The sequence below is a fragment of the Vidua macroura genome, chromosome 16 (genome assembly GCF_024509145.1).
Source record: "Vidua macroura isolate BioBank_ID:100142 chromosome 16, ASM2450914v1, whole genome shotgun sequence".
NCBI classification, from domain to species: Eukaryota; Metazoa; Chordata; class Aves; order Passeriformes; family Viduidae; genus Vidua; species Vidua macroura.
In genome coordinates this window covers 13,210,621-13,351,417 of record NC_071586.1, presented here as the reverse complement: position 1 = coordinate 13,351,417, position 140,797 = coordinate 13,210,621, and the positions used below count along the sequence as shown (strand labels likewise).

The 140,797-nt window shown below is 48.0% G+C and overlaps 5 protein-coding genes and 2 long non-coding RNA genes across 11 annotated transcripts in view; 2 read left to right on the top strand and 5 right to left on the bottom strand.

Moving 5' to 3' along the window:
• WIPI2 (WD repeat domain, phosphoinositide interacting 2) overlaps nt 1–22,436 on the bottom strand; it is a 26,880-nt gene extending 4,444 nt beyond the window's left edge. Inside the window, exons 1-12 of one of the 2 annotated variants that reach the window (XM_053991730.1) lie at nt 22,210–22,436; nt 13,514–13,596; nt 8,581–8,750; nt 7,332–7,428; nt 6,656–6,753; nt 6,151–6,243; nt 5,297–5,367; nt 4,526–4,633; nt 3,604–3,768; nt 2,466–2,573; nt 1,171–1,301; nt 1–366 (exon numbers count right to left, since the gene is read on the bottom strand). The exon at nt 1–366 is cut by the window's left edge and continues 4,444 nt beyond it. In XM_053991730.1, the coding sequence (XP_053847705.1) occupies nt 254–366; nt 1,171–1,301; nt 2,466–2,573; nt 3,604–3,768; nt 4,526–4,633; nt 5,297–5,367; nt 6,151–6,243; nt 6,656–6,753; nt 7,332–7,428; nt 8,581–8,750; nt 13,514–13,596; nt 22,210–22,283 (1,311 nt within the window). In that variant the 5' untranslated portion in view covers nt 22,284–22,436 and the 3' untranslated portion in view covers nt 1–253. The remainder of the gene's footprint in view (nt 367–1,170; nt 1,302–2,465; nt 2,574–3,603; nt 3,769–4,525; nt 4,634–5,296; nt 5,368–6,150; nt 6,244–6,655; nt 6,754–7,331; nt 7,429–8,580; nt 8,751–13,513; nt 13,597–22,209) is intronic. The other variant, XM_053991731.1, reaches the window with a different exon arrangement.
• On the bottom strand, nt 16,658–19,599 carry LOC128815213 (uncharacterized). 2 transcript variants are annotated; one of them, XR_008439583.1, is made up of 4 exons: nt 19,472–19,599; nt 18,500–18,650; nt 17,491–17,637; nt 16,658–16,742 (listed from the first exon to the last, which is right to left on the bottom strand). It is a non-coding gene; the product is annotated as an uncharacterized LOC128815213 (long non-coding RNA). The 2 variants fall into 2 exon arrangements; XR_008439584.1 differs by lacking the exon at nt 16,658–16,742 and adding an exon at nt 16,749–16,806.
• Nucleotides 22,437–23,418: 982 nt separating the features above from the next.
• On the bottom strand, nt 23,419–34,058 carry LOC128815214 (uncharacterized). The gene is made up of 3 exons (XR_008439585.1): nt 33,983–34,058; nt 25,634–25,869; nt 23,419–23,988 (listed from the first exon to the last, which is right to left on the bottom strand). It is a non-coding gene; the product is annotated as an uncharacterized LOC128815214 (long non-coding RNA).
• MMD2 (monocyte to macrophage differentiation associated 2) lies at nt 26,398–40,746 on the top strand. Its single transcript, XM_053991732.1, has 7 exons — nt 26,398–26,617; nt 38,303–38,384; nt 38,986–39,146; nt 39,232–39,306; nt 39,581–39,682; nt 39,967–40,036; nt 40,488–40,746. Exons 1-7 carry the CDS (start codon nt 26,571–26,573, stop codon nt 40,689–40,691), a joined length of 741 nt encoding a protein of 246 aa, XP_053847707.1. The 5' UTR covers nt 26,398–26,570; the 3' UTR covers nt 40,692–40,746.
• Nucleotides 40,747–45,520: 4,774 nt separating this feature from the next.
• RADIL (Rap associating with DIL domain) lies at nt 45,521–70,554 on the top strand. Of its 2 annotated transcripts, none has more exons than XM_053992076.1 (16): nt 45,521–45,603; nt 49,502–49,606; nt 52,595–53,147; nt 58,629–58,936; nt 59,956–60,612; nt 60,780–60,817; nt 61,846–62,006; nt 62,620–62,732; nt 63,571–63,808; nt 64,273–64,445; nt 64,717–64,867; nt 65,165–65,355; nt 66,176–66,566; nt 66,647–66,786; nt 67,546–67,685; nt 68,270–70,554. In XM_053992076.1, the coding sequence occupies exons 2-16, from the start codon at nt 49,571–49,573 to the stop codon at nt 68,373–68,375; spliced, it is 3,396 nt and encodes a 1,131-aa protein (XP_053848051.1). In that variant the 5' UTR covers nt 45,521–45,603; nt 49,502–49,570; the 3' UTR covers nt 68,376–70,554. The 2 variants fall into 2 exon arrangements, with proteins under 2 accessions (XP_053848051.1, XP_053848049.1); XM_053992074.1 differs by having other exon boundaries at nt 45,526–45,603; nt 49,415–49,606.
• A 382-nt stretch (nt 70,555–70,936) lies between these two features.
• Nucleotides 70,937–80,266, bottom strand: AP5Z1 (adaptor related protein complex 5 subunit zeta 1). 2 transcript variants are annotated; one of them, XM_053992077.1, is made up of 17 exons: nt 80,172–80,266; nt 79,833–79,970; nt 79,300–79,486; nt 78,193–78,334; nt 77,186–77,298; nt 76,531–76,699; nt 75,709–75,849; nt 75,327–75,364; nt 75,085–75,247; nt 74,710–74,888; nt 74,071–74,213; nt 73,167–73,316; nt 72,851–72,962; nt 72,348–72,445; nt 71,953–72,085; nt 71,603–71,817; nt 70,937–71,346 (listed from the first exon to the last, which is right to left on the bottom strand). In XM_053992077.1, the coding sequence occupies exons 1-17, from the start codon at nt 80,255–80,257 to the stop codon at nt 71,082–71,084; spliced, it is 2,472 nt and encodes an 823-aa protein (XP_053848052.1). In that variant the 5' UTR covers nt 80,258–80,266; the 3' UTR covers nt 70,937–71,081. The 2 variants fall into 2 exon arrangements, with proteins under 2 accessions (XP_053848052.1, XP_053848053.1); XM_053992078.1 differs by lacking the exon at nt 79,833–79,970 and having other exon boundaries at nt 80,172–80,253.
• Nucleotides 80,267–81,873: 1,607 nt separating this feature from the next.
• FOXK1 (forkhead box K1) lies at nt 81,874–138,548 on the bottom strand. The gene is made up of 9 exons (XM_053991927.1): nt 138,118–138,548; nt 111,987–112,184; nt 101,502–101,658; nt 100,095–100,241; nt 98,186–98,379; nt 96,910–97,076; nt 95,956–96,237; nt 93,154–93,378; nt 81,874–90,928 (listed from the first exon to the last, which is right to left on the bottom strand). Exons 1-9 carry the CDS (start codon nt 138,498–138,500, stop codon nt 90,708–90,710), a joined length of 1,974 nt encoding a protein of 657 aa, XP_053847902.1. The 5' UTR covers nt 138,501–138,548; the 3' UTR covers nt 81,874–90,707.
• Nucleotides 138,549–140,797: the final 2,249 nt, after the last annotated feature.

Below are 140,797 nucleotides of genomic sequence, written 5' to 3'. Positions count from 1 at the left end.
TGCACAAACAGCAGGTTTTGGCAACAAAAAAAAAAAATAAACACAGCTAAAATAGATAAGCAAGATTAAAAGCCACTGAATTGAAAACCATATATTTTTCCAATTGTATAGAATTAGAACTACAGCTACGACTTAAGAGTCTGTCATCCTCTCTCCCAACTCATGTCAAAGTTCATAGCAGCATAACACGAGATTCCTCAAGAAACGTCAAGCCAGTGTTCTCTGCTTCAGGAGTGAGTTCACAGGTCCAAGTTTAGTCTGTCCGAAGGATCATGGGGGGATGCTCACTGTCTTCGTCCAATCTAAGTGAGTTGGTTTCATCTTCCAGGCAAGCTCCACCCACAGCACCCAGGTCATCCGTATAGGCTGCAGAGAAAGGAACAAGGAGTTGGGGAATCAGCAGCAACAAACTAAGGCTTGGATCCAGAATGAATGAGTGGAGCTGAAGTACCAGGCATTACTTCAAGTAGTTTCACTGCCACCCTATGTTTGTTTTTATCATGACTCTGTTTCATGACTGTGTTTCTCCAAGCCAAGAGCAGCTCATGATCAAAATTAAACTCCCGTGTGCGTGCAATGCCCACTGGAGCTTTGGGCTGCTGTTTTCAGCCTCCACTGATGCAATACAGACGTTGGCATGTGCTGACTGCCCTCCCTTTGCAGCGAGGCACTAACCGGGGTGCCACACGTGGCAAAAGCTCCACTGACTTGAAGAGCTGCAGCATTAACCAAGTTCTCATCCTCTTGATTTATCAGAGCAGTGAATCAGGCTAAAAGGTCGCTGTTCCCATAAAGGAACAATAGCAGCATTTATCAACCTTTCATAAAAAATTTCTTTAAAAAAAGGAGCAGGGCTATAATTCAGATGCTTTCTACAAGGTCTGGGTGCAGAACTGCCTCAAGAACCATGTGGCAAATACTGAAACTATCACTACAGCCATCAACCACAACTCAAGACAAAATTCTATCCAGAAAGCAGCAAAGACAAGTGGCCCATCTACAGAAAGCTACTGCACACCACGAGTGCTCTTTTCCTACTGCTCACCAAGGCTCCACCTCGCACGCGCGGTTACGCAAAGCTCGGTGCGGACGTGGACCAGCTCACGCAGCCATCTAGAAGGAAGCAACAGGCAGAGGTGCTCCCTGCCCCATTCCCAGCCTTCTCCTTACCATGCCTGCTGGGTGAGGAAGGCACATATGTACCTTTAGTCACAGCGGCACTGTACGTCTGCGCTACCAACGGCCGGTCGTGGGATGCAGACTCCAGAATTTCGTTGGCGGGCTCCATGCTGCCATCGAGCCTGCCAGGAAGAGAGGGGTTAGCTGGAGAGGTGATCTGCCTGGGCACAAGACAGCTTGAGCTGGCAGCTTACAGCAAAATATTTCATCTGATGTGCAGGAATAACGAATATAGAAGTGCAATAGGAGGAACTTGGTCCCTCTATTCCAGAGGCCCGGGTAGAGAGCACCTGACAACATTTGGTATTTTTCTGAAGACTCATCAGCATCATGTTTGCCTCTGACACAGCATCAGGATCTAAATCCTAGTAGCTCATAGTAGGAAAAGAAGACTCAAAACAAGACTGCATTGTAAAACACCCCATTCCAAGCAGCAATATTGTAGGTTATCTTGAGCACTGTCACAACAGAAGCAGTTGCTTCTTATACAGATACTAGAAAGCCCTCTAGAGAAAGTATTAGAGCATTTCAAAGATTAACAACTTGGTAAAAGCTTCCCTCTATGAGGCTTCACTTCATCTGTAACCAGAGGTCATGTCTTCCAATGTTCAGATAAATGTATGATTTTTGACCATAATTGCAGGTTGACCGAAGCTGCAAACCTGAATTATCATCATGAGTTATTATCTTTAATTCCATGATTGATCAAGTAATTTAACTGTATTACCCTAGCTTTTCCTGCCAACCTTTATTGAAAAACTGCATTGTCCTATTTCTCAAGTGTTCTACAGTACTATTACAGAACACCAGCTGCCTGGCCTATATGCAAGGAAGTTTAATAAGGACACCAGCAGAGAGAGAAGAGGGATAATTTCATAGGCCAGTTTCCCCTCTGTGAAGTCAGAGTAAGATCTTTCTCATGTTTGTAACCACTTCATTTATTGATGAAGAGCACGGTGCCACACGTTTCAAATTCTTGTTTAAGTAACTCAACTCAAAGTGCCAAGAGGAAACAGGAGCACAGAGAGAACAGCGATTGATCCCTCCCTGCACTGGGACAGGGTTAAGTTTCTGCTGGTGAAGCAGTGCTTGGTGTAGGGGATACTTGGAGGGAAGGCTCAGGGGGATTCTGAAGTTACTCATTCATGTCAGAGGTCTGGAAAAAGATGAGTTTGAAGAAATGAGCTATTCTAAGTTAGACTTTTCCAGAACAGACCTAAGTTTGAGAAGAAATTGGATTTTGAGAGGAAATAAAATACAACAGTTCTCAGCTAACGTGGACTTACTTGTGCTGCTTCATTAGTGTGCACTCTCCTCCTTCCTGGGGGTCTAAGTTGTACATGTAGAGATACCCATCAGCAGCTCCCACCAGTAAACGAGGGATCTTCTGGATTCTAGAAAGGTTTAGAGCAGAAGTGATTTAATAACAGATTATTACAGAAAATATTATTTAATAACATACGAAAGCATGTTCTCCTCCCTTCCCATGATTTAATGGTTAGACTCAATCTCAGAGGGTTTTCCAACCTAAATTATTCTATGACTTTAAGGCATTATTTTCCACACTTTTGCTCCTGGACAGGGAATGCTGTTAACAGAGCACCCAGGAAAGAGCTGTGTGTAAAAGATTTATAGCATAACCACATTTTGGGGCTAACAGGATGCCACAGGAATCAAGCAATTACATATAACTCAGTAAAACAGATTCAGAAGTTACCATCCTGTTATCAAGCTTTGTGCAACTCCAGAGACAAACAGTCTAACGGGAAGGATTTACTTATTTGAGAAATGTTACAAAGCTTAATTATTGCTTAAAGGGTGCTTTGAGATTAGAGGAGTGAGAGCACAGACATGAAGTCAATTTAGCATAAAAACTATAAAACCCCCACAAAGTAAGTTTACTACTGCTCAGCTTATTACTTTGGTAGCTGTGCCAAATGGGACCTGCCTTTGAGGAAGACAGAATAAAAGATTAGATTTAGTCCTCAAAATTAACTTTAATGAATGCTACGCTGTTTTAGAGACAAGAATTATATGAACTTGCTTTCAAAGACTTCTTTAATGGTTAGGCTGGATTGCCTAATTTTGCAATTCACTAACAACATACACCATCACTCCCCCTAGCACTAATGGAAACAAATGCCATAAAAGCCCACGGGTCTGTTCTCAATATTCTTGTTTCAAAATTAAAAGACATCGTTAAACAACACTTAGAAATGGGCTATTCCTATCCAAATGTTATGCCCTTTCCTCCTTCTCTCACAGGACTGAGAGGTGTTAGCTCTGCCACGTTGCTCTTAAACTACAGTGATCACAAGTAGCCACTGCTCTGCTGCAGATGAAGCTGTGTTTTACAGTGGCAGCCTCTCCAGAGCCCAAACAAGCCAGCAGGGTGGGGAGTGCAGGCCCCATTTCTGTACTCACGTGGCAAGTGCACAGATGTTTTTGTGCCCACAGAAGGGCAGACGGACTGTAGCAAAGGCTCTACCCTGGTTGAACATCTCTGTTACTTGAGAGGGCAGATAGCTCGTTGAGGCCATCAGCACTTTTCCAAAGTAACCTGTCCAGGTTGTAGGCTCTTCCTGAGGTCTACAAGGCAGAAGAGAAAAGTGACCCACTTTGCCTTCACCTTAGAGAGAAAAGTGTGTAAACACTTGAAAACATTTTATTTTAAAAGATATTAAGCAGCTGCTTCTCTTCAGAAATAACTAACACCCTTGAGAATTATAACACACTTCATTTATACTACAGGACAAAATGTGCCCTCCAATACCCTCAGCCTGTTATTTAAGCATGTTTGATTGTAAACTGATACTTCTGCATATAAGACTGCATTTTATAATATTCATTATACAAGAGCAGAATCTACTGGAAAGCACTATGTTTTAGGATTTTATTATCTTTTTATCAGTAAGAAAATAGTTTCCAATAACTTCCACTGAAATGGAATTAAGACTGTCCTCTCAAATCATAAATAGGAGCATTTTACAACTTGGTGTCTTTTAAAGCCCCCTATATGCAGCTGGAAGGCATTGCTGAGATAGCTCTTCCCACATGGATGCCAGAGGAGGTGAAACAAATGTAACTGAAAATGTTAAAACTGCTCCACACTCCTCTGTGAAGGACGGACAAGTTCTCTTTGGCAGAAAAACACATTTTCTACTCAGTGGGAGAACAGTACACAGCTCAGCTGCAGTTGCTGATTCATAAGTGACTTCTTATGCCCTTTACTTTACAGTAAAAGTTCAAAAGAAGTCTGTCCACACTTTTGAGAACTCATTCTGTTGAGTGCAGTCAACTTTTAATCCTTTTCCTTGAAAAAATCTAAGGTCCCTTTGAAACCTACTTTTCTTTCACAGTCTCAAGTTTGAAGATATGCACTGTCTCCGTGTTACTGGATGCAGACAGAAACATGCCATCCATGCTGAAAGCCAATGAACAGATGCTCACACACCTGGGAAAAAAGAAAAAAGAGAAGAAAAACAGAGAAGTCAAACTATTTGGCTTAGTTAAGAAGATTTCTAAAGCCACCACTACTTTGCAAGTAACAAAAAACACCCTTCAAGAATTAGCATTCTGAATTCTCTGATAATTTCTTGAAGCTATTCAAACATAAGACTAATGCTGTTCAGCTCTGATGTTTACCAGATATGGGATCAATTAGTAACAAATCTGAACTCAGTCTTACCCTGTATAAAGTACAGCAGAACACAGAGTTACTGCTGCCACAAACCACACCACCATTGCACAATGGCTATCAATGGCCACAGCATTAGAAGGATTTAGAAGAGAGTAATAATATTAGATGTACTGCATCCAATTTCCATAAGAATACAATGTATCCTACAAAAGGTGACCCACTTTAAACAAGTTCCCTCACCAATAAATTTTAAAAGGCAAGAGGGAGTACAATTCTGACAGGATTGATTTGTAGAATAGTCAAGTCCAAAGGAAGGAAATTGGAAAACATTCAAGCTGAAAACTGTTCTAAGCATACATGCAGGGATGAATGAAGATGAAACAGGCAAAAAAATCAGGATGCCAGCTCAACTGCTGAACATACTGGAAATCAACCATAACGAATGAGCATCAGGTAATTAACCCAGCTGAACTTTACCTCTTCACTCCCCTTCGGAATTCAAAGAGTTTCTGTCCCTCTGGAATGGAAAACACTCTTATTACTGTCCCCTGCAAAGAAAAAAACATAAACAGATCATTTTTCATTTCAAGTTCATTCATTGTGTACTAGATCTAGTGAGCACAACTAGAAGCAGCAAACCACTTTGCTGTTAACTCATTGCTGTGATGCAGCCCAGATACTACATGAAGTATTTATGGAGCTGGTTTGTAGGATGTGTTTGAAGAGTACAGAAACAAGAGGTGGGAGCTACTAATGCAGAGAACAAGCTGTGCATCAAAACCAGCCCTTCTTATCATATTTGATCATGAAAACCAGCACACTAGACAAGTAGCACGAGTGCAATCATTTGGATGTCTTTGTGCCTTTATCAGGTGCAATCAGTTATACCTTTATAGTCTAAGCTTATTACTCAAAGAGCAGAGGCTTCAGACTCTCTAATTTACACACATTACATGAACAATTTGTCCTCACATGCCAAAGCCTACCAAGGCACTTCTCTCTACATGGATTTTAACTGTCTTGTTTTCATTAGGAAGACAGCATCAAAACAAGACAACTAATTTCTATTAAATATCCTGCACTAAAGGGAGAAACACTCAGAGGACTGCCCTAATTACAGCCAGATTAAAATGTTTTATTTAAATAACCTTATTATCCAACATTTCACAGCATGGAAATTGTGTCAAATATCATTAATAGATCTTAGATTTCCCATTTTAACTGTAAGCCTTCTTTTCTGGCACTTGCACATGGAACTGTGCACACTTAAAATACTTAATGACAAATTTGATTTTTATCACTGTTAGCAAGGCAATCAAAAGCTCCCTTACCTTTTCTGAGGCTGTGGCAAGTTTAGTACCACTTGCATCAAATGCCAAAGCAGCCAAGGGACTATCATGAGCTGGGATCATATTGGCAGCTCTCTGCAGTGAATCAATAAAATAGAACCTTAGAACAGTACAGGTTAAAAGCTGCAAGTAACTGCATATTTAAGCACATTCAAAGCAAATATGGGTCTTAATTTCTGGACAACAGTTTCAAGATTTTTTCCAGTAACTAAGTACATAAAATTATCACTGAAGCATATACATAGAGAGTACAAGCAGTAGGAAGACAATTCAAATAGAAATTACTTGGTTCCACCCATTTGCCCAATTCCACTCAATCAAATCTAGTATTAGCACTTTTGTTTTCTTTGCTGGCATTCTGTGAAGCAAGAGATGCTGCAAACTGTTGCACAGAAATCCAAGTGTCCAATAATTCCTCCCTGAGCAAATTAAGTCATCTTCAAAACCTGCATCTTTAGAGGTGGAAACAGCATTCAAAGATTCTTACCAGATTGATGGTGTCAAAGACTTGTACTTCTCCAATAGTTGCACTTCCTGGATAGGCCAGGTAGCAATTATCATTGTTTATTGATAAAGCACACAACCCTAGAAGGGATGCAGAAACAGGATTAGAAACAGGAAAATTCCAAGACTTATGCAGTAAAACTTCCAGATTCTGTGCTTGAATGTCACCAAAATAACTCAAATTATCAACAGAAAACTCAAAAATCAACAGAAACAAAGATGAGTAATCTTGGAGTCAACCTGCAATATATGCAAATATTTAGCATAAGTTTGTTTAATATTAAACAGAAAAGGAAGAATACCAATAGAGTTACAATAACTGATTAACAGCAGAACTTCCCATGTCTGCCATGATTCCTAAAGTATTAACCTGACAAAGTCTTTAACTATACCAAGTGCTGTCAAAATCCAGCTTTTATCTCTCCTGTTTTTTTCCTAACATTTCAACACATCCACCCCAGGAGACCAAAATACTGGGAAGATGCAGAGTCTGCTACTTGTTCTCAGCTGGATCTAACATGCAGGCTTTCAGACAACACTCATATTTGTTATTGTATTTGAAAGCAGAATTAACACCACCACAGTTCCCTGTAGAGAACCTCATACACTGACACAAAAAGCACTTTTCAGAGTTCTGCTGATTCTATCATCACATTTACCTGCAGGATTGGGAGGTGTCTCCCTGATTGTATGTAATACCTTCATGTCTCGTATGTTGTGTATATAAAGAGACTCTTCCAGACATACTATCAGCCTCTAGAAAAGGGAAAGAGGACAAAATAGTGACATGGAAATAGAGTTCATATGGATCTATCAATCCTAAAAAAAATCTATCCCAAAATGCAGTAGGTACCTTCCAGTAGAGAAGAGGTTGTACCCACCTGATGGGGAGAAGTAAGAGTCTGACAGAAGATACACAAGATCCAGCTCTTGACACAAACACTGCACCCCACTTCCCTCAACCTCACCAGTGCAAACTGAAAACATTCCCATTACTAGTTTAAGTCAGCAAACCAGAAACCTTCACTTAATTCTTATTCTGTACCAATTTAGATGTGGAAATAATGGAAATTACTTTCTGCTTTTGCTAAACAGAGAAAACAGACAAGACTTTTTAATCATTCATAAAGCCTATAACTTAGCCATAATCATTTGTGAATGGCCTTTTTTTTAACTCTTACTAAGTTCCTCATCATCTCATTTACTTTGTAGACTACATGTGGATGACTAACTAGACATTACTCATTTTACACTAACTCCCTGTGCCAGAAATCAAATTACCCACTCTTTCTCTCATGACTTTAAACAGGAAACCCCTCCTCCCACACCCATTTTTTGGGGGCAAAGTCAGACATTAAGGTTTTCTCCTCCAGATGCCATTATTTCTAGTTTGAATGAACTGGCTAAAGACAGAGAAGTCTGTACTTGCTGAAGAGCCTACTGATAATTTAGTCATACAGCAAACTATGCTTCCAGGTGCTTCAAAAATTCACCAGTTGCGTGACATTTTTTAGATTTTATTTTTAAGAGGAATTCAGCAAACAGCACTTAGAACCATAATAGCTTAATAGATAACTTTAAATTTTGGCCTGAAGAGAAAATACTTTCACATTTAGAATGAAAGGATGATACACACAGCAAGGAACCTCAGGAGGTCTCTAGTCCAACCTCCTACTCAAAGCATGCCCAGCTTAATCAGGGTATTTCCCCAAGTAAATACATAAACAAAGAACAAAAAATACTTAATCAAATACAGGTACTGAGATTCCATACAGAAGCCACACTTGGAAAAGTACTACTAAATTTCAAATAGCAATTCTGTCACTAAGGTAGAGACATCAATCAGCAGAGGAAGTAAGACCCACAACCCCTTTCCCATATTTCCACATAGGCAGAACCACTACTCACCTGTCTATTGAGTTTGACAGCCAAGATGGTGTTGGAGTAACTGTAGTTGCAAATCTCTGTCCCCTTCTTAAAGTGACAAACTTTCAGCTTCCGTGGGGCTTTAAGGCTAACTATGGCCACCAGACTACTGGAGAAGAGCCTCTCCACAATGCACACATCTTCTGTGTCAGCTGAGGAATCACAGGAACAAGGAAAAATACAGAGGGACATTTCAGGGAGAAGAATGATGCACATCAACAGAAAATACTGTCTAAGAAAATCATAGAATCATAGATTCAGTCAATGTAAAAATACAGCTTAACACCACAAACATTCTGCCATGACAGCTCAGAGTCAAGGTGGGACATGGGACAGGCTTTTAAAGCAGAAAATCTACACAGTGAGTGATGGTTTCCAAAGATTTCCCTCCCCCTCCCCAAGGTGTCACACAAGTTTGTTTCAGAACAGTGTCTACTTCCCATGCCCAGAATCCAACAGAAAAAAATTCCCAAAGCTACAAGACCCAGAAAATTGTCAAATTCCAGAATTTTATGATCTTCTTTTATCTCTGCAGAAAAATTAGGAAAGCAAACATTTTTTAGGCTTTTTCTGTGTGTGTGTGTTTGGGTTTTCTTTTTAAAGCTGTATTATGCTTGAAAGGGTTTCTGATGACCCAAACCCCTGGCATTTCCATTGAAGAAAGAAAGGTTACAGTACTCAGAGAAGCTGGTGAAACTCATTTGCCAGAAGACTGCTGCAGCCACCAATTAGCATTTCCACACATACCATCTTTTACCTGACAGGCCCTAAGAGCAATTTGTGCAGGAATCACTGATGCCCAGCATTCATGCAGAGCTATAAAACATCAGATTTGCCAAGGTGCTTCTACTATGGGAGCACTGAAAGCAAAGGAGGAACACAAATCCCTGCGTGAGGAGACGGCAGGAGGGAGGAGAGCCCAGGATCTCTGGCAAAGATAATTTCAGAGCAACTGATCACAGCACATCATTGGACCATGCTGGCAGGAGGCCAAGTCCCACCACCAGTTATCCTGGCATCTGTGCCTCCCTCTCCATCCCATAAAGCTCCTCTTCAAAACCCCAGGAACACTGTGCACACAGTTTTCAGGGCAGTGAGAAGCTGGAGAGAGTTCTACCATGCTCTGCAGCTTTTTCACAGCCACTGGCTACACCTGCCCTTTCATTACAGAACCCAATCAAGACAAGTGATTCGAGCCTTTGGCCTTGATCCATCAAAACAAATTTTTCAGGAGTCAGCTTCTGGATTAGCTCAATGCTTAACACATTCCAAACCATAAAACAGCCAGTAAAAAACCAAAAAAAACCCAACCCAAAATAGCTTGTTTCTGAAGGCTTCTGTTTTGGCCAAGAGACACATTAAGTAATTAATTTGCACTGTTCCCATCAGCAGTGACAGAAACTCCATGAAAAAAGTTCTGTTCAACATTCTCAGTATATGACACTGCCATCAGTGTGGACACGTCTGCTTTCAAAGTGATTTCTCTGGGCAGTTATTTCAAGAAAATGAACACAAAATATTTAATATCCTCCATTTTTTTGAGAGAAACAAGCTACTTATGAAAAAGGAGCAGGTTTACACTCTGCATTTTCAGTACTCCACGCTACATAATTGACTTTTATCTACAACTTGTATTTAATATGGTACTTTTCCAGAGAAGACATAACTGCTCACAGAGGCTTTGAAAATTCAATTTTCTCATGCAACAGGGATAATGCATTTTAGTAATTACTTTGTTTTCAAGGAATTGTTCTCCATTTTTTCTGATACTACACAAAACACACGAAAAAGAAATACAAAAATCTGCTTCAATAAATGTATGCAGAGACTTTGAAATGCAGAGATCTGTGTTCCTTGAATCAGAGTAGCTGCATAAAAGACTGAAATATTTTTACAGGCTGGGTTATCAGCTTTCCATCTAAGCCTGGAGTCCTTCAAAATTATGACATCCTTTCACAAGAGTCAGAAGACCAGCACTCAGAGACCCAAACCCCGCAGTCTGACTGCTCCCAGCTCCAGGGTGAGCACAGCTTCTTTCCCCATCTAGGGATAAGTGTGCAGACACAGCTTCTGGGAATTGTCATCCTCTCAGGCAGGTGGGAGAACTGGCATTTCAGAAGAGGAACAGCAGCAGGGATTCATATGGAAATAGTGCTGTCCTATGCTGCACTGATGGCAAGGGTGGGCAGCAGGGAAGGCACACAGGGAAGAGCACTATCAACAACTAAGCCACCAGACAGAAGAAAAAATTTTCAATAAGCAAAATGCCTCAAAGGTATTGATAATCCTTCAGTCTCACCATACAAAGATTATAATACAGACAGTTACCTTTAAAGAAAGGCTTTGTGATGGGCATTTAATTAAATTCACTTTAAAATATGGGATGCACCTCTGCTCCTTTGTCTTCCTTTAACAGGAAGAAGAGATAAAATCTCTTCACAGCTGCCAAGTAATTTATGCTTCCCAACAGCAACTATTCAAGAGGGTACCAGGCTATACTGCCCATCCTATGTTCAGCTGACCTAAATTAATCATATGTTTAGCAGCAATAAAGCCCTATAGCAATGCTGTTACTCAGGTTTGTTTTTTTTTTTTTTTCTATTAGTATTATCTCCTTTACACTACACAACTGAGCATTGCCAGAAACTCAGATTCAAAACAGAGTAAGAACAAAAAGAACTGCAAAACAAATTAAGTATCAGCAGTGAGGGGAGAACAAGCAAACACATAACAAGATTAGTTTCATAAACACAAGCATGTAGCATCACAGACAAGAGCTGGTTAGAGCCAGCTAGATTATGATCAGCTGTGGCTTTATTCCATTTTTAATCCAAGAACATGAAGCATATTAGAAGCATTCATTAAGCCTTAAAGCACCCTCCAATCTAATGCTTGTTTTTACAGTGGGATCAACTGCACAGGGAGTCAGGAGATTTGCAGTCACAGGAGAAGTCAGTGATGGGAGCAGCCAAATCTCCCATCTTTTTTGTTTCTCTCTCAAACACAAGGCAGCTGAGGCATATTCTGCAGTTTAGTTTAAACACCTACACAAGAGTTGGCAGATCAATCTTCCAGAAGAGAAGGAGGGGTCCTTAACAGTGCTCACTCAACACAAGAAATCTTTACATCCACTTAAACTAAACTGGGAAGTGGGAGGCACCGTTGTTTGGGAGGCCTCAAGATACCTTTCCTTGAGGAAAGGAGGTACCCAATGCACAGGAAGCCCTCCACCCTCATATCAAGTTTTAACAGGCATGGTTTGCAAGTCCAAGACTGAAAATTATTTGACTCATACAAAGAAAATGAAGGCCTCTCAATATTTCGATCTGATTTGAGCAGACTGACTGGCTTCCACAGGCCAAAGCACTGGATTTTTTGTAGTGAGAGGACAAAATGTAATGGGTTCAAACTCACAGAGGGGAAATTCAGGTTCAGTATATGGAAGAATTCTTCCCTGTGAGGGTGGTAAGGCACAGGATGCCCAGAGAAGCTGCGGCTGCTCCATCCCTGAAGTGTCCAAGGCCAGGTTGGACGGGGCTTGGAGCAACCTGGGATAGGGGAACTGGATGATCTTTAAGGTCCTTTCCACCCAAAACATTCTACTAAATGTTACCTCACGCTCTGTGCTCAGCTTTCACAGACTTAACACTCAGAAAACTTAAAATATCCAAGAGTTTAAGTCAATACAAGCATCCCAGAACAGTCTGAAGACAAGACTGGAATCAGCAGGTCAAAATTCCAATTCCAGCTGCTTTTATCAGCTTATTGCAAGATGTTGAACAAGGCACTTTATCCAATCTGTACTTTTTCTCTCAAGGACTACCCAAAAGATGCAGTCCTGGCCAGTGCAGCCGACCTCACAGGATATTTTCCAGTGTCTTGTGTAACAGGGAATCATCTTCACTGGGTCTCCTGGGGTGACACCAGGCCAGCCACTGTAAGTGCCTGACATACTGCAGAGGTCAGGTACATAAACTCCACGGCAGAAAATGGAATCCAAGCCACTTATTAACCAGTACAACCAGACCATGACTCAAATAGGAAGATGTAGCTACAACACAATTTAATCTGACCACAGGTGCCTAATTTGAACCTCACAATTACTTCTCTCCATTGACTGTGTACAAAAGCAGGCTGTCATCCCAGGTAATGGATGATCTGAATCACACCCCATTTCCAAACTTAACATGCCACAGGGTCAGGTCACTTTGGGAATGGAGTCTGAGGACAGCTCTGTCATGGGATCCCACTAGAGATGCTGACATCACAGCAATTGGTACCACCTGCTCACACGGAGTTTACAAGAAAGCAAGCATACTCATGCATAGCATTCATAGCTGACTATTAGCATCTCAAAAAAGGGAAGTCTGTAAACTGCTGGCACAACAGGGGATACCACTTCTCCCCCAGGCCTCTCTCCATTTCACCTCAGATCATATTCAACTGTGATCACCATTGAGAAGTTATGGGAATCTGAGTTATCCACCCTTTTGGATGAGCAAGCCTGGAACTATCATGTTAAAGAATAATATTCTAACAGGAAATATTAGGATAAAAATATAATTAAGGCTTTGTTTTCTTATTTGATAAAGGTATATTAGTGCTTCCATGCCCCAACAGCCAGTATAAAGATCCAAAAGACACTCTCCACACATGAGTAAATTATTATTTTTATGCCCAGCTGCTATGTAACCTGGCTAAAACCTGGCTGGACATTATTAGAAAAGCAGAGTTTTCATAGCTACTACCAGAACACCGATTCATAGTTTTACCCTGCTTGCAATTACTGTATTTGTGTGATATTTACACTTAAGGTTCCTTTTATGCCAAGTTCAAACAACCTGTGAAAAAGTGAAACATTTCTTATTCTTCCCACATTAAGCCATCTGAGGGAATTAAAAAAAAAGATACTCACTGCATTCATAGATCTGCTCTAATTTGTCCACAGAAGAAAGAGAGAAGAATTTGTAGCCTGATTTACTGCCAACTGCAAGGGATCTGCAAAAGAAACAAGCCAGTCAGGAACATCAACCCCATCAGCAGTGATTACCCTTGGAGAGATTCTTACCCAGTTCTAAACCTCCAGCTGGGTTAGCTCAGTAAGGATAAAAAGTTTGTCCAAAAAAGCCATAACAGACACAGACAGCTTCCTCAATTCTGATTAGACCAAAAAGCTTCAGAATTACAGAGATTGGGTGTGGAAATGTGTTTCACATTTATGAAATGACAGTTCACAGCCTAAAGTAAACCTACTGCCCAATTCTCACCGGTGATTTCTTCACACAGGCTAAAAGCTTTAGTGTAGAGGGATGATGATGACTTGAATAATGTAATGCAAACCAATTACATCATTGCCTCATCATTAGAGGTGACCTCCAAGACCTTTTAAACTGGGCTGTCTGGGGATTTTTGTTCTTTACAGTGTAAAGCATCCCAGAAGAGTTTTCATATTAAAAAAAAAAAAAAAAAAGTAATTAAAGACTGCCAACTCTAATTTTCTCTGGCTTTACGTGATGATGTTCTAGCACCCCCACTGTCAGGTCTCAGTCTTACAAATACTCATACTGAATCTTTGATCAGAGGCACCCTCTAAAAAGTGCCAGTCACTGATGTTAAACAGATTGAACAATAGCAGAACATTAAAAAACTGACTAAAACCCCTTCTTTCCTCCATTACTCAATTTTCACACTTAGCTCACAGACCATTTAATTGCTTTTCCAGACAGAGTCAAAGGCAGGTCTTAAATTCTAAGCTAGAGAAACCTTTAGCCTGTCTTGCAAGTCTTTACACATCAAGGCAGTGGACAATAGCTCATTCTTGTTTCCCCTCCCCATTTTGGAGGAAGCTTTTATGCCACAGATAAAGAAAATTAACAGTCAATACAGTTTTACAGGAGTGCATTAGTATGCTTATAGCTCATATATTTCTTAGTGCCAAGAGACATGGAGGAAAATTCCAATAAAATACATTTTGATACCCTAAACTGTGGCAAGTCATTCAACACAGGGCTGCAATCCAACCGTGCCAGTCAGCCTGCCAAAAATGCCTTTCTGAACTCAGCAAGATGATTCTCTACAGTTCAGATGTACTAACAATTAATACTGCATTTGGAAGATGATTGCTGAAGATTCCTAGATTTCATGTTCTTTCTGTATTTTCACTTGTGGCTCCAAACTGGGTCTTTTTTAAATTTCAGCATACCCGGAAGATTAAAAATGGCTCCTTATATAGTTCACCCTCTGAAATTAAGCTACAAAATCAACTTCTGTAGGATGATATGACCTTCTCTTCTAGAAGAAAATACAACTGGCACAATCTGGTTAGGAAATTATGTTTGAGAAGGTTTAAACCTTCAAATTAAAACATGAACCATGCAAGCAAGAGATTCAATTCCACAGATTCAATAACCAAGATATTAAAAAAGCATATAGGCTTAAAGATAGAGGAGCAGCAACAAAATTTTATGATTGCTTCTCTAAGTTACCCTAGAAATACTGAATTTAATTTTCCTTCAGACAAAATCAGCAATGTTCAGCAGTCTCCATCTGATTAATCACCAAAGACACTTCAGTGGTTTTGCTCAACTACTTTTGTACAACTCAACAAAAACTCACATTATGTGAAAAAAACCCCTTGAAACTCTAATTTGGTAAAACAAAGCAATAAGTCAGCTTTTCTTGTATCATCTACTGCTTTCCTCAAAAGAAAGTTTAACAAAGAATGACATTAAAACTGTCACTTTGCAAAGGTAAACAAGCACTCCACAGAGTTAAAAATAAATGGAGTCACAAGACTCCTTGCAATATAAACAATCCACAAAAGACACAGGATGATTTCCTCATGGAGAGCCCCACACAGCAGCTATTTGTATTTCTAGGCAGAACTGATTCCTGATTTGTACTTACAGCTTTAAATACAGAGTACTGCTGAATCACTGTTTTACTGACAGGACCACTGAAAGCAGCAAGGAAGCTCATTTTTCTTGTCCTACGACTATACCTCATTCAAATGAGCTGTAGACAATGGCAAACATGAATTGTGGACATGATAAAAATCATTAGACTGAGTAGAACCCAAAATGCAGAAGCACAGAATGGACCTTTCCATCCATGACAACTGCTTTTTGTTATTTATTTCAGGATCAAGGTGATGAAGTCAAAATTATTTGTTTACACAGAGCAGTTCAAGTCAAGATAATTAAACCCATTTCAGTGTACAAGTGTAACTGCAAAATAACCCCTTTTTCTTCTGGAAGAGCAGTCTTGCTTTTGGAGGGTTTGTTGGTTTGTTTGGTTTTTTTTTTTTTAATGTACTCTTAAATTACTTCATATGAAACTACTGGAAAAAGGCTTTTTATATGTAATAAGAACTCACTAGGCTGAATTATACCAGCATAATCACAGTGATTTAAATCTCCCATCTTCCCCTGCACTGATATTACACTTAAGCCCTTAAGACACCCCACAGCCAAATCTAAATGGCCAAATCCACAAAACAAGGACCTAGCCAAAATTACCTCACCTCTGCAAAAATGTGCAAGCATATGGGGAAGAAATATGATCAATAAGCCATTTAGCTCTTGCTCAGTGGCCAACAAGAAGCTGCTGTGGTTTATCAGAAGCTCCTTTTACAGCATAGGCGTTATGCTTTATAATCACTGATTTTCAGAAGCTGATGAGACTGAAATTGAAAATAAAATAAATATTCTCTAAAATGGCTTTTTTTCCCTAACATTATGCTATACACATGTGGGTTTTAGCTCTATTATGTGCAGCCTCTATTACACACTTTAGACTGTACACTCTGAGCTATTTCATCATGAAGGCTGTCTCCTCAGTCCAAAATTATCAATATAGCCATGATTTATGGAACTGTGTTTATCCACTTTTTGCAGAGATAATGCTGCAGACTGATCCAAGACTACATAAATCTTGATAGTATTTTCAAGAGTGACTACCATAAATAATTAAAACTATCCTCATCAGGCAAACAGTGCTGGGAGATTTCACGCATTCATTGGAAGATGCTGACACTCGCTCTAAGTGCACTCACCTAAAGTGGGAAATCAGCTGCTTCAGTCTCTCTGGCTCTTTAGGAACAAGTTTTTTCAGCTGGGTTAGAATCCTAAGGTTTTCTTTTGTTTCTTTAATATACATATAGAAGGAAGAAAACCAGTTTTTCCCTTTCCATATCACAGAGGACCTTAACTATTAATCAGAAATATTCCACATTAATCAGAAAGTTCCCAAGAAGGGCAGCTCTCTCAAAGATTAAATCAATTGCAGCTGCAGCATAAACATGACTCTAAAAGTCATTACTGCTTTAAATAACTGGTTAATTAAGCCTACTTTCATTATGATACAGTCTCATTATACTAATGTTCCATCTCATTTCAAAACCAATGTAAATTTCCACAGACAAAACATTCTGGCTTATGATGAGGAGGGGGAAAATAATAATAAAAATAATGATGAAAGAAAAGTCAATGAAGACATAATGCTAAGGAAATGTATCTTGCTTTATTTCCCCCTCCAAAATATCTGCTATAACATCTCATGGGCATGTTGTATATCAGAGGTCATTATTTTGGAAAAGAGATACAGAACTTCATACATTCAGTGTTTTTGTCAGCAACATTCTGACAACCCACAGGAGATTTTCCCATTATTCTTGTATTAAAAGAAAACTCAAATCTGCTACAGCAAAAGGAGACCACGCCTGCTCATCACTTCACACGCAGCTGGGACAACAGAAAGTCCATAATCCAAGTAAATAGCACTATTCTTGGGCCAAATCCCCATCCAAATGGTCACACACTGAGGAACAGCTCCTCTGACCAGCCCCCCTGAGCTGCTGTGCCCTCTGCAACAACAGCAAGAAACACAACATACGGTTGTCTCTCTCAGCTATCCTCCCTGAGTGTAGGAGCTACGTGACCGCTCTGTCCTTCCTTTTTTTGGTCTGTGTTTAGCTTTAAAGCCTCCTTGGAATAGAGAGCTCTCCTGTCCTCAAGGATCACGGGTGTAGGACACCTGAACCTAGGAGAAACAAAGGCAGAGGAGTGAATGCTCAGCACCTAACCCTTGTTCCTCCCACCACAAGCAGTTTACTACAGAGATCCAAACATCACAGAATAAGGGAATGAGAATACAGCTTCTGGGACACAAAGCATGCCAGGTGCATATAGAGACAGCAGCATTTGCTCAAAATGTAGAAAGAAATTTATTTATTTGGGAAATTAAAAGGCAGAATTAAATTGGAAAGAAGAAATATATGGAGTGATACGTGTCATGTGTAACTCCACACATAAATGAAAGCAGAGCCTGAAGAAATCCTTGCCAATAAGGCACACACCAGTGTTTTCCTTAGAAGTCAGAACACAAGGTTTCCTCTTCCCCTTTCATCAGGAGTCTGTTTTCAAAACTGCAGTGACTACTTTGTTTCCAAACGCTGCCACACAATTACTTATTTTAAAAAAAGATGACTAAAACTTCTCTAGTCTGCCCACTCGCATTATTTCACAAGCAGGTTTTTGGTGGGGTTATTTTTTGTGGGTGGAGGGAAGTGGGTACATATTTTTAAATTGAATCTGAACACCATTTTTAAGTACTTCCAAAGAATACCTGTGCAACTGTTTAAATATTGAAAGTTTTACCTATTATATAGATACATACAAGCTTTGGGGTCTTGAAGTTATGCTTTGCTTAAAAAGTCACAAACTTCTAATCCATTATCATTTCCCTTATGAGACTTAAAGCTTCTATGAGTTTGTGAGGTCTTTAATTTTTCATAAACGTATCTATGCTCAGTTCTAGCAGTTTTCCCAGAAGTAATACAAACTGTACTTGGGTTTTTCTTCCCAAGTATCCACTGTTAAAGATTTGCAGCTGTAAAACCTACCTGGCACAGAGGCCACCCACAAGCTTCCACTGCCTGGTTTTGCTGGGACACCCGAATTCCAATGGGTTGCTCCACTTTGATCTGCAAGCTGGAGCTTCTGCCTCTCAATCAGGGAATGCCAGTCATGCCAAGTTGTGCAATGATTGATTCACTGGGGAAAAGGGCTCAGTCCAAAACAAGCACACTAACATCTTCTGAAAATACCCTTCTCTGTGTTTTTACTTAATGAAAACATTATATCAAAGAGAAGCCACAAACCAACCGCTTCTGCTGCATTATAGGTGAAGTGTTTTCAGGCAGAGTTCCAGTCACAGCCAGTAATTCAAAACTCTCATGTAAATAAAGCTTAAGGCAATGTGGGATAAACAGGCAAGACAACACTTGCAATAATGCAGATACTATTCCAAGCGACAATGTCACTACACACAGCATCCCTGAATGAGTATTAGCCAAGTCTGGGAAAACCAAGCGACTAAAAGCAGGATAGAGGATATCTGCTCCAGTCACCAGGGATTGCAACAACTAGGAAAAGCAGCAGCAACTTTTATGATGACAACATTCTTCTAACTACCAGTAATCCAATTTCCCAAGACTGAGAGCCATCATGAAGCTCATCTTTCTACAGAAGAAAGTACCTCATTACCAAATCTTCATAAAACAAAGAAAAGTTAGCTTGAATCTTCTTTTCAGCAGTAACAAGCCCCATCTTTTCCTAACACAAGGAACTGGCTCTGCTGTGCAGGTAAGCAAGACAGTTAAGCCTGAGTGGAACTGGCACTTATTAGGGTGAAGGTAAAAGCTTTAAATGTAGTAACAACAATGAGCCCATGTCATTTATTTTCCAGTTCTGTCTGTCAGCAATTTTTCTAATTACTGAAGCACCTTAAAGCATGATGTGAGCTCTACTGACTGGGCAGACATAAACAAAGCTTGTCTTTCATATACTGCCTGAAAGAATATACATTTGTTTACCTTGCCTGTCTGGAGAAGGGCTCCAGTTACCTGTAAAAGTTGAAAACAGGTGAGCTTTCTGAGGCCCAGCATGGGAAAGTGTAAGTCATTCCTAATAAGTTCTTTTCAGCTCCTCTCACCTGGTGAACTGTGATCTCAGATGTATAGAATATATAGTATATACATTCCAAATAGTATATATATATATATAGCATATATATTATAGTATATAGCATACTATAAACTCAGAGAGCTGCCTTCTTGTTTCTCCACTCAAACAAGAAACTAACAGAGATCATGGGTGGGAAACTGGAAAAAAAAATGAAATAAACTTCTGTTTAAAGAATGCACACAACCAATAAATTCTACTCAGTTTAGGAACTTGAATGCAACTTGGTTGTTTGGGCCACTTACCACATCAGACAAATGTTTCACTGAGGAGCTGCTCACAAAGGCATCTGCAAAACTGGTTTTATACCTACTACTTTTCTTGGAGAGTTTTATTTAAGATACTGTTAGTAAGAAGAAATTATTTCACATCATCATCATCCACCTCATTTTATCTCAAATTAAGTGGCCTTTCAAATTAATCTAAGAATTTTGAGACAAAAATATGAACAGAAGCCTTCTGATATTTCTGTCATTTCTACATCAGATACCTGAATTCACAAATATTCAAAAATGACACAAAAGTGACCCAAAACTTGGAATTGCAAAGATCTATAGGCCAGGTCTGCCTCACATAAAAGATACATCACCAAAATTCTCATCAGCTAATCTCAAGGTGATTTATATATAAATCATATTTTTAAAAAACATCATTTATTGACACAATTGATACTAGAATACCAAATTTAAAAAACCAACCAACAACAACAAAACCCAAAAAAACCCACCAAAAAACAACCAAACCAGCTATCAAAGAACATTTTTTGGTTATTTACAAAAATGAAATGGGAAAAGTAGTGCAGTAGCACAACCAACCGAGGAATGAAATCATTAGCCAGGTGTCCCTTTTCTCTCCCTATAAACTCCTTTAAGCTCCTTGAAGAAAGATTTCAAGGTGTACAAGCCAAAACCTAGGTAAGCTTATGCTGTATTTGCTTTCTTGTTATTTCTGTCTTGGTTTTGTTCTCAAGCCAACCTGCAACTCTTGTTCAAATTCAGTGGGTTTTTTTGGTCACAACTCAGTGATCTTTAGGTACACAAAGGTCACCACAAAGCTAAGGTGCAACTGAAAATGCAGAGGTGCCACACTGGAGAACAGAGCTGAACTTCAAAAACTTATATAATGACCTTTATAAACTGCAGAAGAAAGAGGTGACAAATCCCCTAGTTATTATGACTTTTTTTTTTTTTTTTTTCCCAGTAATAGGTAAAAAAGGAATGGAAGCTGAGCAAAACTTGAGCATGTTTTATATGGACAGAGTGAGCTCCATATGGCACCCACTGAAAAAATGCAAAAAGCAGTTGCAAAGTCTCTGGCTTGAATCAACACAGGGATAATGATTTACTTACAAACACACAGAGCACTACTGCTCCCCCCATCATTCACCACAACTTATTTACTGCCAGAATCTCTTGTCTCAAACCTATCCAGCTCCAATTGCTCATCTCTTCACCCCCAACAAAGCCTATAAAAGCAGAGTCTCTCCTGCTGTGATGTAACTCTGCTTGGAAGCCACCAGAAAAAACCTCACCTTCACAACTCCCATATGCTCCAGGACCTGCTGAGGACAGGCACAGATCTCCCTCGTCAGGGCAAGATATTGTTGCTTGCAAAAAGAACAAGTCGTTAAAAAAACAAACCCTCCACCACACACGTGGGCTATGCTTTGTGATGCCAACCTGAGATCATTTCCTCTTACTCACTTCCTAAAACAAAACCCCTTTCTCGAGTACAAGCTCTTTCAGTTCTTACTCCCTCCCCAGTTTCATCTCTCAGGTATTTAAGACAATCAAATCCTTCTTTAAATGAACTTCAGTGCTCCAATCCCAACTAATAGGGGGTTCCTAAATTAAAAACACTGCTTTATAATACCCCATATAAAAACTAATGTGCACTAATTGATCTAAATAGGCTGCAATGATTAAGTAATTTGCGAGACTTGCAGCTTGAACCATCCGAAGCCCAAGGAAGTGCAGTTTCAAGGATCAGAGAAAGGCCTCTTTTCTAAATCAAAACCAAAAGTAGCATGGGCTCATAAAAATACCTCCAAGCTTAAGTCTCACTGCTTCAACATAGCAGGTGACAATAAAATAACTGTATGAAAAGACAGCTGTGAGGAACTTTCGGATGAAGTCTTTGCGCGTCCTGGAAGACTTGGGGCTTCACGTCGGGCCCTCCTAGGGCTGGACATCAGCAAGGAGCAGCTGAGCCCTCCTTCCGTCCCCTTCCCCAGGGAACAGGGAGCGATGCCTCCCAGGCAGCAGCAGAAATTCCCGGGGAGGGAGAGGGCACCACGCTGCCCCCGCCGCAGAGCCGCGTGTCCCCGCGGCAGGAGCGGCCCGGCTCCGCATGAAGCCGGAGGGCACAGGGGGCTGTTCCCGGCCCTCCTCCCCGCGGGGGACCCCGGCCCCGCTCCAGCCCCGAGGCCCCGGCACCGGGCGGCTCCAGCGGCGCTCCCGCCGTGGGAAGGGGCGGCACCGGGGAGACCCCGGCACGCCCCGCCCGCGGCCCGGCCTGCTCAGGGCCCCCCAAAGCCGCTGCCGCTCCCCGGCCCGGGCCCCCTCAGCCCGCCCCCCTCAGCCCCCCTTACGTGTTGTCCTGGTTGAAGTTGGCGAAGAGCAGATGGCCGCTGCCGGCGTCGCCGCTCTGCCCGGCCAAGTTCATGGCGGGACAGCCCTCGCCACCCCCGTCCGGCGGGGGGGAGGACGAGGAAGCACCTCCGGAAGGCTGCGCCCCTCAGCCGCGGCCACCGCGGCCGCCCGGACCCCGCCGCATCCCCGCCGGGCCCTTGTTTACGCGGCGGGCGGCGGAGCGGCCCCGCGCCTGCGCCCTCCCGGCCGCCGTACGGCCAGCGCGCCTGCGCGCGCGCGGCGGAGGCGGGCGGGCCGCGTTGCGAAGCTAAGCAGGGCCCGCTGCGGCCGGCGGTGGATGGGAGACCCGGGGCGCGGCGGGGATCCCCGGGCTGAGCGCGGCCACCGCGCTCCTGTCACGGTGGCCATGCGGTCACGCCCCGCGCTGTTCCCGCTCGCCCGTGCCGGTGCAGTTCCGCTTCGTGCCGCGGGATGTCCCCGAGGCTCAGCGGATGAGCGGGCGGGGGCTCCGGACTTGGGGAAAAAGGGAAAAAAAAAAAAAAAAAAAAAAGTTGGGGCTTTTCAAGCTGGAGAAAATTGCTTGGAGACCTTAGAACAGCTGTCAGTGTCTGAAGGGGATCTTGGTCAGGATTTGTAGGAATAGGGGAAGGAGTGATGGGTTCATAGTGAAAGGGGAAATAGATGCACAGGAGGAATTCTTTAGTGGGATGGTGGTGAGGTGCCTGGAGCAGGTTGCAGATGACCCCTCAGCCCTGGCAGTGTCCAAAGCCAGGCTGAACTGAGCATCCTGGTCTAGTGGATAACACAAATTGCAGGGAAAAAAAACCCAAAAAACAAACCAACAAAAAAAAAAACCCTCCAAACAAACAAAAAAACCTCAAACCAAACAAAAACCCCAACAAAAAACAGCAGCAACAACAACAAAACCCAAAAACCCCCAAACAACCCCCCAAAAAACCAACAACAATAAAAACAAACCCCAAAAACCCAACGAACCAAAAAACCAACAACCACAACAATAAAAAACCCCAAACAACCCCCCCCCCCAAAAAAACCAACAAAAAACAAACCCCAAGAACCCAGCCAAGAAAAAAACTAACGACAACAACAACAACAAAAATCCCCTCCAAAACAAAAAACAAAACACCCGGAACTGAAAAAGCGATTTTTGGAAATGGGATCAACATCAAGGGATTAGTACAGAAAAAGGGTAAATCTCGCAAATATGAGCCACCAGGTGTTGGGTTTGTGCCTCCGGGGCCATCTGGCTCCAGAGGGTTCCTGAGTGCTGCTCACGGAGCAGTGTGGAGTGATGGAGCCTCCCCCTGACCAGCCTGCGAGGCTAAAGGAGCTGCTGGCACAGAGACCCCTCCAAATGGCTGAGACCCAAGTGGCCGTGCCCCAGCTCGCTGCTGCCCTGCACCCACCCTGCCATGCCCACCAGAGCCAGTCCTGTCCCCCACAGGCACCTCTGCCTCTGCTGCACCTGCTGCCAACACATCCACGTGTCCTGTGGCTCTTCCTGCCCATCCAGAGCTTCTTTTCTCCCGGGGAGACTTCCCCTGCTGATGGCAGATTTTAATCTCAAGTTGTCTCTTTTTATACCTGTTGGCTCTGGCAGTTTCATGTGCAGGAAGGTGTCCCTCCCTGGGGAAATGGGCTCACAGCGTGCGCTGCCATCCCTGCCAGGTGTGGGTGCTCACACTGCTCACGGCTGGGATCCCCCAGAACCCTTCAGCAGGGCACGATGCACAGAGGTGTCTCCAGATGTGGGAATCCTGCAGGGAATCACAGAATATCCTGAGATGGAACCCACACAAGGATCAGAGTCCAACTCCTGGCCCAGGACACCCCAACAATCCCACCCTGTGCCTGGGAGCGTTGTCCAAATGCTCCTGGAGCTCTGGCAGCCTTGGGGTTGGGACCATTCCCTGGGGACTCTGCTCAGTGCCCCACCACCCTCTGGGGGAAGAATTTTTTCCTACTATCCAAACCAAACTCCCCCAGACAGCTCCAGCTGTTCCCTCAGGTCCTGTCACTGGTCACCAGAGAGAAGAGATCAGAAAACATCCCTGGGCTTCATGAGCTATTCCTCATCTAAAGGAAAATTCTGCAAACTCCACCCTGTCTTGGTGGCATAAAAAAAAAACAAAACCCAACTGTATTCAGGGTACCTCAGAATACTGGAATTTCTCCTTAACACCCTTACAATTTCTCAGATCTTTGCAAGGTGGGGAGTGCACCAGGGATAGGAGAGGAAGGAAAAACAAGCTGGGCTTGTGGCCAGAGGAGAGCTGCTGTGCAGGGAGGGGACACATCCCAGTGGGGTACAGGTGCTGTGAGCGTGGATATCTCCACACCTCAGCTTGGAGCAGCCCCTGTGATTCTCTGTCTGCCAGGTTTGGAGGCATTGCTGGGGCTGGAGCCATTCCCCAGCACGATGCTCGAGGCTCCGGTTGCCATAACAACTGGATCCAGGCTTCAAAAATAGTAACTTATTTTTCATTCAATTTGCCTTTTGCCCTCTGAGATGGATCTATTTTGGGATGGATGGTTTGCTTCAGGTGTCTCTTGCCAGCACCCTCAGCCGTGGGCTGGAGGATTTGGGGATGGGGGTTATTTTGGTAAATGTGATTTATTGTCCTTTCTTCTTCCTCTCCTCTTCAGGCCCAGAGAACAGGTACAGCAGGGCACAAGAACCATGACATAGGCTCTGCCAGAGCTCATCATCTGGGGAAGGAATTTGGGAAAAAAAATCTTCCTGGCTAAGTGGCAGAGCGTGGGAGAGGTTTTCAGAGATGATCTCACTCTGCATCTCAGATTGGACCTGCCAGTCTCAGCCAGGCCTTGGCTGTCCCAGATATCCTACCGAAAATGGGGTTTATTTTGTTGCTCCCACATCTCCTAGATCCTGCATGGTCCCCACTGGTGTCTTCCATCCACAATGGGAATTGTGCAGGAAGGCTGAACTTGCTGCTGGATCCTGGGGTGCTTCTGTAGAGCATGGGGGACACCCCACAGTGCAGCTGCACCTGCAGCATCCCCTGAGGGATTGAGCTGCTTTTGGAAGGGCTTGCAGAGGGTGTCAGGATTAATTCACGCCTTGAATGAAGGGATCCCTTCCTTTTGGTCTGCTTTGGCTTTTGGAAGAGCTGTGTGTGCTGGATTTCCCATGGAAACGGCCAGACAAGCACAACCCTGCTCGTCAAGATGCCCTCAGCTGTCCCACCTTCAGCAAGGAGAGGTGCTCTTGGGGTGACCAAGGCTCTGCTCCTCCAGGTGTTGCTGACCTCTCCTTTTTTGTCCCTCAACTGCTGGCCTGAGGGTGCCTGTGGTCCCTGGCACAGCCAGGGCAAGGATGACACCTCTCTGCCCCCATCACCTTTTGTATCCCCCCTCTGAGCTGCCCAACCTCGGATGTACCTCGGGATGTCACCTCCTGCAGGAGCCTACTTGAGTGATGTAGAGGAGGGAGGGGTGAAGGCTTTACGATGGAGATGGGCTGATTCTGGGGTCCTCAATCCTTGCCTTGCTGTCGTGCTGCTTTGTCCCCCTTCTCCCTGAGCAGGGAGGGATGGTGGGGTGCTGGAGTTGTGCCCCCTCCCAGGGGCACCACGCAGCGATGGGGCTGAGGCAGAGCCACCCACCCCAGCTGGGGCCTCTGGAAAATAATGGGGGGAAAAAAATCATTAAAACCAAATAAATAAAAGAAAAGCCAAACAATCCAGCTCCTTGGGGATGGCGCTGCCCCGGCACGGGCAGAGATGTCTCGGGGACCCTTGGGGGGACCCAGCCGTGGCCAGCGGGGCCGGGGGGAGCAGGTGGGTACCGGGGGAAGCGTCTGACTGCCGGCATTCGGCGCTCTCCCCCTTCCCGATGCTTTAATCACATTTTCAATTCAAATCTGCTGCTATTTGATCCCCCGGGGGTGGCAGCGGGGAGGGTGGGGGATATTTTTAGCTGTGCTTAAAGCTGCCGGGGGGCGGAGGGAGATCGCGCAGGTTGCTGTGGCCGGGAAGAGTTGGAAGGGATTCCCCCCCACCCCCCTTTCTTTTTTTCCTCCTCCTCCTCCTCCTTGTTGCACATCTGAGGGCGGCAGCGGGGCTGGCTCCCCCCTCCCGGAGGTCGCCTTTGTTTTGCCTGTGTCGCTTCTCCCGAGCAGCCGAGGGGGCGGGAGGGGGCCGGGGCCGGGCTGGGCTGTGCCGGGCTGGGCTGTGCCGGGCTGGGCTGGACCGGCCGCCCCTTCTCCTCGTCAGCCACCGGAGCTCGCCGAGTTGGTGCCGTTCCCCCGGGCGGCACTTTCCCCCCGCCCCGGGGCTGAGCAGCCGCCGCTGCCCGGGACCCCCATGGCACCGCCGCGATGTTCGTGTCCCGGCTCCTGGATTTCCAGAAGACGCGCTACGCCAGGTAAATCCGTCGGTGCGGCGGTCCCCGACCCCCGGTGCTCGCGGAGCCCCCGGACAGCCCCAACCCCTCCCCGAGCTCGGCTCGGCTGGGATGGAGCCCGAAAGGATCTTCGAAAGCTGCTGAGTGCCTCAAAGCACAGGGCAAGTGCGGGCTGGGCTTTCGGCTACCTGCTTTTCTGCATCCCTAAAGGATTCTCAGCATCCTTGGGAGCCTTCACTGCCTTTCGCTGGGTCTAACTTCACTACCCGCTGCCGGGGGAGCAGGATCCTGCCTTCCCCAGGGAACAGCCCCTAGCTCTGGCTCCGAACCCCCCACGGAGGGACCGATGTGATCCAGGGTCCCGCTGCAGCCCGCTGAAACCCCCTCGGGGTGGCTCTCCCAGCGTGGACCCGCAGGCTCAACAGTGGGATGCACGGCTGGTGGATCCTTCTCTCCCTCCATGAAATCCCCAGGGAGGCTTTCCAGCAGCAGCCGGGACTTGTTTGAAAAGCTCAGGTGTAGCAGGAAACCTCACGGTGTTACCTGTGCGGGGGGGAAACCTGAGGATTGCTGAGCACAGGTCAGAGGGCACTTGGCCACACGCGCTGCTGCGGGATCAGATGTGGCCTTTAGGAGGGATCTGGCAGGTGACACGGGGACAACGCCTGCCCTGGCCGCAGCCCTCTGCTGCCCGGGTGGCCGGGATGAGTCTGGTGGCACCGGGTGCTGCACAGATGGGGACCGCGGGCTGCTGGGGGTGCCCAGCTTTGCACGGAGGACAGGCTTTGCTCCCAGCTCCCTGGGACCGTGGTGGGGATGTTTTTCTGCCTGTGTAGGGTCCCACGGGCTGGCACAGCTGCTGAGGGCACTGAGCTCTGTGCTGCCACTTCCAGACTCCCCGGGGTCCTGTTGGGGGTAGATACCAGAGAAAAACTTGTGTGAAAAGAAGTAGTGATGGTGTTTCTTGCAGGATGATCCCTGAGAGATGTTTGTCTGGGCTGGGTAAGGACGGGAGACCATCCTGCGACCCCCTCCAGCCATCAGCTCCTTTCCTTCCAGGTGTCCCGTGGGGAAAGTCCATGCTTACATCTCCAAAACCTGCCTGAAACATGGCCACTTGCTCAAAGACCCTTTTGATGCTGTAGCTGCCTCCTGATAACCTTTGCCTGGGGGAGAGGCAGGAGGCACCCAGCAGATCTGCACAACGTGCCCGGTACAAAACCCTGTAAAAATGGAGAATTCAAGACTTTTACACCCCCACCCTCCCCTGCCCAGCTGGCATGCAAAGGACAGAGCCAGGGGAAATGGAGCTGAGCAAAGCTCTGTACCCCCCAGAGGGTAAACCATACCTTTACCCCATGGCAGAGGCTCCCAAAGAGCAGAGGCTCTTTGGGAACTGGGCAGCAGATCAGGGGCTGCTCCACTGACATCAGTCTCCCCTAGCAGAACCCATCTGCCAACCTGTTGCTTGATTTATCCTGAATCAGCATGCTCCAGCCTTGTTGTGGTCCTTTCTGGAGACAGCTTGTTAAATGGGATGAGGCATTACAGGGAGCCTTGCAGGGATGGTGCCCACAGGCAGGGCAGGGGCTGTGGGGCACGGGAAGGGTCAGATCCACAGGGAATTCTCCAGCCCTCACTGTGTGCCAGGGCTGGGTGGGGAGCAGCAGGAGATGGCAGCTCCCTTGGCTTTCACCCCAAGAAAGTCACCAGCACGTGATGCTAACCCAGGGCTTCCTGTATCATCGCAGAGATCCTCTTAGCCCAGTGCTCAAAAATAACAGTGGGATAATCCCCGTCCCCCCTCCCTCCGTGCACACCAGCTCTGCTCTCCATGGAAATGCTCTGCTGGGGCATATCCCAAAAGAAACCCTAAAGCTGCTTCTTCCTTTGTGCCAGGGATGCTCTTTCAGCTGAGCTCTGAGGTGGGAATTGGGGCAAGCAGAAGCCAGGGGACTCATGGTGGCACGTGTCCTTCAAGGCAGCAGAAGCATCTCAAATCCTGTGTTCAGTTTTCACTACAGGAAAGATGGTGGGGTGCTGGAGCAGGTCCAGAGAAGGATAACGGAGAACAAGTCTGATAAGGAGCAGCTGAGGGAGCTCAGCCTGGAGAAAAGGAGGCTTGGGGGGACCTTCTCAGTGACCACAACTCCCTGGCAGGAGAGTGCAGCCAGGTGGGGGTTAGGCTCTGCTCCCAGGGAACAAGGAACAGGATAAGAGAAAATGGGCTCAAACTGCTCCAGGGGAAGTTTAGATTAGATATTAGGAAAGATTAAAACAGGCTGCCTAGGGAAGTGGCTGAACCACCATCCCTGGAAGTCTTCAAAAACACATGTGGATGTGGCACCTGGGGAAGTGGTTTAGGGGTGAACACGGTCAGACTCCATCTTCAAGGTCTTGTCCGACCTTAACAATTCTATGATTCCATCTTGCAACATCTGTTCAAGAGAATGTGGCCTTGCTTATAGCGTTCCTTGAAAAAAACAAAAACTATCAAAGTTTTCCTTGTGGAGGAAAAGCCTGGAACAGGCTTCATTTTTCATGTCATTTATCTAATTTTGAGCTAGGACCAAGAAAGGAGGAACTTGGCCATTGATACACCCACCAAAAGGAATAAATAAAACACAGTGTGGTGATGAAAGACCTGTTGTGTTAGAACAAAGAGATGAAAAGCCGTGATCAATGTGGGAACGTTCTGTGAACTGCCAGGAGAGAACTCAGGGCTGGAGGGACACTAGGCTGTCTCCAAATCCCTCCTGGCTGGGCTTTGGAGATGCAGAGTTTGAGCTGGGGCAGAGGGGAGGAAAGCAAAGGGAAGGGCTGTCACCACGGTGGAACAGGGTGCAAGGCAGTGCCATTCGAGCACGCTGTGGTTATAAATGAGAAACTCGATGGTTTCTTTTTGGCTGTGGGGCCCGGGAGGCTCTTCCATCACTGACACCGTGGGGAAATGGAGTTTCAAAGCACAGTTGCTGCAAGGCTTTCCCTGTCACTCACAACCCTGACAAGCAATATCCATCTCCTGCCCCACAGGCCAAGTTTAACCACGACACCAGCACAGCACAGAATGCGAGCAGATGTGATTCCTCCTGCTTTATCCAGCCACCACAGGGATATTCCTCCCCTCCCCCTCCACTCTTCCTCCCAGCTCACCAAAACGGTGCTGGGTCCCTCCCAGACCAAGCTGCATCTTTATCACTGGGCTCATTGGTCAGGTTACACTGACCTGGTAACCAAACTCTCCTTGACCCTCACCACCAGCTTTGACCCTCTTTTGGCCCAGTTTTAACTCAAACATGGTCTGGTCTTTCCTGCCCAAGTAGCTGAGTAGTTCCCTGTGGGGACATTGAATGCTTCCCAGATCTTGGCCATCCAGAGCTGTAATTTGAAGGAAACATGATTAATCAGGGAGCTGCTGGATCCAGCCAGCTCCAGCATCTCAGGAGCAGCAGTGGAGAGGGCTTTGCTGGGAGCTGCAGGGCACTGAATCATCCTCACAAACTGATAGCAGCTCCTTTGACTCGTTCATGGTAAAGGCTCTAAATCTTACTGTGTTTGCTTGGCTTGCCCTGCATGGGGTAACACAAAGAGGAGCAGATGGGAAAATTCACATTAATGTCTCAGCCCAGGAGCAGGGGCCTCTGTAGGTGCACAGTCCAGGCTTGTCCTCACCTCCCTGTGCCTGCAATGCAGGCATTGCCACCTCCTCACCAGAATGAGGGGATGGAGGTCTGAACTCTACACTTGCTCAAACCCAAACCCTCTGAATTTGGGGAAAGGCAGCTGGGAAGACTTTCCTTGTTTCTCCCTGCACCTGTAATTATTGAGCAAGGAGACATTCATCAGCTTTCCAGCATCTCTGGACAAGAGAGGAAGATGAGAACCAGCAGGAATAGGAGGAATAGGAAATGTTGAGGTGCTCAGACTCCAAACACAAGTAAACCAATGCCAGGCTGACAGCCTGGACAAAACAACCACATTGGGAAGACCTGTTCCTCACTGCTTTGCCATGAAAACATGAGCAGCCCTCGCCTGCTCCCACACACTCCAAGATGCTTTCCAAGAGCTCTGCTTCCCCCACAGCCCATGTGGGATGAAGCAGTGAGAAGGGAAATGCTTTCAGTGTTGATACCATAGCCTGAAGCTCCTTAAGAGGCAGGGGCTGCTCACCTTGCAAGCACCAGCCCCATCAAGACCTGCCAGTCCGTCCCCAGCTGAGCAGACAGAACTCCCCAAATGCAAAAGGCACAGCTGCAAGAGATGGGGAGGCCCCCAAAATGCCTGGGAAAACCAGGATCAGCTGATGTTACCAACCAATTCCATGCTCATTGCTCTGTGGGGCCAGCTTGACTCAGATACCCTCCTAAAATGGCACCAGTAGGAGTTACCTCATGTAGCTCAGGGTGCATAATTGGAACCAGGTATTTGGAAGGCAACGAGCTCTCAGAGCAGCATTTTTGGTGGGATATCCAGTCAGACTGCCCTGTTCCATCCTCTGTAAGGGCTGGGGCACCCAGCAGGACAGGCTCAGGTGGGACAACCACACTGAAGATGTGCATGAGTGGGCAAACCAAGCCCCATGCCTTGTGCTTTTGGGGCAAGGACGGTCTCTTGGCTGCCTGGGAAACACATGATCTTTCCCCTCCTTCAGCTGGTGTTGGATGTCAGCCTGATGTGATTCTTTGGCACAGTTTGCTGTGTCCAGCTTCACGAGGTAGCAGCCAACACAGCCCATGGGAAATTCAAGCCACTGCCCAGCCCGGCAGGTCAGTGACTGTGAGAAATGGGGCTCTGCCAGGGCTGGCCTCCCCTCCTCCTCCTCCCTTCCCACACCCCCAGCTCCACAGTGAGACAAAGCCATGCCAACAAGTACAACTCCCAAAGAAAGGAAGGGAAAAGAGCACAACTTATTCCAGTCCTTCACACTCCTGAGGGGTGCCTGGCTGCAGCTGCACGAGGAGTTTTGTTGAGTCTCCCAGAGATGCTGCTGCCAGGTCTGGGTCTGAGAAAGGCAGAGGAGACATGGCCAAACACACAGCTCAGGTCTCTCCAGGTGTGACAAACTCAACGTTTTCATGCAGGGGAAGTCCAGAGCCTGATGGGCTCTCTGTGATAACACTGAACCTCTCATGATAACACGATACCACAGGGTTCATATTCCTGGTGGATGAGTCAGATACCACTGAGTTGAGCCAAGCAGTGCTGACCTTCAGGAGAATTTGGAGTCAACTCTGTGCTCCTGTTTGAGTTTACAGCCCAGGTTTGCTGCTGTTGAGGAAAGGATTTTATGCAGAAAGAGATCATCAGCTTAGGGCAAGGAGTTGGCTCCTCTCTGTGCTGAGCAGCACTGGCTGGCACAGCAGCATTAGACACAGCCCTGCTCTCTGTTGTAAGTAATACTAATGGAAATCTTACTATCTGCATGCTTGGCTGGTGAAATACATAATTTTCCTCCTGTGCCTTCGCTGTCCAGAGGCATTTGCTGAATAATTTACAGATGATTTGTACTTGAGCAGCATCTGGGAATCCCAAATGAGAGCCTGGCTGTGTCTCTCGGGCCATGCTGTGGGGAGATTTTATGAACCTGGGACACGCTCACCTGCCCATGTATTTCACAGTCACAGCCAGGGTTAGAGGCTGGGAAAGCTCCAGCCCTCAAACTATCCCAATCCTCTGCCAGCAGGCACAGGATCCAGTGGTCACACTGACTCCTGCCCACCTTGGGCTGCTGCAGTTAAAGAGGCAGAGCCAGCTCAGGATTTATCCCACTAGCTCCCTGCTCAAGGCAAGGCAGCAAGGAACATGCACAATGACTTTCCAAACAAGAAAGTAATGAATAATAGAGGATTTGCAGTTCTGGAAGCAGTCCTTCCAACATTCACAAAACACCTGAGACATCAGAGTCATTTTGTGACTAATCAGCTGTTGTTGGATGTCTCATGAGTACCAAATGAAACAAGAAGTCCCAGCTCAGAAAGTAATTTGGGAAACACTCACCGATCCCATCTGTTGTGAATAAACAAACAGCTCTGCTGTGGTTGCAGGGTCATGAATTACCTTGGAAGAGTTAGAGATACCATCTACATAGAGAGCTGGGGAGAAAAAGAAATATCCCTGCCCACAGGATGGGAATATGGACAGTTAGCACCTTGTTGGGAATTACTGCTGAGCTTCCACCACCAGCCAAGCCCTGCTGGGTGTACATGGGCTCTGGTGGGTGCAGAAATGGTCAATGCCTGCATCCAGCCTGGCTTGGAGCCTCCTGTGGCTGTCCCTGAGCAAGAAAGGAATTGAGTATGCCCTTGGTATGTTCAGGGGAAGAGCAGCATATTCCCTCCTGCACCCTCTGAGGCAGCAGGGTGTGTCAGGGGGTTGCCTGCTCTGTCCCTTCTCAGGGGACACCTGTGCCCGTGGCTCAGAGCCAGGTACTCCACGGACCTGGCTGAGCACACAGTCCCTCTCTGGGAGCACCTCTAAGTCAGCAGCAGCCCTTGCTCATCGTTCCTCAGGGCATGCAGGTTGTGTAGTGCCAGGGGATGGTCCACAGCCAGCCCAGGGTGCTCACACACATCACAGTGCTGGGAATGAGCAAAACTGGGATGGGAGGAATGAGGTGATGGATGATGATTTGATCTGCTGCCCCTTTTGACTCGCTTTGTGGAAGCAAGGCTTGCACCAGGGGAATCTGGGTGGGTTACTCCAGAAACCTGGTGAATTTACCCATGAGAAAGGTAGGGAAATGCTGGCTTAGATAAAAACCCTTCCATTTCCTGCTCCAAACCCAAGCTGCCAGCTCCTTGTGCTAGGAAGTGTGACAAAAGAAAACACTGAGCTGTCCTGCTCCATCAGCCCTCCTGCCCCTCTCCCATGGCTGGGCTGGAGTCACAGGAGGGGCCCAAGGCCAGGCCTGCCCCATGTCCCCTGGCCCCAGGAGCTGCCCCCGAGCTTCCAGCAGGCACAGCTCAGCTTTGCAAAGCAGCAGTGCCATCTGCGTGCGTGGGAGCGTGCAGGCACTGAGGAATGGGCATGGAGGGGAGGTTTCAGCTCCCAGCGGGTGCCACGCAGTGCCCGTGTGGGTGGCTCTGCAGATGGCACTGCCGGGCAGCGCCAGCCTCGGCCTTTCTGCTTCCCAGTGGCAAACGTTCCCAAGTCAGTGGGTAGGAAGGAAAAGCAGCATTTCACAAGTGCTCCCGGGCTGGATAAAGCAGTAAAATCTGGGGGATCTCCTGGGTTCGAGGTGGGTGTTTCCTGTGGTCCTGCATCTTGTGAGCCCTGTGATGGTGTGCTGTGCATAAACAGCAGCCAGGCCCCACGCCACACACACAGCTCCCCAGGACCCAGCTAATTACAAACCACAGAGGAGCTCAAGGGATTGAAGCCTCTTACCAGGGATGCAGCTGGAGCATTACCAGATTCCAGATCAGAGGCAGAGTGCTTGCCAAGCCCCAGCTTACGGGGATGCCACCACAGCAGCTCCCACGTGAGCACGAGCCCCAGGAGCAAGCCCTGACATCTGTGCTGGGTGTGCAGCCTCGGGGCAGTCAGAGCAAACCCAGGCCATGCACTGAAGAGTGAGAGGCCAGTCTGCCCTGCAGGGACACATCTGCTCCATCACTGACACCTCAGGCATCACAACACTTGTTCTACCAAGGGGCAGCCCCAGCAGGACTTACCACCACTGCTGATCAACATCCAGCAAATTCTTCCTCAAGCCTCCCTCTCTGACCACCACCAGGATCTTCCTCTGCTTCTTTAAAAGCAGCTGTGACAGCCAGTCACAAGAGGAAGGAGAAATCGCCTCCCTTTGCAGCCAGATCCCAAGAACTGCCCAGCAGGGAACACAGCTTGGAAAAGCCCCAGCTCCTTGGGCAGGAGGATGGATGCAAAGCAAATCCATCTCCAAAGGCCAACTCCTGAGAAAGCCCAGACCTTTTATGAGCCATTTGCAGGTGAAACCTGTAGAGGTGAGCTGCTCTGGGGAGATTTGTATTGCCTGGGATAACCTTGGACTTGCTGACTGCTCCTTTGTCCCCATGGCACCCAGCCCACAGTGCACAGACACACAGACACATGCACAGCCTGATTTATGGCAGGGCTGGGAAGGGCAGGTGTTGGAGCAGCTCTTTTCAAGGGCAGAAATCCAGCTCACACCTCCCCATCCACATCTTAGTGGTCATTTTACACCCTCCTTGCATTATCCACCACTGGCTTGCATAAAGGATGTCAAAATTATTATCCTGACTTGGAGAGAGGGGAAAGGAGAGTGAGAGGGACATGAAGAGATGTGCAGAGGCCAACCAGGGAGTTGTGTCAAAGGCAGGGCTAAGCCCCATCTGTCCCAAATTGCAGACTGGCTTGGGTCTCTTTTGGGGCCGTTCCCCTCATGTGTGCAGCTTTCCTGCAAGTGTCCCATGGCTCTCCTTGTGTGAGTGTGTGGTGACCATGGAGTGACTGATTCAGAGTCTCTTGGTGCCCTCAGGATAGCTCAGAGTCCCACATGAGCCCTCCTGAGGAATAATTTAACTATATCCCTTTCTTACCTTCTTCCCTTCTTCCCACCCCGGCAAAGCAAGAGCCAGGCAGATCTGCATGATTTTGGAGTCTGGAATTGTGTTCTTGGATAAAACTCTTTTAAAAACTCAGTGAAAAACCCCTAAAGCTATATTTTAAAAAAACCCAACCTGACAGAGTGGGAGAAAGGGCAGGAGAAAGGAGCAGGCCTGGGAAGGCAGCTCTGCACTTTGCCCAGGGACAAGGGGCTCATTGTTTCCCTGGCCAGAGCTGCTGTACTGGCCCTTTTCAGGCTCCCTCCCTGGGAAAGGGGCCAGGGGAAAGCAGGCACAAGCAGGGCAGGCAAAAACCCTGGGACTGCTGTGAATAAGCCCTGGTCAGACCCTCAGCAGCCCCCCCCTCTTCTACAGCCAGTTGTAGGGAGTGTGCCAGGAGCAGCACCAGGAGGAGAAGGTGCCCGGGAACTCTTTGGCTCCCTGCTTCCCACACACCATCCCTGGAAATGATCATGCTCCTGCTCCTGCTCTGCAGGAGGCTTTGGACTTCTCTGTGTTTTTTGGATTTTGCCATCCTGAAGCACTTCTGAGCTGCACTGGAGCACCCAGTGGTGTGTAAACACCTGCTCGTGGCTTCCTGCACCCAAGAGTCACAAGTGCCGTTTCCAAGTGTATCCATCTGTCTGTCCAGGCTGGAGCTGTGGTTTGAGGCTGGTTCTGCACACTGGTATCGCAACTGTCTGCAGGCTGGGAAAGCTGCAGGGCTCCCTGTGCCCTGCCCTGCATCTGTGCCAGTGTGTACAGCGATGACATGAGCTGGTCCATAAAATCCCAGGAGAACAGGGGAGGAAATGACCTCTGCACTGCTGGGAAATGAGGTGCAGCCAGGGACTTATCCTGCCTTGCCAGGAGATGTGCCAACACCAGCTGCTCCCATTTCTACAGAGCACAGAGGACCACAGAAATGTGCCAAATTAGCCCCAAAACACAATGCAGGTCCCAAAAGTGGGGCTCAGGCTGACCCACCAGGTCCCACATCCTTGATGCTCCATTTCCCACCATCCACAAGATGATGCTTACTAGAAAGCAGGGCAGGAAAATAAGAGCAATCTCTCCCCAGGTAAAAAAAAAAAAAGGTTCCTCCTCAAGACTATTGTCCCTCTGGGAAAAGCAGGAGTTTGTGGTGCCCCACACCAGCACGGCTCTGAGCTTCAGGAACATAAATGCTCTCCAGCCTTGCTACATGGAGATGGCTTGGGTGGTCCTTCCCAGCTTCTCTACCCCTGTGCCAGAGCTAGGGAGGATATTTGCACCCAGGGAAACCTTCCCAAAGGGCCTGGGAGCCCCCCAGGCCTGGGGAGGGGGCTGTGGAATTGGTTCAGTGTTGCTGCTCTGAACAGCACCAGCCTGAGCAGAGGGGAGATGGAGCAGGCTTTGTTAAAATCAATAAATTCAAGGAAAAGGCCTTGAACGTGTTTCCTCAGCAACTGTGACGTCATGTGGACGTCTGGCCTCCCCTCTTCCCCCCCTCCTTCTGATTATTAAAAGGGAAAATAAAGGGAAGCAGACAGTGGAGGGGAGCTGGGGACAGTCTCCTGGCAACGCTGGGGACAGTAACGTCCTCCTGCCAGGGGGACGTGGCTCCAGCACAGGCAGCCCTGCCAGGCCTTGTGGCTGGAGTGGTGGGATGGGGAGGGCATCCCTGGTGTCCCTGGGGTGGAGGTGACAGTGCTCTGGGCACAGCCATGTCCACAGGGATGCCCAGCTTCTTCCCAGCCCTGCGGAGCCCCCATTTACCCCATGTGAGCCCTTGGTGAGCACAGCAGTGGGAGCTTGGCCCCTCCATTCCCCCTCTTAATTTCAGACATTTTTTTGGTGATGAGGACCATGAATCTCTTCCCACAGTGCCAGGGTCTGGCAGGAGGCATGGCAGGGGACGGGGCGCCTCTGTGGGTTGTCACTGTCACCTGCTGGGGTGCCCCTTACCGTGCTGTGGCTGCGCAATTCCCCCCACACCAAATCCTTGTCATTTGAGCTATTTAATCCATCCTGGCTCAGTTTTAACAGGTGGAGGCTCAGGCAGTGGGGCCAAGCAGGCAGGAGATGGCAGAGGAGTCCACACATACGTGGGCGGCTTGGGGACAGGGAGAGGGGACCTTTCCAAGCATCCCGGCCTGAGGCATCACCCTGTGCCCAGCAGCAAGGTCTTGCCAGCCCCTGAGCCCCTTTGCTGGGCACAACTCAGCTGTGAAACGCCGCAGATGGTGCTGGAGCTGGGGGCAAACAGGGTCACAAAGCAATTAGCCCAGGTCCTGCCGAGCAGCCCCGCCAGCCCCTGCTCGGCTGGGCTGTCCTGACCTGAGCCACAGCAGGAAAAGTCTTAAAACCCCTGATTCTGAGGAATAGGGAAGGAACCCTCAGCATTTCCCTGTTTCTCATTCCCTTTGCTAAGCCTCCACTGCTGTCTCCTGCCAGAAGAGGGTGGTGAACGAGGCTTTGCTCGGAGCTGTTATCCCGGATGCACATTTAGTTTGTTGTTGCACGCCCAGCAATGGAGTGACATGATTTTTTATCGCTGTCTGTTGGTCCAGCAGGGAAAATTGATGCATTCCTGTGAACGCCAAGAGCAAGCTGATGCCTCCTAAGATAAGAGAAACAGAAATAAAGATGCAGGCTTCCAAGGGAGGGCAGTAGGCTTTTCCCCACAGCAATCTGTTGTTGGGATGTGCAACCCTGAGGGTAGGGGGTAGATGCAGGTGGTACCCAGAAACCAAAGGCATTGCAGGGATACCCTTTTTGGAGCTGGCCATGCTGCTGTGACATGAAGGTGTCACCCTGGATGGGTTGGGGTCCCACAGGTCTGCCCACTACCCTATGTTCCCTCTTTGTTGCTGGGGCTCTTCCCACTTCTGCCCACCGCAACCGGCTGAGCTGGCTCCTGCCTTCTGCTCTCCAAGCAGCAGCAGTTCCCAGGAGCTGCTTCAGCCTCAGCCATGGCTGAGCAAGACCTGGGGACCTGGCACTTGGGGACAGCCAGATGGACACGCTGTGCTCTGGTGTCCCTTCTGCAGGGCAGCTGGAGCAAAGCTGAGCCATGGTAGGGCTGCAGGTTGGGGGTGACCCTGTGCAGACCCCTCCAGAAGGGTTTTGCTCCATCCCTGTCCCCTGAGTGTGTTTCTCTCCCTGCTTCTCTCTGCAGGTTCATGAATCACCGTGTCCCGTCCAACTGCAGGTACCAGCCCACGGAATATGAGCATGCAGCCAACTGTGCCACCCACGCTGTGAGTCCCTGTCCCTGGCTGAGGGAGGATGGTACTCTGAGAAACCTCAAGGGACACCCAAAAACGTCTGTGTTCTGCCCTGGGGCTGAGAGTCTGAGGGCTGTGGTGAGGCAGATGTGCCCTGCATACTCCTGGGGATTGGGATGTTCTCCCTGCCCTGGGAAGTTGATTTGCACCTCCCCACTGTGGCCCCATGTCCCTGGGGAAGCTGGCTGTGGGCTTGGTGGGGCAGGAGTATTTTCAAAGCTCCCTGAAAATGGATTGTTTCACAGCAAGAGCTGTGACAGGTGCCCATGGGGCTGCCTGTGTAGCAGTGGGAGCGACCTCTCCCCCCATCAGAGTTTCTTTTGGGACTTGACAGTTCCCAGTCTGAGTCCTGGGAGATGACTCAGAGACAGTCATCCACCTTGTGCCTTCCTCCTCCTCCTCCCTACCTTCTGGACAAACTATTTTGGAGCTGCACCATGCAGGGAGGTGCACCTTAAGGGTGGTAGCTTTGACCAGAAGCTAAAGGAACACCTAAAAGGAGAAGTGGAGGCTCTATTTGTAGCTGCTCAATGGAAATGCAGAGAGTGAACAGTGGGTTTGCTTGCCCTTCCAGTTCTGGATCCTGCCCAGCATCCTCGGCAGCTCCATCCTCTACATCCTCTCTGATGACCGGTGGGAAACCATCTCAGCCTGGATCTATGGCTCTGGCTTGTCCAGCCTCTTCATTGTCTCCACCATCTTCCACACCATCTCCTGGAAGAAGAGGCATCTCAGGTACCATCCCTGATTGCTCAGGGCTTGGGAAGGGGGAGAGGGTCCAGATGCCCCCAGTGCTGTGACCCATCTGTCTGTCCTGCAGGACTGTGGAGCATTGCCTACACATGTTTGACAGGATGGTGATCTACTTCTTCATCGCCGCCTCCTACGCTCCCTGGTGAGTTGCTGCTGGCTGGGGGTCTTCACCTGGCCCCACTGAAAGGGGAAAAAGTCATCCTGGTTCCAACAAATAGAGTTTCCCTTGCTGGCTTTGCTTCTTCTCGAGGTTGTACCTCACCCCTTTCCACAAAACCTTCACATCCTGTGGATTTCAGCCTCTAGAAGTTACAAGTTGGGAAGACCCTGTGGTGGGACAGCCACGGGGGTGAGGGGCTGAGCCCAGTCCAGGGTGCTGCCTTAGACCCACCTCACCACAGCCCTGGGTCTTGCAGGTTGAACCTGAGGGAGTTGGGTCCCTGGGCCTCCCACATGCGCTGGATCATCTGGATCATGGCGTCCATCGGGACCATCTACGTTTTCTTCTTCCACGAGCGGTGAGTGCCTGAGCCGGTGGCTGTGTGGGACCCGGGGCACGGAGCAGGGACACGCTGCCATGAGTTGCTTCCTCCACGTGGTGGCACCAAATAAAAAGCCAAAGGCCCCAGACGTCACCCCGAAGTCCCAAGCGCCAGGTCCCAAGCCAGTCCACACAAGAGGACGTGGGACCTGCTGTGATGGCACTGCCACCCCTTCCCCTGTAGTACTGCTGCAGAAATTTCAAGCATAAAATTTAACCTCCCTGTGCCCCTGCTCCAAGCTGCCTCTCTCTCTGTCGCAGGTACAAGCTGGTGGAGCTGGTGTGCTACGTTATCATGGGCTTCTTCCCTGCCTTGGTCATCCTCTCCATGGTAAGCCCCTGCTGGGAAGCACTCGGGCTCAGCATGAGGGACAAATCCCAGGAGGGATTTAAAAACCTGGAACAGCGTGTCTGCGGTGGGTTGGTGCAGTCTCCAGGCTGTGTGAGGGATAAAGTCATCCCTGATACGATGTGGCTCACCTTGGATTTGCAGGTGCTTTGGGTGCCCAGCAGGCACCACGTGCATCTCTCCCAGATCTCCTTCCTGGGCTCTGTTGTTTGGAAATTGTAGGATCACAGAATCATAGAATTGGAAGGGACCTTAAAGATCATCTAGCTCCATTTCTCCCAGGGCTGCTGGGTCCCTGCTATCTTGCTGGAGAGGAGGGTGTAGCAGAAGGCAGAGAAGTCCAGAACTGCAGCTGGACACCACTCCTGGTCTCAGTGGGGTGGTGGGAGAGGGCAGACACCCCTTGGCCTCACTGAGCATTGTCTGCTCCCAGCCCAACAGGGACGGCCTCCTGGAGCTGGTGGCTGGTGGCTTCTTCTACTGCCTGGGCATGGTGTTCTTCAAGAGCGACGGCCGCATCCCCTTCGCCCACGCCATCTGGCACCTCTTCGTGGCCATGGGAGCTGGCATCCACTACTATGCCATCTGGAGGTACCTGTACCGGCCCGGAGCGCTGGACACCAAAACCTCCCGGTAGAAGCCTTAAAGACATTGTCTGTGCCACCTGGCACGTGGGGACACAGAGGGACGTGAGGGCAGCGGGGACACAGCCTGCACCATGGGCTCGCCCCAAACCACCCCCTCACCCTGTGGACAGCAGCTGTTGGTGCCCTTCCTGCACAGACAGGAGAGCCTGGAGGCTGATTTTAAGTATTTTTCTTTTTTAACCTCGGGAACTGTTTATTTTTTAGGCAAAGGTTTCAGAACACAGTGACTGACTGGGCCGTGGGTGATAGGAGTGACCACTCGCTGGGAGCTTCACTCACTCACCTGGTCTTGAGCATCCCACGGGACTGGGCACCTTGGCCCCACACACCCCTGGCTATGACAGCCTGGGTTTGGCTACTGGAGTCCTTAGAGTGTGCCACTGAGGGGACTGGAGGAGTCAGGATGAGGGGAGAGACCCAGTGGTGGAGAGGGATGTGGTGACACCCCTGGACCACCTGGACTGGCTCCTAAATCATCCTAAGTCCTGTCAGCATAAACAGCTCCATCCCAAGCCCTTGAGGGGAGGGTCCATACTCAACAAGCCTTACAAGAGATTGAAACTTGAATCTCTTCCAGGGCATCCCAGTCCCTGAGCACTGGGAAACCCTTTCTCTAAGCCAATATGAAGTGCACAACTCGGTACATCCCTGGGATCCCCTATGGACATTTTCTCCCTGGAGTGCTTGGTTTTCCTCTCCAGCCTGCTGCCAGCAGCAGCCTGAAGCACAGCCCTGCTCCCAGGCCCTGCTGCACGTGTGCCTTCAGCAGGGAGCAGAGCTGGGACCCAGCTCCTGGCATCTCCCTGGCTGGGGTCAGCCCATCCAGTTCAGGGGATTCCCTTTGTCCTCAAGGGAGGCAAGAGAACCTCCTTGGACTGGGATCACGGGGCTGCCTGCCTTCTCTGCTCCCATTTTGCAGATGAACCTATTGCTCATCAGATTTAATTCCACTTTTGGAAAGATTTCTGGCATTCCCAGGATTGCTGCAGGGCAGGAATGCATCCACACGAAGCCTGGGTGTGAGCTGTGATGGAGACATCCCAGTGATGCTCAGTTTTCAGATGCCTAACTGTGGCCACACATTGCTAACACAGGCCAGTGAGATGTGGAACATCCATCCAGCTGCTGGGAGCAGCAGAATGGCAAAACCACACCTGGTCCTGCTCCCCAAACACCCTGGCAGAGCTGCTGGAGCCAGGAGGGTGTGGTGTGTGCTGGGCTGTGCCTGCACCTTCCCCATCAGCCTCCAAAATAATCAACTGCCCATCACCTCTTTTTGGCCCTTGATTAATCACAGCTGCAGCCTCTGGCACGGTGTGGCAAGTGAGGGAGATTTACGGCCACCATCCCACATCTCCTGTTTCTCCAGCAGCATTCCAGGGAGCTGAGCAGAGCTTAGGGCCCCCCAGCCTGTGGCACCCCAGGACTGGCTCTCCAGGGCTGTGCCATTGTGCAGCAAATTACCAAAGAGGAAACCTCTGGATACTCACTCCCTTGTGACGTGGTGGCTGTGGTTGTCAGGCTGGCAAAAATATCTGCTGGGCTTTCACTTCCACAGGCAGAAGGTTCCTGTAAAAGGCTCTGGGAGAGGTACCTGGCACCCCAGCCTGGCGTGGGGCTGTTGGGGGTCTGTGTCCAGGGCACCCCAAAGCAGCCTTTGGGCTGGGACTGTCCTTGGGGTGATGGGTGGTCTTAGGGATGGGGGTGAACGAGCTGGTGTGAGCCCAGACTCTGCTGCTGCTCTGCCCAGCCCTGGCCCTGTCACCTGCTGCAGGTGGAGAAGGACGAGCTGTGAGTAAGCAGCAGTTGATGGAGCATATCCAGGGTTGGAATAGCAGGATACAGAGGTCCCAGAATGGGAGATGCCATATTTTCTGTCTGGCAAGTCATTACCCTTCTCTGTGCCTCAGTTTCCCCATCTGTAAAATGGGGGCGAAGACCCTGACCTACCTCACAGGGCTCGTGTGAGGACCCCGTGAAGCACATGGAGGGCAGCCAGAGCTTCACAAACACCTGCTTCAATTTTCACTGAGTCTGGGGGAGCAGGTTCCCAGAGCCACCGTGGGGCACGGTGACAACTTCAGCTCTCCTCCCTCTCTGTCACCAGATGCCACGGGGAACCACCCTGGGGTCAGACCAGGCAAACAGCACTCCCAGCCACAGGCAAATGTCCCCTGGCAGGGGCTGAGGATGCCCAGGGACCACCACGCCCGTAGGCTTCATCCCAAGGGACTGATCTTGCAAACTGTTCTGCCATTTGTGGTCTTTTGGCCCTAAATCTGTCCCAAGGGCTCCTGAGGCACAGGGAGGTGCCAGAAGGACCTTTCTGAGGCTGCTTCATCTCAGTCTCCTGCTGAAAATCCAGAGCAGGACACCTGGGCAGGAATGGATGGCCAGGCTCTGTTGGGAACATCGCCACCCTGCCTTCAGCCTGGGTTTGCAGAGTGGGCTTCTCTGTAACTGAGAGGCTCCCCCTCTTCTCTTGCTCCTAAATCCTCCCCTTGCAAAGCATGGGGGACACAGAGCAAGTTTTCGGCTTGTCCTCCTGTTTTATACTAATTTTAAATGACTCGTAACATTCAGGATGTTTGTGGCAGAGGGCTCGAGGGTTTTAGCATCTCATGTTTTTCACCATCCATCCTTGTTCAATCAGTATTTTATATTTAACACAGTATTGGGTCAAATACAAACAAATGTAAGGAAGATAACGCTAGTGGATGTTGTTTCCTGTGGAGTAGGATCGAAATAAAAACTCAAGATACCTCACTCTTGCCTGCTTGTTAAATCAAAATTAGTTCCCCTGCAGCATCTGGAAATAAACTCATTTTCTATCTGACTCATCCCCCATGGCTTTGCTCCCTGGATGAGGAGAGGAGCCACTCAACCAACTGCAGGGCACTGGGGTGCTGAGCACTGACTCACCTTGGTGCAGGGATGGCATTGCCAGCTGCTGAACAAACAAACAAACAAACAAACAAACAAAATAAATAAATCAGCGAGTTTGCTGACAGTGCCCCTGTGCCCAGAGGTGCTGGCTGAAGACTCATCAGCATCTCACCATGGCAGTTTCAGCACAGAGCACTCCACGCCTGCTCCAGCCCTGCCATTTCCCCTCCTCCGTGGCTGAGTCAGAGGTTGAGGTGTGGAGCCCCAGGGATGAAGGATGCCAGAGCCATGGAGGAGGAGAAAATCTGTGGCAGACTGGGCAGGGAGTAAGCACAGCTCCCTGCTGACCCCACAGGGCAAACCCACCACCCCACCAGCCTCTCCCGTGGGCACTGGCTCCTCTTGGATGGGGAGAATTTGCCCCCGTGCTGGAGCTGCCTGGCCTGGGCTCTGCACATCCACTGTCTGCCCTCTCTGCCATAATTACACAGGGCTGCATTGCCCCCAGGCTGCCATGCTCAGCAGCTTTCCCAGAAAGCCAGGGAGGGTTCCCTGCTTCCAGGGGCAGCTGAACTCACCCCGAAACCTGACCCACAACTTCCACCTCGCTCATCACTCCTTTGCTGCTGGCAATTGGGCTGGACTGGGAGGCCTCCTGACTTTGCTTTGCTTTGGTGCTGTCGTTCCCAGAGGGTGTCTGGGTGGCAGAATTGCTTTCCCACCCAGAGCACCCCTGGACAGGGAAACACCCTTTTACCAAAAGGAGACATTTTCACCAAGGCAAGCAGAGCATCAGTGACCATCTCAACTTGAGCAAGTACCCAGTGCAGTAACGATCCATCCCTTACTCCTTTCAGGCACCAGCCCGTGTGCACCCTCAGCAGTCTCCAGGTCAGCTCTGGAGCTGGTTGGATAAAACCTGTTTGGCCAAAGTCAGCCTGTGCAGCTGAAGTGCTGCTGCCTGCAGAGCCCTGCCTGGCTTGCCCCTGGCATTTTCATAGAATCCTAGAAAGGCTTGGGTTGGAAGGAACCTTAAAACTCATCTTGTTCCAACCCCTGCTATGGGCAAGGACACCTTCCTCTAGACCAAGCTGATCAAAGCCACTTCCAACCCAGCCTGGAACACTTCCAGGGATGGGGCAGCTACAGCTTCTCTGGGCAACCTGTGCCAGGGCCTCACCACCCTCACAGGCAAGAATTTATTCCCAATATTCCATCTAACCCTGTCCTCTGTCAGTGGGAATCCATTTCCCCTTGTCCTGTCACTCTTGCCCAAAGTTCCTCTCCATCTTTCTTGGAGCCCCTTTAGGCACTGAAAGAGGCTCTAAGGTCTCCCTGGAGCCTTCTCTTCTCCATGCTGACCATCCCCAGCTCTCTCACTGCTCCATAGGAGAGGTGCTCCAGCCCTTGGAGCGCCTTTGCAGCCTCACTCCAACAGCTCTGTGTCTTTCTGTGCTGACGACCCCAGCGCTGCATGCAGCGTCCCAGGTGGGGTCTCAGAGAGTGGGGCAGAACCCCCTTCCCACGTCCCAGTCCTTCCTCAGTGCCGACCCTTCCCCAAATCCCGACCCTTTCCCAGTACAAAACCTTCCCCAAATCCCGACCTTTCCCAGTACAGACCCTTCCCCAAATCCCAACCACGCTCAGTACAGACCCTTCCTTCATCCCGACCCTTCCCCAGATCCCGACTTTCCCAGTACAGACCCTTCCCTCATCCCGACCCTTCCCCAGATCCCGACTTTCCCAGTACAGACCCTTCCCCAAATCCCGACCCTTCCCCAGATCCCGACTTTCCCAGTACAGACCCTTCCCCAAATCCCGACCCTTCCCCAGATCCCGTCGCTGCGCTCCCCGGCGCGGTGGCTGCGGGCGATGCCGGTGGCGGCCGCGGGGGGGCGCCGCAGCGGCGGTCGCTCCGCCCCGGCGGGACGGGACCGGCCCGAGGTCCCCGCGCAGCCCCGGCGGCTCCGGGCGCTGCCGCCGCCGGGGTCGCGCCGAGCCTGCCCCGCTCCGACGGTGAGTACCGGGGCCGCGGGGCGCGGGGGGCGAAGGCGGACCCTTCCCCAGGGACCCCCTTTCTTGGGGGGCAGATCCCCGCTGTTGCGTCCCCGGACACCCTCGCTGCGCCGGGCGGGAGCGTTTGTTTCTCGTCCCCTGGGAAGCGGAGGCGGGAGGAGCGCGGCGGTCGGGGCTTGTCCGGTTGCCGTGGGAGACCCGCGCTGCCCGCGGAACCGCACCGGGCACGGCCGGCGGGAGGGCTGTGCCGGGAACCGCAGCGCCCGAGGGTCCCCGTCCCACGGTCGGGCACACGGGGAGCCTTCCCCACGCTGACTGTCCTTGTGTCCCATCGCACAACCCTTGGGATCATCCCCGCTCCGTCCCCCTTGGGCTCCTTCTCCCCACTGAACTCTCCTTGGAATCCGTGTCCCCATTCTGTATCCCATCAGGATTCTGTATCCCTCAGGATCTTTCTCCCCACTGCACGCTCCTTGGGATCCTTCTCCCAGTCGCATGCCCCTTGGGCTTCTTCTGCCCCTTGCACACTCCCTGGGATCCCACTCCCCACTCCATACCCCTTGGGATCCTTCTCCCCGTTGCATGCCCCTTGAAATCCTCGTCCGCTTGCACGACCCTTGGGATCCCACTGCTCTCCCACACCCACCATTTCACCTGTATTCAGCTGCCTGCGACTGTGGTGGCATCCCAGGCCGTGGCAGGGAGGTGCTGACATGATCTGTGTCCCTGTGAGGCTGGAGCAGTTTCATGCTGAGTTGTAACTTTAGCAGAGAAAACTCAGGGGAGTTTGCTGCTTGCTTGGGAAGTGCTTATTTTCAGCTCTCTCCAGGACCAGTTAATTATCGCTGGAAAAAAAAAAATATTGCTAAGATCTTATAATTAGGCAGCCTACGGAGACTGTGGAGCTCGGGAGGCAGCAGAAAGCAAATGCTCTTTGTGCAGGGTTTCGGGGGTGTGTGTGAATAGAGCTGCCCAGGCAGAGGGCTGGCATTTGCACTGGTGCATTACCGGAGAGCTGGTGCACGTTGGCGGCTCAAAAGACCCTGCAAAATAATTACAGGGAAAAAAAAAAAAAAAGACAACCTGCTAACAGGACTCCTGTTGTCCTTGTGGAATCAGCTCCCAGACTGTTATAATGTTTGTGGAACAATAGGTGCCTTTGGGACAAGCTGTTGATGTTTGTGGGACCAGGGTTGCTTTTCCATTCTGCTTGAACAGTCCTGAGGCCGTGGGGTGCAGGCTACAGCAGGGTGCCCGCTGCTAATAATAACGTGGTAAGGAGTTTACCCGCCCTGATCCGGCTAAAGACGGCACCGAGGGAGCCGTGGACATCATCGGGCTCGGATCTGCCCCTAGATTAGATGGATAAAACTCGCACAAGGAAAGGCCGGGCTCTGGAGTGGAGACTTGATCCTGAGAGGAAGGGAGTGGGGGGCTCCGGTCAGAGCGGAGGGGTTTGGGTTTTGCCCTGGCAGCCTTGGCTGTGGGGATGGGATCTGCAGAGAGGCAGGATTTGGAGCAAGGGGGCAGGATTTGGAGCCGAGGAGCGCACGTCAAAGCCACCGTGTCCAGGGCGTTCTCATTTCCTTTGCTCTCCGAGTTCTAATTTGTTCCACATTGCAGTGCCGGAGCGGCCTCTCCCTCCACTTGCAGCATCCAGGCTGCGGTCATTGCCGTTAGTCCGAGGCTGCCACTCCAGCAGTTTCCATTAAAAAAAAAAAAAAAAAAACACAAAAACAAAAAACAAAGGCGAAAAAAAAGAAAAAGAAAACAAAAGAAAAAATTTCAAAGAAAGATCTGAGGAAACAGCTTTTCTGGTTCTTATTCTGGAGTGGTTATAGCTGAAATCTCACCACCCATCCGTGTGCTGGGATGAGCCCCGGGGAAATTCCAGATGATTAAAAAGTGTTTTAATAGTGTTGTTGCTCTTCCCAAAAGGGAGTAAGATGACCTGGTAGCTACAGGTTGATTGGCTTGATAGCATCCCCCCAGGGAGAAGAGGGAGAAACCTGGCTCGGGCTTGAATTGATTAAAGACTTCAGCACCAGGAATAAATTCCTGCTGTCCAACGTGGCTGTATGGAAAATAACTCCTGGCAAATAGAAATTACTTCAGTCTCCAACATGAGAGGTGATTCTCTGGCTGTAATACACTTCTGAGAAGCAGTTGAGTTATGGGAGGTGATATTCTTGTAAAAATCTGCACTTTCCACTATTAAAAAAGTCAATCCAGTCCAGTATTTAGAGCTGACATTGCACAGTGTCAAGAAAGCTGGTATTAAATAAACGCGATCCATTTCCAAGGCAGTTATCAGGGAGATTATCACTGCTGGGCACTGCTAGCTGGTAACATGGACTTGGTGTTTTTATCACTAATCTGGAAGAAAGGAGATGGAAATGATTTCTGGAAAAACCTGAATCTGACCCAGAGCAGCTGAGTGTTAATGGTTTGTACAAATCTGGGTGGTAAGCTGAGTGAGAGAAGGGCATCCTAACTGGAGCAGAATGGAACATGGAAATCTTTTACACCCAAAAATAATAACTGTGGCTGTACGTGGTTTCCTGTCCCTAATCTGGATGGTAAATTTTCAGCTGAAGCTGCCTGCAGATGTTGGGAGAGGCAGCACAGGGGCTTACCAGGCAGCAGTTTGGGGGGTGGCTGCCTCTCTGTCCCCATTTCTGCACCGGAGAATTGAAAATTTTCAGGATAATGTGAAATTTGGCTCTGGGGAAAAAAAATAAATAGCAGTTATTTGCATTCCTGGTCAGATCCAAATTTGGGCTTATGGCCACATCCAAACTTTCCTTCTCAGCAGAGGAGATGTGGAGTCCGAGGGGAAGGGACTAAGGGGCTGCAGAAAGGGTCTTAGGGGTGGAGAGGAGGGGGCCATCCAGTGAGTCCACTCATAAATCAAATCAAAGAGGAAAGCTTGGCAAAAGCATCTAAATACTCTTGCAGAGGAGAAAATACACGATAACCAAAAGCTCGTTAGTTGAGCAGAGAAAAGATGGCAAGAATCAGTATCTGGCAGCTGAGGGCAGACTCACTGGAAATAAGGCATAAATATTTTACCAGGAGGAGCAATTAATCATTGGAAGAAATGTGGGGCAGCAGAGGTGGGGTCAGCACCTCTTTGCCTTTTGCATCACGACCCCCAGAATTTCTCCCACAGCCCCGAGGCTGGGCCAGCAAGAGGGACTGGATGGAACCACCCCAAGGCCCTGATTAGGTGATTTAATTAGAGGATGATGCATTTATCTTTAATCACGGTGGAGCCATGGAAAAGAGCAGCTCTTGGCCCTGATGGCTCTCTCCAAGGAACACCCATGAAATCCCTGGTGGCACTTGGCAGGTGCCTCTTTTAGCTTTGTCCCTGGTGACCTTTGGTTGAGTTCTTGCAGATCTGTGGTGGGAAGGTGAGGGGACAGTGCTTGGTGGCTCTTCTTGATGTCCAGGAAAACAAAGTGAGATTCAGGAAAATAAATCTCACTGAGCATCCCAGCATGCTGCAGCTGCTGGGGGAAGGAGCTGGTCCAGGGCTTGCCTGTCCACCTGTGGGTCAGAGGGTCCCCAGCCTGGCATCCTTGGGGACACGTGTGCTTAGGAGAAAGAGATGAAGGTCACAGGGCCGTTGCTGGTTCCATCTCCTCCCCTTCTCCTTTCCTTTCCTTCCTCCTGCTTCCTCTCCTTTCCTTTCCTTCCTCCTGCTGTTCTCTTCCAGTCTCCCATGCGATGGGGTAGGTGCTGTTGGTTATAGGGGGTACAGATGTGGTTCAGTAGCCCACATGCAAACATCAGGACCGTGTTGCAGAACCTCTGAGCTTTCCAAACCCACCATCACTGCGAGCAGCTGATGTCCGTGAGCAGCCCAGGACCTCTCCTCCTCTTCCTCTCTCAGAAGCGTGACAGACGCCTGCCCAGGATGATGCACAACGAAGGGCAAAGATTGTTTTGAGAAGGAGGATGAATGGAAGGGAAAAAGACACGTGAGAAGGATGGCAAGGTAGGGAGAGGCTTTTCCTGAGCACTGGGTGGGGCCCTGGGAAGGAGCTGCTGACCCATTACAGGAGCAGGAACCTCAGGCCTGCAGGAAAGTCCCCGGTGGCTGCAGAGTCAGTCGTGGTGGAAGGACATGTGGTGGCCACGTGAATACCACGGGCATTTGTCACAGCTCTGCAGAGCTCAGACAGACAGAGCTGGCTGTGGAAAATAGCTGGTTTTGGTGTGGTCAGGCACTGCTGTGAAGAGGTGAAGGATCCCTGACAGATCTCGCTGGGAGGCAATCCCAGGCTTTTGACTAATCCGTGCGTACCCGTTAGAGAGAGAACGTCACTGAATGCTGGAGAAAGGGACTTGGAAAAGCCTGGATCATGCTCCATAGCTGCAGGCTTGTGTCCTTCCAGGGGACTGGCCTGCAGTGAGAAAAGGGCTCAGCTGGACTGGGGATGTCCAGGAGCAGGTGTCCCACTGACCTGCTGTTAGGTGTGACACTCTTGCTGGCTTGTCCCCGGGCAGCTGCGTGCAGCTGGAGCACGCCCGCTCCCGCAGCGGGGCTCAGCGGGATTGCACGTACCTGAGCTTTCCCCCTGGGGGGAGATGCCGGTGTCCAGCGTGCCTGAGCTCACGGATGTGGGAGGAGCCCATTTCATTATCATCTTATCCCGTCCATTAGAGTCCTCAGGGGGATTAAGACCGGGTGTGTTCTGTTGTCTCCAGGAGAAGGCTGTGATTTCTCAGGTCACCCAGGTTGGTGCCTGGTAAAATCACACCTGTGCTGCTCTAAATGCTGAAAATTGGGGTTACCAGGCTGGCACCTCCTCCTGATCCAGGCTTCTGATTTTTTCCTGGTTTAACGTCTTTGCCCCTGAACTCTGTAGGAACTGCATTTGATAGAAAGAGCAGAAAAATAGCTGAGCTATAAATAACACATTCAAAACCAGGCAGGGACCTGCAAGAAGAGAAGACGGTGTCTCTGTGATGTGGGCTCAGAGGAATGATTTTGCCACCAGCAGATGGTAAAAGGTTTCCCTTTGTGCTGGGGGTAGTTCAGGGTGGAGGAGATTAAATCCGTGAAACCAGTGATTTGATGACAAAGTCTTTTGCATCCTTGATGACAAGGTCCTGTAGGGACTCTGGGGCAGTTTTCCTTCTGGTCAATGTTAATGAGGGCTGGCAGGGCCGTGCTGGAGGCCTGGGGCAGCTGTTCCTGAGCCTGTCTGCAGTGCCCTGACCTGCTCCCCAGGTCGGGGCTGCCGCGGCACTCCCACGGGATGTCACACAGCAGACATCAAGGGATGTCCCCAGGGATGTCCCCAGCGGGAGCAGCAGCTCTGGGCTCATCTGGAGAGGGAGGAGCAGCAGTGTGGGGGGAGCCAGGGCCCCAACCCCATCCCTGCCTCAGTTTCCCCACTTGCAAGGTGGGAGCAGGAGCAGCTTTACCTGACCCCAGAAGTTCTGGGGCAATGTAAAACACAAGGTCCTCAGCCCCGCTGTCCTGTGCCAGGACTCCTGCCCTTCAGCACACCAGGAGTCAGTTTTGGAACCAGCAGACTGGGGAGAAGGACAAACCCCAGCATTTTCACAGTCTTGGTGGGGCTGGGAAAGGGGTGACTTGGGATGCAGCAGCGTTGCAGGATTACACAGCTCCCAGCCACACCCTTAGTGTGCCTCAGTTTCCCCATCTGCAGCATTCCCTGGGTCTCTGGCTGTGGGGTGGGGGGATGCACATCCTGCAGCAACCCTCCACGCACGGCTGGGAGGTGGTTTCTGGGTTAGAAGGTGACCTCTTCCATTAGCAGCAGGGAGGCTCTTTTTTTCCCGAATTAGATGGTGGTTTGGAGGCTGTCCAGGCCCGACATCACTCTGCCTGATAGCGCTGAGTTTGCTCCAGAGGCGCGGCTGTGCCCGAGCGAGCCGGGGCTGCAGCTGTGGCAAGCTGCTGGCACCTCACGTGTGCCCGGCCAGGAACACCTGGATCACCCCAGCTGCTGCACCCAGGCACTCTGACAGCTGTGGATGGGACATTTTGGGGTTCCTCTGTGTGTGCACGGAGTTCCTGCAGATTATAGATCTGGAGGTGAGGGACTCCCCAGTTCTGTCCCAACCAGGAATGCTCAGATTGTCTTTCCAGACCTTGCCTGCCAGCAGGTCACAGTGTGGCTCTGGGTCACCAGCACCAGGAAATCACCAAGTGCTGGTGCAGCCAGGATGGGATTTCAAAGCCATCTGCAGATGGTGACAGTGACATCAGGCAGGAGTGCTACCCACCTATATCCAGAAGTGATTTGTGGTTCCAGGTCCACTCCGGGGGATTGAGGAGCACTGGGAGCTGCCACACAGCCTTGGCCACATCTCCTCCAGTCGCTGCCCACTCGGGGCTGCCCTGAGCAGCCCTGCCCAAGGGCAGCCTTGTCAGTGATGCCACCCTGGGCCTGAACGTCCTCCACAAACAAGCGACAGCCAAGAGATTTGCCAGAGTCAGGACATTTTTAGAAAGGCTAATTAAAGCCCATTTTCACCCTGTGCCTCTCACTGAGCAAAAGCATTTAGCAGTACCTCAGAGTGAGTGAATTTGCACTTGAGCTTTCTGTTTCACCTCTAAAAAATGGGATTGTTCCGTAAACTCGTTAGTGAAAGTAACTCCTGACGCCTTGGCTGCTGACCAGGATGGGCCCCGCCAAGTCCCGCTGGGCTCTGCTCTCCTCATGCTGCATTTTGCCTGGGTAAGAATGATCTCTTGATGGAGAAATATGGGGTCTTTCCAGGCTGTGTTTTCAGGGATAAACCCATCCAGGGGTAACTGTGCTGGTGCCAAGGAGCTCGGCTAAGCTTTTCCACTGGTGTTTTGGGTTTACACGAGGGAAATGGCCCTCCTTTGATCTGTCACCTTGGAGGCGACAATGGCTCATCCATGGCCACCTGCTCGCTCTCCCCTGCTGCACATCCAGCCTCCAAACCACTCACCTTCCCCTTCTTGCTCTTCCCCGCCCAGCTGTGCTTCGTGACCACCTCACGCACCATGTTTTACGGGCCGTCCTCCACCATGGCCCCGCCGTCCAAGAACCGGCTGAAGCGCCAGAGCCGCCTCTTCTCCCAGGTCCTGTACCGCACCCTGAGCTACAAGGACCGCAGCTCCGCCTCCCCGGCGGCCGCCGAGGACGACCCTGCCGAGCTCTCCACCCAGCTCTCGGCCCCCGGCATCCTGAAAATCTTCGGGGGCAACATCTGTGCGGGCACCAACTACAAGAGCGTGCTGGTGACGGGCAGCTCCGGCGCGCGGGAGCTGGTGAAGGAGGCCCTGGAGCGCTACGGCCTGAGCCAGCTCAGCGCCGGGCAGTACGCGCTGTGCGATGTCATCGGCCGCTTCCAGGGCCCCGAGAAGCAGTGGCAGACGGAGGGGCTGAGGGTCCTGGGCGACCACGAGAAGCCGCTGCTCATCCAGGACCTCTGGAAGCCCAGGGAGGGCTTCTCGCGCCGGCTGGAGCTGCGCAGGAGGGCGGAGGTGGAGGAGATGGCGGCCAGGGATGTGGACACCACCACTGCAGGTCAGAGCGGGGTGTGGGGCAGGGAGAGGGGCTGGGATGCACCCCCAGGAGCCCTCCCACACCAGAGGTTTTCACACGTGGTTTGGGTGCAGGGGGTGGTGCAAGTGGGAGGGATGCCACATCTTAGCTGCAAGGCTCCTGGGTTGAGGCAGGGCTCAGCACTCTCCTGCATCAGTTTGGTATCTGTCACCTCAAATATTTACCCCAGCCAGTTTAGGGGTTAATAACAAACCCTGCCCATGGCTGGGGAGCAGCAGGCAAGAGCATCAGAGCTTCCTGCTCTTCCCATCAGTGAGCCAGCACCATGGCATCCCCAGCTTCGTGCCTGGCAGAGCACTGCCCTGCTCCCCCATCTCCCTCTGGGCATCCTCCAGGCCTGACACCCTGGGCAAATCTGCAGGAGCAATTAAGGAAAATGAAAAGCTAATGAAGAGAGAGCAATGTAGGGCAGGAGAGCCCCTGCAGCGGTGCCTGATGGAGGCCAGGGCTGGCAGGAGGAGATAAGTGCATCATTAGGAACCAGCAGGTTAATAAGTGACCCCAGCACACAGTAATGAAGCTTTCCCCCTCCCACCCTCAGATAAAAGCCCTGTGAGGATGAGGGCAGAAAGGTTTAAAATCAGATTTTTACTTGCACAATGTGCTTGCTGGGTCAGACCTGCTGACAGAAGGGTCTGGACCAGACCCCAGAGTTGTCAGCCACAGGGTTTTACTGGGATGGGGCCCTGATGTTCCTCATGTGTGTTGGAAAGGGCTGTTACTGAACTGGTGATGATGCAGGATTACTCTGTGTGCTTGGCAAAGAAGCACCAAGTTTCTGCCCCACCAGAAGCAGAACAAATGGTCCAACCTGTCCCACACCAGGGGGGACACAGCTCCTCTCCCACCCATCCTGACAAAGAAAGAACCCTGGCACACAGCGAGGGAATCCAGCCATGGGCATTCTGGGGGAGAGCAGAGGCAGCTGGAGCCTGCCCAGCTGCAATTTTCAATTGGGATTTCACCTGGCACTTGAGGAGACAGGGCTACCTCCATCCTCACCGCGTCCAGTTGTGGCTGCTCAGGGAGGGGATGCCACAGCTGCTCCCAGCTCATTGCAGGTGGGACACAGAGATGGCTCTTGCCAGAGCCTGGGCCAAGGAGGTGGATGCTCTGCTCTTCTCTTCAGCTCTTCCTGCAGCCAGGATCAGAGAGATGTGAAGCACTTTGGGAGAGCAGCGACTCTAAAAACAGCTTCTGTTGAACAGAGGGAAGGGCAAGAGCCGAGTTCAGGGGTGCAGCCCACGGTGGGCAGGCTGCTCCCTGCTGGTGCCCAAGGTCACATCCACTCGACCTCAAATCCTCCCCCTCGGATGCAGAAAGCAACTTTCCTCCCCGTGACCCGGATCCTGAGTGGGCTGGGAGCCGTGGGAGTGCAAGGCTCCCATGCAGGCAGGGGAAGCAGCAGGGTCTGGGCTGCCCAGCATGGGAGCAGCATCGAGCTGGCCTGGGGCTGGCACCCCTCGGTCATTTCCTGATGGAGGAGCAGCTCCTGATAGGATCCTGTGCTCTGGATCTGGAAATAAGCCCGTTATGCTTTCGTTATCACTTCATTTGTTTCGGCACTCCTGGGTGGGGCTGTGGAAATTCCCCATTTTTTAAACTTTGGGCATTTTCCATAGCTGACCAAGCTCTTCCAAGACAGAAAGCTGCACCCGCAGTCAGGCTGTCTGCTCTGCCCGTAGCTGTCTTACCTGGTAAAATCTCACTCCTGCAGCCCTTTCTGTTGGTGGCACCAGAGGCTCTGTCACCAGTCTCACCCTGTGCTGCTGTGGGGCTGGCACCATCCTTTCCCACCTCATCTGCAAACTGCCAGGAGTGAATGTGAGTGATGCAGCCTGTGACCCAGCACCCCAAAAAGACACAAAACTCTTGGTGTAGTGGGTATTGACCATGAGTGCCCTCCACCAGGGTCACCCTTGTCACCAGGCTCAGGCTGGCAGAGGTCCCCTTGCTGAGCAGCAGCTGCCTGCCCAGGGTGGTGAGGCACTGGCGTGGAAAACACAACATCTGTGCAAAAACAAAGGGACTTCAGGCTTGCAGCTCCCTCGGAGAAAAGCAGAGGGATGCTAAAATCATCCCCAGGGAAATCCCTGCAGGCCCTTCCCCACACAGGGCATCACTAGAACAGCAGGACTGGGATGACTGGGACCACTGGGGTCATGCAGGTGCATCACTGGCTGGGGGAAAGGCTCCACATCCATCCATGACCTGTTAGCAAATAGCTTAAGAGTTTTATCTGCTCAGTTACCCATTATCCTAATTAGTTTATTAGCTACTTCCCACTGGGGAGGACAGTGCTGGCTCCTCATGCCACTAATTAGCAGCACAGGTGGAGCCTCTCTGCAGCAAACGAGGCAGCCCCTCTCTCCCTGCTACCCCCAGCCCTGCTCCTTTTGGGGAGCACAGAGGCAGCAGCCATGGAAGTGTAGGGAAAACACCCACAAGCTGGAGGGTGCTGGAGGGAGGTGCAGCACTTGGCATCTCAGTGGCATTCATCTTCCAAAATACCCCCATTTTGTACCAGGTCCTGTCCTGACTGGAGCTTTCCCAAGAGGCTGGAGGCTGAACTGCACACGCAGCTCCAGAAACTTAGGATTTAAGCCTATTATTCTAAAAGATGCTCTGGCAAGTGCCTTTGAGGATCTGGCTTTGATATACCTTAGCACAACTGCATCCAGGGAAGATTCCCTGCAGAGTCTGCAGAGCAATTACATTAGGAAGGACTAGCCTGGTCTTAGTCCCTCCTGGGTACGTTCAAAGCATTTCTTCTTTCCTGGGGCCCATGGAATTATTTGTTGATTTATTTCTCAGCCAGGAAAAGCGAACCTCTTTCCTCAGCTGAAAAAGAGGCAGATCCCAGCCAAGATCCCAGGCACTACAACTGAAAGTTTCTCCCCTGGGTTGCAGGATGGGTTTAGAGGCAGCAGCTTGGTGGGGTCTGGTGGATGCTGCCCAAGGGGTGCCCAGCTCTCTCTAAGGATGCCATCCAGCCCTGTGTTAGGATCTGATTAGTGAGAGATGCCTCTGCCTGAATTGAGGTGCAAACAAGACAAATGCTGAGTAAATAATACAGATTTTATTAGCAATCAATGTGAGGAAGAGAAAGAAAGAAAGAGAAAAGAGGGAGGACAGAGACAGACCTCTTATTTTGAGCTGGTGGTTTCTTGGGCTGGTGGTTGTGAATCTCCCCCTGCCAGAATTGCCTCTTACCCAGTCGGAGCTGATTCAGCACAGTTGCTGAGTTGCTTCTATTAGTTTCTTCTTTATCTTGGGAGTTCTGCCAAGTGTCCTCATGGCCTGTAAATTCTGTATTCTTTGTGCCCACTATCAGTGGTACATCCTTTTTCCCAAGCCTTGTCAGCCCCCTAGGCCTGAGATCATTGGAGCTTGTCCAGCCCTAAACTTTAACAAGGCCTAACACCCTGACAGCAGTACCTCCTTTCTTCAGTCCAAGTCCTGGCTATCCAGGGAGGAATGTAATATTTGGGGATGCTCTTTAACTCCTTACATGCTGTTCCCATCCCAGTCTCCCTGTGGATTCAGCAGCCACTGTCTCTGCCCTGGTCATGCTGCACTGGAGATGTTCACACTGAGTTTTGGGTGGGATAACCTGCACATGCTTGGGAGGACAAAACAATACCAAAGGATGAAAAAAACCTAACCTAGTTTTATGGAGGGACTTTGTTATGCTCAGGAAAAGAGCTGTGTTTATCTTTCCAGCACAGCCCCGGGGTTAATGGGAGCCTGTGACGGGGGCTCTATCGGCAGTGAAAAAGCAGCTTTTTCCTACACAAAATAAATACAGAAGCTTCCTTTCCCCTCGATAAGGGGCTGGTGATGGCCTGTCTCTGCAGGCAGTGGGACCCAGTCCGGGCAGGCCCTGCTCTGTCCCACTGAGCTCCAGCAGCAGCTGCTCCCCAGGATCCGGCCCCACTCCTCCCACAGGCTGCTCTGGGATCTGCATTGCCCCAGCCGTCCTTCATCCCTCTGGCCCATTTCCATCATGTGGGTTGGGGACAGGGCTCCTGGGGGGAGCTGAGGTGTCCTGCAGACACGTTTGGGGTGGCCTTTGGCATCCCCAGCAGTGTGGCTTGTGTGGGCTCGTTGTTCTCCCAGGATGTCACATCCGTGCCGTGGCCGGGATGGGGACGGGAGCGGGGCCGATTGCCTTTTTAAGAAGGACACAGGGCACAGGACTGCTTGGGGTGGCTTGACTGTGCCCTGCCCTAATCCCAAGGCATGTAAACAGCAGGGGCTATTTTCTCCTTGTCCCACCCCCCTCCCCATCGCCATTTTCCCAGCAAAGGAGCGCTCCATTTAAAACAAACAAACAAAAAAATGTATTTCAGAACCAGCAGCCCATTCCTCACCAAATAAGGCAGATGATTTTTTTTTTTTTTTTGGTCTGAGATTGTGAGTGTCCCTTTAAGCAGCCCTGGGCACCAGGCTCTCTGCTTTGCCGTCCCCAAATCCCGCCGGCTGTCCCCAAATCTCGCTGTCCAAAGCCTGCTCCCTGCTCGGCCGAGCCAGGAGCAGGGCTCTGGCTCTGGTGCTGCACTGACAACGCTGCACTCTGCTCCTGCAAGCAAATCCTTTAGGGTTTTTTCCCTCTCTTCATCCTCCCCGAATGCCAGTGACCTGCTCCCAGGAGGCTGCCCAGCTGAGGTACGAGCATCACCCCTCGGTCACAGAACTTCCTATTTCTCCTGCAGAGCTCAAGCCACGCTTGCAGCATGGAGGGACCCACTGGGACCCCCCAGCTCTGGGGGTGCCGTGTGAGGGGCTGCTTTTGCAGCTCGGCCAGGCCTATTAATTCACTCCAGCTCCTGTTTGTCTCACAGACAGACAGCTCTGCCCGAATTGATGCTTGGGAGAAGTTAATTACAGCTTGTTCCTGCTGCAGCCGGGCTCCACTGCAGCTCCCATGTGTGGTTGATGCTCTGGGGAATTGGGGGGGGTCCCTGCGGTTCCCACTTGCTGCTGGCGACCGAGAGCCGAAGGGCTGAAAGCCGAATCCGGGCTCTTTTTTTTTTTTTCTTTTTAGCAAAGATTGAGTGAAATTTCTTTTTAGCAGGGATTTCCTCTCCCCCCAGCCCTGCAGTGTGGCCGGGGCAGATGGGGGGATACTATGGACCGGCTGCTCTCCATTCAGTGAGGTCTGGGGGCCAGGGAGGTCTGGGACACCCCTTTTTTAAGCGGTGGCATTAGGACACTAAACTCTCCGCGTCGGTGTCTTGGCGTCACCTTTCGGGGAGGGCAAAGGACAGGGGACATCGAGGCAGGGTGGGTGCGCAGCGCCGGGAGGCTTCCAGCTGCTCCATCCCCGCTCCGAGCCGCAGCATCCCTCCAGCCGCGGGGTGCTGCGGCGGGGCGGGGGTGCTCCCGGGGGGGCTGCAGGGGCTGAACGCCGCTCTGTCTCCCCCCTCCCCATCCCCGCAGGCATCAACGCCCAAGCGCGGAAGCTGCAGCGGCACCGGGCGCGGGGGGCCCGGCGGGCGGCGGGGGCTGAGCGGCGCGGGCCCCCCCCGGCCCTGCGGCGCAGCCTCAGCGAGACCAGCCTGGGGACCCCGGCGCGGCGGGCAGGCAGCGGGGCCGGGGCCGGCAGCGGGGCCGGGGCCCGGCTCCAGCGGCACTGCTCCACCCTGCCCGGCAGCCCGGCGGCGGCGCGGAGCGGCGGCAGCAGCATGCGGTACTCCCTCTACCAGTCCCCGCACCTCCTGCTCCTGCAGGGCTACAGCCAGCAGCATGTAAGCACCGCGCCGCCTCCTGCGCACCCCCGGCACCCCCCCCCCGCTTCCCTCCCACCCCCCAAAGCCCCGGGGAGAGCGGGGCTGCTTGCATGGCCGGAGCTGCTGGGGTCGAGGGAGGCGGTGGTGGTGGTGCGGATGAGCATCCTTTAGGAAACGGGCTTGGGACTCGCAGCCTTGTCCTCAAGTCTGTCCCCAGCCGGTCCCCAAGTACGGGAACACGGAGGCAGGAGCCGTGGCCGCGTGCAATGCCCCAGAGGGATGCAAGGTGATCCCCGAGCAGCACCCCTGCCTCGGCCCGAGGGAGCCCTGGTTCTGCGGGTGGTGGCTGAGGTGCCCCGTCCAGCTGCTTCCTCAGTAGCAGATGGGATCAGAGGCTGCAAGGAGAGCAGTGCGTCTGCGGGAGACACTTGGAGAACTGCAAAGGACAGGGTCGGCTCTTGCAGTTAATGGCTACTTTGTGCCCTTTGAATGTCCGGCTGTTCCAAGTTTTTGGCAGGGTGACATGGGCATTGCAGCCATCCCGTTAGTGCTGCTGGGGAAACTGAGGCACGAGGTGGTCCCCTGAGCTGCCTCGGGGTGTGCGGGCAGGCTGCAGGGAAAGGCAGGGCCAGGGGTGGATGCTCTGGCCGGGGTCCCACTGTTGCCCTGGGCAGGGAGAGCAGGCATCGCTGCAGTCTGGGGGGAGAAGGTGGGAAGGAAAAGCAGCTGCAGAAGGGATGAGGGGGAGAGGTGGAAGGAGGGCTCCTTCTGTCCAAAGCAGCCCCATTTACTGCATGCCCAAAGTCACTGTACCCATTTATTGCCGTGCCCAAAGCAGGGATCGCTGCTGTCCTCTTTGGCAGCGAGGAGAGTAAAAAAAAAAATATATTTTTGCCATGCAAAGGTGCGTGGGGGACAGCTGGGGACAGCGAGGGGACAGCTGGGCACAGCAGGAGGCTGCAGCACTCACTGCATGGCAGGGAGCAGGGTCCCTTCTCGCCCCTCCCCGGTTCATGCTGCGTCTCCTCGCTTGGCAGGACAGCTTGGTTTACCTGCTGAACCGCGAGCAGCACACGGTGGGCCAGAGGACGCAGGCGAGCAAGCCCAGCATCAGCCTGTCCGCCCCCGACATCCTGCCCCTGCACTGCACCATCAGGAAGCTCCGACCTTCCCGGCACCGCTCGGAGGAGAAGCTGGTGCTGGAGCCCATCGCCGGCGCTGGCATCTCTGTCAACTTCGCCGAGGTGGCACGGACGGTGGTGCTGCGGCACGGGGACCTGCTGTCCCTCGGCCTCTACTACCTGCTCCTCTACAAGGACCCCATGAAGGCGCAGCCGCTGCCGGCGCAGACCCTGCTGAGGCTGCGAGCCCTGCACCCCGAGGGTCCCCACGTGTGCGGGGCGTGTGGCAGCCTGCTGAAGGAGAAGGAGCCTGCGGCCAAAAAGCGGGGCCCGTCGCCCGCCGGCGGCCCCAGGACGCCCCGCAGGAAGCTGCAGCTGGAGTTCGAGCCGGCGGCCGAGGACGTGCTCCTGCGGCGCATCATGACCCTGATCGAGCCCGGCGGGGACGACCACAAGCTGACACCTGCCTTCCTGCTCTGCCTCTGCATCCAGCACTCGGCCACCAACTTTGAGCCAGGAGACTTCGGGCAGCTGCTGCTCAAAGCGGCCAGAATGATCCAGAGGACGGTGTGGGTCAGTCAGTGGTGGGATGGGGCGTTTTTGGGGTGGGGGTGTTGCTCAAGCCCTCCCTGGGGGCTGCTCAGCCTGGTCTCTGGGGGCAGCGGTTGCTGACGGGGTGATGCTCGTGCCACCCCATCCCACAGGATTTCACTGTGCTTTCCCCTTCTCTCCCTGCCCAGGAGCGGACACGGGAGCTGGCTGAAAAGCAATCCCAGCAGTAAGTGTGACCCTTCTTGTTTTGCCTCAAAAAATGGGGAGAATTCAACCTGGTTTTTCCTCCATGGGTGAGGGAAGTCCGTGGCTGTCAGCCAGTGGTGCATGATGAGTTTTCCTGCTGAATCCCATGCATTCTGCTCTCTGGTCCTTTAACCACAATGCCTGCACAGAATGAGTGGGTTTGGAAAAGCTCAGGATGGAATAGAACCTGCAGCAGCTCTGGGGTTTTCTCTGATCCAAGACCTCATGATCACCTCCTCCAGGTGATCATGGGCTTGTGGCTTCACTCCTGAGTGATACAGTAGAAATGTCCCTTATGTGTGAGCCTGACCTTCCTGAGGCTGGAGATCCCTCAGTGGAGCTGAGATGGAGCTGGCATTGCATGTGTGCATCCAGGGGTGGTGGCACAGGGTGTCCCAGTGCTGGGAGCACCATTCTGGGACAATCACACTGGTGCAAGGAGCTGTCTTCCCAGCCACGTCCAAAATCCCATCTCTAAACTGGTATCTGGAGAAACTGTTGGAGCTTGCTGTGAGCTCTCCTTTAGGATGAACTTCAAGGACACTTCCCAGCCCCTTCCTATAGCAGGAAAAAGCAGTTTAGCAGTTGAGAAATCACCCAGATGCTTTTTGTTTTATTTTTGAACAGCCCAGGGCAGGTGAGCTGGGTTTAAGTGTCCAGAGCTGGCAGGAGCAGCACATAACTCTGGGGAAGGGCTGCTCTTCAGCCATGAATATTTAGTGCAGTTCATCTGTATTAGGGAAAGTCTCTCCCAAAAGTGACACCCCACAAAGGCCAGGTGGCCATGATCAGCCTGGTCCCCACAGGGTCCCCTTTGCCACCCCACAGAGCAGAAACCACTGAATTTTTCCTTGTAAAGGGTCTTTCTAAGGGGAGTGCTGGGCTTGGTGGTGGGGTAGGGGGATGTGAAACCCCGCTGGCATTGCCCCAGGCTGGCTGTTTTCTCCCCAAAGGCCTGGGTAGGGATGCTGAGGAGCAGTAGGTGTAACACCTGCTGTGTCTCCCCAGCCAGGACCCTGCCACCCTGTCCCGCTTCACCATCACAGACCTTCTCCCAGACCTGCAGCACATCATCTTCTGGATGGCCAATGCCATCGAGATCCTCTACTTTGTCCAGCAGAAATCACCCACCTACATCCAGAGCATGGAGGAAGAGCTGGACATCAAAGGTAAGCCTGGATGCAGCATCCTGCCTGTTTTCCCAGCCGGAGCAGCTCTGCTCTGCTAATCCCCAGACACAGGTGGTGGTCAGTGCCCTCGAGATGCTCCATTAACCCTCCATAATCCTCAGCAGCAGGGACATCTCTGTGCTGTGGGCTGGGGAAATCTGTGGGAGGAGCAGCCTCGCATCCTGCCGTGGTGCCAGGTTGTGTTGTGTTCACACACAAGTATCCCCTGCCACCACAGCAGCTTGTGGTTAATGCCCTGGGGGGCTTTCTTCGGCCTGGATTTGCAGGTAGCCCTGCAGAACTGCTCACTGGTGAGCCTGTGTTAATGCCAGCAAAAGTTAAAAAAGATAGAAAGGTATTAAACCAGCCTCAGGAGCTTTCTGGTCTATGCAAAAAGTTAAAATGTTCTTAGGCCAGGCAGGAGCTGCCAGCAGTGATGGGAGCTGTGGGGGATGGCAGGTGGGAGCTCCCCCAGGCCAGAGGAGCCTCTTTGCCCTGTTGAGGGATTCTGTGGGGACGATACAAACCTGGAAATCCTAATAACCCACACCCTGGGAGTTTGGGGGTCTTGTGGCTGCAGGTTTGCTCCCCCATCCTCCTCTCCTCCCTGCAGGCTCTAAGGAGTCTCTGTTCTCCTCGACCATCACGGCCAGCGAGGAGGCGATGACGGTGCTGGAGGAGGTGATCATGTACACCTTCCAGCAGTGTGTCTACTACATCTCCAAGGTACAGTGTCACACGGGGCCAGCACGAGCATCCCCAGGGCTGTGCAGGATGGCTTTTTTTAAGCTTTTACTCCTTGGCAGTTGCACCACGCTGAGGTGTTTTCCTTCGGGCTGAAGTTCCCCGATTTTTGGTCGCAGCCCAGGGAAAGTATTGAATTACTGCGGCGTGTTTCCTTGTCTGCAGTGCAGCGGCTCGGGGGAGGTGTTTGGGGAGGGCTGCTTGGCTCGGGCCAGCGCGGCATAATGGTGTGATTCAGGGCGTGATGGAAAGGGGCCCCTGGCCCGCGGGAGCCGGGCGGCAGCGGGGAACAGAGCGGGCAGTGTGAGGCACAGAAAGGCTGCCCTGTGCAGGGCGGCTGCCTGGCCACCGGCACACGGGGACACGGGGCTGCTCCTGCACCGCTGTGGAGCAGCGCCTTCCTCCCCTGTGCCCTCCTCCCCTTCCCTTTGCCCTGGAAGAAATGAGTGCAAGGCACTGCTCTCTCACCTCAGCAATATGGAAAATCATCCCCATCGATCCCGAATTTTCTTTCACCCTCGTACCCAGCTGATTGGTTGCTGCCCTGGTTTACATCAGGTTTTTGCAGATTTTAGCTGGCGTCACACACCATCTCTTCCAACTGCTAAAAGTGACCAACATGTTAATTTTTATAATTTTTTAAACTTTTGCACTACACTGGAACCCACGGAGGCAGGGGGTGGAATAGGAGCAGCCTCTTGCTGGAGCAGCACTGGCCAGGTTTGCTTGGCTTGCGGAGGTGAAGGAAAGGCTTGGCTCGTGCAAAAACAGAAAAACCCCAACAAACTGAGTCTGCTGTGAATTGCTGCTCTCCCTGCAGTGTCTGTATGTGTCACTCCCTGCCTTGCTGGAGTGCAACCCCTTCCAGAGTGAGTGCCGGGAGAGCTGGCGGGGGACCCCGCCTCTGCCCGAGGAGCTCCGCAGGGTCGTGCTCATCTACCAGGCTGTGCTGGACCTGCTCCACCAGTACGAAGTGCACCCCGAGATCACCTCCCAGATGTTCGCCTACCTCTTCTTCTTCTCCAACACCCTGCTCTTCAACCAGCTCCTGGAGAAGGGTCAGTCCTCCTTGAATTGGGTAACACATAGGGGACTGAGTTATTGGGACGCCCTCCACTCCATCCCTGTGCCACTTAAGGGGTACAGGAAGGAGGGGGCTGGAGATGGGCAGGTCTCAGCATAGCTACAGGCAGGCCAAGCACAGACCCAGCTGCTGCCTCCTGAGTTCCCATTCCCAGGAGAGGCTGAACCCCACAAGGATCCCATCCCATTCCATTGCCTCTTCGAGCCTGAGCAGAGAAGGCTGAGGGCAGTTAATAAAGGCAGCTCATTAATAAACTACAGCAGCCTGAGGTGGTCATTAGCCCTCATTAACACGGCTGCCCCCTTGTAAGTGCCAAACAAGGTCCAGCCACCACCAGCAATTACAGCCACAGGATGCTGGGGACATTAACCCGGGGCAGGGGCTGGGGGACAGAGGGGCTGTTCCCTGATATGGCTGACGGATGCTTTGCCTCCTCAGGCTCCTCTCTGGGCTGCTACCACTGGTCTCAGGGGGTGAAGCTGCGGGCCAGCGTGCGGCTGCTCCTGGAATGGCTGCACGGCGCCGGCTTCGAGCAGCTCGCCCAGCAGTTCTTCGCCAAACTGGCCAGCGTGGCCAACCTGCTAGCCATGCCCGGCTCCCAGCTGGTGCAGGTGAGAGATGCCCAGCCTGAGGCTTGTGGCATTGAGATAGGCATGGGCAGGAGAGCGCTTGCTCAGTGTCTGGGGGAGTCCCTACACTGGCGTGTCCCTTTTGCAACCTGCCACCAGCTGCTCTTTCCCAGGGTCTGTGGGTGGACAGTACCCAGGAGAGGATGTTCTGGTTCTCTCCATCTTGCCCAACACCTCCCTCCTGTGCCCCTTGCAAGCTCCTGCTCCTCAGAGGAAGCAGTTTCTCACCTCTGCCATGTGCCTCCTCACACAGATGACCTGGCCATCCCTGCGAGCCGAGTTCCCAGCGCTGAGCCCCGCGCAGCTGCACCGGGTGTTGAGCCAGTGCCAGGCAGTGATGGACGTGGGCTGCATCTCAGCGTGGCAGCCCAGTGAGGAGGAGAGCCCGGCCACCTTCCAGCCTGGTGAGTCCTGCTCAGCCTGCTCCAGTCACATACAAACCAAACAGGTCATTCCCTTCCCCTTTCTGAGTGTCCTGTAGTACCTTCAGCAATTGGTAATAACAATAGCCCCAAAATTCAGATATTGCAAAGGATGCAAAGTGCATGAGGCTTTTTCTGCTCTCCCAAGTGAGGGATGCTGCTGGCTCAAGTTCACTAAATCCCTGACCCCAGCTGGGAGACTGCACATGGCTGAGAGCTGGGAGGCAGAAGTGGGGTGCAGCCCTAGCCAGTGCTAACCTCCATCCCTCTGCCTTTCAGATGAGGTGCTGGAGTCCTTTGACAACCACCCACCCATCATCCTGCCCAGTGGGGGCTTCAAAGTGGACCTGGAGGTGGAGACGTTGGATGACAACATCTACAGACACCTCCTTTACATCCGCCACTTCCTCTGGAGCCTGCAGAGCAGGAGCCCCCACACCAGCGAGGGGCTGGGCTCAGCACTCCCAAAGGTAGCCTGTATCCCACGGGGGGGTTGTTCTTCTCCAGGCTGGGCTGGAGGGTCTTGGGTCCTTCTGCAGATCCCTCCAAGCCCAGTGCCAAGGGCTTGCTGCCCTTGCCTGCAGCCTGGAGCTGTGGCAGTGCCCTCATGGAGAGCTTCTGGAAGGATTAGTGCTGCTAATCCCCCAGCACGGGGGGCACGGGAAGCTGAGCTGGAAGGACAGGATCTTCCCAGCAATCTCATTAGGGAGGGAGGAGAGGTGTCTGTGGGCAGTGCTCCCTTTCTCCCTGTGTGTTCCCTGTCCTCCCTGAGCTGCACCCTGCCCGTCCCCAGCAGCCAGGCTTGCACAAAAGTGCTAATTAGCTAATGCCTGTAAAGCACAGGGAGGGTGATACGTGCTGTGTGTGCTAAGCTCAGCGGCCACGTGGAGGGTGTCCCTCCAGCAGGTCCCCTTCTCCTCTCCCATCCTGTCCCCATTCCCTGCAGCACTCACAGGTCCTGCTGCCTCCTACCGTCACCCTGGGGCCACATTGCCCACCCTTGTGGCACAGGAGGAGCTGAGCTACCCCAGTGTCCCCTTCCAATGGGGTCCCCAGCAGGCACATGACCAGGAGTCCCCTCCTGGCTGGCTGTAAACACCCCCAGCACGGCCCTGACCACCAGACTGGGCTGTGGGATCTGTGCTGGGAAGCCAGGACAAGCCTGGCACTGTCTGAATTGTCAAGGCTTTGAATGCATGTGGCAGCCAGGAAAGCAGCAGGGTGGTGGGGTCCAGGTGGGGAGTGAAAAGCACACGCAGGGGGTCCCACAGCATTTTCCTCCTTCTTAAGAAAGAGGCATGCACGACGCCGGAGGTGCTGGAGGTGAGCGAGGGCCCGGCTGCCCCGCTGGGCACCATTGCCCAGGAGGATTATTGCTCCCTGGGGGGCTGTGCCGAGCCAGAGGGGAACCCCCAGCTCTGCCTGGCCACCAGCGCCTGCCCCTGCGAGCCCGCCGCCGGCGAGCCCCAGCTCCAGGAGAAGCTCCAGCAGCTGCAGCTGGGCAGGAGCCCGGTCCCCAAGGGCGGCACGGCGCCCCCAGACCCCTCCTGCCTGCTGACACCACCCACCACCCCCCTGAACTTCGACTCCGGGAGCCCGGAGTCACCGCAGGGCACCGGCAAAGGGCTGCAGGACGCCCGGAGGAACGGGATGAACGGCACCAAAGGCAGCACCCCCGAAGGTACCGAGAGCTGGCGCCGCCCCGGGGCTGTGAGGCTGGGCTTGGGCGGTGCCAGAGCCGTAAGCCGCTCTCTCTGCCAGGCTGCTCGCCGACCCCCTATGACTACCCCACGCCGGAGTCTTCCAGCCGCAGCTCTGCCACCGACGACTTCTGCTACGTCTTCGTGGTGGAGCTGGAGAGGGGACCCATCGGGCTGGGGATGGGGCTGATCGACGGCGTGGTGAGTTCTCAGCTGATGCTCTCACACAGCTGGAGTGGGACATGTGGGACGTGGTTTATACCCCAAGAAAAGAAGCTGATGGCTTCCCACGGGAGCTAGGCTACTTCTCCTGGGGACGAGGAGGCACTGAGGGATCTCTCAGTGGATCTCTACTCGTAGGTCACTGTGCAATACATGCAAAGTCCACAGCTGTCCTGCAGCTGGGAAGAGCAAACAGGCTCAGCTCTCTTGTGGAAGGAAAATGACTCAGCCAAGGTCTTTCCTCCACCCTTCAGTGGTGGCAGGAGAAACAGAGAGGAGCAGGGAGGCTCACAGGGTGTCAAAACAGCCCAGCTCCTTTGCATAAGGAGGAATCTGGCATTGTAGGGTGGATCATCCTTTTAAATGGCCTTTCACAGCTGTGCTGTTGGTCAGTAGGAAACAGAGCATCACCGAGCCCTGGGACAGCGTGAGCAGAGCTCCCATCCCAACATGGCTGCAGGCTAGTGATGCTTTGCTCTTAATTAAATTGAACAAGAGCAGGTTGCCCCCACCTCTCCTTTTGGTGTATAAATTGATATAAAACTAAAGGATTGCATTTCCTTCCTGTTACTGTTAGCACCATCCCCATCATGTTCCCAAGCATCTCCATGGTCCCACTTGCCCTCAGGCTTAGTTGTGAGCCCTGAGGGAGAGTTACCCTGCCTGGGGAGCTAGGCCCTTTGGGACCACAAATCTTTGTGTTCCTTTTTTTCACTCACTGCCTTCCCCTGCCAACAGCACACCCCTCTGTGCTCCCCGGGGATCTACATCCGCACCCTGATCGAGGACAGCCCCGCGGCCGCCGACGGCAGGCTCTCCATCGGGGACCGCATCCTGGCTGTCAACGGCACCAGCCTCATCGGGGCAGACTACCAGAGGTGAGTCTCACCTCAGCAGAGGGCCCGGGGTGGTGCCAGCACTGGAGGAGTTACTGTCAGGTCCAGGTTTCTGGCTGTTTTGCTCCAAGAGTTGCCAGTGCTGCAGTGCTGAGGATGCTGCGGTACCAGCGAGCTGCAGGGAGAGGAGTGACCTGCACAGGACACCAGAGAGGGGGGAAGGCTGTGGGTGTGGAAGAGGAATTATGGAGCAACAACTGGGGAGCATAAACCAGAAATAAATGAGAGCTCCAGAGGTGGGTCTCAGCAATGCAGAGCTGCTGCAGCCCCATCCCACTCCAGGTTTTCTCTCGAAGGTGGTGGGATGGGACAGCTCAGAGGCAGAGTGCAGGTGCTCATAGCACAGAGCAGCTTTGGGCTTGTTTGCCCTTGTCCTGTAACTACTAACCTGGAGGCCAAGTCCTTCACAAAGCTACAGGCAGGAGAGAAACAGCCCCTGCTTGTAGCCCTGAGCAGGCACAGGTGATTGGCAAAGGGGGAGTGTTTTGTGACTTGGCAGGCTCCTGAGGGGCTGCCAGCTGGAGGGAGCCAGAACTCACCTCTGTCCCTGTTGCTGCTCCCTGCAGTGCCGTGGACCTCATCCGCTCCGGAGGGAAAAAGCTGCGGTTTCTGGTTGCCAAGTCGGACATTGAGATAGCCAAAAAGATCAGTTCCAGCTCCTCTTCCTCTTAGTCCTTGTGGTGCAAGGACCCCACAGCAGCTTGTGGCTACAGCTCTGGTTAAGGCTGACCTCAGGGAGCCTGGAGTGCAAGAGGGAGCAGGACTCCACAACAGCCCTCGATGTGCTTTTGGACACTTTGCCCCTGCACTGCAGCAGATGAAAGGACATGCAAGGATGGTGCATGCTTCTCCCACTGCACTGCCTGGGAGCATCATTCCTGCTCCATTGCCCAGCCTCACCTTATACCCAGTGTCATCCTTCTCAGGAGCTTTCCTGTACCTTTGTCCCCTCTGGCAGGGGGAGAGAAGGGAATGCTCCCACCATGAGGACTTGTAGACAGGCTCCTCTGTTCCTCTATCCTAACACAGGGCTGTGTGATATTTTATGCTGGCAGGCAGAAGGCTTGAAATACCTTTGGGTTTTGAGGAGAATATGTGAGGCAGGCCTGGGCTTCACTGTGGCAGTGGCCACCTGAGGTGCTGGCACGTCAGGCTGGAGAGGTGTGCCCAGCTCTGGGGGTGGTGAAGGCAGCACAAGCACCCAGGAGTGGGATTCCACACAGGATGCATCGCCAGGAGTTAATTCCCCTAATGGAATTATACACTAGCTCAGGTGCCTTTCTGCTGCTGGGCTACAGCCCTGCCTCAGGATGGGAAGCAGCTACAGCAAAGGGCTGACACCACCAGCAGTTCCTGTGAGTCCCGGGGAGAGCTCCCTGCAGGGATGGACTCCCTTGCTCTTGCTCTGCAGATTTACTGCCCGGCTCTGGCACCACGATCCCGGCTGAAGGCTGCCAGGACTGACGGCAGCATGTTCCCACAGAGGATTGGTGCCACCAGGAAGCTGAGTGAGCCCAGCAGCACTCGGCAATGCCACCAGCCCAGGCAGACAAATGACAGCTCAGTACCATGTCCTGCTCTTCGCCAGCGCATTTCATGGCCACCCTGTTTCGTGCCCTGCTCGGAGCATCTCCCGGGTGTGTGCTGCTGAAATGCCGACAGGTGATGATGGACAGCAGAGACTCCCTTCGGGAGGACTCATGAATATCCCAGAAACCGCCCTGCTATCTGCTGCCGACCCGGCGCCAGCTCAGCCGAGGGTTCAGCTCCATCGTGTGGCTGCCCGGGCCCCCGCACACCCGGCCTCCTGCCGCCGCGTCCTCCCTCTGCTTTTAGCACCATTAACGGGATAAACCCGACCTGATTTCCACATATAGACAGATACTGAGACCTACTTTAGCCGAACCCTATTAAAACAGCCTGCAGCAAAGCCCTCCAGCACACCCTGCATGGTCCAGCCTCTGGCAGGGGATCAGATACTCACATGGCATCTCACAACAACAGTGCTCTGAGAATTGTGATGCTAAAACAGGGCTGGCTTTAATTACACCTCATTGCTGCAGTTTTGGTTCCTGTGCTTAGTCTTGCACGTCGCAGGAGGAGAGAGATGTCAGAACACTCTATGCAAGGGAAATGCTCCACTACTGGATTTCAGTGCAGCCTGGCCTGCTTTTCTAGGCAAGATGGACCAGGCACCTTCTCTGAGACATGAGTGCCTTGCTGCTCTGCTGGGCCACACTCACAGCCCTGGCCTGGGGTGCTGCCCCAGCAGGGACTGGAAGCAGTGCATCCTCCTGCCACTGACACAGCTCTACCAGGCAGGTGAGCAAAGGCTCAGGGCTCCTGGTGATTCACTTCACTTTCAATCAAGTAGGTATGCTGGCCTGTCATCTTCCACAGAACTTGAAATGGGCTGCCTAAAGCCTCTGGGTAAACTGCATGCACTCCTTAATCCCCTCTGCCCCGGAGCCAGGGCTTGGGGTGAGGCTTGGTTTGCACTAGACAGTGCTGGGGCTGCAGCCTGGCACGTTCCAGCAGTACCAGCGCAACCCACTGAGCACCCCTGGAGCTGGAAAACAGCCCCAGAGCTGTGTGTCACTCATGGTGCAGTCAGGTGTTGAAACAGACTGTAAATAAACCCTGCTATTTACTAGTGTGCATGAGGGCTGGCTTCTCCCAGGAGGAGCAGTGGGATGGATTGACTTCCCTGTGTGTTAATATGTACAGCTGAGATGTGTATAAAGCTCTGGTGCAGATACTGAGCACAGCATGGCGCCTGTTGGACACGGTGGATGTTAAGAAATGCTCTGTGTCAACAATAAACTGGATCAATAAACCTCTCTAAGCCCTGCCCTGGCAGCTGTCTCTTGGATCTCTCTGTGTCCACTCCAGTGGTGAGACACAAGAGCAGTGAGGGCTCCCAGATGTGATGGAGTCAGTCCTGCTTCCTCCAGCTCACACAGGCCTTTGCCTGATCTGCTGCAAAGAGAGGCAAGAGAAGCAGCACGTGCAGGTGTAGAGCAAAGGGGAGGGGAAACAAAGCAGTGGAAGGGAGGGAACAAGTACATCTCCAAAGGGACAGGGTGTGCTGGCAGGGTGATAATGCACCATTTGCTCTCCTGCAACATTTGCACAAATCCACCAGGATTTTCAGTGCATACTCACCAGGAAGGGATAAGACAAAATTAGGAGATAAAAAAGCAACAGGCACTAGGACAGAAATACAAACAGCCTTAGACCAGAAAAGCAGCCTCAGCTCTCCTTATTCCTGTTCTCTGTTTCATTCACAATCATTTGTTCCTCTTTTCCAGTTAAGATCAGGGCCTCAGCCTTGAGTGTCAGCAGTGTCCCGTGAGTTACTCCCGAAACCTCCTGCCCTCACACTGGCAGGGATCCTGGAGCAGGCTCCAGGAGCTGGGTGACCATCCTCAGGGCCAAAGGGAGGGAGTCATTCACCTCCTTCTGAAACCGTGTGCTGGCCACGGGTGGGGTGAGCACAAATTGAGCCACGCTGGGCATTTTCAGCAGGTTCATGAGCTCAGTTGCACGTATAAGGATCTCCTCAAGGTCTTCCTCACAGTAAACAGAGGTGACAGCAGGGCTCTGCACAAATGTCCTCATCTTGGACAGGAACATGGACACTCTGCAGGAGAGAAGGACACGATTATCAGCTGGCAGGACCTTCTCACCCAGCCAGATCACTACTTAAGTGTGTAAACTCCAACAGACTAGTGCAGGTGACAGAGCATTAGTCAGCAGATGAATCCACTCCTCTGAACTGTGCCCTTCCACAGCTCACCTCTGGCCTTTCAGTTGCCAGACTCAATTATTAATTAACCCAGCAAACCCACATTCAGACCCACGAAATCTGCACGTTTCAAACCTCTGCCAGTGCTCACCTGGGGATCAAGTCCTGGCTGCGGGCTGCCAGCTTGGTCAAGGTGGCCATGAGGACACTGATGGCACGGGGGGCACAGCTGGGGGTGCTGGCCTGTGGCCGGAGCTGGGTGATCTCAAAGAGCACAGCCTCGAGGGTCTCGAAGAACCGCGTGATCTGCTCCACCGTGCAGCGCTTGTCGTGGGACACCGACAGGAACTCGCCGACAGCCCACGCCTGGTGCCAGGGCAGAAGGGAGCACAGAAAGGGAACTGAATGATCTTTAAGGGATAGAAAATCAGGTGAGCTAATGCTAGGAGAGAGGAGGGGAGGGCAGCCGGTGCAGCCTGTGGCAGCAGCAGCCCTGCTCACCAAGTGGGTGAAGATGGCCTCCTTGCTCTGGACGTTGCTGACTGCTCCCGAGAACTCCAGGATCTCCGTGGACAGTTCCACCACGAGTGCAGGGCGCAGCCCACAGAGCACTGCCAGCTGTGAGCCCAGCACCCTGGAGCAGAGACAAGGGCACAGCTCAGACCAGGGCAAGGTGGTGGTGCCCAAAGCCAGGAGGGGCTGGCAGCACCCAGCCACTGGCACAGGGCCGTATCCTCAGGATGTTCCCAGCCGGGATGAGGGTGCAGCCCCCATTTTGCACCCTTCAAAGGTATGTCACAGCAGGGACTGGGCCATAATTGGAAAGGCTCCTGGGCCGCCCTGGGATGCCAGGAGGAAGGGCTGGGAGCTGGGCTGTGCCTCCTGTCTCATCTCACCTGTACACATCCTCTTTAAACGCTGGGATCTCATAGAGCTGGTCACTCCTCTGCAGCAGCAGCACCACCAGCTGGTTTATCAGAGACCCATCTGCAAACTGAAAGCCAGCCCTTGTTTCAGCAGTATCAGTGACATTCAGCAGCCAAACCCCAAAATAACCAGCCAGGTGAGACAGCTGGCAGAGAAACTGCCTGGTCTAGGAGGGGAGCAGTGCACAAAGCAGGTATCAGGCACTCACTGTGCTCTCATCTCTCTCCTTTACAGCTGGCTGAGAGCACAGCTCTCACTGTGCTCCTGACACTGTTCCACAGAGCTTTTCTGTTTCTCTGGATCAAGTGGCCAGCTCAGTGCTGGTTTATGCCAGTACCAATCCCACTCTCCCCTCATGCACCCCTCTCTCAGACCTGCAGCATCTTCACTATTTTGCTTCTACAACTGCTCTTGACATAACAATAGATCCCTGCAGCACTACTGGGAACTGAACTCCCCCAAAAGGACCTACCTCTGCCACCACTCTGAAAAAGAGCTCCAGTAAGACAGGGACAGTCTCTGCACACTGCACCACCCTTGGGCTGCCAGCCAGGGATCCCAGCAGCTGCCGAAGTGGAACCAGACTGTGGGCAAAAGAAGAGTAACTGTTGAAGGTTTGCTCCCAGTTGCCTTTCCCTATTCCCCACAGGCCTTTGAGCGCTGGCAAAGCTGACAGAGGGAAGAGAAATCCACCTCACGCCAGCTCAGAGCAGCTGTGCCTTTCCCAGTAATCCCAGTGCTGCCTCCCAGAGCTTGATGGCTGAACCACACTGCAGACAGGCTCCTACCTCTCTGGAGCATCCTCGGGAGCAGACTTGGTGCGGAGGAGATACTGGAACATGCTCTTGTAGAGGGGATGGCGAAAGGCCTCCAGACATGTGGCCGGTTTCCCAGCTGGGTCAGCCCCGGTCTTCTCAGAGGCAGGAAGAGCTGCTGCCCTAGCAGGGAACACACAGAATGTGCTGCACTGTGAGAATGGGCCAGGGCAGAGCTGGGATCCTGAACACTGAACAGCAAGTTGGTCTAATCCAGGCTCTCTGGAAGCCAGAGAGCCAACCTGATGAGCTCAGGCCCCCCATATTCAGGCAACAGTTCCAGACTTGCTTCTGTGTCATGCCTGGGAAAGGGAAAAATGGCACTCTGTATCCCTCAGTCAGCCCAGCCCACCATGCCTTCAGGATGACTCTCTTTTCTAAGCACTCCAGAAAGAGTTGTAGTGTCAGGAGGACAAGGAAGAGCAGAGGCACACCCAGTTCCAGTCCTACCCCATTTTCATGGAAACTCACAGCTCCTAAGATCTCAGGAAGAAAATTCTGTGTGCTTCCAGGAGAACAAAGCTAAAACCAGGGCTAAGAGCAGGAAAGGAAGAATAGGTATTTCACCTCTGTATTGAGGTGGTAGCTTGTGGAAGCCTCAAACATGTGGCAATCATTTGAAGCTGGAGAGGGAGAGGGGAATGGCAACAGCTCCTTGAGCCCCAAAGACAGTCCAGTACTGAAATGTGAGCTGGTCACCTCTTCCCATCTTCCCACAACACACTACTAGGAAAACTGGGCTGACATCTGTGCAGCCTTGTGTTAACCTGACTCAGTGATGCCTCTTGCTCTGTGCCAGCTGAGGCTCAGAAGTGTGCACAGGGCTTTGGTCAGTGTTAAGATGCTCATTAACAAGTGAGAAGGGAAGGTGCATTACCTCAGCTGGATGTCCAGAGCTGCTGTCAAACAGGGCAGGTCAAGCAGCAAATGGAAGATCTCAATGGTTGTGCTTGGATCCAGCAGAAATGGGAGAAGGTCCACAAACTCAGAGATCAGAGGTGGGCTGTTCCACGCCAGGAACTGCAAGGAACAAGCACAAACTGCTGCACTATCCCTGCTGCTCCATCACACACCCAGACAACTCCACACTGTGACTAGATGGGATGGGGAAGAGAAAGTCACTTAAAAGCAAAACCAGAGAAGTCTGAGGGTTTGGTCAAAACCCAGGAGCCTGTTAGAAGCTCAACACAGGCCTCTGGCAGCTGGTTCAGTGGCTGGCAAGCTGCAGCTTACTAAACTTTTCCAGAAACAAAGTGCTGTGTGCTGTGTTCACTGTGCTCCCCAGCCCTCTACAGTCCTGCCAGCCCAAACTCTTCTCTCCTGGCAGTGCTGAACACACCCAGAACCCTCCTCCCCTTCAGACTCACACTTGTTTTGTGACAATCCTTCTTGCCTGTGCTCTCCCTCACACTGCCATGAAGGCACATGGAGGGCTCTGGGGTGCAAAAACCAAGTTCTAGGGCACAGAAGGGGATGTGAAGCAGGCTCTCCCCTCTGCTGCTCCAACACTTTTTACCTTGAAGAGATTTGGGAAGCTCTGCCTGAATATGCTGGAGGAGTCTGTGAAGAGCTGGCTGTTGTCTTTGCAGAACTGGACAAATTCGAAGGCCAGTGATGAGTTGTGGAAGAGCTGAGCTGGGATATCAGTGAAGAGGTGCTTGTAGATGGCATCAGAGTCCACAGCTGCCAGTTTGCCTGGGAGGACACAGCACCTTGCTGAGCACAGCCCACCCAGCAGCCCTGCCAGGGCTCCTGGGGTGGGATCATCCATACCAGAGCACAGGCAAGGTGGAATTACCTACTCTGGCAGGCACAAACTGCCAGGACAAAAGGCTGTGCTGGAATAGGCAAGACTGGATCGTGGAGGAGGGGGTGGGAGCTGAAGACTTACTGTGGTTCAGGAAGAACTGGGCAATGGGCAGCAGTGCCCTGGCATAAGTGGTATCCCCACAGATCCTGCTGTGCAGGATTTTCAGGAAGGAGAGAGCACGGCACACGTAGGAGGAGTCCTGTTTGCAGATGATGTCCATGATTGTCACTGCCTCAATGAGACACTGCAGAAGAGCACAGAGTAAGACTGGAATGGGGGAAACCACAACTCCCAGAGCCTGAGCCCCACCTCTGTGTACTTACAGCTTTTTGCAGGTCTCCATCATCTTTCTTCAGGGGTCCTGCCAGAGAAGTGAGTCCAAGTTAGGCCTCGAGTACACAGAGGAATATGAGGCTGTCAGTTTGAGCACTAACCCTGGCTTCAGGGCAGGCAGGAACACACACAGATCCTAAATTCAGGCCAATGAGAACCAAGTTTCACAGCCTCCCCTGACTGTTCTGCCTCCAAATCCTTCCCAACACCCCAGCTCAGGGCTGGTCAATGACTTGCCTCAGCAGCTCCAGCAGGCCCTATCCCTAGCAGACTAACAGTGGATTCCAGAGAGTGAGACCCCAGCCCAAACGCAGAGGTATTTTGGAGAGCACTGCCAAGAGGACTCCCAGGAGGGCTCAGGACAAGACTCACGGCGGTTGCTCTGCTCGATGAGGCGCTGGCAGTACTCGAAGGCTTTGTCCCGCAGGCGCTCCCTGGGGGGGAGCAGCCGGCCAGCCGTGGCTGCAGCAGAGACCATGGATGTCACAGACCTGTCCACTCCTGCTTTGTCACCTACACAGTGAACACCACACGTGTCAGCTTGTCACAGGCATGTCACCCACGCAGCAGCCCAGCAATAGAAAGGCAGCTGACTGCTCCCGGGTGCAGAGTGAAGAACAGGAGGCTGTGGGAGAAGGGAATTACAAGAATACTAAGGAGATGCTGTCTCCCATCTCCCAGGCTTTCTTTCCTAGGAATCCATGGGGCTTTGTCTGAAAACAGGAGACTCACCCAATAAGTAATTCCCCAAGGAAGGATCAAAAAGTATCAGTCAGGAGGTTTAGTGATATTCCTTCCCAAACCCTTCCTGCTCCTAGTCCACAATCTCTGAACTCTTGCCCATATTCCTGTCACTTAGAATGAGAGGATGGCTTGGGCTGGAAGGGACTTAAAGCTCATCCAGTTCCAAAGCCCCTGCTATGGGCAGGGACACTTTCCACTATCCCAGGTTGCTTCAAGCCTTGTCCAATCTGGCCTTGAGCACTTCCAGGGATGGGGCAGCCACAGCTTCCCTGGGCACCCTGTGCCAGGGCCTCACCCCCCTCACAGGGAATAATTTCTTCCTAATATGAAATCAGTTTGAAAGAGAGGACATTGCTGAGTTGCTGGTGCAGCCACCTCATACGACATCTGAGAGCACACAGCCCTCTTGGGGCTGCAGCCCACAGTGGCTTGCAGACCTTCAATCCCTACCTGGATTAAGGGTGTTCAGCTCCTTGCCCCCATAGCACAGCAGCCAGTTTCTCAGCATGGAGAAAGTCTGCACGTTGAGCCACTGGTCCTGTGTGTAGTGCTGAGCCACTGAGAGCACTGTGAAGAAATCTGTGGCAACAGCACCGTCCACCTCTGTGATAGGAGCAGGCTGAGAGAGAAGATACAGCAGGTCAGAGGCCAGGGAAAGGCTAAGTGAGAGGGCAGGGAAAACCCCACTGAGCCCACAGAGACAAGTAGCCCTTGTCTGGGGTCCTGCAGGAGGGCAGGTATGCAGAGAGAGAAAAGCCAGCTGTGCTGGATCCTTCTCCCCAGCTGAAACACTCAACTTTGACACTGGTCTTGTTTGCAACCACCTTCAACTCTGAAGTACACGGTCACTAAAAGACTCTTCTCTAAAAACTACTTCAAGGATCAAAGCTCTGGGTCCACAGCTAAACTCCTACATCTCAGAGCTGTAAATCCCCCTACTTTGCTTTCCTATGTGTCTCAACCACATATGCCACAAAAAATGCTGAAGCACAGCAGCACTTCTAGGCTACTGTTTTCCAAAGGAAGGTGATTCTGGGAATCCAAACCAGCAGGTAACAGACTAACAAATGCTCTTGTGAGGTCACCATGGCAACTCAGCACTCACCTGTTTGGTTCTGGGACTGGAGAAGAAGCCTCCAGAGGGCTGAGCCATTCCTTGCTGAATGCTTGCATACCTCAGCCAGTCAGCCAGCTTTTTACTGACAACATCGGTCTGTTCTGTACAAGGGAAGTGACAGGGTCATTGCTAGACTGGGCAGAGAAGCAGCCTCTGCAACATGTCCCTGTTAACCCTCAATTGCTGTGCTTTTTCTCCAGCCTGGATCACCTCTGACCCAGCAATCCATAAAGAAATTGGTAGCCTAAGGTGGATGCTCTATACTCCTCATACCACCTCAGCCAGGGAGTGAGTGCTGGAACCAAGGACTCTGCTACCAGATTGTTCCTTTGTCTCCATCCACAGCTGCTGTTAGGAGGAATGTACAAAAACACTGTCACTTCATTCAGGCACTGTCTGGCTTCAGCTCTGCAGCCAAAGGCACAACTCCCTCACTGGGAACTCACAGCAGCTGGGGCAGCTGATCCTTCCTGCTCTGCCATGCACCCAACCCAACATCCTCCCCAGAGCCTCTCTGGCACACTGCATGAAGTACACAAACCTCACAGAAAACTCCCAGAAACTCACTCTTGCTCACAACTCCCCAGCATTTTAAGCCTGCAAAGCTCTCCTAGGTTAACTCACCACTACCCACCCAGTGCTGCCTCTCTGATGAAGAGCACTTCTAGTTGTTCCTGCTGCTCTGTTGACCAGATGCACAGGCACATCTCTGTTTTTCTCTCTCTCTCGTGGCTTGATGCTCTTCAGGATAGCTACAGTTTCACACTCCTGCTGCAACCTCAGCTAGAGCACATGATCCTGTTATACAAACCCATGGCCAGGATTTGACAGGAAGGCCCAGTCCCAGTTCTGGGTGGTGGAATACATCTCACCCCATAAGTTCCCTTTCCTCGTAGCAGAGATGTCACTTTTGACAGCAGTTTCCAACTGAGAGCCTTCTGATCACTACCCAGACCACAGCCAGGTGGCAATCTCAGCCCTTCCTATAGATTTACCTTCTGTTAGAGATTCTGGGGAAAGGCTGAGGACATTTGCCAGGACAGGAAGAAGGAACCGAGCGCTCTGACCCTCGGGCAGTCTTCTTTCCAGGACTTTCACAACACGCTGCCCCACAGCTGCCACTTCACCCTTATTTCCCTGAAAAATAAAGCAGAGGTAAGGATGGATAATCTACCATTAACAGAGACCAATCTCCTCCACCAGGCATCAATATCAAAGTCAAACACAAAAAGAACTCACAGCACAGGGAATTTTATCACATTTTACAGAGATTTTCTGCAATTTGAATTCACAGATCCCAAACTATGGGGCTGCTTATGTGTGTTTTTCAGTTGTGGAACTGCAGGACAGTCTCTGCTGGATATGAGAGAGAGGAGCTTTGTGAGGCAGCATATAAGTAACACATTGCTGGTTTCTGTTTCACTTCCTTTAGTTAAGTAGACTCAGATGAATGTCAGAAACACTGGAGACATTTCTAAGCACACAGTGAAACTCAGAACGAGAAGTTTCACAAAAATATTTTACCTTTAACAGGCACAATACAAGTAAAGGAGAGGAAAAAGAGAAGTTTCCAGCTTGTTCCCCAGGCAGCACTCAAAACAGGGAGATCCTCATGTTTGCTTCTCTTCATGGAGAATCTGGACCTTTGAAGTGTCATTTGCAATTACAGTTTTACATGTTTTGTAGATTCTATGTATGTTTTTTATATGTGAACATGAAAGGCATCATCATAAGAATAATAAGAAGAATATCTAAAATCTTTTGCTTTCCTCCCCAGGTTCAAGCAACCCTGATTTGAAATCTATTCCAGCAGCCAGCTCTAAAGGGTTCTTTTTTGCTTCCAGGACCTCAGTGTCTAAACATTACAATTTTAAGCATTTTCTGTTGTTAAGTGCTATACACAAAAATTTGCCATTTTCCCCCCATACAAAGCAGAATAATGAGATCCTTTAAATGAACACAGAAATACCTCTGCTTTTTCCTACATACTTGCAATTGGTTTTCACTCTGCTTGAGCTCAGGGAGGAGCTCAGGAGCAGGGAACAATCAAAAAGCAAATCCATATTGACAAGGGAAGATCTCTGATTTGACAGGTCATTTACCTGAGCCAGAAGGACAGAGGATACCAGGCTCAAGAGCTTTGTATCTTGAATCTCATCACAGGAGAGGATAAGATCGTTGCAAGGTGACATCTCCCTCAGGATGGCAGCACATAACACCTGAATCTGTTCAGGACTTTTGGGTGAGCACAGCACTGTCTGCAACAGCTCCACAAACTTGCCATCGAGCCTGCAAGAGTCACAGTAAACATCACTGCAAGGCAAGAAAAGATCCAGATGTTTATTTCCTGCATATTTTTGGCTTTGGGATAATCCCCCTTGACAGTGACTAATGCCACCTTCATTTCTGAGTGCACTCCCACAGAGGGACACCAACGCTTGTCAATCCTGCTGCAAAAGGAGACGGGCACCTTCTGCTTAGCACGGCGGTGAAAGGCAAAGAGGGGCTTTGTGCTTAAATTGAACCTAGGCTTTTCAAGGCATTTTAAAGCCCTGACCCACGCCCTTCCTTTCTTTCTGGTTAGGAAGGTAACGCTTTTCTTCTTCCAACACCCGGGACACACAGGGGCACTCACTTGCGGGGGTACTTGGTGGCGGCCACCGTGAGGTGCAGCCTCTGCAGCCCATCCACGGCCTCGGGGCCCGGCTCGGGGCCCTGCAGCAGGGCGGACACGCGGGCGGCGAACCTCCGCAGCTCCTCCTCCTGGATCTCCCTGCCGGGCGAGTCGGGGCTGTCACGAAGCCGGGCCCCCGCGCCGGGCCCTCTGGGGAAGCTCCGGGCTGGAGGGTCGGTACTCACCGCCCTCCCCTCCGCCCGGCCCCCCGCTCATTCCCGGGCGCGGCGCCCCCGCCAGCACCCCCGCCCGGCCCGAGGGGTCCGTGGCGCTGTCCCTGTCCCTGTCCCCCCGTCGCACCTCGCCTGCCTGAGGAAGCTCTCGGCGGCCGCCGTGAACATCCCGGCCCGGGCCCGCCACGGTACGCGGCCAAAGCCGCCCCCCATGGGCGGGCGGTACGCCGCGCCGGCTCCGGGGGGACGCGGCGGCTGCTGCACGAAGGTTCCGCCCGGCGGGAAGGGCTCGCAGAGGCGAGGGGCGACCAAAATCCCCGCCCGTGGCTGCTCAGGGACTGCCCGAGGCGCTGCTGTTATTATCCCACACCTCAGGAACCTCAGCACAAGCCGGGCTCTGAGGCCACCCCGCCCTAGGCACTCAGACCTATGGAGAACATCATTATATGGCAGAGATGAGAGCTGGGGCTTCTACGGGAGTGATGGTAAAGGACAATAAATACATCAGCCTTTCCTGCAGCCTGTTCATAAAACAGAGCTTTCCAAAACAGGTACGAGATGTTAAACCAGCTGCTCAGGTCTTCAGCACTCCCAGAAATTAAAAATCCATCAGGACCTTCTCTCCCGGCTGCTGACACGGCTGAAGCTCTCAGCAGCACGCTGAGCATCGCCCTGCGAGGAGGAGATAGAGGCCAGGGGATGGGATTTGGCACTTTGCCTTTGGTAATTCCCTGCCCTGTGCTCTCCTGGCATTGAAGTTCATTAGCACCATGCCTGGGCAATCAGCCAGCAGAGCAGCCATGTGGGGAGCCAAAGACGGGATAATTTTAAAAGACACCCCCCCCAAAAAGGGTCTGCATTAATACTGCTCACTGTGTACTGTGTTATTAATTTTTTAATTACTTAGTCAATTAAAAAAAATCCTCCCTGAAGTAACTGAAGAGAGACTACAAGAAAGAGAGAAACTTTTTACAAGGGCATGGAGTGACAAAACAATGGGGAATGGCTTCAAAGTGAGAGGGCAGGGTTAGATGGGATATTGGGAAGGAATTCTTCCCAGTGAGGGTGGGGAGGGCCTGGCACAGGGTGCCCAGAGAAGCTGTGGCTGCCCCTGGATCCCTGGAAGTGTCCAAGGCCAGGCTGGACGGGGCTTGGAGCAACCTGGGATAATGGAAGGTGTCCCTGCTCATGTCAAGGATTGGTTCTTTCCAACCCAAACCATTCAGTTGTTCTAAAATTCTGTGAATTACAGCTACTTTATGTCAATTGAGGCCTTAAAATATATTACTATTTAATTTTGGAACTAAGAATGTTTAGTCAACGTAAACCCAGAACTTAAATTGTAGCTGCATTAGAAGAAAAAGGAGGAAAAGCCTAACTACAAGACAGATAAAATACTGTTTTCTGATCTCACAGGCTTAAATGAAAGCAATTATTATAAATTACAGGGGAACACGCTAGAATAGTTTAACTTTCAAAATAACAATGTTTCACTTCATGACAAAACAAAAGCTGGAGCTGGAGGAATAATTTATAAGCCCCAGGGGAAGCATCTCAGATCTCAAACACACAAGTCCATATGTTCACTCTGCTGCGAGTCAACAGCTGCCCAAATAACTGACAAGGGATCAGAAGAGGGGTGTCTGAACTCCAAACAGTGCAAGGTGTGCAGATACACACTTCCTTCCTACATAAAAAAAAAAAAGGAAAAAATATTAAACACCTTGTCCCCTCAGTGCTGCAGGAAACTCAACCGCCCCTGTGATGCTACATTGGAAGGATCCAAGTTGGGCACCCAAAAACAGCAAAGCAATTTCAGGGCATTTTCTCTTTCATATATAATTTTATTTCTGGTTATAGAAACAAATGCTAAGAGGAGAAGCAACATTCCCCAACCACATACATCAAATTAAGGTAACAGAACAGTTAAAATAAATGGAAAAAAAAAAAAAAAGTAGAAATTTAAACCTTTGTTATAGCTTTAAAATATTAACGTTCTCGATACATTAGAAATCACATTCAGATCTCAAATTACTTAAAAAAATGTATGGCTCTATATTAAAAAAACAAACAAACAAAACCACTGTATCCCATTTGAAGTGGAAACACAGGTCCTGCTCCTGGGATGCAGGATCCCACACCCTGCTGGGAGCCAGGGCTGCCTCCAGCACCTCACAGGAGCAGCGCTGCAACATGGCCAGAGAAAGAACATGAACTTCACATCCACTGCCCCCCATGGAGCTTCCCCCTTGGGATACACACCTGCTTTTTAAAAAGCACTGGTAACAAAAACAAGTCACAAAAAAAAAAAAAAAACAAAAACCCTCAAAACAACTTTTGATATCAGCTGTTTAAAAAAAAAACAAAAAACAAAACAATCCACAAACCCCAAAACATCTGGCTGGAGGTGTCTTGCACAGGCAACACCAGGAACTGAAATGCAAGCATGGCTTTAGTTTCCCCTTTCCATCACCTTCTTATTCTATAAAATAAGTGCCAAACTGAGGTGAAAGGGGTAAGGCTGGCCCAGATGTCTGCAGCAAACCCTTCTGTGAAGCCACTGAGGTATTTCAGGTTCTCCTCTCAGCCTTCCCCGGGGACTCGGTGGGAATGAGCATCTGCAGAACAGGGGGAAGAGTTGGATTTTTCTGAATTTGTTTTTTATTAGAGCAATTATTCAGAGTTGGATCTGAATTTCCAGCTTTACCATCCGTTGCTCACACACAGCTTTTGATTTATCCCTAAACAGCTTTTAACAGTCCTTTGGATAACAGTCCTTTGGATAGCTACAGACTCTTAAAATGCTCTTTTTGGCTACGTGGAGGTTGGCTGGCAGGCTGGGCAAGGCCAGCCTCCTCAGCACAAACAGCATGTCCAGAACCCAACACAACATATGGTCTTGTAAGATTTTCATATTTTAAAGCCATTTTCTGTATCACTATATTTGAATTAGTTTAGTTTTGCTTTTGGTTTTTTTCTTTTTTTTCTTTTTTCTTTTTTTTTTTTTTTTACATTCTGTTTTCTATTAAAGCAAAAAGATCTTACAAACAATACTCTGGTTCCCTCTACTTCAAGCCCATTCGAGGGAGAAAAAAAAGAGAGATTAAGCAAGTTTAGGTTTACAGTAATTCAATTGCTACAGAGCCAACTTAGCAGCCTGCCCACCTCCCAAGAGCAGCATATAAATCAGCAGAACATCAGGATGTTCTGCACCAGACTTTTAGCAGCAAGACAGTGAAACAGAAGGAATTCTCACTTTTTCTGCTCCATTTCAATCTCATTTTTCTTCAGCTACCAGACATTTCTCCTCACCGTTGCCCTTAGCTTTAAGGAAGGCTCTGTCTCAGACTGCTTCAAGTGAAACTGAGCGGGGGTAGGAGCAGGACAGAGAGGTCCAGATCACAGCATAACTTGGCAGCAGACACGAGGCAACAACCAAATATTAGGGGAAGTCTGGGTTTCACAGGGGCTGTTTTCTGCTGGATGAGGAGGATGCTGCTTCCTTTCACTGCTCCTATTCTGGTCACTCTTCCCATCACCAACCCTGTCCTCCCTGAAGTACTGAAGCCCCATCACCAGCCAGTGATTGCTGAGGTGAAGCTTTCACTCAGATCTTCATAGAGAATTTCTGCTTCTGGAAGAGCAATTAGGATTAGGAAGTCAAATATCACTTGCTTTTATTCTCAAAAGATCCAAGTGGTTCAAAATACACCCTTCTGTGAATTTAGTGATCCCTGTGGAATTAAATCACACCTGAACTTTGGCCAGTTCAGCAAAATTTACTCCCTGTGAATGGAAACATTAGAAAAACTCTTCTGTGCTTGTTTTTAAGGGGATATAGACACACCTCATCCCAAAAAGAGACAGAAGCATGACAAAAGGAAAATAATCTCACCACAGAAGAAAAGAAACAATTTCCTCGTGCCCCAGTGTTAGCTTAGCCACCTGACAGAGAGGAATTCCTCAGCCTTACAGCATCCTCGTGGACCCCCCATAAATCTCCTCTGTTAGAAATAAGGTCCCATTACTTACAGAGCAGAATGTGTAAAGAGCTCCCTGATACTGCATCTAGAGAGAACTGCAGACAAGAAAGGATTCCAGCTTTCATTAGTGCCATTTGGGGGCTTTTCTTGCCAGAAAAGCAGCGTGGACTGGGGCTGCTGCAAGCAGGACAAAGCCAGAAGCAGGGATCCTACACAAGGAAGATACAAGTACCAGGTTGCCTCTTCTGCTCTGCGAGAGGAATGAAAGCAATCACTGAAGTAAAGCTGCTTCCACTGGCTGCTCACATTTGTTACAAAAATAGGTTCATCGTTCTTTCAGAGTCAGTGCCTGGTGCAGGAATTACCAACACACTGTATAAAAGTCTGTGTAAGTACCATTCAAGAGGAAGAAATAGTCATGGACCATTTATATATCTATATTGACACACACGCTCACACACTCACACGTTAATAAATATAAATTTTATGTTTACACAGATCTAATTTAATATTCTCTGAAAAAAAAAATATTTAAAGGGTTTCTTCCTTAGCTGCCACCCATAAATTGTCAATAGTTTTTTTTCCTGTCTTGAGAGCAAAGGGGTAGATTTGGCACAACTACCCTCATGCTCTGAAACTTAAAGTGACACATAAGGAGAGGACCAACCATACATTCTGAAAGGTTTTAATTCAGTGTTGGTAAATCGAAAAGGTATCAAAAGAATTTTCCAAACATATAAATACAAACGTCAAAAATTGATTCAAAATTTGGAATTTAAATATAGTGCTCCAAGAAAACCAAGTATTTTCCAAAATGTCTTGCTCAGGCCAAAGTAAAATGCTCCCTGGTGTATTATTGCCCCATGAAAGACACCCTAACAGAGAAAGCCCACCCTCACAGCTACAGAATTCCCACTGCTGGTTATGGCATGGGAACAGACCCACACCTGTATGCACAAACACGTGCACTGACCTGCAAACAACCCACCCAGCAGAGAGAGATGCTGATCTAACAGATCCCAGCCCAACAGCTGCCAGGCAGCCCAGAGAGATTCCCCAGCCACGTTTTGATCAGGTGTAGATCAGCATGCAAGAAGGCATCAGCTCCAGCAATCCCATGACCTTGTAGTGTAAGTGTTTTCTGCAGCACAGCTGGCCCCATTGGAAGCTACACTTTCCAGCAGTAGTGTATGCTATAGTAGCAGCAGCTTGGGAATAATTTTTCACCCAGAAGGACACAAGAAGTTCTACAACAGATTGTTTACTTGTGTAACTGCAAGCTAACACAAGAATCCTCGCCAGATGCAGACCTTCAAGCAATGGAATTAAATTAGGAGTTGGATTAAAGGACTCTGGAGTTGACAGATAGAGGGGAAAAACTGATGAGGAGCAGAAACAGGAGCTGCCCAAGAGACTGGCTGGCAAGAGAATTCAGATAATTTACTGCAGGATGGCATCTGCAGACTCAAAAACTCAAGTGTGCAGCAAGGGCAAAATTATGAAGCAAGTCCTGTTCCTTTAGAGGTTCATTTTTAATGCCCTAGGTCCAAACTTATTAGCAGCAGGACTTAAAAAAAGCCTCAAAGATTTTGCAGCAGGTAGAAACTCAGGGCAATTTTCACACTGGATTGAAACTATCACTTGGTAGATTAAGCACAGCTATCTTTAAAAGTGATCAGGATCCTTCAGTGCTGCTTCCTGCTCAAAAAGACCCAAGCTAGGACTGTTCCTTGGAAGAGAGGGACAATGTGGTTGCATCTGCATAAATGCAATCCAGTTCACTCTGTGATTTGTTCCTTATACTTGACACTTGTCTTGCAGCAAGAGATCAAAGAGGTGCTGGGCTGTACTGGTAGAAGTGTAGCTACCAGGCCAAAGAAAATGATTCCTCTTCCAACCCATCCAGCATTCCCCAGATCATGTCTGCAGCACTGTCTCTGCCTTTGGGCTCCCCAGTACAAGACTCACCATGACCTCCTGCAGCAATTCCACCTGATGGACAAAAAGAGACCAAGACAACCAGGCTGGTTCAGCCTTAAGAGAAGGAAGCAAATTGGAAAGATCTTACTGGAATCTTCAAGTACCTATATGCAGAGGAGGCAGAGCTGGTTCTCCTCAGAGGCAAGGAACAAATGCAGCTGCATGGGAAGTTCTTCTTATGCTGCTGAGAAGTTTTCACCTTGTGTGGTGAGAGTGGGTTCTCTAAGGAGAGGTACAGAACTACTGCTAGGTGAAATCCAAGATCTCCAAAGCCAAGTGTAGCAGGGAAACACTTCTCCTTTCACCCTACATTTTGACATTCACTTACACACTAGCACACACCAGTGACACCAAATAAATACCCTGTTGCTGACACAGATGAAAAGCTCCAACACCAACTGAACATCCCCAGCAGGCAGGGAGAAGTGTTCCACACCACACTGCAAGAGAGTTCAGGTCAGATGCCTTCACTTGCTTAGATAAAGGTCCCTAGCCTTCTGTGCTCCAAGTTTTATTCCATTGTGGGTATTTCCCTACTGAAAAAAAAAAAAAAAAAAAAAAGTGGCAATTAACTCTGAATGACAACTCTACATCAGTACACAAGACCAAACATGCAAAATTACTCCCCCCAAAATCTGATGCTAGATGATGGCAGAAGCACTGTAAGAGCTTGAGCTGTTACTTCTTTCCTCTTACAAAGCTTTAAGATGTCTCTGAAAACACTCTCCTGAATAAGCTCTGCCCAACAGTAACATGTCTAGAACACAGCATGAAAATTAATACAGGGTGACCAAATTGACCTTTCTCAACCTGTTCTGGAGCTCCATGTATTCCACAGGTATTTTCATCCTTGAGTCCTCAGGCAGAGCTTAATGCAGGTGCTGCTCCTGTCAGTGGATAAAAATGACTGGATATGCTACAGGGGACATCGTTAATGGTATGGGGGAGGGAGGAATATGGGAAGGAAGAAGAGTTGAAAAGAATATATGAGCTAATCATGAACTTCAATTTTGTGCTCAGCGCTGTGCTGTGTTATCACTAAATCAGATTAAATTGATCTTTCTCTAAAAAGCTTTCTGTATCATAAGAGCCAAGGTCAAGACAAACAACATGGAATTCCAGTGGAATAGAACAAAGAACAACTGCATTCAACTCTTGCAAACTGGGGCAAAGAAAGTTGCTATAAACTAACTGTGATCAAAGTAAAATTAGTCAATGTCATTGCCTAAGGTGAAAAAAAATCAATAGGGAATGGTGGAAAGTGAATTCACACATTAAGAACTTGGCTTTACAGTTTTCCCAGGTCTAAGTTATCGCAGTTTAAATATTCAATATGCCTTGACCTTCATTACACAGACAGCAGAAAATCCAGTGAAGCCTCCACCTTCACTTCCCTTCAAACCTTTAGTTAATGTAATCAAAGATGAGATGCAACTTTTTATTCAATACCAACAAGTCAGATTATAAATTTAAAATAATCTGTGTATTGCATATAACCATTAAGGTAAACATTTTCTTCCTAGTTGAAGACTTAATTCTACCACCATGCCTCTGCAGCCTGGGGAATCAGGACTGCTATGTAGAAAGAATGGTGCTGTCATCCAGACTGATCAGTGCTGAAAGAATTCATCTGGAGGCCTGAAACAAGATGTCTTCATCTCACATGTTCTGGATGAGGACCACACTTTTCCACAGCTCTCAACACGATTCAACAAGAACAGTTATTTTACCTGGTACCAGGCAATGTTTAGCCAAACCTACAAAAAGATCTACAAGTGGATTGCTTCCTACAGCAGCAGAGGGATGCAGCAGACTGATAAAGCAAAAACCCCCTGACAGGGTGAACTGACAAGTTCCAGACATCTCAAGCAGAAAGAGTGAACAGAACAGAGATATTTGCTTATCCTCAACTCCCATTTGAACCAGCAGGTATTGTGAGCCACAAAAAGAAGAGAGAGAAAGTGTTATTCTGTTCTAAATACTCAGGAGGCAGATCTACACATGCAACCTCAGGATGGACTTTCAAGAAGTATCTACAAAGCAGCAGCTTTATGGTGGAGGAAAACATTGTCACTCAGCTGATGTCTTTCTGTGGTGCTGGATTAGTTTACAAAAGTTCAGGGCTTAATTATTTAGACTCTTCAAGAGAAAAGCATCAGTGAATAAAAATCCTCAGAATCTCAGCAGCTCCACATCCTGAAGGGTTTTCTGTTGGTTTTTCATCTTGCTCTGACTCACCCAACATTCTGGAAAGCCAAGGACTCCTGCGCTTCCGGAGCGCTCCTGAGCCTCGGGGCTGTTTCAGAGGCGTTGCCTGTGCCCAAACCAGCAGTCACCCGAAAGTAATGATTCATCACAGATACACTGTGCTGCACTCTCACTTGTGCCTTCTGCCTAGAAGTTCATTTTATTGACTCCTGGCTTTGAAAAGGCTACAGAAAAGAGAGCTAATCCGTGTGCTTTTCCGCTGCGCCACACCTTGCCTTCCTAGCAGGAGAAGGGACAGCTGGAGGCCAGCCTGCTTCAATTACTTTGTGGTCTCTAACAATCCTCCTTCACAAAACCATTTCAAAGTACTAAAATCCCATCTAATAACTTGTCACTAAGGGCACACACCTGAATTCTGAAAGCCCAGCTGAGATAAATGATCTGTCATGAATATTTTATGTGCCTCTCTCCGCAGAAAGTAACCGCAAATCATGAGACCAAGAAATTCTTTCCTTCTTTCAGCAATATTTCTCACAAAACAATGGACTTGAGAATTAAACATGTCTGGATTTTATTCAAGTGGTGGGACTTGGTTATTGAATAGGATTTGGCAAAGACAAAGGAAACCTAGAAGGGAACAAGTGATGCCAGCTGTTACCTTGTGGACTTCCTCCCCAGATTCCAGCAGGCACTGAAGGGCTGTGCCTTGCCCCTAATCCCCACGGATATGCTGACAGTATCATTTACTGCACATTGGGGAAGGCTTTTTGCAATGTTTCTGCAGTAGGTTTTGCCTCTCTGCCTTGTCAGACTGCACAGGACAGCAAATCAGTACAGATGGGGGATAAAGAGGCACAGCTCACCCCTCCCTAAGTCTCTCTTGCTGTTACCAAAGCCGTATCATTTGCTAAATGAAAAAATCTCTGCTGTGCTGCCAGAAGACATGTTAGCCAAGGGGACTGCAAAGGGTGTAAAGCCAAAGGGGTTTGCTGGATTTCTTTGCCAGTCATAAGGTGTCACAAGCACCCACTGCTGCACGTGGCTGAAGTGAGTCGAATCTGCCTTCCTTGAAAGACATCCTTGCACTATGTGAGGAGCCTGGAATACAGTTTGAGTAAAGGCCTCCTCCTACTGGCAAACCCAAATGGTCCTCAAGGCAGGAGAGATGGGAGAGGGAGCCAAGCAATGAAAGCAAACCTCCAAATCAATTTTGGTAAAACTGTTTGAAGACCTCCAGTGAGTTTTGCCACATGGAAAATAAAAGAGAAGTCTTTTGCCTTTGTCTACTATACCCTGACAGAATTTGAATGAACCATGGTATGACCTCTGCTGCCTCTCATCCAAGCCATTGACTTCCCTCTCCAAAGAGTAACACAGGAATTTTGCTGTTAGCCATGAAAGAGGGTCAGCTCTGACCTCCTGACCAGGGTCCATCAAGATAAGGACCACATCACCACGAGGAGGTGAAGGTGACAGCTTTAGTGCAGAACATCAACCAGTATTTTCTCAAGTTCACAAAGACAGTGGCCATGCCTTCACCTACAGTGCTAATTTGAACAAAAGCTGGTGCTTCACACAAGCTGTGATCAATCAAATGCACACAGAAACCTCCTGGAGACACAGGAGATGTGATCCTTAGGCATCAAGATACTTTGGCTGTTGTCCAGAGCAAGTGATGAATAATTTAAGAAATTATTTGTAAAGATACAAACCCCTTTGTTTTTAACATCTTTACAGGAACCAAGTTAATACAGTTCCTCTGTCATCCTATTCTCCCTCAGAGGGAATGGAGAGAAATTTCATCTGGAAATCCAGGTGGCTGAGCTCTGTAACTCTTCCTCCTGAATCCCCATATAAATAAGCATTTATATTCAGAATTTTCTGTTTTAAAAAACCAGAATCATTTGCCTTTTTTTTAAGTTTGGTACCATGTTTCTTTAATGTTGTTGTGAGATACTGCACCCATTTTTCAGCATTCGATTGCCTCAGGTGACCTTTTTAAACTGGTCCTATGGTTCAAAGCTCTCAGAAGCGTGGTATTAAGGCATAGAACGTGAGGAGTTTTCTTTCCAGGGAGCAGACTGCATTTGTATTACATTCCTTTAGATTCTGAACTGCAAATCCCATCCCCTTGGAGCCAAAAGGGGAAAAGATAGTTAAAAGTATCCCAGCAGTCATACAATCAGTTGTCTGTATTTTTCTGAATCTTAAAAAAAAAAAAAAGAAAAAAAAAAAGAAAAAAAAAATCCCATAAGTAGAGACAGAACAGAGTTCCAGATATGGGTTCTTGGGAGGGATTTTCCATTCTTTTTGGCACCTTGTGATTACAACAGCTGTTGTCCTCCCATTGAAAAATCTGCCTTTAAAAAGAGCTCTTTATCAGCTGTGTTTTGAGCTGTTACAGTTGTGGTTGGTTTCCTTTGAAAGCTGCTTTAGGGCTCCTGCCATCCCATGCCCACCCCACCATCACTCCAGCTCCTCCCACCGGTTCTTCATTCACTGGTTGCCTGTCCTTGTGGCACTGTGGATGTGATGACTCCAGTCTGGGCTGGCACTGCTCCACTGGGCTCTTCTATCCGTGCTCTCTTCACTTCAGGTTCACTGGAGGAGGCTGCTGCCGTCTCTTCGGTCCCTGGCTCGCAGACCCGGCTGACTACAACAGGAGTGGACGAGCTGGCCTGGGCTGCAAGGAGCTGCAGTGGATTTGTAAGAGCTGGGAAGGAAGATAAGAAAGAGAAGCAGAATTAGTGGGGTGAAGCAGAACAAGTGTTCGCTATTCCAAGCAAAGCAAGAAAAGAAAATCCCACCAACAGCTGGCACACGGTCAAGTGTTGCTTCCCGGAGCACTTTGAAAGCCTGGCTTGCCTTGTCCTTCCCTCTCCCTCCACAACCTCAGCTTTTCAAGTTTACCAAACCAGCAACAACCCCTCTCAAAGGAGAACTTCCTTCTTCCCACCCACTGTCAAACGAGGCATAGCTACTAGCTAAGTATTTGTTCTCAGCAGGGGAAGATCAAGCTCTAGTTAAAATTACAGCACATCTCTTTGAGAGGTAGTTCTGATTGTAGGTGGCCAGACAATTTCTCATCAACTCCAACATCCATGTGCAGGGCCTTTTATTTGGAGGTTTAGAGGCTTTCTTGAGCCCTGCTCACACAGGAAGAACAAACCAGGCTGTTGGGAAACAGAATGCAAATATTGAGTGTACTGACATTCCACTTGTAAAAGGGGCAGGAAAAAGCTCACCCTAGACAAACACATGTGTTCCCATCAGAACTGGGATCAGAACAAAGGAATTTCTGGCTTCCAATCTTGTATTGCAGTACTGACACAAGGTCTCACCCTCCCATTAATAAAAGTGGTAAGAAAAAAGATGATTTAAGTAGCAACCCTCGGTAAAAATGTCTACAATTCCTAGTTCCAGACAGAGAATGTGCTTACACACTGACTTTGGCACACATCACTGCTTGGAAAACAAAACACATGCAGTTTTTGGACTCTGCATCAATCAGAGAGGAAGCCAAAGGGGACTCAGGAAACAGCACATCCTCTGCCCTCCAGACTCATTTGCAAAGGATGGAATGACTGAACATCAGTGCTGTGTTCACTGCTAAATGCATGAAAAAGGAGCCCTAGGATAAATAAACAGCCAAGAGAACAAAGGCCTTCAAAGCCCAGTAACTTCTACCAAGGCATGAGAAGAAAGCTGTAGACTATCAAGAGGATAAAGGGGAAAAAAATAGGGTAAAGATGAGGGCAGTCAGCAATTACAGCTTAGTGACTTAGAGAACCTAAATAATGCAGTTAAGGAGAAGTTAACTTAGTACAGATTAGAGTCAAGAGACTCAGGCTTTGTTTTGTGAACCAGAAAATTTATTGCCACTTACAAAAAAACTCAGATGCAACTGGAATACTTCCCACTTTGATGAGAGTTAAAAAGTTTGGTGAGATTGAAATATTTTAACATAAAAATGTTAAATAAAAAACTGTCTGATTCTGTATTAGAGAAATGCTAATGCTGGTTAGTAGAAGTGTGACCTATCTGATCTATTAATATCTTATAATAATTGCATAAAAACCTTATCACTATCATTTTTTCACAGTTCCAATGAGATTCTTGCAATTGAAGTGCATGCTGGGTGATAACTGTGAAGAGATGTGGCAGAAAATTCTGTACAAACATTCCTACCTTCATGAAAGGCATCTAAAGCCCAGCAGTGCTCTTCATTTCAAACTCCCAAAAGCACCAGCCTGAGGCAGCAGAAGTGCTTGGCCTCTCAGAGAAAAAAGCTGTAAGAAACCTGGATATTCCCATCCCCAACTGAATAAAATCTGAGGTGCTGAGCAAGCAAGAGGAGGCTGCCAAGACATGGCTTGTATGGAATTTCAAAAAACCATGCTTGACAAATGACTAGAACACATCCTGTGTATACAAAAATCCTACATTCGTTCACCTGGTGAAATAGATCTTGTTTCTCTCAGGCTCTAAGAATGTAAGATGGGAAAGTATGTTATTTTCTTTTTACTCTACCGAGTCATGTTTCATAAGACCTAAAGAGCACCATGGAAATTTTATTATTTGGCATGCTGCAAGCAAAGGCTGTTGATCAGAAGAAAATAAATGAAAACAGGCTCTCCACAAGAATCACTAACACTTTCAACAAGTAACCTCAAGAGGTAGAGTCTCAGTACTAGTAACTGCACAGCCAAGGGCAAAGGAAGGACAGAGTTTTTCTGCCAGAAAAGGCAGCAGAAGTGGACAAAAGGGAACCTCCCACTGATTTACAGCCCTAGAATTGGAAGAACTGCAATACCTTTGAGATGGACACATGGATTAACTTGATACACAGAAAGCAAGAGGAGGAAACACTTGCAGCTTTACACCCTGGCTGCTAAGCTGGGGGAGCAGTGGCAGCCAGGAGCTGGGCAGCAGACCCACCGTAGGCGCTGCCGGCGATGCTGTTGGTGGGCACGGCGTGTTTGCCGTTCTGGGTGACCGCCCGCACCGGCAGCTGGTGCTGCCCCAGGGCCACCGGAGCTGCCTGCTGCAGGATGGTGACAGTCTGCCCAGGGACACCCTGGGCCATCTGGCTGGCCACTGTCTGGATAACACGGCTGGCCGTGGGGATCGTGGCAAACGCGATCGTTGGCTTCTCGTCCATGCCTGCGGAAGAGCAGAAGAGACAAGGATCAGTCACTGCCCTGGCTCAGAGGCAGGTTTTATTCTCATGAACACTTTAGCAGGGATATGTGACATTCACATTCTCTAGACAGAGAGACATAATTCTGTCTCTCAAGATTACTTAGAGAAGCACAGAGAGAAGAAGAGAAAACAATCTTTATCTCTACTCCTTTGTTTTCCCCATGTAGAATGTAGTATGGAGACTGTTTACCTAAAGTAATTACTTGATTGGATTCTGGTGAAAGTTGTTCAAGTTCAATGACCAAACAGATCCAACTATGTCTCGGACTCTCAGCACAGAGTCACAAGTTTGTAGTTAGTTAGATAAGTAAATAAGAAGTAAAAATGTAGAATAGTATAGTATCTCTTTAAATAGTATATTAACGTAATATAGTACAATTTTAATAAAACTATCCTTCAGCCTTCTAATCTGGAGTCAGACGTCATCATTTCTTCCCTAGATCCAGGGTTCACCACATTTTTACTATAGGGATACACACCCCAGGATTAGAACACCTCAGCACCACAGAAGGTCAGGGATGAGTATTTGGAAACACTAAAATATTCTCTATTGTCCATTTACTCTGTCAACATTAAGAACATTTTTCTTACAGCATAAGCCAGGAGAAAAATTGAAAAGAATCAAACCCATCAATTTGATCCTTTGCCCTAAAAAGGCATCACCTCCCTTATTGGCACATCACAGCTGTGATATGGACAGCAAGCACTGCAAATCTCATAGCTTACTTTGCAATTTCAAACAAACTGGCCTGACTTTCAATACCACACAGCAGGAGAATGCATTAAGATCTTAAACAATGCCTGGAGCCAAAAGTCTGCAGCAGCTTGCTGTCAGGCCTGCATGGAGGCTGATTTACAAGGAGGTCTTCCCACAGTTGCCAGCTTTTGCTGTGGAAGTATAGGAAAAAACCAAGATGTAGGAAAAATAAAAAATAAATAAGGAGAGCAGAGTTCCTGGACAGAGGTAACTGCTTAAGAGCACTAAACCACTTTTCTCACTTCCCAGGATAAGTAAGGGGTCAATTCAGCAGGTATGCAAGAGATACAGGACAGCATCCTGCTAGGCATGCAGGAAAGGAGAGGAACCACTCTTCCAGGGGCTCTGTGGGTCTCAAAAGAGAGAGGGCAGGAAGCACAATCTCATTAGTCCTGTAGGAAAAGAAGGCCTCTCCCATTTTAACATTTGCACACAGCAAGAGTGGAGTTAGATGGGACATAAGCACTGAGCTGAAACCTGCAGACAAGATCATGGGAATGGGGAGAGAAAAGGCAAGGTTTAGGAAGGAAAACGCAGCAAACAGCGAAAATAGAGACTAGAAAAGGATATGAGTGGGACAAGTAGGGAAACAACAGGCAACAGCAAGAACCAGTGAATGAAAGAAGGGAGCAGGTGACCGGCAGCTGCAACTGTTAGCGCTTCAGGAACACGTATGGGATCCAGACAGGAATTTCTAGAGAATGCAAGTGAAACTCAAGCAAGATAACCAGTGCTGAACTAAAAATGCCAGGGGTCCTGCTGCTGCAAGAGGGGAAGCTCTTTGTCATTTTTTCCTTCCCTTAGAGAGAGGGACCATTGTCCCACTGCCCACATAAAAGCAGTCAGAGAAACCAGCCTTGCTGCTGCTACAACATACACTGACCTTGTAGCACTAAGACCTTCTGAAATGGGGAGCAGACAAGGTGTTGTCTAGATCATAGCAAGAGAATATTTAACTCACTCAATCCCCCAAGGCTGGAATTTCCAGCTTAGGGACAAAAAGAGGCCTTTGTTCTAACTGGTTTTTGAAGATTGCCTTAATGGGGCACTGCCTGCACTTCCAGAAGCACATGCTTTCCTCTAGGAATACGGGCCTGCAGAAAAAAGGGCTCAATCATTTATTTACAAAGCCATCCTGAAGCAGAGTTGCAGCCTTTCCCAGGCTCTCTCTTTTGGCTGGAAAATGCACACACTTTCATAGCCAACATACAGGCATAATACTGATATTGGGGATAGTTACAAAAGCATGGAGAGATAGGACAAAGGGGAATGGCTTCAAACTGAAAGACCAGGTATAGATGAGGTATTAGGAAGAAATTCTTTCCTGTGGAGGTGCTGAGGCCCTGGCACAGGCTGCCCAGAGCAGCTGTGCTTGCCCCACCCCTGAAGTGTCCAAGGCCAGGTTGGACAGGACTTGGAGCACCCTGGGATGGTGGAAAGTGTTCCTGCCCATGGCAGGGGAACTGGAATGAGATGATCTTCAAGGTACCCTCCAATCCAGATCATTCTATGATTCTATGGTAATATGCAAATTTTAAGCACTGCATGTTTTCTCAGGCTCCAAAGTCTGTTAGTTTTGTTCCCCAGGAGATAAGGGAACACAGTTGTCCTGCTCTCTGGTGGAGACAAAAAATGGATGAGCTCTCATTTGGTTTAAGTTCTACCTGGAGAAACATCTTTTTTAATGGCTCAGTGCCCAGTGAGCGAAAATGTTCAACAACTCTCCCCTCCGAGCCTGCTCAAGAATTATTAGCAGAGTAGCAAGGGAGGTGAAACGCTACCTCGGTGGTCAGCAGCTAAGTCCAACACTGCTCCTGCAGCTTCATGAGCTCCTCCTGCCGTGCCCTGGTTTGTGAGGATGTATCCATTTGCAGAGTTTGCAGAGGAGGTCACCACTCGGACCATGGTGACAGTGGGGGCTTGTTGAACGACGTGGATTGCGTGGCACGAAGGCTGCTGAGAAGTCACTATGGATGCTGGCATGTAGGCCACTGGTTTGGCCACCAGGGTGGATGGTCGGGGAGGAACAGCCATAATTACTGGCTGGGCACTCACTGGAGATCCTGAACAGAAAAAAGAAGCACACGTTAACAGGAGAGGCGAAAAGAGCCCCGTTTATTTAATCTGTGCACTTCCAGTCTACTCAGTGCTTCAGCACTGGCAGGAAAGGAGGTAGAAACAAACAAAAAAATCAAGCCTTCAAAAATACCACCTTCAAACTTCTCCTTCCTAATGTACAAAAACCCTACTTGTCAACTGAGCACATTTCTGTGAATAAAAGCCATAATAAACATAAGAAAATACCCCAAACCAAGCTTTCCTTAATGAGCTTTGCCTTCCAACCTCACCCTACACCCCAGGTCAGCACAGCTGACAAGCAGGTATTTACCAGGTCCTGGACACAGCACCACAACTTGGTGTAGCCAAGCTGATCTTATCCAGAGGCTGGTAAATGAGAGCAAGTGAGTTATGTGTTACCATGGCTACTCTGCTGTCAGATCTTTACAGCCACCTAGCTCAAGGTTAGATCAGCTGTCTCTACACATTCTGCCCCTCATCCAAAGAGGAGTCAAAAAAATGGTTTCAAGTTGTACTTGCACCATCAGTCTCTAACAACAAAGTGGAAAGAGAGTCCTGGATCCTCCAAAAAACCACTGCAGAAGGCTTCATGTGGTGTCCTCAGCATGGCACATGGGGCAAGCCAACAGCCATCCTCTGGAACAAGAGCTACTCACCGGGTGCACTCTGGGAATAGCGATACTCTGGAACTGAGGCTAACTTCGACCCAAAGTCGTGATCGTGTGGAATGGGTGAGCCCTCCCGTGACAGGCACTCTGGAGTCTGTAGGCCACTAGAGTGAGGGGACAGCAGGCCAGGGTGAGTAGGGGAGGCAGGAGCACTCCTGAAACACCAAAACACAGTGTTGGCAAGTGCAGATGCATTTTGACAAGACAGCAGCAGAGACCCAGAGTTATGTCCAGTAGAGAATTCTCTAGGAAGGACAGCCTTTCCTCCACACCTCCCACTGCAGTCCTGCTGGGAAGAGCTGAAAGGTACACAGGGACCCCACAAACACTCCAGCTCCAAACATTGTTGTGTTATTCCTTACTGAAGGAAACTGGACCCTTCAGAGCAGGGTTAATATTTCATTGTTAGACCCACTGCTGACAGAGAATCCCCAAATGTTGCATGCTAAGATCAGTTTTATAACTTCAGTCATTCTCAAAGAACCTATGTGAGAGTTTGAGAGTGACAGGGAGAAGAAAGATGCAAGTAGAGACAAGTGTCTGGCCCTGCATATGCTTGCAGAGTAGTTGCTTCCCCTTCTCCCTGTTGCCTCCCTCCCCAACCACTTGGTTCCCACCTCTGGTCCCAAACATGTGAGGAATTGTGTATTTCTTTAATGACAAACCAGAATAAAAAGCTGAAAATTTCTCCTCCTGTTTCCCCTACATTTTAACCAAGAAAATAGGAGGTGTGGGAGGAATGTTCCATGAAGCTGCTCCAGCTAGTGCTGAATTCCAAGTCATCTCACAGCTAAAGGGCTCAAAGAAGCTGTCATTGCACAAGGCAGTGGAGCTGATGGAGCAGCCACACAGAACTCCCGTTGCTCCACTGCTGACAACCACCATCAACCTGATCTCCCAATAGGAGAGTGTTTTGAATACCACAGAAGTTATTCCCACTATGATCTAATCCACATCTAAACACAGCTTTCCTGAAATCAGAGATTGGCATCTGAAAACACTCACTCCAATGATAACTGCTTTGAATTTCTTTGAAATGATGCCAAAACAGATACGTTATTTGATGCATTTTTCTAGTTTGCTTCTGGATTTTTTTTGTTAAACACTTAAGAAGTCAGAACAATTTTCAGATTATGCCTCAGGACTAACTATATAACCTCTCAAACTATAAACAGCAAAGTATACTCAATGCACTTCAGGAGAAGCTTCAGTTTATTTTCTTTGTAATGAGTTTGGCAGAGAGATGAGAGGAAATTGAAGTTACCTGGAGGAGAGAGGCCCAAAAGGTGTTCGGAAGCAGGACACTCCTCTTTGCCTTCTTTTTCTAAATGCTTGCTCTACAAGTTTGGCTTCAGAGGCAGGGTCAATCCGCCAAAATGAGCCCTTTCCAGGCTCCTCTTGGGAGCGTGGGACTTTAATAAAGTAACGGTTCAAGGAGAGGTTGTGCCGAATGGAATTCTGCAGGAAGCAGAGGAATGAGGTGATTATTTTGCCACGAAGAAGTATGTAACAAAGACAAATGGGTTGAACCACACAGCTTGGAAAAATAAATCTACATTGCCAGAATCAGTGTTGAAGGTAGAAACAAGTCACTCAACTCACACAGCTCCAAAGTCACAGGAGAACAGCCTGGGAGAGAGTGTCAGAATTTCTCTTAACCAAGCTGAAAGATGGGGTTGCTTGGTATGAACCATTACTTAAATACATCTGGAGCCAGAGCAGTGACTTCTCTGTGGAAAGCCATGAAAGCAGAGCTTTTGCTGAGGCAGGGGGAAATCACTGTAAACCACATCAGAACTCTCAAAAGACAGGCTTTATTCTTGGCAAGTGGAAAAAGTTGTCTGAGCCTGTGCTAAACTGTTCACCTGCCAAACGATTACCAGGGTGCCCAAACATGCCCTAGAGGACACTGCATCTCACAGTAATCACAATGCAAGGCAGCCAACATGCCCTCAGCCAGCTCTGGGAGGAATCCATGAGCTCTGTGGCACTCTGCAGCTCTCTGGATGATGACAAGACTGTTTATCCTTTCCATTGTAACAGCCCACCTCTTACAGGGTGTAGCACTGCCTTTTGGGCTAGGGAAGGGCTCAGCAAGCCTCTGTGTGCAAAAACTCACACTTCTTCCACTTTCAAAACAAAACAAAAGCTTTTCTAGCAGGTTTAGACAACTCTTCACTGGTGAAGCCTTACAATGCCACTGGAGGAGAGAGGAAAAGGCAACTTCACTCCCTGCTGAAATGCAGCTCTCTGAAGCAGGATGCAGCAACTGGTTCACAAAGCACAACTCTGCTGAGCAGGTTAGGGCAGGAAGTGAATTCCACAATTAATTAGAACTGCAGGGAAAAGCCAGGGAGGCAGAAATTTATTTATTCCAACTGCACTCAAAGTGCACCAAGCAGTACTGCTCCTGCCAGTTGCACACAGTGAAATCAGCAGCTGCAAGAGCCTTTGCAGCTGTATTAGTGTATTACATTCAAATGCCAACACCCATGGCAGAGGTGTGATGCCAAGAAAAAGTCTGAAAGCAGGTGGAGTTGAGGTTCCTGAAACTTTGGAAGCAACCCTCAAATGAACATTGAAGTTTGATTTAGCAGGTGTTAACTACATCCAAACTCTCCTCTGAAGCTGGTCAGATTTCCTTGAGCACCACAAGGAGTCCATGAACTCCCAGCTTCCCAAGTTCCCACTCAAATTCAGAACTTGCAAGCTGTGACTTAGGCAATGCAATTGGTACACTGGGAAACAAAATATCTGTAATGATTTAAGGTGCTATGATTAAAAACTGGAGCCTCAGTTTTAGGCTGGATATCCTCTGCTTGGAGAAATCATGCCAAAGATGAAGTGAAGGATTAAGCAAGTATCTGGGCAGAGAAGTGACTGATAGCAAGGATATAAATAAAATGCAAAATGAAAGACACATGACTACAGCATTAAAAGAGGAACTAGGGAGCCCAACAGTAACACACTACATTGCCCTACAAAGTACTCAAAAAAACCCCCAACAAAACTAATCACCCACAAATGAACTAGTCAGCTTGTGTTAAACAAATTCACTCTGGGAACAGTCAAAGCAGCTCTATTCCCAGTGCCCCAAATCTTTAATAAATGCATTTCAAAGCAGATAAGCCATGTCAAAGCAGTTTAAAAGCTTGTCAGTGTCAAGAACTCACCTGCCAGCCTTTGTCAGCAGTCCTGTAATATGGATAATGCTTGGTAATGTGGGCATAGATCCCACTTAGTGTTAATTGCCTGTCCTGTGCTGAAGATATAGCCTGCACAATTAGCTGAGCATAAGAATAGGGTGGCTTGGATTCATCCTAAGCAAGGAAAAAAACCATGAACAAAAATTTAGTCACGAAGAAAGAATTCCTACACTGCAGTGTACCACAACCCAAACTTAAAAAGCACATTGGGTTGTCATTTTCACTGATGCCAAGAGAGCAGCAGGGCAGCTAAGAGAGCGTCAGCTCTCCACTGCTGTTTTATGCTGCCACCATCCCATTTAGGACAAGCATTTGTGTTCAAACAGAGCTACAGGGCTGAGTCAGATGAAAGTATCTCCTTCCATCTCCCCACAAACACACATAAACCCCAACTTCAATCTGATTCCATTCCCCACTGAATTTCCCACACATGCTTACACCAGCACAAGGAAAGGGGTCAAGACAGGCAATTGGAATCAAGAAATAGAGTATAGGTACATTCACTGCTTTTGGTGTTCATGAATTAAAGCCTTCAGTTCTGCCCAGCTACAGCTCCACTCTGCTAGAAAGGTTTGAGGCTGTATGTTATCAGCCCTCCTCCCAGCAACAAGCCCAACATGAAACCTGATCCCATCCCTTCTCCAGCAGGATTTGTTTCATTCTAGGAACTTTAATTTGTTTGCTAGATCTCGTATTTCCAACTCTTCGCATTACTCCACAAAGAAAAACCCTTCTTGTCTCAAGGGAGAATTAACTCTACAAAAAAAAAAAGCCATCTAGTAGTATGCTCCTCCACCCAATCCCAAATCAGGTGGTTTTGGGTATGAAACTTTTAACTTTGATCTGAAGATCAGCTCACCAAAATTCCATTTTATCATTCTAAGTTATTTTTTAATCTAGATTCCACTTGCCACTCTCCTCGTTTAACGCCTACTTTACAGGCCTTCATGTTTGTTTTAAAGTCTGACTACAGACTTCTCATGACAAGGATCTGGTTTCTTCCCCTGCTTCTGCTTTCTCCAACTGTGTTTTGCAAAATACCATTAATTAAATGAAGAAAATGAGATGCTGAATTTTATGTGCCTCTTCTTTATGAGATCTTGATTTCTCAAATAAGCAAAAATATTATTCTTGCTTAAACACTTTAGTGAGTGATTTGAATACATTTTAGGCAGCTAAGCAAGCAGAGACTACCACTAAGCCAAGCACAGTTTGAAGGAGTGACCTCCAACCCCTGCAGGACACTGTACACAGCACCCTTATGGCCAGGGTGTTCTTAAACTCCTTTTAACTCTAACCAGGACTAGCAATAAAGCCCCAGGCTTTAATAATCCTCCCAAGGAGCACTGTTGGGTAAGTAATGTTTGTGTGAACCTTTGGGCTGTCCCCGCCAGATGCATCTGCCTGCTGCTCTGATGCTGCCTTTGCCGCATACTCTGCTGCCAGCTGCAGATCCGAGGTAATGTTGTGAACAAAACGATATCCTGAGGATCCAGCACCACGTGGACTGGCTGGGCAAGAGTTGGGAACACTGGAGAGGCAAGAAAAACCAAAAATAAATACAGTTGTTATTTCATTTATTACCAAGGCACGCAGTTCTTACTCTCAGAGGTACAGTAAAGCTCTCTGGTCACGGAGAAGCAGATGCAATGGCCTTACTTTTGCCCCTGTGGCTTATCCAAAGCCCAGACAGATTGAGAAAAAAATCCACCAGAGATAAAATTGGAATTTCTACAAAATCCTGACACTCCCTGCCATATGCACTTCCTGCAATCACAACAGAGCAGAGTTTCAAAGTATTAAACAACTCCTTTGTGTTTAGAGAAGCACTTCAAACCTCAAACAACATACAGTGTATGAGGGATGAATATTTAAGTAAATGGATAGTTTGTTATTATGACTTGTTAAGGAACAACACACAAATCTCTGTGTAACACAGATCATAGTTAATCAATCCTTCTAACAGACAGCTCTACAGCATCAGAGCTAAAGCACCCAGAGCAGGATCTGCCATGAAGGTCCCTAACACCACATCTGAGCTCCACCAGGCCATACCCTGACACCTCACAGCTGGAGACAGGCGTTTCCTTGATTCACCCCACACTCATGCAGCCAGCAAAGGGGAGCTGCACTCACTGCCTACACACAGAGGTAGCCCAGCATCAGTTCTGGCTGGAAAAGGCACATTCAGAGAGGCAGGGCCACCACAAGATGGCATTACAGGAACGGTGACTGAGCACCACAGGCTGTGAAAGGTAATGAAATGCTACAAACACATAAAAGGGGGCTATAATTTGCAACATCACTCAGGCACACAGAAATGAGTGCTACAAGATGAGAACTAATTAGAAAGGCTTGTCTTGGGATCACACGTCCTTGATTTTTCGGGTTGGAAGAATCAAAAAATGGTTTGGATTGGAAGAGACCTTAAAGATCACCTTGTTCCAACCCCCTGCCACAGGCAGGCACACCTTCCACTGGACCAGGTTTTTCCTAGCCCCATCCAACCTGGCCTGGAAGGATGGGAGGAGAGGGATGAGTCTGGGAAGGTGAAGTTCCCTTTTTCTGTCTCTCCCTGTCCTGTGCTGTCCAGAATTGAGGGATTCAGTGCCAGAACAGCAGGATGCACAGCCAAATCCCAGGATTACAAATGTCTTCTAGGAGCAGAGAAACAGTAAACAAGAAAGCAAACCAATACACAGAAGATTTACATAGCAAAACAAGCAGTTCAAATTGTATGAAAAGATGCAAATTGAAGCTCACAGCTGGAACTAGAATTCAGTAAAACTGGCATAAACAATCCTCTTACTGGTGAAATGCCCAATAAGTGGCACATACAAATGCTGACACTCATCACAGCACTGCACCAAATGCTGTATGAAAAAACAATGAACATGGCCCCTTCCTCAAAAGGTGACTGCCTGGATAGCTTCGCCCACATACACACAGGGATGGAGAGGAGCAGTGAGACAACCCTTGTTTGCTCAGTGGGCAATACCTTGGGTGCAGGAGCAATTTGTCACTGTAAGGAATGACCATTTTCTACCACAGTCCAGCCTGTAAACTGAGAAGTGCTGCTACTCCTTGTGGTGTCTCTGCAAATGGCTGCAGTGCTGAGCTCAGCACAACCCAGACTGGTTTCTTTTAAAAGTGAATTACAGAATGGGGGAGCTGGGGGCAGAGAAAAGGCAGCAGAAATATCCAGCAACAATAAACTCTTGCAACAGGGAACTCAAGCTCACTCCTGCCCCATATACCAGCCCTGCAGAGCACCTGGTAACCCTTGCACTACCCACCAATAACCCTGGGCATTAACGGGTGATACTGTTCAGAAGCACAGCGGAAGGTAAAGCTTTCAGGTAGTGCAAGGTATAAATTGTTGATGAGCCCATACTTATAGATCTCCTTTTGCTAGAGATAAAGGCATTTCTTACCCAGCCTTTCAAAGAGCAGAGACCTATTTGTGCAGGAAAATGAATGAAAATTTCCTATCCCAAGCTTTGGAAGTGGGTAATGCTAAACCACAGAAGACACTCTTGATGTCTTAGTACTCTTATGAGGAGCTGGTGTGAATTTAATTATTCTGCTGTCATTTTTCCATAGCTTCTTCACATACACACTTACAATGTGCAGATAATTACAACTGAAAGCCATTTCCATACATGAAACAATGACAAACTAAAAACACAGTGATTCTTTTTGTGTTTGGCACCCGAGCAATTAATATAACACATGGGCTAGATGTGGAAAAGGATGAAACAGAGTTTTCTGATTTTGTTATTTGTCTGCAGAAATACACAAACAGCAAACCACAGAGACAGCAGCCAAAACTCAGGACAAAGATATGGAAAAGAGAAAAGTTCTCCAGTAAATCCATGCTCTACAGAGCTGTATTTCTTGCCTTTTCTTTTCCTTTTTAATAAATACATAAATAAAAATAGATAAAAGAATGTATTCCTTTATTCAAGATCAGCAGAGCAAGCAGCTCAGTTTTTGCCTCTCCAGCTTTAGTGTCTGAATTTTAAGTATGATCTTGCTTAAAAAAACAAAGAAAGAAAAAACCAAAGGGAGAAACCCTTTCCTTGCAGGGCTGTGATTCTCTGGAGTGTTGACAAAGCCCCTCCAAACTAAAGTGTTAATAACTTGTAGAAAAGCCAGGCTCTCCCAGCAGATATTCACTGAAGAACACAATCATGATCATCCCCTAAAGAAGCAGCTGCCCCTTGGGACAGCCACAGGTGATACCAAAGATTTGGAAGAGATACTAATCTTTTATCAGAATGAAGCCCTTTTGTCCAGGTAGATCTGCTTCCTTTCAGCCTGGATCAATGATCAAATCAAGAGATGTGGGGACAGAACAAACACCAGCGTTTAGGCACTCCAGGCACAGACAGGGTAACACATGCTGCTGAGTGTTCAAGCTCTCAGTCAATCATCACAGCTCTTCAGAGGGGAGGCAGAAAGAGCTGACTACTGGAAAAAACAAGGAGACACAATCTGTTCCCCTCCCAACATGGGACAGAAGGAGTGAAGAAACAGTTTTACTAAAAATACCCCTCTGAGGGTTAAGTTAAAATTAAACATTAGTGCAGTCAAAAGAAAACAAGCAAACACAATGCAGTGACATCAGTTTCCTGGAGTTCCTGGAATTCTCCTCACCACCCAAAGCCAGGGGCTGGCCGGAGATGCTTGCATGCACTCACACTCCCTTTAAAAATATTATGAAACAAAAAGCTTTCCCTACAAACACATGTTTGTGCTATAAAACAAAAATCAACTGCAAGGATGCTAATAGTGATTTGTTGAATATTAACACAGCATCAATACTTGGCCATAACTTGAACCATTTTGATACTATAACCATTCACTGAGAAAAGCACAGCTAGGTCTGCAGTCTCACCCTGCTCTGACATCCCACCACACTGCTGTGACCCACGGTCACTGTCCATGCTGGCAAACTTAGCTTACAAGCAATCCAAGCTAATTTGGGTTAAGCTTGCTTGTTATGGAAGAGAGCATTTTGGAGAGCAAGTGTTTTACACCACTGAAAGATGCACAGAACATGGAAGCAACCCAGCTGCAGTTACCCACAGTCTTAATCCTATGGTACCATGGTTAATGCCCCAAGTGACAGAGATCTTTGATATCCATTGAGGATTTGGCATCTCAACTTGAAACAGTGACTGCAGGCAGCCACTGAGCCACAGTTCTCTAAATATCATGCTGAGAACTCAGCTTTAGAATCAGACTACAACCACGTGCTGAATCACACCAGTCCTCTGCAGCATGTTTTCCATTTCAGACTTAACCCTTCTCTGGCAGGAAGGCCAGAAAGATGAGGGCTGAAGGCAGTGTCTGCAATACACTCACCCATGTAAGTGGCAGGATGCCTTTTAAACATGGGCCTTGAATGTTCTTTGTAACACCACAATTCACTTTCAACCTCTGCCAAGAGGAACCCAGCCTGCAAGTTCACAGCACTTGCTAGCAGCAATTAACTCTAAGCTGCTGGAGCGTGTGTACAGTGAGCTGCATTGCTATTGGAATGTCCACAATCAGTTTGTTTAACCAGAGAATCAGCCTGCAAAAATAGGACGTACCACTGTGTGCATGGTGCATTCACACCAGGACACAGTGTGTTGCTTGTCTACTCTCATTAAAAAAAAATAGAAAGGAAAAAGGATAGAGCAGATCCAGAGAAGGTACTGACAGGGATAGGTAGGATGATTGGAGATAAGGAATGGATTTCGTATAAGAAAAAATTGTTTAAGACAGAAGCTGAGGTGCCAAGTGACAGAGCTATAAAAACAAAGCCAACAGGAAATGTTTAGCTCCTGGCCTCTTGCACCAGAAGAGATGGTGAGCACAAAATGAAACTAAGCAGCATGTCCAAAACAAAAGAAAGTGCTTCTACTTCTGTGGCTACACTGTGGGGCGACATGATGTAAGACAGGGCTGACGATAAATTCTGTGTGAATGGAAAAGGCCAATACACAAGTTCTTGGGGAAAGGGAAGGACAGGGGAGCCATCGGGGCTTTAGAAGACAGTCACAAGTCCCTGGTCCAAGGCAGTCTCCTGTCCAAGAAAATGGAGGCAAATGACACCTAAGTCAGCATTACTCTGTTTTTTATGTTATACAATCCCCAAGATATCCATGTCTGAGGCAGAACACTGCTATAGGATCTGTTCCCTGGACACACTGAGATTCTCACATAAAGATTTCCACAGTCTCTCAATACTAGGCACGTTTTATGGACTAGGCGGTAATAAAAATAAAAATGAAGCAACAAGTACTTACATTATTTATTTATGGTCATATTACAAGTCTGTGAACAATCTGGAAATCAAAACACTCCCAAATTCCAGTGCCAACTTCCCCAGAAGGAGAGGCAGCAGTAGAATGCAGGAAAGTTCCCCTATTACTCAATCTAGGGATCAAGCTATGGAGGTTAAATTTAAGCCAGGCATATGGAAAAAGCACCTATCCTCTCTATGACAAAGAGGAAAGATTAGCTGGGATCCCACAAAAAATTGTTCAAAAAATTGACTTGGAATCTGCACTGCTAAAGAAGAGCAAAACCATTGCTGGTTTAGGATATGGTATGCACATGGTAGTGCCTTTGAAAAATTCCCATTTGCACATTTGTGAAGCAGGTACAGACACACAGCAGGGATCAGTTACAGCCTTGGCAATGCTGCCAGTATACAGACTCCAGTCTGACCCGGCATTTTTAAAGCTCCTGTTGGGTACAGAGAAAAAAAATCATAATTTCTTATAATCCTCATTCTGTTCCTCGAATGCAAGCTGGAAGTGTGTTGCCCTGGGCACAAGGACTATGGTTAGAGAAATAGCACAAACCTCTGACTACCACAATACTCCACTTCGTGAGCCTGCAAAAAGGGGCATGAAGATACAGGGAGGCTTTTTATGTGCAACCAGCAAGAATCAGGTCAAAGTACAGCCCTTGGACTTGCGAAACAAGCCTTTCCACGATACACCAATCAGCAAGAATGGCAGAGAATCCTCCACTGCTCTCACCTTCCCCAGCCTAGCCCCAAAATTGTAACTCAAAGAAAGGCAAGTCCTTGCATGTTGCGTGTTTCAGACAGGTTTCAGAAGCAATCACAAGGGGTGAGACTGCCAAACCAAGCTGGATTTTGATGTGAAAGGAGAAATCTGAGAGCTACCCTGCCTGCTTAATGTTGAAGAAAACCAAAGCTGTCGAACAAGCCACAAATGAGAGAAAGTGAGTTATCCACGAAAGGTGAAATTGTTATTACTCGTCAGCGCTCCAGTGGTTCCCCTGGAAAGGAAGTGACTTCACTCCAAATGTGGATTCAGCGAGCATTTTATACTCACTGGGGAAGAGGAAGTGCTCCTGGAGCTGGTGACATCTGCAAGCCTTCCTCCTGCACATGGCTTGGCACATGTCCTCTAGCACACAGTCCTTTATCTGCAATAAACATGCGTAGGAGCTCCCCAGCCCAGCATACACTGTTGCTTCTCTTATGTGATGTATATGCATCATCCTCCTTGGCTTGTGGTTTGGAGACTTGGGTGATTAAAAATAATCACCTCTCTGTCCAACTGTGGGAGTTGTCTGAGCTGTGCATTCTGCCTGAGTGCAGGAAGTAATGTATAACTGAGATGATGCAAAAGAGCCTGCAAAAAACCTGCCTTGGAGCTCTTCAGTGGCATTGCAGTTCAATGGCTCACAGTGCTCTGGGAAGAGGCAAAGCCTGAATGAAATGGAACAGGGAATATTTATGCATCCTGCTCCAGTGAATGAATGCATCCACTGAAGCCAGGCTTCATTCAGCTTCCCCTACACACCTTCAGAGTAAATCCCAAGGGTTGTGAAACGGCAGTGCATGGCTATCCTAGAGCCTATAAAAAGCCCCCCTCCTTTTTCCCAGCTGAGTCTGGATCAAAGCAGAGCCAGCATTTGCAGGTCTGCTGGAACATGGCTCGCACATACTCATGTCATGCTTTATGGAATAAGAGCTCAATACATAATTTATCTACTACACACGCTTGTGAAGTAGTAATTACACTATGCATGCATAAAAATCAGACAATGAATTTAAATGACCTGTTAAAGGCCACAAAACGAGTTGGTGGCTAAGTCAAGATAATTGCAGTTAGCTCTGAGTAATCCGCTATCAGAGCATGCAATATCTTACTGAACTCATTTCACTCAGGGAAAAAAGGTCCATACGAAACCAAGCAATTCAGCTCACACCTTCTGGTTTACTAATCAAGCTTATAGAACAAAAGAAGTTGATCTTTCATTATTCATGCCATTAACTGCATTGCAAACTAGTTATCAACCCTTCTAGTAACAGCCAAATATGGGCAGGCACATTAAGAGCTAACAGTTAAAATACAAATTTGGGTTCACACACAAATATGTACCAGTCTAGCTGTTAACACTGAACCTCACCAGACACTTTTCAAGCAGTGGTTCTCACAGGACCCTAAGGACTCTTACTCCTACATGTCAAAGAAATTTTTTTACTGATAAAGACTGTTTGTGAGCTAAGAATCCATGCCCTGTGAAAAAAACCCAAACAAGTACAAGACAAAACGTTCAAGCCCGAAGTTATTCTAGTGCAGAGATAAGCCAGAAGTAGCAGCTGTAAAATATGAATACTATTGACCTCCGTAGTAGGACATTTAATATTTCTGTACTGTAGTGTGTGTGTGTGTTTATCTCTCTATATATGTATCTCACTGAGAACATAATTGCTGTCTAGAATAGGGAAGCAAGTACAAAGAAATAATTAAATTTTCAGAAATATTAAAACCACCCCAGTTCTGAGGGGCAAGGCTGCAGAGAGATGCTATTTGGTAAACTGAGTTAAGTTACTGCTACAGGGCCATTAACAATGACCACAGCAAAAAGGAAACTAAACACTGTAAATCTAAACTCCAACTCAGTAAGACTTTGAGAGCAGGAATAGAGTCCTGCATCACACCTTGTCCCTGTAGATCTGATAATAATCCAAGCACAAGCCACTCTGTGGACTGGGTTACAACTCAGAGCCACATACATGTAGATATTGTGCATTTATCACAAAATCAGGCAAAGTGAAGTGTTTGCAGCACAGGTGAGAAACTTTGTGGAACCACTGTCACTCAGAGAGGAGCCTCCAAATGCAAGGTGCAGAAACTTAAAGCCCTGTACTGACAGACAGTTCCTTAACTCCTGAAACTGTGACTCAGTTTTACCTCCAAAAAGTAGAGCTGAATTCAAGCAAACCCCACATAATTATCACAGAGCTTTTCAATGCCTTGAACCTACTGCGGAGCAGTTTAGTGCTACTTTGCCCTTTCCTATGTTGTGTAAAATGGCAGGCTGCTTCTACTGAGTTCCTACAACCACAGTGGCCTTTTCCTTTCTGGAAAAGGAAAGAAAAATGCAAGTCTGATTTTTTTGAAAAGGAGTTTTGAACTCAAAGCAGGAAGAAATAATCCATGCCTGTTTGCAACCCTCACAGCATGCTGCCAAGCAACATTTTCCTTTACAGCTGTACAACAGCATTCAAAACACATCCACACACAGCCCCTCCTGGAGACGAAACACCTAGCTGAGAAAACAGTGAGCACATTTCTCCCCAGGAATAAGCAGGAATCTTGCTTTGCAAAGCTGCTGAGGGTGGCAGGTTTGGTTTTGTTTAACTAAAGCTCATTCCCTCTCTAGGCACTGCACTTTGCAGAGGGAAAATAAATAGGTTGGAAAAAAACCAGAAGCTTGCAGGGGAGAATCTGCAGGGAAGCAAGCTGCAGTGTAAACAGGGAGGCAGGAGAGCAGGGTTGGGGGTCAGGAGGGCAGGGCTGGATCTGGTGGGGGGAGTGCAGGTACAGCCCCTGCCCTACACCAGGGTGGAGGCAGGAAAAGGGGGCCAGGAGCCACTTTCCAAAAAGGAAATTTCACCCTGCCCAGGATTTCCAAACTGCAATAATTTTCCATGGGCCAATCAGGGAGGAGCAAGGCAAACGCACCAAATTAGGAAAGTAAATACTAGAAGGGGGAGAGGAAGGAGGAGGAGGAGGAGAACCCAGCAACCACCTCCCAAAGCCAGCAGTGGGAGAGGGGTCTGAGTTTCATGCTGAGCCCCACCAGCCCTCCCAGCTCTGCCTCTGGGAAGGAGGAGAGGACACTGTGCCAGCCTCACTCAGCACTGTGAAGCCACCAAGAGAGCAAAGAGCTGCCCTGGAAGTGAGATGGCCAGAATGCAGAGTTACATGCTCCCAAAGGAGCATTCCCTTCTCAGGCAGAAACACCCAAATCACTTCCCAAGCCTGGCCCACAGGGGAGAGCTGCAAGACCCTGCCAGGGGAGAGGGGAAGGCTGAAGGGGCTGAACAGGGATGTTTACAAACGTGCCAGGCCCTTCTCTGTAAGAGGAACTCGGAAATGAAAGGGCTTCAGCAAGCGAAACCTCAGATGTCTTTTGAGGTTTTCTGAAGACTGGGCTGGATTAGCTTCTGCTCGAGACAAACGGATGCAATCATTAATCATCCTTAGTAAACACTGCGTTAGGGGCCGAGCACAATTCAACACTACTATTTCCACTTTCTCCTTATGCAAAAGAAACATTCTCAGGGAATCAAATATCAGTTGCAGGCATATGCCAGAGTCAAAAGATACAGCCTCTGTTAGTAACACAAACCACACTGTGCTGCTTTGCACAAGATGACTGAATGGAAACTAACTACCATATGTTGGCAAAGGAACCATCCCCCTCCCCTCCCAGCAACAAGCTTCATCTAAAAAGAGAAGGTTAAATATAAACTAAAAGCAGTGCTTGAACAGAGGACTAAAACCACAGCTACCTCCAGCCCCCTCTTTCTGGAATATCTGCACTGCACATCTGTGCAGCTCTGTAAGGCGGTCGGAAAAACCCAAACAAGCCTCTGGATCATGCAAACCCAAACCAACTTCACTGTGACTCTGAAGTCTTGGTCTCAGCCATGCTGATTTGAATACTACTCACTGAATTAGTGCTGCCAGAAGAGATTTGCATATTATACCTTTTTACAAATGTACAGACAAGAAAACAACCCAAAGGCTACTACTATTACCAGGCACACTCTTGCTATTTTGATGCCCACATGTTTTAAAATTCTAATACATGATCCTATACCACAAGTGTCCTTTACTTTACAAAATGCATGATACTTCAAGTAACAGATTTAACTTCAAAAGATTTCACTGAAACTCCGTAGCCTCAACTCTTTGCCAAAGAGAAAAGAAAATATTCCATACAGTAACTTGATGTTCACCTTATTTCTACTGCACATCCACGGATCAGATCATTCACAAAACAGGATACTCGCCCAGATGTACATTTAGATTGCTACAATCCCTCAGTACATGGTCAGCATCCTACCCCCATTTCCTTCCATTCCCAGGAAACAACGTGCCAATGGCCACCCCTGTCCCTAACTTCAGATAAGAGCAGCACCACCCAGCAACACCAGAATATTACTGAGATAAAAATAAAACAGGCAGTCTTAAGATAGAAAGTATATGCTTGCTTTCTTTTCTCCATGCATTTAGGTAGCTCTCAATAAATATTTCTAATTCCACTGCCAAAGATAGACTCTATATGTAACTCTATAGTGTGAAACCAACACTCGCATTTACCCTTGAACCCTCTGAGCTCTTAAACAAAACCCTTGTGCCCTACTGCTGGCCACCATACCATTTTTTAGCAGTCTTCCATCATTTTGAACATCAGAGATTTAACTAGTTTGTTTTTAATGGGGCATTTCTTGCACCAAGCATACCAAACAAAACAGGGCTGACAGACTGATGTCAGAGAGCACATTTTTGAGAATTAACATCTTACCTGATAGTGCCTGTGGGGGATGGGAGGGGACTGACCACGCTCCGGAGATCCGGCTCCGGGATGTGGATCTTCAGAGGTGATATTTGAGGGTAAAGTGGCCGAAGGGGATGTGTTGAGGCTTCCTCTTTTACTTCCTCTTTATGGTATAAAGATGTGAACTGGATTTTTATAACCGTGCTAGGGAATCGGAAAGTACATCTGGAAGAGAAAGAAAGGGAAAAATCAGTTTCACACATGACACTGAATGTATTTAAGAGGTTTTGTATGCAGTTGATGCATCGTTAATTAATTCAAAGTCCAACATTCTCTACTGATCTTTCTGCCTAGTGTCTTGGGCAGGATTACTGATCAGTCATAAAGCTCTGTAAATACTGCACAGTGAATCCTGGGCCATCTAGAGATGAGATGCAAGCTGAAGATTTGGGTAAGTTCAGTGATTTCCTCGAGGCCATGTATTCAAGTGACTAAGCAAGATGCACTCCTGTAACAACAAACTCTTGGGTTTTCTGCAATGTATCAAGGACAAGGATCTATTTTTTATTAGCTCATTGCACACATCTCAGTAAGATCTAAGTCACTAGAAAGTATCAAACCACAAGCAATAGGGAACAAAACAGCCATAAAGTCCAGGCAGAGCAACAAACAGCCTCCAGGTAAGACCAGAGAGTACTATTTAAAGACTTGTCTCTAGATATTGTATAATTGATATCCATTTATATTTGTGCACAAAGGATCATCTAGCAGGTTTCAGATTAAAATATATTCATTTAGAAGTGCCTCCCTTTAGGGTTACAGCTAGTAGGTTTACAACAGGGCCCCTGCAAGCCTGTGGGGCCTCATTTCTTCTCCAAGTAACATTTCTTTCCAATTGTTATTTTGGAAAAAAATTAATCACACAAGTGCAGCCTTCAGGAGACGCTTGGAAACTCAAAAGGAAATAAGCACTGACATTTTCCATATTTAAACAGAAAGCTTTCTAATTTACAGTGTCTACAATGAGCACAGGGCTGTAAGAGTGAGTGTTCTGCAATTCTTCTTATTGCACTTTAATTAGACAATCATGTGCAATCAATACAAGCTTTCCAGGAATCATTTCACTGATACTAAGGTTAAAGCAGCAGGAAATAAAAACCAGGTTTCACTGTGGGAAAGGCCAGCACAGCACAGTAATTGTGCTGGATTCCAGCATCTTGCCTATAGAAGGAAAGGAAGGGATTTGGGTGGTGGTGTTCTAGCACTGTAGCATTACTGAATCCTGCCAGGTAACAGAACAAGGTGACAAGCAAGACAATCTGTTTTTGTGACCACCTTATCTTAATGGTGCTATTGACAGAAATGCAGCTTTAAAACACACTCTCTTGCTCTTGGTTCTTTGGCACGAGCTAATTGTGCTGTAAGGTAATGCTCAAAATTATCATTCAGGCATGGGCAGCTCATTCTCATCTCCCACCTCATCTCTCAAATGAGCTGGCTCAGCATTCAGTGGCTCACAATGGCTCTGCTAGTATAGCAGGAGTTTGCACTGCATTTAATTCACTTCAGAGGTCCTGCCACCTGCACTTATTAATGCATTAAATAAGAACACCATTGCTGGCAATGCAGCCTAATTGTGCTTATCTAACCCTTCTAAACAAGGTTCCCTGCAGACTCAACATGAAGGCACAGTTCAAAACAGAAGTGTCCATGGCTTGCAGTGTCTGCCAGAAGCAAGCACCAACCTCCTGAGGTGAACCTGAAACAAGGATGTTGAGCCACTGCCCTGGATTTTAAGCTTTGTACTGCTGCATGGATTTGCTTAAAGAGGAAAAGCTCAAAGTACATATATTTGCAATGAACATCACATGGACTAAGGCTCAAAACCAGTACAAGCAAAGCTTCATCATTTCTCAAGCCCTTATCAGGGAAAAACTGAGCTGCCTGTCATAGGGTGATTGAATTCTCTGCTGTAACACCAACTGCTCAGCATTTTTCAACACCTGAGTCAAGGACAAATCACAGTCCCTGTTCAGCAGTGTTCAATGCAATCCCAACCTGCTGCTGATCAACAGGCCTGACTGCACAGAGCCCTAAGGCAGTTTTGCAGCACTGCTGAGGCCAGGAGATCCCCCACTGCAGCCTCATAGCAGTAAGGAACTCTATCCCACTGCCACTTATGTCTTCCTTTTCAGAAGAAGCCAATAATGCAAGATCCATATCTCCTAAATTGCTCTGAGGTGACGGTAAAGTAACTCCTTAACTCTACCCCACTTACTGATGCTGCAGTAATATTAGATAAAAAGTGATACCTGCACCCAAACCACTGTGAGAGGCTGTCCCATCAGCCTGTGAGTGTGGGCAATCTTAAGAAAGTCTGTTACTTTTCCAAAATCGTGAGTCAAACTGAAATGTGAAGTCTAAACTAAGGCAGTGAATGTGCTGGAAAGGCCCATCCAGCACTGCTCTTCCCTGCGAGCCTCCCCAGAGCCACCCGATCCAGCCATGTGATTTACCCGCAATCTCAGCCTGCAACCAGGGCAGAGAAACAGAGCCTGGGCTGGGCTGACTACACAAGCAAACAATTCCTTGGCTGCTGTGATTTTGTTTTTAGACAGACAGGCTTCCCAGTTCACTGAAGCAGAACCCAGGATGTACAACCAGCTTTCATAGATTATGGTAACTAGCATGAACATGGCCATTTTGTAAGGAATCAGTCCCAGGAAAAACGGGGGGGTGGATGTATGCAAGGGTGCTCACAGCTTTAGAGAGTCCTGCAGCCTGCTCTGTGCTGGCTTCAGTACTGACACTGCCTGCAAAGCCAAGCTGGGCTAACATAGCTGAATTTCTGCTCTTCCTGATGTAAAAACCTGCGACCCAAGAAATGGAAATGCAATGTAAAGCAGATTGTAAATTCCTGTGGAACTCCTCCCTTCCCTCAGGGGTGAGAAGGTGCCCGGGATTAAGGTTATTGTTCCAGTCTATCACAACCACCGCAGAAATGCAAACAGAGCCACCAGCACAGCCCAAGCTGCTGCTACAAATCGACACAGCCTAATGCTGGGGAACTGTGACAGTGAGAAATCAGAAGAACATGATTTTGGAGGCATCTTGTCACAGGAAGCTCACTTTTCACTACATTTAACCTGAATTCAGTTTTAATAAGCTTTTCTATTGTTCTCTTAATTACCCTCTTTCCAACCAAGAGGATAAATTATATCAGGTAGTCCTATTTGGGAGTGAGGCACATTAGTGCAGGACTTAAACCTTGGAGAATTACACTTCTACAGAAGATAAGCAGGACAAGACAGACAAGCAGAACTGAGCATGCATTCCTTAAGATTACTGTATATATTTCAGGTTATTTAAACAGAGTTATACTATTTGATCCATGTTGCATGATTACTATCAAAGATGCAACAACAACTTTTACTCCTGCTTAACATTTTCATTATGAGAAAAAGATCAATCTGAAAGCACAGATTAGACTCAACATAAAAAGCATAATGAAGTTAACTGGTATTTCCAAGGGTGCCCAAGAGGCAATTCTTTCACGCACCTCTGAAATTTCCGGCTGATTAGATGGATGAATTAATGTTCTGCAAAATCTTTGGTCTTGTTACCGGCAGGAAGAGCCTGCCTCAGTTACAGATCTGCTGAGTTTACTCAATAACCTGCTACAGACAGGTATGTGCTGCAATCAATCCCTGGCCACAGAAATCATATGCACTAAAATCATATTTACAGTATTGCACATACATCAATTCCTCGTGGGAAAGGGTTCCAGTTTCTCTAGGATGCCTTGCAAGGCAGTGAGAATAGGAAGCTTTTTTTTTTTTTTTTTTTTTTTTTTTTTTTTTTTTTTTTCCAGTTTGCGTTAAAACTCAAAACACACAAACAGCCTCCACAAACCGAACAGAAACAATTCTTGCCTTCTTAGACTGCAGGCAGGAGAGAGTCTCAGAAAATGGATTGCTGGCTCCATGCTGCCTGCTGGAGCACACAGAATCCATAGCAAGTGGCTGAATGCATGCTATATATACACTGGAGACCAAGGGGAAGAGAAGGAGTGCACATTCCACACATGGTTACAGTCACATAAAAGTTGTTGCTAGAATTTTGTTTGCTTGTTTTACACAAGACAGATTTTTCCAAAAGTTTCCTCGGCGAGCTCCTCCCACTGACAGCAAGCTCCCATGCTATTAGGCATCCTTCATGTGGTGAACCAGTGACAGTGACCACAAGCATTTCATCTACATAAAGCCTGAAAATAAAGTGCTAGGAAACACTAGACTTTACATAAACAGTCACCCTACAGCAGACTTCAGGAAAGACAGTTAGGGGAAAAAAACCAACAAAATGACTGCATACCCTGCATGGCTCTATAAAAACAGATATTTTCCTCCTCCTCAAAGCACCTTTTACTCAGAGATGCAAAGGGAACGGAGATGCACTTGCCAAAACATAGTACCAGGTTCAATAGAAGTTATTGCAGTCACTGATTTCTTTGTTAAAGCACCCCGAGTGCTGTTAGCACCAAACGACTTCTGCTAAGATCTGCTGCATGACAGCAAGAAAAGGCTATTTAAAGATTTTAAAAGGAGGCAGGAAACTCTGCTGGATTTATGCTTTTACATTCACACTGAGGAAAAGCACAGTGACAAAAGAAGACAAATCATGAGAAAGCCAAAGTGAAACATATATATATAATATACATATAACATGCATATATAAAACTTGGAATGATATTTATATATATTGTTATATAAACATAATGTAGTATGTTATGTTATATATAAACATCATTCCAGTTCATCATGCAAAAGGAATAACCAGAAAAGTAAGCTGGAACTACTACACATGTGTTGTAATCACTAAGTTGGTACCATCTTTGTCTACTGTATCACACCATAATTTATGAAATCCTGTTATTCCTGAATGTTGGGGGTATAACTGCACCAGTAGCATCTGTGGTACAGTGCTGAGATGCAGGTCGAGCGAGAAACATTGTAGGAGGTGCTCTGTTAAAAATATCACTTTTTACAATTTGAATCAGACAGTACCACAGGCCCCAGGTTTCATTCAAAACCTGCTTAAGCATGACCGTCTGCAAAAGCCCCTTTTCTTTTTAAACATGCAGATACTGTAACCAGGATCTCAAGCTTTCCCTCCATCACCCTGACTTTGTATCAGCATTGGTAGAAGCAGCAGGACCAGGACAGGGATTGTTCACTGTGAGGTGAGGCCACACCTCAAACACTGTGTCCAGCTCTGGACCTCAATTCAGGAAGGACATTGAGGGGCTGGAGTGTGTCCAGAGAAGGGAACAGAGCTGGGGAAGGGTCTGGAGCAGCACAAGTCCATAAGGAGCAGCTCAGGGAGCTGGGGAAGGGGCTCAGCCTGGAGAAAAGGAGGCTCAGGGGGACCTTCTGGCTCTGCACAACTCCCTGACAGAAGGGGACAGCCAGGGGGAGTCAGGCTCTGCATCCCAACAACAGGATGAGAAGAAATGGCCTCAGGTTGTGCCAAGGGAGGTTTAAATTGAACACTGGGAACCATTTCTTCACCTAAAGGGTTGTCAAGCACTCGAACAGGCTGCCCAAGGCAGTGGCAGAATCGCTGTCCCCGAGGAATTTAAAAGATGAGTGAATGTGGCACTTGGGGACATGGTTCAGTGGTGCCACTGGCAGTGCTGGCAGAATGGTTGGACTCACATGATCTTAAAGGTCCTCTCCAACCTAAACAATTCTGTGTTTCTGTGATGTGAGGGGACAGTAGTTCAACTCTTGAGGATGAGGCAGTTATCTCTACAATCAGCAAATACCCTGGATTCAGCAAAAGTGGCCAGCCAGAGCTCTCATCACAGCACACATCATGATCATAGAGAACTATGCCATTACTGGCTAAATTTTGACCAAGAGTGCCCACAAAAACCCTTGCAAAAGAGAAAAAATCCTAAACAACCCCCACAAAACAGCTGTTCTCTGTTCCCTGTAATTTCTCTGAAAATCATTAGTTTTGTGCCAATAACACATAGCTCACCCCAAAGAATGCAGTACTATTTCCATACACAAAATTCCAAAATCGTGTTGGGTTTCTCAGTACAAGTGAGAATTTGCTGTCAGTCATCTCATGGTCAGGCTATTACCCTTACCAGCTATTTCACAATACCTGACATAATTCTGTGGAGGGCAAGATGGATACTTGTCATCCTTTCTGTGAATGTGTACCATAAATACCAACATTTCAGGCTACAATCAATGTGCAGGTGCTGTACAGAGCAGCCATTACAGAAAAGTGCCCAATTACCTCCTGTAACCCATTTTTCTTCATCTTCTGTAGCCAGCTAAGCAAAGAACCACAAGCCTGCATCTATGAAAATCCTAAATCCACTCCTTATTCACTAAATCCTTTGAAGCAGTGTGAAAGGACGTGCCTTGGACAACATAAAAGACTCACTGGGAAAGTTTAAGCACCTGTGCATCAAAAATGAAACTAAATTTGGTTAGAAAAAGATAACAGTTTGCTTCACTTAACTAAACATATATCTAAGCCCTGAAGGTTTGCCCACAGAGAGATAAGCAGACTGAGATAAGAATAACTACCTGAGATTATAATTTCTTCAAAAACAAGGCTCTGAGAATTGCTGTGACCTCTGCAACAGCTGAGCTGGGAGTATTTATTGACCAAGACTTGTTGCTTTGTGATGTTGTACTCTGCCCAGGGACAGCAATGCTTTTCAGAACTTCAAATTTTCTACAGCACAAAGCCTCACTGCATCACCTAGTACAAAACAAATCACTTCAACTGCAAAATATTGAGAAGGATGTCTCCCATTTCAGTAACTAAAACAACCAAATCAATGATCTCTACCTTCACAAAAATAAACTCAACCCTTCCATCCCAAGGCAAATAATCAACACAAGTATTTTGCTCAAAATGAGCATGTTGCTGGAATTAAGCAGTCTGAAGCAGCAAGGTGGGCAAAAGCACACGTACAAAAACCACCTTTCAATCACAAATGAATTAAAACGAATATTAGTTTGAACAATTGTCATAAAACCATATAATAAGCTCTGAATGCTGTCTGAGCTGTCACCAGAGATTAGGTACTATTCACCCCTCCTTGGCAATAAAATAATAATAATAATAATAATAATAATAATAATAATAATATTATCCAACATTTCCTGTTCCACTCCCTACCCTACAATTTTTCCCCTAAATAGCACTTAGTAAGCAATACCAATAAGAAACCAGTTATATCATCCACTTGGATAGTGCTATCTCCATTTCAAACAAAAAAGTTAGTTGCACTGAGGCTACAGAGAGTTCTGGAGGAAAGAAGAGAGATACATTTTATTCCTTTTAGTCTAAATACACATCACAAAATGTGTATTTAGATATTTAGATAGGCACATGTGATAGCATGTGCCTATCACCACGGTAATTTAAGAGTCACTATAATGCTTTTCCTTACACATCTCTATAGGCTGTGGGACACAGGCAGTGTAACTGCCACAGTTTTAAGAGTGGTTGATTCATTTTGGAGATTACTGCAGTCTAAAAGTAAAGGGTTTTCAGCATTAGCTATTTCCCTTTCAACTGCTCTACTGCTCTGAGCAGTTTAAGCACAGAAATCCTACTGAAGACCTACCCATAAAGTCCTTTATCAAACACACAAGAGAAATACCTCATGGCTGGTAAAATCATTTGTTGTATACATGAAGAGATAAGCAAAGGGTCTGCAAGTAAATGGTGAAGTCCAGAACCCACATTTGTTCTTCCTGTAATGAATCAAGTCAATCTGAAGAAAAGCAAGATGCACTTGGCCAAACAGCAGCAGGATAAGGAAATAAACTGCAGAACTGCCTGCAAAAACGCCTCTGGTATTATCCACTATTGTACAGTGAGAGGAAAAGCTAGAAAAATCACTGTTACTCTTTGTAACATAACTGACAGAAAACTAGACTTAAAAAGTACTGAGATCATCTGCAAATAAAGGACTACAGTGATCTCTCCCACTGCTCCAATGACAGAGCAACCCATTGTAATGTTTGGTCATAATTAATCTGTAAGTCACCACATGAGTTTAGATCTGGAGGACTGGTTCCTAACCTCAGAGTTACCCTGAGCTCACAAATCACTTGCCTTGCATGCTTTGTAGCACACTCACTGTATTTAATATATGCTGTCACACTTAACACTGCAGATACACAAAGGAGTTCATCTGTCAGCCAAGACTGAACCAGAACTGCCTGTGTGAATATGGGAGTGAGCTCATGTTTGAAATAATTAGTTCAATTCAAAAGACAGCGGTCTTATTTCTACTTCATGAATTTAAATTTTCTTCTCTAGGGAACTTATTCCAGAAAAAGTTCCAGTAACTATTTCTCTTGCCATGTTCCACCAGATGCACAAGTAGCATATCAGTGTAGAATATCAGTGTTCTGGGGTTCCTGGCATTACCCATACCTTAGATATTGTTCCTGTACTAGAAATAATGTAAATCCAGTTTTAGTAAAGGCAAACTCACACTGAAGTCATCAGGAACTCCTCATATCCAATTCAGTGGAATTATTATCGACTACCCTCTAATTCCAGATTACTGGAAGGATTTTCTGTCCTTCCCCTGAAATACATCTGAGTTAGCTGGAAATCCTAATCTTTCCTGGACTTGCTGGGATGAGTAACTGGAAACTGGATAAAAGTCTGTGTCTCACATGGAAGGCTCACTGGTTTCGTCTGCCTTAAAAATAATCTCTGCAAAGAGGTATCAATTGTGTCACTAAATCCTATTCTCTGCTGTAAGAAGCATTTCCTTCACTCCACCACCATTCCTTCTCTTCTGCCATTTCCTCTCAGTACCACCCTTGTGCCAACAGTACCATCCAAACCTCTGCACAGCAAGGCAAACCAGGTAGCTGGAATAATTATACATCTCCTTTTTGGCGGGATTAAGTTGCCAGGCAGATCAGATCCCTTAGCTTGCCTTCCAGATGGCATCACTAACACAAGAGAAGGTGGAGGGGAAAAATATCAAGCAGAGAAAGGAGTTAAGAAGGTACCAGCAAAAATGTTGCAGGTTTGTCATGGACTATAAAAAAAGACAAAGCATGTAACCACAGACTCAGATTTAAGCATCACATGATCCAAAGACTGCATTCTCCTTTCAGAAAACAAACTGCAATTCATTCATTTTGAGAAAAGATCTGGTCTTTATCAGGCAAATTAAATCAGCCACATGCTGATACTCTCAGGCCGGAAATTTTCAAAACTTCCTGAATCAGAGAAGTCACCATTTCTTAAAAATTCAGCCTAATTATTTCAAATCCCAAGTCACTCAGCTGTGTAAAAGGGGACAAAACAAAAACCAAAAATGTTCTCTCCATTCCAACAGGAACTTCCCATGGCCATGTACCCATGGCAACTGGCAGGGCCCACCTGCAGGAGCAGTGGGTTTGTGTTTATCTCAGATGGGATACACAGGCTCTGCATGCTGCAAAATCAAAGCCTTTTAGTACCTTTGTGCCTCCTGAGCTTATTCACTGAACAGCCTTGAGAAAGCAAGTGCAGTAACATGGCTGAACAAGGACAATGCTTCAGGAAAATTCAAAATTGCCATTTCTTGGTCACAGGCAAGACCTTTTCTTTATGCTCCTTGCTACTGTTTAGCTGAAATTGTATGCACAATAAAGGACTTTTTCCCTTAATGAGAAGGCACCCAGGTTACACTGGGATTTTCCTAACACTGCAGATCACCAAGCTTAAAACGAGGTACCCAACAGAGCCAGACAAGATTTCAGATGGGCAAAGAGCATGTGCAGGCAAGTGTATCTACTTAAAACAAATACTACCAGCAGCATCAGGCAAAACCACAACTTATGAATAGCTACATCTCTTAAAAGCACGAAGTAAATTAGCTGTAATGAATGTTTCTATTGAGCACAGTTGCACAGGGCTTCCCTCTATGCCATTTCATCAAGGTTCAAACAAATTGAGAAACACTTCCACACAGAGGCAGATTTTCAAGAAGGTACTTTAGCAAACTCCTTTTGAAGACAGCAAAGTTCACAGCGAAGTTTGGCCAGACTTCTGGGGTTCTTCTCCCTGCCAGCAGCAGGCACACACAGATGCACACAGAAAATATCTGTGATCCCTTGGTCCCTGCAGACATCCCCTCACAGCACTGAGAGCAGCACTGCCACTGCCCATCCCAGGAAAAGGCAGTGAGTGAAACTCAGCCAAGCAGGTGGTGGGGGGGAAGGAGCATAAACACCCCCAGGCTGATGAGAAAGGCGAAAAAGGAAAAGAGATCCCAGCAGCCCAACCCAAAGAACTACAAAATGCTGGTTTGGTTCATATATTATCTTCTTTAAAAGCACACAGAAGAAGAGAAACATTTTGGGTTTAGGCTCCCAAATGGATGCTAAAAGTAAAACCTTCAGGAGGGTTTGCTCTGTAGATATCATGCTGTGAAACTTCAGCAGTCATTTTATTCTACACATCTTTCCCACAATTTCTTATCTTTCTTAGCAATCCTTTTAATTGCTGTCAGAGAGCTAATAAAAATAGCTGATAAATTGAGTTAATTTTTCATTCAAGTGAGAACATTGGAGGCTGTTTCACGCTGGAGAATTACCAGCGAAGAATCAAGAGCTGTATGTTTGTATATATATCTTTATTTTACATTCCTTACATCTCTTTATTAATGTTCTGATTTCACTCTTAGAAAATTATTTGAGACATCAAGCGCAGCTTCACTTTCAGATTCTCCTCTTTGAGTAAAACAGCACAGAAAAGGGAAAAAAAGAGCAAACCAGGTAACATATTATAGGTGTTACTTTTTCAGTGTAATGAAACACCGCAACAAGGTCAGGGAATAAATTCATGGAGTATCAAAATAGCAGCTCACAGAAGAGCAGGGGAGAAACTGCCAGAACTGCTGAGAAGGGTGTTTCAATCTGCTAATGGAGAGCCTGCAGGAATAGCAGGAGGCTCTCTCTGAAGTTGCCACCCTGCCTGGAGAATTAACATTATTGACAGGTCTTCTCCAGATTCTACTATCCCCAGCTTGGCAGGATGCATCTTATAACAATCCTGCTCAGTCCAATGTCAAAATAACCCCAGCTAGAAGCTGCTCCAGTCTTCTCCAGAGAGCCATCAAAGTGTAAATGGTCAGGAATGTGCATTTTCAAAAATGACCTTTCTGAAAGTTTTTCAGCAGCAACTATAAGCCAGCCCTAAGTGTTTGTTCATTTACCTTACTGTCTGAAAAAAAAAAAAAAAAAGCTGAAGGATATTCTCAAAATACCATCACTGTCACTAGTTATTTACAAACTCAATCCACACCTGACTAGGGATTAATTCACTTATCTTTTTAAAACATAAAAAGCCTCAACTGCTAAAACTTACATTAAAATTGATCCAGAAAAATCCTGACAATTATTTCCAGACAAATGATAAGCAAGATGATGTCAGAAACCAAGCCATGGTATAATCAAAAGAATATAATTCGTACGCTTTTATAACAAACATCATTAAGGTGAAGGGTCTCTGTTGAAACCCACCACAAAAGTCACCTCTTAAATACTGATGACAACACAACGTGGTTGTTCCTGGGTGCCCATCCACCAGGCAGAGAGAAACAAAGAGGTGGTGCTGTAATTGTACCTCCCTCAGCTTCACATTTCAAAACATTGGAGTCATCTTCAAAATATGCCATTCATTCCAAACCAGGAGTGCTGGGCACAGGGCTGGCTATCAGAACACAAATTCCTGCTCCCTTCCCCAGTGCTCCTATTCCTTTGCACACCAGCACACTGCAGGTCAGCAGCACGCAGGGCAGATTTCATGGAGTACAGCCAGTGAAGATCTACCTCAAGTCTGCCAAGGTGCCAAATGTAGGAGCCTTAGGTCTTGCCTACACACACAAAAATCAGATGCAATTTTACATCAATATAAATTCATCTGCATCAATGACATCTACCTTTTGATCAATATTGGGCGGGGGTTTTGTTTATTTTTATTAAAGGCTCCCCAGGGTGAATTCTGGCCCCACTTCCACCACAGCATTACAGAAGCTGCTCTGTTCTACTGTCTAGTCCTTACTATAAACACCTTCGTGTCTCTGAGCACAGTTAAGTTACAGTGAATTTTTTTCTGTGTGTCACATGGCAAACCACATCTTCACCCAGCACCACACTCTGCCAGACAATTCCACTCTCTCATTTACTCTGCCTTTCAGCTTTTCAATGTTGAAAAGCCCTGCAGTTGCATTCCTAGGGGTGTTAACAGACCTGCAGAGAACATTTAGTAAGATGTCCTTAAAGGCTAAAATTAACCATAAAGCTGCTGTTTATTTTGAATCTTGGGAACAGGGAGGTGTTTTATGTGTCAGAACGAGTGGCCTGACATCAAAAACCTGATATGAAAGTTTGCCACCGAAGAAGTGGGCTGGCACAAAGAGCAGACGAGGCTTTTATTCAAATGAAGTTGGCTGCCAGCACCAGAAAGTTTCACTATCAGCACTGCAGATGCCTGATACCATCTGTAACACACAGCAAGCCTATTATGTTATTTTGTTGTGTGTGTGGTTGTATACATAAAAATAAGGAGAGTTAAGAGACTCTGTATAACACACAACAGCCTGTGTACCACGGCTGCTCTAATCAGGTATTCCAACCTGTGGAGGTCTAGATCCTATCTTAACCATTTCTGTACCGGCCAAGAAATATTTGATCTTCAGAGAAAACATAAATTACGTGCAACACGTGTGTGTATCTCACTTGTATCTTCAAATCTTAGAAGTACAAAAATCCCTTTCCATGTTAGGCTGATCAATCTGTTAATTTTTTAGTATATTGTCAATATTATGTTTTTTTCCCTAAAACTTAAAAATTATCAGTATCTGTGACTTGAAAATAAATAACCAAAACTTAACATGCTACATATAGACACCCCAAAAGCTAAATAGTTATGTGGTTTGTACATAGCTAAGAGGGGCCAGGAAACAAATTGTTTTAGTTCCAGAGAAGGCTTTTTTAATGAACTTGGTCTCTTTTTAACTCTAATATTTCTGTATTTTAATTTATTTTCCTAAATGGTGCTCACTTTCCAATCTTCCATTTTGAACTTCCTTGCATTCCATATAACGGCATTGTTTTTCAAGATGTCTTTTTTAAAAGGATCACCACATAAAACTCCTGTAGGTCACAACCCCTTTAAGCATGTTTCAAATCCTGATTTCTCTCTGTGGAGATCAGCAAGCCTCTTCCACCAAGAGAAAAATAGAGATCCCCTCCTCAAGAGCCATGGGGTGTTTCTAGAAGGTCAAGCTGAAGAGAAAGGAGTGCATCACCTACACAAACTGCCTTGCTCGAGCTTTTACTGTGTCACACAAAGGGAAAAAGGCTGTGCTGCCAGGGATCAGTCCCTTCACAGCAATTTTGGACAGCAGCCTCTGGGACACACCACGGCCATTGCACCGACACGTGGACAACGTCAATAACATCACTATCAGCTGCAAGTAGACACAGATGACCAGCCAGCCACTCCCTCCTCCCAGCCTCCTTTGTGTCAATAAATCTTACCCTGGCTGTTTGAGCAATGTTTAATCATAAACAGTTGGGAACATGCTCCAGAATATAAACAAAGGTGAGTAGGAGAAAAACGGAGAGTGCAGTACTGAAAATCACTCACCACTTGCTGCTGAGCCAGGTAACAGAGAGCAGAGAAACAAAGAACTGCTGGGAACAGCACACAAGCACCTGGTGTTCATTTAAAGCAACGACCATGCAACAACATTAAAGTATTCGGGACTGCAGCCACGGAAGGATTTCAAGGACTAAATGCATTAACATTCTTGGTTCTCTTAAAAACAAACAAAAAAAGAAAAATTAAATTGCTTAGAACACCCACTCAGATGCATGGAAATAAACTACCCTCATTGATCTCATCCCGCTGCCATTTACAACAGTCATCTTGATTCCCTTCTGTGTTGCTAATCAAGCTAAAATTAACTCCTCTCCTGCTTACCACACATGCTAGAGCCACAAACATCAACACAGAGGGACAGCAGGATCAATTGTTTTTCTCTACAAGTGCAGCCCACCTTGCTCATGTGGTAAATGTGTATTTAGGACTTACAGTGTCCCTCCAGGGATTTTAACCACCTTTGTCATGGGGCTGGGTGGCTGTTTAGACTGGGTGACAGAATAAGTAGCTCTACACTTCAAACACTTCTGAACAACTTCTAGTCATTACTGGCCTCTATGGACCTCTGTAAAATAGGCTGCAAGAAAGTGGGGATTTCAGTCCTGTTCAGCCAGTGTCCATCTTGGAAGAATCAACATCACACTTGTCACTCCTACTCTGACTAAGAGCTAAGATGTGTCTTAAGGCAGCGTCTTCACAAAGCCCTGGAGGACTCTTTATTCCCAGAAGTTTGGGGCTTATTCAGAGGACACAGAGCTTTGTTTATATGGTTGTCACTCTAACAACACTGTCAAAAATAAATATCATATCCGAGTGTTCAGTTCTAAAGCAGCTTCATTTCAGATCCCAATGCAATGTTTTAAAGGAAAAATGCCAAATCAAAACAAAATCCCAACCCTACCAGATAACAGCCATTAAAGAAAGCTGAAGTACATATCAAATTGGCAGAACTATGGAGTGGAACAGAAGTTTCAAAGAGAAAAGCACTCCATGGAGATAAATATACTTCAAGTGTGTGCCTGACAACAGCCTAGGTTTTATGGTACTGGAAAAATACAGTACAGGGATAAACAAGGTTAGTCCATCCACCCCCATGGCAACTTGCTGTCCCACTAAGTAAATTCAAGTGCACAATGAAAGGCAACTCTTATGAAACAATGCAGGATGACATGTAATTCTGAGTTCTGCTCTGGCCACCTCATCCTGCACCGATCCTTCCACAGACATCAAATTCTGCACTATAAGGCTGAAATGGCAGACACTGCACAGCCTTGGGTCAGGAGCACGTTTCGCTCAGCCCTTGCAAGGGCTCAGAGGCCTGACGTGTCTCAACTTCCTGTAGGATTTCTCATTTCCCACTTTCCCCAGTCCTAAGGGAGCACTGCCAAACCACAGCTCCCAATGACAACATGTAGCCCCTGGCTGCTTCAGGACTCCTGGACTGTGGCTACTCTGGCAGCACCAGGCAGTGAGTCTGACATTGCTTTCCAGAGATGTCAAGAAATGCTCAACACCAGCTCTAGAATACACACACATGTACCCATTTTCTGGTGCAGTAAACCAGAAAAGGCTGCCTAGCCCCCATTCACACTCAATTTTTCCCTGCTCCAAGATAAACCTTAAGATAAGAGCCTAAGTCTGGCTTCCATTCTACCACAGCAGAGACCACAAGAAGTGACTCAGCCTCTGCCACCACCTCTCATTCCTTCCCTGCTTCTGTGAAATTCAAGAGCCCTTCTGAGAGGCTTTCCAAGCCTCTGCTGGTCCCACTGATCTTGGTTAAAATGAAAAAGGTCAATATTAACTATTTTCCTTCTTTGCTCATCTTGGCAGAAACACTGAACTATGTTTCCCCCTCAATCACAAACCACAATTAACACCTACCTCAGTGCCAAAAAAAAGCCCCATTTGCACCCACGCTCAGAGGAACTTCCCTATACTGGCTTCTATACAGAGTTCTGTTTTCAATAAGAAATTAAACAGTTCACCAAGAATTAAATATGTACTGACAGTATGGAACTAATTGCAAGGCCACAGTTGGCCTCTACAAGAAGCACTGGTTATTCATTTCCATACCTCACTCAATACCAAGAATTTCAAATCTTTGTTTAACTGCCATGGAACTTCCAGCTGGCTGCAGATCCTGCCCCTTTCACCACACAAGTCTGGCCAACTTCAATTCTACCCCCATTTTCATCCTAAGTCCCATTTCCTCGAGAAGACCCTTCCTCATTACTGCAAGCATCCAGACTCTTGGGGAATTTTTGTACCCTGGAGAATAAGGGTAAACTAACCTTTGAAAATAGCAGTTCATAAAATCTCCTAATAACCTTTTCAGAGAGAGGCACTTGTTTCAGCATCTTTGCTGGATATACTAGAGCAGTTTGATTCTCATGTACAATCTCATTTACAATGCCATCAACTTTCTTCTAATGGGCCATTCATCATAGTAGGGTTTGCTATCAAGTAGCCAGCCCAATACCTTGAAATGTCTCACACAAGTCATTTAGCAGACTTACCCTTCCAAAGCCAGGGAACTACCTATAAACACATTAGGCAAGGCTGAGCAAAACAAAATCACCTCAGTAAAGCTCAGGGAAAAAAATCCTAATTTCCACATATATATGCCAGAAAAAGCCTGCGTGTGGGATGGTACTAACCTTTGAATTCAATCAGGCTCTCTAAGAGAGCTCTAACACGCAGAGCAGGACTATGATGTATTTTCCTTTGAGGCTGCTTCAGTTCATTTAGAAAGTGATTTGGAAAAGCTAATGTACTATTTATGTACATTATAAAAAACTACCCATATGGAGTTAAAACTTTGCAAAATGTTCACATAAGTCCGTTCTACTCCCTCTGAAGACATTTCACAATCCATTCAATACCCAGTAGAGGAAGCCAGGATTACTGTTTTAAAACAGCTCTGAGGGTAGTTCAAATGTTTTTAAAGCTGACAACTTCTAGACTCAGAGCCAAATAAACATTTGGGGCAACAGAGAGTCTCTTACACAAGTGTCTACAAAGTGACATTCACCTGGATTCTTCCAAATACTGACATTTAAAATAAAGGATAAAAGAGCACAGGCATAACCTTTCCTCCTACTAAAAAAGACAGTAATTTTACTATGATTCAGATGGTGATGTACTGAATTGGCTTGTGAAAGACCACCTAGCAGGACGTGGTTAAGATTGTAAACAATAAAAAACTATCACAAGATTTCTCAGGTATTTTAAATTCTGCCAGTATATATAACTGTGCTGAGGGGTTTAATCCTTGAAAAGAGTTTAACCAACTGAAGTGACAATGACTCTTCCAAAACTCAGCACGTGTGGAAGTTGTTACCCCAGTGGTTTCATTATTTTTAAATTAGGAAAATTTTAGAGAGTTATCTTGTCATATTAATGGCATAGTTTTAAGGTTCCCTTTGCTTCAGGACAATATACAGAATTAGGGAAACATTTTACTTCAATGGATGTACCTTATGTGGAATATTTATATGAACTTCACATTTTGCAGTATCAGCCTTTTGGGAAGCAGAATTCTGGCCGTTTTCTGCTATAGGATTTTAACAGGAATTCTCATTCTTGCAATAGAGAGCAAAGCAGGAAGAAATTGAGAAGAAACTGTAGTCTCTTGGAGAAGAGGATGCACCCACTTGGTGACAAGAGCCTTTAGATTCACAATCAATATCCACCAAAACAAACTTGTTTCCCAACTTCATCCTGTGGCTGTTTGCAGTATTTTTTACACAATTGTAAACAGATGATGTGCAAGTCTAAACTACTCGATTGTGCCTATTTTCAACAGCCAGTCTGCATACACCTTGTTTACACAACATACACACAAAAAATGATAACAATTCTTTAACCACTAGCCATCAGGAATTTTCTTCTAAGAATTCCTATGCCTGAAGGGAACTTCAGTGCTTGCCTTAATATTCCATGAAGGCATTAGCAGCAAAGCATGTGCCAGCCTTTGATTTCCTTTGCTGGTCTTCCCAGGACTAAAACAGTTTCATTATCTTGTCTCATTAGATGGTGTCTGAGGGAGAGATGGGAAAAGAAGAGCTATAGTAATTATCCAGCTGAATGAACAAGGCAGAAGGAGGCAAAGCCACCCAATTGCCAGGCTTGTTGACAGCCAACACCACGTTATACCAGCCACGAGACAATTAAAAAAAGGAACGAGATCAATAAACAAATAGCAGTTGGCACATCTCCCACACCAAGAGCCCACCCTCACTGGCTTGGGCTATGCCTCAAACTGAATGAAAACCAAAATAATTTTTGGTCTACCCATCAGGTAGAAACGAAATTTGCTTTCTGTTTCTAGTCCTTTTCTCCTCCCACACAATCAGGATTCCGGGTGTGTAAGAGTCCAGAGTTCTTATGCCCTCAAGAGAGGAAAGGCCTGAAGTTGCTCAAGAACAATTCCTTTAGCAAGTGCACAAACTGGCTCTGCAGGGAGTCCAGTCCTGCTTAGACAAACTGTTGGTGGCTTCTGTATGTGGCCTGAAGGGAGATAGAAGATTAAAACAGTTTGTGTGGGAAGGTTTCCCAAGGCTCTCCTTGAAGTGGCACAAAGCAGAAAAAAGGGGTACAGCTCCAAGGTTGTATTTCAGAGAGAGGAGGAGGGATGTCCTTTTCCACAGTGCTTACACCACCTCTGCAAGGATTTTTGTCTCCTCATTCTGTCCTGAAAGCTGGAGTGGATTGTGCTTGCACATGAAAACAGGCTCTTATGCTAGAAGATTCTCGAAGCAGGATAACAAGTGGTAACTGTGCTGAAAGTTTCCTTCCACTTCTCCTATCCTAATCACACAGCATATATTAACAGAACCAGACAAAGACTGTCCATCTTTGCTCCTTCAGCTAAGGCAGAGCTCCTAATTAACTTCTACATTATTTCTCCTCAACTGTCAAGATGTCCTCAAAGAACACGAAAATTACATATCTGGTACATTTAAAGGAGGGAGGAAAACCACCAAAGTAAATTGCACATGCACAACAAAGGACAACCCAAGAAATTAAACTCGCTTTTAAGTTACTAAAAATAGACAGGATGGGAGGGAAGGGACTATCAATCAAATCTTAAGAGTTGCTGAATATTCAAAGAACAGCCTTGTAATAGACTGCTCTCTCAAGGCTGCTTGAAATTTTTATGATGAAAAATGCACGAGGACATGAAAAAAGGAGCAGAAGGATAATGAAGAGCAAAATACACATGACAGAAGTGGATACAGAGTATTAATTAGGCCATTAAGATACTTAAATGTTTTACTGTCCAATAAAATATGTATTTCATAAAAATTAAGTGCCATGCAGAAGGAATGCACGCATGCATTTACTGAGCTGTTCTGAAGAAACCAAAGATGTGAATTACTAGCAAAAAACATTTGTGTACAAAAGTGAATAGACATTAGTAAAATTGTATTTGTACTATGAAAACAAAGAATATACAATTGGATGGAAATTTTCACTCACATTTACTTAAGGGAGAAATTCATCTGCTCTATAAGCATCTCATCAATCTGCTTTTGTGAGGAGTCTGCAGTCAACTGAAATAGGGAGACTTATAAATACTTGAAAAAACAGTTCAGTGATTAATACTGAATTATTGACTGAAGTGAATGCATTAAGACCAGACAATAATTTGTACTCACAATTAGTCGATTAACCATGTCTGGAAGTACATCAAGATGCCTTTTCATAGCCCACATTCAGGAGACAAAAAAATGCTTCAGCTTTTTCATCTTACAAATTTTTCAAAGGAAAAAAAAAATCACTGCAAAAATGACACCTCCACATTTTCCCTGGTTTCAGTGTTGCAGTCAGTTACATCAGGGCCCATCAGCCATTTCAGATTCATAAAACAACATTTTAACCTAAGTTTACCTGTCAGCAAACACTGCACAAGCTCAGGGGACTTCTTAGGCATTTGCTGCAAAGCATATTCAACTGTAAGAGAACAAAGACCTTCACCACCCAATACACTGTGGACTATTCTTTCTTTACAGTGGATATCTCAGTCATGAGTCTTCAACCTCAGGAAACTCCTGGATGTACAGGGACTGAACCAAAGATAATAAAAGAAAGCTGGTGTTGGGCATGGCTACATGTGAGAGAAGCCTCTGTGCTCTGGAGAGCTATTAAGGAAAAGGAAAGGAAAGAATCTGTACTAAAAGCAAATGAGAATTTTTCTCCCTTTTCATTAAGAACACCAACTCAAAAGCACATGATTTTTCTTTTTTTAACCACAGTTCCACTTGGATTAGAAAGGAAAGCTGTCTCATCCACATCCAACCAGCAGTGAGGTGAAGCTTGGTCTGTGAAGCATTTCTGGTTACGGAGCCCCTTGGCTCTGATGGCAGAACACGCAGACACTGCTCAGACACTGAGCTAGAAGGAACTCAGAGTAAATCACCACATGCCAGAGGAGCTGATATGGAGCTGAGTGCTAGCAGAGATCCCCCCAGAATAGGAAAGCCAGCTGGAGGGAACTGTCAGCTCTCTGAGTGGTTTAACAAGCACCTCACCAGCTTATGTCCCCTTTGTCACCCCAGGCTGTCACAGAGCAGTCCCCAAACCCTGCTGGCTCTGCTCTCTGACAACACTGCACAATCTCCTCTTAATAACAGACACTAATTTCCACACCTGGGCCAGCAATAAGCCTTTATTTGCATGGCATAAGTGGCAAATTCAAGTAGTTCCCTGTTCTCTACCAACATCCTGTTGCCACATCTACTCCTCCAGGCAACTGCAACATTGAGAGAGAGAATTTGGTGTCCCACAGAACAGCTCTGATGCCAAATGGCCAGTGGAGCAGTTACTGGGAGCTTGCTCACAAAGACAACAGGCACATTAATCTGGTTGTCATTTATGCTCTCAGTTATTCAGTTATCACGTTTTCTGGAGAAAGGGTAAAAAAAAAAGCAAACAGCATTATTATGATTTGTTACCAGGACAGATGCTCTACAGTGAGTACGCTCACACAGCTGGCACCAAAATAACTAGGATATGAATTACTACAGATTTCATCATTTTTATTCCCCATTTTCAGAAAAACAAAAACTTTCACACTCATTCATCCTCTAGATTTATATGAAAACAAAACAGTACCCACAGGAAGGAATCCACAGTCACCTAAGGATACATGCCACGATTAAGAGTTTGCTAGCACAAAGAAGTTACACCAGCACAACTTGAATCCACATTTATGACTTTATAGCTGAGACTCCACACAAAACTGTACAAGACAAGTGTGGCATGTTCTCCTTAGATTAAGTTTTTCATAATCAACACATCAGCTAAGCTGAACCAAGCCTGGTTTAAAAGAATTCATAAGGACATACACTGAGTTTGCATAACCTTAGTTTATATTCACAACCTGACTTACAGCACAGCTATTTTTGAATCAACAAATTGAGCAGCAGTTTCACATGAGAGAAACTTTCCCTTAAACGTTTAATATAACTCATGACAAATTGAGCTGCTTAGCCAAAAATTATTACTTGACATGAATTCCATAATTAAAATCAGGTAATCCTTTATCACATCTTGCTGTGCAACAAAAAAACCTGTTCTCAAAGACAGTCTTTGAAATTAAGTAAGAGCATGAAAAATACAAGATGAAGCACTAAGAAAGCAAATCTTTAAAGGGTTTCTATCAAGAGTAAAACCACCATCCACAAGCTGTAGCAAACAACCTATTTCAAACAAAGAACAAAAAAAAAAAAAAAAATGCAGGTACTGCAATATTTAAAAAGCAAAACTACCTGAGGAGTTACCAGAGACAACATTCATATGCAGCATTTCAGAAACAACTAGTTCTGCAGTCGTGGTTCTGTGGTCAAGGCATTTCCTTGGTGTGTGTTCACAGGGCGTGCAGCTGCCCCCAGACGTAAGGACACCCTCCCTCGCACCCACCGTGATGGCATCGCTCCAACCACAAGAATGGAGCTCAAGCGCTTGGGGAGGTCACCAAAACACTGCAGTACATTGTGCACATCTCAATTTTCCTAGAATATGGCATTTTTTAAAACTTGAATTAGTGCCTGGAGTTTCTGGCTATCAGACTGTACAGCCACGTCCCTTAGAAATTGGATCTAATTCTCCATTTTCCGGTTGCTGAGACACCCCCACTACCCAAACACCAAAGGGAACTTGTGTACTCACAATATGGAAAGATTAATGCACGTGTAAGATTCTGCAGGATCAGCACCTTTGTGTGTGGTCAGAGTATTGGACTATTTATTTTTGTCAAGTTTATTGAGCACCTAGAAAAATCCCATTATAAATAAAGCAGCTTGCTCTTAATAAAACTTGACATGCATGGTAAGTTTTCAATTTATAACAGGACTTATATACATAATGTTTTTATTTTAACTCTGTGTTTTAATTTGATTTCCTACATCCATATATTTACTTCCCTTGAATTTATTCTCAAACTAAAAAAGCTCCTCCATTTATTTCCTAAATGCTAAAAGAACTACAGGTTTAAAAACTTGTTTTTATGCATAGAAACCTCATACTGAAAGAACTCATATACACTGAAAAACACCAACTTCAGGCTCCATTAATTACGCTACTGCAAAAATTCTAAATGGTCACAGCAGCAATAAGCAAATATCCCATGAAACATTCCCAGACAAGCATCATTTTCCAATCTATTGAGCTCACAGTTCAAAAAGCTCAAGTGCTATTATCAGGCTATGCTCAAGCAACACTTGCAGGTTTAGTCAATAGAACTTTTGTATTTAGGAGCATCTGAAGACCTGACTCATAGCTACTTAAAATTCAGGTTAGCAAGTTAAACTTTCATCTGCTACAGTTCCTTCTGTTCTGGGGGGACAAAATAAATAAATAACTAAACCAACACGTATTTTAGTTACTGAAGTGCCTAACTTGTTACTGCCAATTATTTTTAAAACTGATTCAATTTTGAAGAAAACAAAGAAAAAGTTAATAATTCATCATTAACCTGATCCTCTAAACACCTGATTACACCATACATTTGAAGAAATTACTGTCCTCAACAGGAAAAAACACTCCAATTAATGGTTCTTGCTCTATCTTACACTTTTGCTGGTATCAAGAGTTTTTAAAATTTGGTGCATATTCTCCTGGTAGTTTTGAGTTCCTCTCTTTCATATAGAAAAATACCCAGATAGTTATCTACAGATTTCCAGCTCCCACAAGCACAGCTAAAAAAACATCACAAGCTATAAAAAGAGTTTCTAGCAAATCCTTAATTTGATTTGAAGCACGTATTTTTGATGCAAGTACTTCCATAATTTCATCTTGATTTATATTTGTAATGTCTGCTGTAGTGTGGCACTTATTAATTAAACTGATTAAGGATCTTCAGCTGTACCATAGGCTCTCCACTCTTCCACCCACTTTGTTCCTAACTGTCATTAACCTCTAGGAAATGTCCTCTTTGTTGGTTATTACTGTTTAATTATACTGTATAGTTATGTCATCACATCTGTGAAATACAACCTCCCATAACAACACAGCTGTGGAATATGATACTCCTGCCCAGCAGTAAAATCCTGGTTACAGCAGAGAATCCACACACACCACACTGATGGAGGAAGTGATACAAAGCTTTTCAAAAGCCCTTGATTTTGAGTAGGGCTGTTGAGACAGGAGGTAAGTACAGCTTCATGAAAGGTCTCGAACTCCCCCTCTTTCCTCTCTTGCCACCCCTCCTGACAAGATCTTCCATACATCAGGAATTACTTCTAAAATTTAGAAAACTTAGAAAAGAGAAGTTCTACACAGAAATAGAAAAGTGAGAAGGAACCTCAGAAAACAGAATTTATGAGCTCATCATCTATTTTTTTACTAATAGTATGAACTACAACTGAAAGACACTTTTTCCTGGAACCCTCTGCTTCCATTCATGATCTCATGATGCACAAGCATTTCCTCTGCTTGCAAAGTAACAGCAGCAGTGACTGCAGTGGTCCAAACAAAACAGCTCTTTGCACATTTCTGCCATCCTTTACAGGTGTGAGGGGAAAAGGGAGGACAACCACTCAAACAACCGGTTTTTAGAATATTACCAGCAAAAGCTGCCCACATCACAAGGACCTCTCTCTAAAACGCTGGATGGAATGATCACTAATTCCTGAAATTTAACATGAACTGTACATTCTGCTGGTACACGGAAAAGGTGTGGCTGTGTCAGGAGTGTTACCATAATATGCAGAAAACATTGTGTGAAATCTGTGTACTACAACCTGTCCTCACTTTGTCCTCCTTCTGACAACATTAGCTGGCTGTAAGCACACAGGCTTCTCTACAGGAAAGAAATGGCACTTTATGTTTACTGGGGAGAGTTTTGTGTGTGTGTGTGTGTGGAGAGGGTGACTGAGAGAGAATTGCCTGATTTTTCAAGAGCAGAGATAATGAGATAACAGCAGACAGTTTCAAGCCTCAATCAAGACTCTGTATGCTAAACTTCAACAAGATTTTATTTTTCCTGGTCTGAGTTACAAACCCTTGACTGGCCAGCAAGGAGTTGTTTACCTGATAGAAGCAAGGGAGCAAATTCCTTTAGATTGATGCAAAACATTTTCCTACTCTGGAAGTCAGAAAGGGAGGAGCACCAAGTTTATTTATGTAGCTCAACAGCAGCCAAGCTATGAGGATGCCTTATTGTGTAAAGTTCAGAAGTGTACATTAAACTCCTCCCTTTAAACCAATGCAGGAGGAAAGTTGCTGTTCCCACTCCAGGAGTCAGGAGCAAAGGGGAGAGAAATAAACAACGAGGTTGCTGTTTGACATAGTTTTCTGTCACAATGCTTATGATTAACCAAGTGAAGAAACAGAATGACAGGGAGCAGAGAGCTTGCACAGATACCAGAGGGAATGACAACAGAAGCGCCCAGGGCTTCAGGTGGTCTTGTTTTACAAAGCCAGATTAATTAACCAGACACTAAAGGACATCTCTTTTAGAAAATGAAACACGTTAGAAACCAAAACGCCTCAGAGAGTGAGCAGCTAGGGAGCTATAACTAAATTACTAAGTACAAAATGAAGCAGCCTGCAGAGGAAATGAGTAATTAAAAAACCCTCCCCTGAGCGACAGGCTGGCGAGAGAGGGATAACTCCAGGACCCTGGTGCTGGAGGTAAACAGTACCAAAGCCAAAACGTGACAGATGAAAACAGATGTTTTATACAAACAACAACCCCAATCTCCTGCCTTTACAGCACACTCAGGGATGGCATTAGGCACAGTCAGTCTGGAACAACCTGAGGAGATGCACACAGGAATTACATCACCCACCACTATCACGCTGCTGCCCTGGGGTGAAGCACTGCAGTCGCTGGACAGTACTCAGCAGCTATAAACAATGTTTTCAGAGGAAGAAATAGATTAGCATCAACCTCGTTCTTCTTTCTGCAAGAGAATTTAACAGAGCACAGACCCTGGCAGCACAGCAAACCTTTCTGCACCCCTCTCCCCTTCCATAAGGAAGCAAAGACACCCTTGGGCACCTGCTGTCCTGGTGAGCAGCATCACCCCCAGCCTGACCTGACTCCTTTTTTTCTGCTGCTCCACAGAGACACCAAGAACAACACCTAACTTGCCAACCCTTAAGTAAGCAATTCTGGCAAAGTGGTTTCCAACTTTTTCCGCTAGATCTTTTCCAAAGAAGACAAGGTCTTGGGTGTAGCAAGTTTTAGCCCACTGAGAGTCCTTCCTTCTTCTCTTTCTGAAACCTTTAAGAGCCACTAGTTGAACATGAGTCTGTCTGCAGGCAAGCATGGAGGATGATGATGACCATGGGGGACATCCTGCAGTGAGGGGCTTACACTTCTTCACACTTTTTCCCCAGACATGGCTCTCTCAGAGGGAGCAGCCCCAGTCCCAGTGAACATCAACCTCTTTCTCAGCCACAGACGGCAGCAAGGCTGGGAAGGTGAGGACATCCCATGTTGATGCCGAGAACCTCATCAGGCAGATGTCACTCAACACCACCTCGTGCCCTCTACCAGGTGAATGTTCCTCACCCACTGTGACCAACTTCAAGTGAGGGGACCTTCACTGTCTCCTAATGCTCTCTGTGAGCAGGGGGATGCACCATCGCTATCTCAAGCCCTCCAACTTCTTCAAAGGCAGACGCTCACCATCCCGTAAGACCTCTGGTGGGCAGGGGGACCCTTCACCCCTGTTTCCTCCATCAGCTGTGGCCCCTCACCATCACCTCAGGCCCTTCTGGCAGACACACATCCCCTGCATGGGACACGGGCAGCTCACCGCCTGCTCCGTGGGCGAGGGACCTCTCACCGTCCCCTCCTCGAAGGAGCCCCCGCTCCGCCCAGCCCCACGTCCCCTCCCCGGGACAGAGGGTCCCTCTCCGCCCCCTGGGGCCGTTCCTGCCCTGCGGAGCGAGCCCGGCCCCGCCGCCCCCGGCCCCCGGCACTCACTGCGGCGGGAGCTGCAGGGCCGGGCCGCCGCGGCGCTGGAAGGCGCCGTCCACGAAGACGCCGTTCTTGCCGAGGCAGCGCAGGTAGAAGTGCGGCTCCTGGAAGCTGAGCTGCAGGTGCCGCCGCGAGATGAAGCTGGAGTGCCCCATGTTGACGTCCACCGAGCCCTGCGAGGAGTTGCGGCCTATGGTGACGGCCGGCTGCCGCATGAGGAACTCGAACTCGCGGCCCTGCAGCCGCGCCAGCACCGGCCCGGTGCAGGCGGCGGGCGGCGCGGCCGGGGGCGGCGGCCCGGGAGGGGGCGCGGCGGCGGGGCTGCAGGGCGCCGAGCGCAGCGCCAGCAGAGCCCGCGCCCCGCTACTGTCCTCCCCGACTTCGGCCATGTTCCCCGGCAGCGAGCGAGCCAGCGTGCCGGCCTCCGGGGCGGGGCCGGCGGGGCGGGGATGGCGGGGACGCGGGGCGGGGCGGGAGCCGCGCCGGCCGCCGCCTCCCCCGGCAGCTCCGCCGGGCGCGGCCGCCCCGCCGCGCTCCGGGGCGCGGGGCGGGGGCGGCAACGGCGGGCGCGCGGCGCCGCCTGCGGGCCAGGGCGGGCAGCGCAGCGCGGGCAGGTGTGAGGGAGCGGCCCCGGCCCGGCGATGCCGGCGGTTAAACCGCTCTGTGCCGGCCCCGGGGCCGCCGCGCCGCACAAACACCCCCCGAGCCGCGGGGGTGCCCCCGCCGCAAATCAGTCGGCTGTGGGCTTTCTGTGGGCGCGGGCAGGTCCATGCCACGGCACGGTTCTGGTCACTGACGTGGGCTCGCTTCAGCGGCCCTTTGCTGCCTCTCCATGGAATCATAGAATGGTTTGGGTTTGTGGGACTTTAAAGATCACCCAGTTCCTGCCCCTGCCATGGCAAGGACACCTTCCACTCTGCCAGGTTGCTCTAAGCCCCATCCAGCCTGGCCTTGGACACTTCCAGGGATGGGGCAGCCACAGCTTCTCTGGGCACCCTGTGCCAGGGCCTCCCCACTCTCACAGGGAAGAATTTCCTCCCAATATTTCACATAAATTTCCACTCTTTCATTTTGTACCTATTACTCCTTGTCCTATCCCTGCAGCTCCTACCAAAGAGGCTCTCTCCAAATCACCTCATAAACAACTCCCTGTGCTGGAGAGATGCCCCAAGCCCAAACCAACCTGCTCCAGGCATTCTGTGGGGCAGGAGCACATTCATCCTCTGGCTGGGGTCTGGTGTCTGACATGACCTGGGTTCAATGGCCTTCTGCTGCCTCTCTATGGAATTATGGAATTTTGGCTTGGAAGAGACACTAAAGCTCATCTGGTTCCATACCCCTGCTGTGGGTAAGGACACCTTCCACTAGATCAGGTTCCTAGGGGGCTCCTAGCCCCATCCAACCTCACCTTGAACACTTCCTTAATAACCCTGGACTATTTGCTGAGGCTTGCTGAAAGGGGAGATTCATCCCACACCCACAAAGGTGTGAGGGTTAAAGCACCTTAATGTCCTTTTGAAGAGTTTATACATATAGATATATACACTCATATATGAATGTATATAATCATATAGTGTTTTTATATAGATTTATACTCAGAAGGTTTTTCATTATAAGGGACTGTAGGTCGTTTAGCTTGCATTACAGCATTTCTTGAAATTGCTTTTTATATTTCTGTATGATTCTGCATTATATTTCTATCTATAAATATATTAATGATAAAGGTCATGTTCTGTGCCACAACAGCATATATTTGGCTCATGTATAATCTGTGCTATACTTACATATCCATATATACATATATCCAGATTAAACAAAAAATGTTTCTGTATAGGCGAGCTGGTGATACTTTGCAGAATCCTGAATAGTTAAATAATCACAAAATACAATGAATTTGAGAATTTGGGAGAGGGAGCAGCTGTAGTTTTGTATTGCTTCAGCTTGTGTGGGGAATGTGTCAGCTCATAGCAAGGCTGCTCAACAGTTTCGAGGAGACGGGGGAAAAAAATCCCATAACTGGTCAAAAGTGCAGAGCAAATTTCAGCGATGAAAACTGTAATTAAACGAGCTGGAATCGGTCCAGGACCACAAGGTTAACATCCCTCTTCCTGGAACATCTTCCCTGAGATGTTTAATGACTGCTGAGCAGTCGGGACCTGCATTAGACATCTCACCCGAGACACTGTCTTCAGTGAGTGCTCTTTGCCTCTGCAGTTCAATACCAACCGAGGGGAAGAGAGGAAAGCACAAAACACCAATGCCACTTCCTCCACACCAGTGGCAGCTCCGCAGCGAGACTCAGCCGAGCTGGGCACAGCACAGGGTCGCAGGAGAGGGAGGAAAAGCATCCACAGAGGGGGCATGGGGAAGGAGGGAGGTGGTCTGAGCTGAGATCTGAGCTCCTCTCCTGCCCCAAACTGCTTAGCATCAGCAAACGCTTGTGGCCAAAAAACAAAATGTGGCCGTCAAATAGAGCCAGAGTCACATGCTGCCTAACAAGAGCTGGCTCAGGCTTTTACTCCATCCACCCTTGGCTAAGTGTGCTGTTACCTGAGTGTAAAGGTGGACCCAAGCTGGTAGGCAGGTGAGCAAGCAGGGTAAGACCTTGTATCAGAGCAGCCTGACCTGGCAAAAAAAAAAAAAAAAAAAAAAAAAAAAAAAAAAAAAAAAAAAAAAAGCAGTGCTA

Bases quoted from the DNA above. Each gene is read 5' to 3' on its own strand.
- AP5Z1 (XM_053992077.1), bottom strand. From the start codon at position 80,257: ATGGGGGGCGGCTTTGGCCGCGTACCGTGGCGGGCCCGGGCCGGGATG. The intron at 79,487-79,832 runs GTGAGTGCCCCT...TGACTCTTGCAG, and splicing joins GCCACCAAGTACCCCCGCAA to GCTCGATGGCAAGTTTGTGG. The intron at 75,365-75,708 runs GTGAGTCTTGTC...CTTCTCTGGCAG, and splicing joins CATCGAGCAGAGCAACCGCC to GACCCCTGAAGAAAGATGAT.
- RADIL (XM_053992076.1), top strand. From the start codon at position 49,571: ATGGAAGGGAAAAAGACACGTGAGAAGGATGGCAAG. The intron at 60,818-61,845 runs GTAAGTGTGACC...GTGTCTCCCCAG, and splicing joins GCTGAAAAGCAATCCCAGCA to CCAGGACCCTGCCACCCTGT. The intron at 63,809-64,272 runs GTCAGTCCTCCT...TTGCCTCCTCAG, and splicing joins CAACCAGCTCCTGGAGAAGG to GCTCCTCTCTGGGCTGCTAC.
- MMD2 (XM_053991732.1), top strand. From the start codon at position 26,571: ATGTTCGTGTCCCGGCTCCTGGATTTCCAGAAGACGCGCTACGCCAG. The intron at 39,147-39,231 runs GTACCATCCCTG...TCTGTCCTGCAG, and splicing joins TGGAAGAAGAGGCATCTCAG to GACTGTGGAGCATTGCCTAC. The intron at 39,683-39,966 runs GTGAGTGCCTGA...TCTCTGTCGCAG, and splicing joins GTTTTCTTCTTCCACGAGCG to GTACAAGCTGGTGGAGCTGG.
- FOXK1 (XM_053991927.1), bottom strand. From the start codon at position 138,500: ATGGCCGAAGTCGGGGAGGACAGTAGCGGGGCGCGGGCTCTGCTGGCG. The intron at 112,185-138,117 runs GTGAGTGCCGGG...TTTCTCTTCCAG, and splicing joins GCCCTGCAGCTCCCGCCGCA to ATGTACTTTCCGATTCCCTA. The intron at 97,077-98,185 runs GTAACTTCAATT...TTGGTGTTTCAG, and splicing joins TTTGGGCCTCTCTCCTCCAG to GAGTGCTCCTGCCTCCCCTA.